Below are 144,179 nucleotides of genomic sequence, written 5' to 3' on the forward strand. Positions count from 1 at the left end.
TGGGTATAGGAATAGTTAGTCCCCAAAAGTATACCTGTAATGGTATCAACCGTTGACATCCGTGGATGTGCTTTTACCTCTGTAGCTAACAGAGATTCTAGGAATGGTCAGTGCCACAATGTATCCTTGGGTACTAGGATATTAAATCAAATCTATCTTGTCGATTATGTGATTGAATCACAAGGTAAAGATAAGAATGAGGATTATATAACAGAATCTATACATATAAAATGTACTAGTAATTCCTATAAGTGTACTCATGTACATGTGATCATGTGACCATATCTATGTAATAGTATGGTAAGGTACTGTAATGTTCTAGTTGTAGTGTATGTGCTCTCTATCTAGCAAGTATAGTAATATACTGTAATGTTCTAGCTGTAGTGTACATGCTCTCTATCTAGTAAGTATAGTAATGTACTGTAATGTTATAGTTGTAGTGTACGTGCTCTCTATCTAGCAAGTATAGTAATGTACTGTAATGTTATAGTTGTAGTCTACGTGCTCTCTATCTAGCAAGTATAGTAATGTACTGTAATGTTCTAGAAAGTATGACTCATGAATGAACTGACTCATTGTATAGTATTGCGTTCTAGTAATAGTTCTAGTATCTTCCTAAACTACCCATATGGTAGCTTACTAATAATATAACTGGTACGTATGAACATGGATGTATACCCTTGCTACCCAAGGGCATTGGATGAACTAGAATGGCCTTTATGACTTTATATGTACATATGATATATAACTAATATTTAAACGACCTTCGGACGGATACTTGATATCCCACCAGACCACATCTCAAGCGCGAAAAGGAAATAGGGTGGATAGCCTTCCTAAGTCTTTTAAACATTTCTCATATAACTATACATATATAGGCATGCAATTTATAATATAAAAGCATAAATTAAGTTTTGTAAAAACTTTGAACATAATTATTATCTTAAGAAAAGATCGACTTGATGTCAATCTGTAAAACAATTTGAAGTAAAAACAGTTTGAAGTAAAACGTTTTGATAACAACTTGGAGTAAAACAAATCGGAGTAAAATGGTTTGAAATAGGATCATACAGTGTGTAATGAACCGTTTAATAAGGATTTTTAAACATATAAAACATTTAATAAAATCATTTGAGGAACCTGTTTGGTAAGAATGGTTAAAGTGAAGTGAATCATTTGAATGTTGCATATTAATCACATGTGATTGATATAATAACGAGCATAATTCTACTTATTAATCACATGTGATTCATACAATAATTAGCATGATTCTACTTGTATCCCCCCCATAAAACATTTAAAAACATGTAAAATATTAGTTAAGGGGGTATGAACTCACCTGTAGTAAGTGGATCGGAAAGAAGTGTCGGATAAGTGCTTGGTGTCAAGTGAAGACTTAGACACGCACAAAGATCCTAATAACATATAAGGATATATGTATATACATAATTAGTCTTTAAACAACTAATAAACAAAGTTAAAACGCTCTACGACATGTTAAACACTTTATACAAGTGTTAAAAGTCTCAAGGGTTGCATCTAAGTGTTGTAGGGAAAGGCTAGTGTGTTTGGGGTTCAAGGGTAACTCTTAAAATGAGTTTACTCCATAAGGATCAACACCCCTTGAGTTTACGGTCGTAAACTCTTGAGTTTACGGCCGTAAACTCTTGAGTTTACGGCCGTAAACTCCTAATCTTTTGACCATTTGGTGATTTGAAGTCTTCTAGGCTATTCCAAGCATTCCTACTTCACGAATTAGCCTTAGGAAGTGTTGTGTGGCATCAAAACACTCCTCAATGGATTTTACAGTCTAATGACCATTTCTCATGAGTTTACTAACTTAAACTTATGAGTTTACTACCTTAAACTCCTTAGTTTATGGTATTTGGGGTTTTCAAGTCCTTAGTTCAATGATGGCACTAGACTAGGTTAGATTTAGCCATAAGAACCAAGTATGGGACTTTAAATGGACATTTACCCACTTTTTGGGGTGTTTACGGTTTTGGAACATCCCTAAACCGTGAACACATAAAATTGGGGGTTTTGGTGCTTTTTCAAGGCTTAAACACAAGAAGGAAGGGTTTAAACATATCAAGGATGTTCTATACATCAACTAGGGCTTAGATTTGGGACTTAGGCACACTTTGGTGCCTCTTCATGGTGTTTACGGCCCAAGAACATTCTTGGACCATGAACACCTCCAACCTTGTGTTCTTGACAAATTTCCTTGGTATAAACATGCATAGCTAGCTTTAAATGACTCTAGGATAAAAGTACTTACATAAGGAAGCTTGAATTGAGCTAAAAGGCCAAGAACACTTAGTGTGTGTTCTTGGTGTTCTTGGTGTTTTGGAAAATCTAAACAAAAACCGGAAATGAATGGAGGAATAGATGCACAAACACTAGATTAAGTGTTTTACTAACTTGAAAGGGTTAAAACACTTACAAGATTGAAGATTTGGAATTAAATCTTGGATGATACTTGAGAGAATATTTTTGGAGTTTACGCTTTTGATAATTGGGGAGTAAACAAATGGGGAGTAAACTCATGTATAAGCATGAGTTTACGGATTTTCGGATGATTTTTCGACCCGAACATAAAAGTTTGGTCGGGTGTTTCTAATACGCGAAGTGTTTGCGGTTTTTAAAAATCAAAACCCGAGACGACACTTTCTTACACCCGTTTGCTTAAAAATAATATTAAAATAATCAAACAAACTTTATATTTCTTAAAAATAAGAAATAGTTACATTGACTTATGCTACAAAGTTGTTGACTTTTAGGGTTTGACCGAATGGAAATTTCGGGTTGTCACATCATCCCCCTGTTAAGGGAATTTCGTCCCGAAATTAGAATTTAGATAAGGAAGTAGATATGAATGATCGAGTCGAGAGGAGGAAACTTCCTAATCGATTGGTTCTAGCGCTCCTAAGTGAAATCGGGTCCTCGGTTGGTATCCCAACGAACCTTCACTAACTGGCGATTGTGTTGCTTCGTCCGCTTGACCTCTCAGTCGAGGGTCACTACGGTTCTAATACGAAGGCGAGGATCTCGACGAGTGGACTTACAAGTGTCCTAATGGAAAAGTATGGTTTCACGATCGAGACGCGAAGAGTAAAATGTGCGTTGCTGAGTTCGCGGAGTAGGTCTAGTTTGTGCGAGGTACAGAACCGATTCTGATAAGAATATTGGAGGTCCTAACTATATTGGATTTAGCTTTTCACGCGATACGAAGCGTATTAAGTCATTCCCAGCGTGAGTTCTCCTAAAGAACTTGGTCACTCACTTGGAATTCTAAAGGTTTCTTTTTCTTGCTAAACTTCCTAGTCAAGGGCCACCCCTTGTTGGGTCAAAGTCGAAAGGGGTTTTGTAATTTGTGAGGAGTTCTGAATGAACTATGAAATTAGGTCTGTAAGACCTAGAATTTGGCGTATGACTGTCGGCGTCTCTGGTGTCGACAATTTCTCAACGGTGTTGACAAATTGTAAGAGTACTCAAAATTTCCCACATCACTAATAGTGTGTCATAGAATTTTGACTCTTCAATTTCAAAACTCGTGTTTAGAGAACTACGCGTAAGTTCCTCCGACGATAATGTTTCCATGGATTCCTTCTTACTATGAGGGTAGATAAGTAAGTCGTTACATGGAGAATGACAAACTGATCCAAGTAAGAAAGACAGACTCTATTCATAAAACTCATGAATACTATGGGCGTATTGGTCCTATCCGAAGGGTATCACTACGGATTCGAAGTGTCCGCATCGAGTTTGGAAGATAGTCTTCCGGACATCCTTCCCTAACACTCGAACTGGTGATATTCAGATCTCAGACCCAATTATGAAAGTAATTCATTCCTTGTGTTTGCTCAACCATTTCATCTATGTGAGGCAGAGATAACGATTTCTAATGAAAATTCTTCGCGGAGTCCTCAATATCCGAGGTACATACGATGCAATCCGCCGACCTCTGGAAGAATAAGACCGGGGTTCTCTAGGGTGAGAAGCCTAGTATTCTAATTCTATTTCTTCGTAGTTTGTTAAGTCGTTGTACTGTTCTTGTATCTCCGTAGTTGTTTAGACTGTAGGGCGATCTGTTTACAGGAGTCGTACTGGGTTATAAGTTTGTTCACATGACGATGTGATTACTCGTAGTCTTCATCAGTTCTCCGTCCTGAAGCTCATATTATAATTCATACATGGTTTCACAATCACAATTTCGTGTATACGAGTCTTATATAATTAAGATTGAAAAGGTAGTCGAATAACTGATTCTTCTTTAAGCTCCCATCCTTTCGAGGAAAAAGAAGTTAAAGTGGAATCATCAATTCTAAACCTGTAGAACCTTGATTATATATCACTCTTATGTATACATTCCTCAGTGATACATCGACCGCATGATTCCTTGGATTGAAATTGACGTACTGCACGAGTGGTACTTCGGGGATTTCTTCGGAAAAGAAAAGAACTATGGGGTACTCCATGCATGAGTACTTCAGTGTTCTGATATGATGGCTTCGCTAGAAAGGCGATTTAGAAGAAAGAGATGTACGTATGAAGCTGGTATGGTGTGGATCGAAGTGATTCTGGTTGTATGATAATGTCGGAATCATACAAAAACTTAAAGACATTAGATTTGAACATAAGATGCTTACTGACAAAAACAACCGTGCAACCATGAACAGAGTTACAGTACTTTAGATTTACTACAAGACTATTGTTGCGGATAAGGTATACTACAAAGGACAAGTATACACAGCACGAGCATCCCTATACAGACACGATCTCACAAAAGATAAGACTCTAGTTGCACTAGTTTTGGATAGTTTACAAGTCTGTTACAACGAAACGCCTAAATTACATTAACGTGAGTTCCGGAGCAGGTTCTCCCGCAGCTGTGATCTTGAGAATCTTCCTATCTGCGCCAGAGTTCTTTGCTATAGGCAATCCTTCTTGAAGTGCCCTATCTCACCGCATTGGTGGCATGACTGGCTAGTACTAGCATTGGTGACGGGAGTGCGGTGTTTAGCCAGTGTTATGTGGATACGAGTGCCTTCCTCATTACTTCACCTTGGAAATTGCTTCCTAAAGCGTTCGTATTTATCACTACTTTTGTGCGTAGGGTCGGTCCTGATGATAGGGGCTTGAGTGATGGTTCGTGCCGGTGTTCCACAGCTACGAGCATGGTGCCCTATTTTTAGGCAATTGCAACATTGCATCTCATGGCAGACCCCATGATGATGGAAACTACACTTGTCACACTTCGGAAGTTTTCCCTCGTATGGCCTGCTCGAAACGGGGATGGCAGGGGTTTCCACTTGTTGTTGTTGCATGACCAACTTCTGGGATTTCTTGCGTTCTTTCTGGGCTTGATGATTTCGTTTCTTGTTCTTTGTTTTTCGGCTTTGCGAGCCTGTGATTGTTACTGTTTAATGACTTCCTGGATTGATACTATGATCGGAATCTTTAATCCCTTCATCAGTATTGCTTGCGCTGATAGCGCTACAGCGTGTAAGGACAGCTGTTACGGCAGCCATCACATCAGTTGTAATTGTGGTTTGTAAAGTAGCAGCGTCCATAGGAAAAGCGGAGGTTTCGTTGCTCGGATGACTGTTTCCGGATGACGACATGATTCTGTAACACGAAAGATAAGGATTTTGTGAGCGATTCTGGTTGACCCTTGATGTACTTAGATTGTTCGTGTAAAGAGTACGACTATGTTCTCGAAAGTTTGACCTACATCCCTATGATGCAGTCCTAGTAATGAGTGAAAGTTAGTTTGTAGAAAGGTCTCAAGACGTTTAATGTTCGAGCCGAGGTACCGTGGGTTGGTGAATAACAAGATCCAACCACTAAAAGAGACATGGAAATGTCTCCGGAGATAAATCACTATAGTCTAATGACTTGACTAAAGCATGTTTCAGATAAACTCCAATGAAAGTATAATATGAGTACTTGAATGAAGAATGACACAAAAGTTAGCCGACTGTCAATATCTTTGATATTCAGGATGTAAAGATTCGGGAAAATGACCTTGTAAAGGTCTTACATCATATCCAGGGAAGATAGTTCTTGACAGCATAACGACCTAACTAAAGTACTTACAGTACAAGATAATTTCATAGAAAATACCACATCTGGCATAGACAGAAAAACATTCCTTTTTAACAAGGAAAATAAAGTAAAACATTTATTACTAGCGACGGTAATCCCTCTGGTGAACTCTCAGTTCAGCCAGTTGATGTTCTACATCGAGTAGGTGTCTTTCGCACACCCTCTGTCGTACTCGGAGTTCTATGACTTCGGCTTGGGATTCAGCTAGTGTTTGTAGCAGGGCTTCATGGTTTCTCTCAGATCTCTCGTGAGCATCTTTTAGACGAATGGTGCGGAGGGTATGCATTCTCGCATTAGCGACATGTAACATCCCAAAAATACAACCAATTTGAATTTTTCAAAAGAACCTGATTTTCACTAAATTGTTTACAAAAAGGTTTTCAATACAAATCATTTAGAGTATTCCCAGAATCACATTGCTACAAAATCATGAGGAGCGGTACGATCGTGCCTTCGCCTTGCCACGGTCTCCTGAAGAACCTGAAAAACATTAAACCACAACTGTAAGCCCGAAAGCTTAGTGAGATACCCCCAAAATACCAACCACGTATACGCCCTTCCAGACCACAACCTTCCGGTCCAAACATATCGCCTTCCGGCCCATTGCGTAATGCCTTCCGGCCCATAACACAATGCCTTCCGGCCCATAACATAATGCCTTCCGGCCCATAACATATCGCCTTCCGGCCCGCAACGTAAAAACATATATATATATATATATATATATATATATATATATATATCATGACAGAACATAGAACAACCGTACATATCGGGTTACACTCCAGACCAGACGACCATACACATAACATGTAATCATATAGCAGTTCACAGTTAGCAAATCGATCAACAGATCACATAACATATCATTACCCTAACCAAGATACCAGCCTAGCCGATCACTAGCATAACATCACCCTACGACTCAGCCAACATAATAATTATGCACATACGCCTTTCCAGGCCATGACCTTTCGGTCCACATCGCATTGCCTTCCGGCCCGCAACATGTAATGCCTTCCGGCCCATATCCCGCAATATCATACAACAGACAATTACCCGGATTTCCATCCGATAAAAGGGTCGGCCTTGGTGCCTTAAACCCTATAGATATAGTGAGGATAACTCACCTCGAAACTGCCGGCTGAAAGGACAAGATCCCGCTGCTCCGAACTCTGACACGAACTCCCCCACTGAACATCAAAACATACAACTCAATAAATACCCTTAATTACCAAAATACCCCTGAAAGACAACTGGTCAACCCTGGATAAGTCAAAGTCAACCCCTGACTGACCCTACTCACCGAGTCAACCCGATGACTCGCCGAGTCCTAATGCTCAGAACTTCCCTCAATTAGCGACCCAACTTGCCGAGTCACCTAAGAATCAAGGTTTGGGACATTGTAGCTCCATTAACAACACAAGAACAGGGGCTTTAATGCTCTTAAGATCTTCTCCACTCCAAATCTGAGGTAGCAACCTCAGATCCATCCTCCAACATCAAGATGCCACACAACCAAGCACCCCACACAACCCCAAAATGAGAAACTAGGAAGATACAGCCCAAGAACGAAAGTATTACCTCCAAAGGATGCCTTAACAACAATGAAACTCAAATCCAAGCAAAGCCCTTTGATCCAAGCCATTTCTCCTTCAAGATTTCTTCAACCAACACCTCTCCAAGCTCTAATTTGCTCCACAAATGGACTCTCCACGAATTTAGGGTTTCTGGAACTCAAGGGGGGAATAAGGGAGGCTGTGGAGGGACATAATGCTCTTTATATAGGGCTCAACCCCGAAAATTAGGGTTTTCTCCATATAGCACCTACTCGCCGAGTCCATCTTTGGACTCGCCGAGTAGGCCACTTGACACGCGACCATAGTCGCGACCTGACTCGCTGAGTCTATCCATGGACTCACCGAGTCACCCTCCGAAACTTACACTTTTAGCCCTTCAACTCTACTCTTGCGATTCTGGGATGTTACAATTCTCCCCCACTTAAATTAGGCTTCGTCCTCGAAGCCTACGACATCTCATCTTCAAATTTCTTCCCACGACACGCCGCCTGGCCTTGACCGAACCCAGTCCCTCAAGGCACAACCATAGAAACCAGAAGCTCACTTTCTCCTTCCATACGGTGCCCCAACCACCTAATCAACCCGAGCACCAGCTGTATCCTCCGATCACCACACTCAACAACCGAGAATTACCCATGATACCTTACTGCTCCAATTCTCATCTTTCACTTGACTCATATGGCTATAAAGCCACGAACCATCGGATCCCCACTCTGAATTCCACTCTATCCATCCCATGATGACCGAAAGACCCTTCTTCCATTCCAGAGCAACTCCCCCGAGTTCTCCTCTCGCAATCACACACACATGCTGATCTAGCTCTAGCACCCTCAGGTTTGGAAAACCCGATACACTGATGATATCCTCAAACATCCTTCCAGTATGAACCGCTAACACATACCCAAAACCCTGATCAGAAACTCACTGAGAGTCCAAGACTCTCTCTTTGCATTCCTTCCGAACCCCTCTCCCTGGTTCTACACCTGCGGTATTCCCTCCGCGCCCTGGGCAAACATATCAAGTCGAATGAGCTTTTATTCTACCGCTGCAACACGCTACTCAAAAACCATCGACGGACCACTCCAATCATAACTCTACACTGCCGCCTTCACTTCCGTGAATTCGCACTCCCTTTTGGAATTTCATTCCTCCCTCTTTCCTTACCAAGGAAACCAATCGACCGCCCAGTCACCATGACAAGCACTATGGTGCTCATCCCACGCTACATTACCTCTTTAAAGCGTACCCGACATCCATGCATCACCACTACTCTGACTCTCATCGCAGGGACTCTCAAGCCCACGCACTACCTTCACTATTCAAGATCGCTACCCGGGGCCAGACCTCCCAATGTAATCACACTGCAACATACGCAACCCATAACCTCGAACCGAGCCAACAATACTCGTAGAGTCTTCAGCATGACTGGACCGCCTCCCCAGGCCTTCAGCCAATCTGGACCACTCTCAGAACCTTCAGCCAATCTGACTGGACCGTCCTCCGAGCCTTCGGTCTGACTGGTACGCCTACCAGCCTTCAGTCTATCCGGACCGTTCAACTAGCATTCATTATTCCAAACTATCCCTTCGGGAAATCCTCCCGTGCATACCGTCCTAGCCCTCTAGGGGTTCCGAACTCCATCTCCATCATACATACTCGATCCCGGCCTGCTCCCATGCCTTCCGCAATCAATTGCTCTAGGTCTGTATTCCGCCCTGCACGCCTGTTACCCACCCATACGAGCCTGCTCTCAACTGATAGAAATACCGATAAATTCCCCAAGCTGCTAAACAACCTCTCAAGCCCAACGACCATCCGGAGAATTTCCAATTCCCCCCCACTTAAGACACTGATTAACAACCACCGGTCGCCATCACCGACCTTCCAGAACAACCCTGCACAAAGAGAACACTTACATGCGGACTGCTTCCCACAAGCATAAACAACCTTAACGAGATCTCATATCCACACTGATTAACCCGCTCGAAAGAAACTCAACTGTATCTAACCACTCCTCGGAAAGCCGATGCTACCCGACCTTTAACCCAATGTTGCATCTCCACTAATAACCCTCACGAATGATAACCAACGACAGCACAAACACCAAACTGTAACCATGCCAAACCCTCAAGGAACAACGGATAACAAGACGAAAACCCAAATCACAAATCCATAACCAACCAATGAAACCAACAGATAACAATACTCCACAACAATCATAAATAATCAAAAACAGCAGAAAGAACACACCCGTAGCAGCAAGCTGAAAAAACACGACCCTAAGCCTTAGGGGCTCCGCTCCACCCTGACCTCCACCTGTGATCCTCAACATAGCCGGTGCTGGAGCCTGCACCAGTCTTGCAGCAAGCCGTGGACAGTTGACCTTCAAGTGTCCAACCTGATGACAATGATAGCATATCCTCAAATCCCGAACCGGCACTGACTGCCGACAATCCCTCGCATAGTGTCCCTCCTTCCCGCACTTGCGGCATGCTCCACCGGACCGACAAACCCCGGCGTGACCCCTTCCACACTTTCCGCAGATGTGGCTACCCTGATCTCCCATCCTGGAATCAACGGTCTTAGACCGTTTCGTCGCCGGCTGCGACTGAACCGGAGCTTGCCTCAGCTCACGCATCTACAACTCAATCTTTAACTCACGCCGCCTGGCGGTCTCCTACAACTCCAGCAAAGTCTCGCACCTCTGCGCAAACACAAACTGTCTGATGTCTCTCTTTAGCATACTCAGATATCGGGACATCTGAGCCTGCTCCGAAGCGGACTCAGGGCAAAACATCGCCCTCTCAGTAAACATCCTGGTGATTTCCATCACCGATTCCGAATCCTGTTTCATCTCCAAGAACTCCTGAGCCAACCTCTCCCTCTCGACCTGCAGAACATAACGAGTGTTGAACATCTCCCTGAACCGATCCCATGAAATCGCAGCCCTCTGCGCATCCGAGTACAACCCCGTGGTCAATCTCCACCAATCCTTTACCCCGAGCCTTAACAGATTCAGAGCACACCTCACCCTCTGATCAGTAAGGCATGAACACGTGAAGAAACATCCTCCACATCTGATAACCTGTGACAACTGTCAAATTTCGGTCAAGTCAAAGTCAACTAAAGTCAACAAGTCAAACCGTTTGACTCAATTTGCCCTTGGGTACTAGAATTTAAATTATGAAACTTCTACATAACTCTCTATTCTAATGAGGAATCATAAAGAAAAAAGTGCGAACACCTAGATCTCCTTAACCTAAAACGGTGGTACGTGGCGAGCCAAACCGATAAAACACTGTTGCATACTCATTGGGAGTGTGTAAGATCCTTAAACAAGGCTTAACAGGGTTTACGAACCTTGCATTGCCAAGCCGGACACTCACAAATGCCACACTCGAAACCTCTCTCAATCGTTTTCACTCTATCTCTCTCTATTTGAAATCTCTCTAAGTATGTGAAATCTCTCCCAAAACTCTCTTTGTATGAGAAATCTCTCTAAGTATGTGAAATCTCTCCTAAAACTCTCTTTGTATGAGAAATCTCTCTAAGTATGTGAAATCTCTCCCAAAACTCTCTTTGTATGAGAAATCTCTCTAAGTATGTGAAATCTCTCCCAAATCTCTCTAAGTATGTGAAATCTCTCCCAAATCTCTCTAAGTATGTGAAATCTCTCCCAAATCTCTCTAAGTATGTGAAATCTCTCCCAAATCTCTCTAAGTATGTGAAATCTCTCCCAAATCTCTCCAAGTATGTGAAATCTCTCTCAAATATCTCTCTGTATGAGAAATCTCTCCAAGAATGTCAAATCTCTCCCAAATCTCTCCAAGTATGTGAAATCTCTCTCAAATATCTCTTTGTATGAGAAATCTCTCCAAGAATGCCAAATCACTCCCAAATCTCTCCAAGTACGTGAAATCTCTCCCAAATCTCTCTTCAAAGTTTCCCGTAACTTTTTGGAATCATTCGGGTCATTAGGAACCGAAACCTCTCGAGAAAAATGGATCAAAAACGAGAAAAATGGACATTAGGAACCGAAACCTCTCGAGGAGAGAGAGAGAAGCTTCTTAGGACCCGAAGGTCCTCTTAGGGACCGAGAGCAAGAGGACCGAACCCGAGCCCAGGAGGAACCGAACCCGAGAGCAGGTGGAACCGAACCCGAGCCCAGGAGGAACCGAACCCGAGAGCAGGTGGAACCGAACCCGAGCCCAGGAGGAACCGAACCCGAGAGCAGGTGGAATCGAACCCGAGCTCAGGAGGAACCGAACCCGAGAGCAGGTGGAACCGAACCCGAGCCCAGTAGGAACCGAACCCGAAGGTACTGTTCATTCGGTTCATTTCGGGTCTGACTTCTGGCCTTTCACCTCCGGACCGAACCCTCGCCTTCGCCTTTGCCTTCGCATTTGCCTTCGCCTCCTTTCGCTTCCTCGCCCCCCTTTCGCTTCCCTCTGTTCGTTTCCGGCTACAATATTCACCATGGACCGAGTCTCGGCCTAGGGACCGAGAGGTATCGCTGGGAACTCAATTTTTCCCGGTTTTCGCGTAGTTTTGCGTTTAAGGCCCGTTTTTAATTATTTTAACACGGGATTTTCACCCAAAATCATATTTTAACATAATAAACCCTAAATATTCACAATTTAATCATATTTTCATAAAAATCTTTATTTAAATAATAAAAGCAAGTGGGTAAAGTTCAAAGAGGTGGAGTGTTGACTTTGCTTTACCTTATGACACAAGCAACCACTCCCACACTCACTCTATGACCAGCCACACCTCCCCACCTTACCTAGGTCACATCAATGTTCTTTCCACTCAATTATCACTCTTTCCCACGTTTTGAGAGCTGAATATTCATCCTCTCTCCTCACTTCTCTCATTTGCTCTCATTTCACAAGAAGATCAAATTCTTTCCTCTCTCACTTTCTCTCTCTAGAAATTCGAGATTCAAGGGCTGATAATGAGTTTTTCCTCCACATTTGGTAAGCATAATCCATTCTCTTTATGATTATCTCACTTATTTCCACTCAAATCATGGATATCTTACACAAACTCCATTATATTTGTGTTAGAGCTTCGAATCTTCAAGTGATTCTTCAAGTGTTCTTGGGTTGAACACTTCTCTTCTTCAACACTTATCTACTGAAATCACTTAAGGTGAGTTCATACCCCTACATTTTCATGTTTTCTCAAGTTTTCAGGGGGGGAATACAAGTTAAAACACTAAGAACATAACTAAAATTTTCTAACAGCCTTCATCAGAAAAGTTCAACTCCATTCACGGACTGTTTTGGGCATCTTAAACATTTTTGTTTACAAAACTGTACAAGGTGCAGATTGTTCACGTTTTTAGCTTTAAAATGACTACTTGCACATCTCCATATGATTTTTCTACAATTTATGGTGATTTTTACAAAACTGTCTATCATTTCAAACAACAAGCCGGACCAGTCTGTGATTATGGACTTTTTCACCCAAGTTGGAGGTCGTTAAAAATCGTGATAAAAATTATGAGTAAACTAGACACATTTTGTGAACTCTTAGAATTTACGGATCTAGTTTTTGACTTCGTATGATTTTTCTATGATTTTTCCAAAACAGGGCAGAATGGCTAAAGTTAGCCAACAGCATGTAAATATCATAACACTTTGTATTATGTTGAGTAAAGTGTATAATCATAAGTTCTAAATATTGAATGTGTTTCCTTGTTAGTTTGTCATCATGAACTGAAACTAAGTAATTCATAATAAATATTAATCATTCATTTTAGAACACGTATATTAAACTATAAAGGTATAGTTTGACAAATTCATAACACTAATACATTTTCATAAAAGAGTTCATACATATTACATACATTTTAGATAAACTATAATAGGTATAGTTTATGATACATCACTCAACACAATCGTACAAAAAGGGTACATTCATACAAGAAAGATTTATATTCACACACATTTCACGTAAACTTGTTAACGTATAGTTTGATAAATTCATAACACTAATACATTTCCATAAAAGAGTTCATACATATTACATACATTTTAGATAAACTATAATAGGTATAGTTTATGATACATCACTCAACACACTCGTACAAAAAGGGTACATTCATACAAGAAAGATTTATATTCACACACATTTCACGTAAACTTGTTATCCTATATTGTGAGACTCGCTCTCTCTCTCTCTCTCTCTCTCTCTCTCTACCCGTACGTCCGAGTGCGGGATATAATTCCTGGTAGTTATAATCAGAATCTCCTTGAGGGAGAACGTGATACTTGTATATAGATCTATATTGGGTTTGACACCCCACACCTTGCTGCTAGCTACAGTTGGACCTGCAGGTCTACGGGTGACAAATGTCATTTCAGTTTTCGCGACGCCTGAGAACGTCGTGGCAGGTTCACATAGTCATAGTATGATTATAGCGACTCACATAGGATATAACAATCCATAAGTTTACGGGATTTTATTTTTAAAACCTAAATGAGTTTTATGTCGATTTAAAATCACTTTTTATCTCTATGAGTACAGATTTTACTGTACACTTTTGGTTTTGGTAGTTACGACTAGACATCATTTGAAACCACATTTATACCTTTAAGTAGGGTCAATACTTGTTATTACTCGGTCCTCTAATTTAGGACTACATATAGATAATGTATTAACAAACATGAGAACGTACAGAAATTTCATTTAATTCAAAATCGTCCATGTCCATTTAAATACATAACATTTTCTATTAATAAGAAAGGTTACTTATACATTTTGGTCTTCAGTCATAAGACTACATTACACAGATTTTAAAGAAAATATCGGATTTTCTGGATACATATTCTAACGCTTTTACAAGGAAAACGATTTACTTTTCTAACGAAATCTCTTATGAACTCACCAACCTTTGTGTTGACACTTTTCATAACTACTTGTATTCTCAGGAATTCAGTGAAAACAGGAAATCAACAACGTTTTGAGGATGGGACGATAAATCGTCAAACAGTTCATTTTGTATCATAATGTAATTGATGTGAATCATGTAAACATGTGCTTTGATGTAACGTTTTCAATTATATTTGTGTTGGTTGTATTTACTTTGAGCACTATTATACTCATTGTTGTGATACTCTACATGAAGTCATCCACCCCCGGACGTTTCCGCCATCCTTGGTTTAGGGGTGTGACAGATTGGTATCAGAGCATTGTTTATAGTGAACTCAGTATATCAAACCACATAAGATATACAAACTATAAATGCATCGTACTTATCTCCTCCACTTCTATTCTCGCAAATACGGCATATCAAAAATCCTACTTACCGGACGACCCTTACTTTCCTAATCCGAACTCGAGGAATGGTGAATGGTTATGAGAAGAATCATAAGCGGGACCGGAGGAAATCGATCCTCCATGTATAGCAAGGGTTCCGCGAACCATTTCGACTATAACGAACCTGTGACCCGTTGGGCAATCGTGATCGAGGGTTGAATGTCGACAACAATGACAACAACCACCATGTGGAGACCAACGAGGGTGCTATGACCTCAACCACGGGGGACTGACGGACAGAGCCCTCCCAGAAAAGACCCGGCGGATCGCGATCATCGGGGATCAAAACAGGAAGACTACAATCTGAGTTTAGAAAACTGCGCACTACTATAAACCCCACCATCTCATGTACCGGTGACTCAGAATTATACTACTATTCCCGAGACCAACTCTCTTTTCAGGACCTTATCGCCACTCGTGAAGAGGAAAAAGAGTAAAAGGGTAGGTCACACAGCATTCAAAGAAAGGATGATTGTAGCCAAGTGTTGATTGGCAAAGCTACAAAACTACATCGACCTTGCCTCAGGCATCACAAGGGATGGATCATCGTAAGTAGAGTTCGTACCACTCACCAGACCTGGTAAATTAGCTTCATAGTATGCGCTGGTGCTACTCTATTGTATGTAAAATCACGACACAACAAATTAAGTGGTCATACTAATCGAGAAATCTATCCTCTATCAAAACCCGCCCATGCACAAATGTGAAGTAGACTTGCATCGAGGTCAAAATTTTCACTGAAACCATGATTTCTAGAGTCATATTAACAAGATGGGCTTAGGATGTACCTAACAGACTCGAAGGACTATCTAGCCTTAATTATATAACTAAGCATACATCAATAGGTCGTGATAAGGACCTAGCTTGGGTCAAGTATAAGGTTTCACTTGGATACAGAGCTACTAAAATACATGAGTTTATTATACAAAGAATCTCGTTATAAATTGTTTTCAAAACACCCTAAACAACCGAACTTTGATACAAATCGATATGAGATAAACTTAGTTAGAAAACTCGCGACATATAGCCATTCTAAAAACTCATTATCGTCTCACCTTTAAAAATTTTGTTGAGAAGTTTCTTCTTCATAGACCTATGGGTGCACTCATACCAGCACTAATGCACTGGATCCCATCAAAATTCCTCAGCCAAGTGTGTTCGGACAAACATGATTCTAAGAGGAGTAAAGCTTAACATCCATATGAAACCTACTCCTACCTACTGCCATAACTCCATCTCGGGAACGTTAGCAGAAACACTAAGAATAGTACAGTAATGTGCAAAAGTTTATATGCGTAAATATAAATTGTAAGGATGCACTTAAGATAATCATTTCCACTAACGAAGTCGTTTTTCGTCAGGAAACAGAGCTATGTCTTCACCTAGAGGCAACAAACCCACTAGCAAGGCGCCAACACTACAGATAGACGCTGCTACTTTTCAAGCTGCAGTCACGGCAGCCGTGGCAGCCGTCATGGTGCATTTCAATACTAACAACATCAGCAGGGGTGGAAGCGGTACTAACAATACAAATTGTGGTAACAATCAGGGACACCAATGGGTACCTACCAACAAAAATACCTCAGGCCACAAACCTACGAACAAGAAGAGAAAGTTTTGGGACATGAAAGAGCGCCACCAATCTAAAGGATACACTAAAAGACAACAACCTAGGGCCACCCCTACCATTAGAACAGCAGTCATGACACATGCCTCGACACTAGCCTTAGGGTCTGCCACCCAAATGCCTGCCAGCCCATATGAGGGATCACTCCCAAAGTGAAACAAATGTGGCTTTCATCACCATGGGGCTTGCCGGGAGATCCACTATAAAAACTGCAACAGGAAAGGGCATACCGTCCGTTTCTGTAGGGCCTCGGCCCATCACCTCCCTTCAATCAACTGCACCAAGGTAGGCCCAGTATGCTACCTATGTGGTGAAATGGGACACTTCAAGAGAGAATGTCCAACTGAGAAGAATGACGAAGGAACAGGAGGAATGTGTTGAACACACCAACAGGAGCACCAAGGGAACCATGTTAGGACTTTTGTAATGTTCCCAACGACAAAACGTTTACGTACTATATGTTTGTAATGAATTTGGTACGCTTCTAAAGTAAACCTTCCTTCTAAAAAGTAGCTAAAATATTTTCTCTCTGTAACAGCCCGGATCCCCAGGTACCTTCATTTCTTATATATTTTGGCATTTTGTGAGGGGACTCGGCGAGTTAGTGGTTGAACTCGTCGAGTCGGGTCGCGGTTTTTAGCGGGGGTTCGCGTCCGGACTCAGCGAGTCCAAGGGATGGACTCGACGAGTCCGTGCTGTTTGATGAAACCCTAATTCCCCGGCCCTAAGCTCTATTTAAAGGACCTTATGGCCCTCATATGCGGCCACCTTGAACCCTAAGAGCCTCCATACGTCTGTAAGCCCTTGTGTGTGTGTTTGAAGGCCCCTTGTTCTTCATTTTGTGTGTTAGTGCAAGGAAAGGAGGGAGAGGAGCAAGCTTGAAGTGTTGGGGAGCTTAGATCTGTTGCCATTTCATCAAGGGGGGTCTTCTTGAGGTAACTTTCTGAGCCAATCTTCGTGTTTTGTGTTGATGGGCCAAATCTAGGGTTTCTTCTTGCCTTTCTTGGCTTGAATAAGAAGTATGAGAGGTCCCATGGAGACATGGAACCTAGATCTGGACTTTAGCAGGTCCAGGAGACCCCTTATGACAAGCTTTATGCCCATCCATTTGAGTTAGAAGTTATACTTGCCATATTGAAGGTTGTTTCTTCAAAATAAGCCTTGTATGCATTACATGGCAACCAAGACTGAGACTTTACGTGACAAATAAGCTTGGGAAGGCCAGATCTATGTATTTATGGAACGGATCTGACCGCAAGAGCCAGTTTTAGCTGGTGCATGGCATGGACTCGCCGAGTATGAAGAACAGACTCGACGAGTCACTTGAAGATTGTCCTTGAGACCATCTTGTGTGTAGACTGGACCAAGTTGTGGGCGACTCAGTGAGTCACAGAGAGTTGGAAAGGTTTTGACAGGTGGACCGAGTCAGGATGGGACTCGCCGAGTTGGCCTTAGACTCGGCGAGTTGAGTCGCGGTGACCCTGTGATTCAGGCCCAGGTGGAACTCGTCGAGTCAGGGGAGTACTCGACGAGTCAAAGGGAAAATTCTTGAGAGTTGGTAAAAACGCGTAGACTCGCCGAGTCACTATTGTGCACTCGCCGAGTCTAGCCCTAATTAACTAAAGACTACTGACCGGGTCAACCGGTGTTGACTTGAGTTGAATGGTTCACCTTAGTGGTACAAGTAATATTTATAGATTTATATATATATATCGTAGGAGGATTTCAGCTCGAGGGTTCGAGCCCGAGTGATTCCAGGATTTACGGGTAGCAACTTAGCGAAGCATACGAGGTGAGTCTTCTCACTATACTGTACCCGGAAGGGTTTTGACTATGTGACCGGAAGGTCGAATATGATATGGAATATATGCTTTATGTGTATTGCTATATGTGATATGTGTGATACGTTTGATATGGGCCGGAAGGCGTGGTCATATGGACTGCAAGAATTGATGTGGGTAGGACCGGAAGGTTTACCCAGTCGGGACGGAAGTCCCCTGAAATACATGGACCGGAAGGTCAAGGCCTGGAAAGGCGTATGTGCGTATGTTGTATTTTGGGAACTCACTAAGCTTTATGCTTACAGTTGTTGCTTATGTGTTTCAGGTGCGAGTGAGGACCGTGGGAAGGCGCCAGCGTGATCGTACACACACTCGGGGAAAACTATTTTATTTTTGTTATGTAATCGTTGGAGACTACGACGTTATTTTGGAAATCTAAATTAATTACTCCTGTCTTAATGGTTGTAAAAATGAAAATTTTGGTTGGAAATTTTATGGCGTAACAAGTTGGTATCAGAGCCTTGGTTTGAGGGATTCGGGTACACCTTCGGGTGTAACTGGACTCAAACCAGGGATTGAAGAAAATTGTTTTTACAAAAATTTAATTTAAGTAAATAAAATTTAAATTTTGAAGGATGAGACGACCAAAGAAGAGAAAGTGTGTACGGTCAGCCAGCGCCCGAACGGTAAAAATCCCCAAAATACTCTTATTATATGTGTTACGATATATGATATGATATGATACGCATGCTAGTAGACTAGGTATACATATTAGGGCTAGAGTGGCCTGATTTTGTGATGCCTTAGTCTAGGAAAAAAAAAAAACTTGCTTCTATGGGGTGCTCGAGAGCGAGTGAGTAACAAGAGTATGAAAAGAATAGTGTGCTCAGGATTCGAGGATGGGGAGGATGACTTGGGTGAATACCGACGCGGGGTAACTGGCAGTATTGGGCCCGTACTGCCAAGGACACCGGGTCAGTAGGCAGCCAAGTGGGAACCCCTGAGTGTCGAAAACTGAGCAGGACTGCGTTATCGAGTGCGATTTTTGCCGATAGGGCCTCTGATATTCTTTTGTTGTATTTCAGAGACATCATGGTGGGACCACGACACAGACCTGGCACGAGTGGGGTGACTGACGAGGAGCTCCGTCAGATGATCCATGAGGAGGTAGCCGCAACAATCCGGGCCGAGATTCCGGAAATGTTTGGGTCTATCAAGACCACGCTGATGGAGACGTTTGATGAGCGGTATGCCGCGTTGTCTGAGGCTACCGCTGCTGCAGCTACCGCAGCTGTGGCTACTGCCAGGCCACAGGGGGGTGACTCGTTGCTGTTCCGGGAATTCAGCAACACGAAGCCACCAGAGTTTGATGGGACTCAGGATCCGATTGCTGCGATGAGGTGGATTGCCGATATTGAGGGATGCTTCTATACTTGTTCATGTCCGGAGCATCTGAGGGTGCGGTTCGCCCTGAACCAGCTCCGCCTGGGAGCGAAGGATTGGTGGAAGTTCGTGACGGCGAACTTCACTCTCGCGGAGGTTTCAGCCTTGACTTGGGAGAGATTCACTGCTATGTTCAGAGACGAGTATGTTCCCCCGGTAGAGAGGGAACGGTTGGTTCAGGAGTTCTTGACCCTCAAGCAGGGTAGTGATTCGGTTGCAGTGATCACGCGGAAGTTTCATGAGAGGGCGATGTTTTGCCCCGAGCAGGTGACCTCGGAGCAGGCTCGGATGAGCCGGTATTTGGGAGTGCTGAGGAGAGACATCCGGGAGTTCGTATCGAACTCATCATATCAGACTTTTGCTGAGCTTCAGGAGAATGCCAGGAAGCGGGAGATCGAGTTGGAGACCCAGGCCAGGGAGGAGGCCGAGTCTCAGCGGATGGATCGGCGGCCGATGCAGTCGCAGCCGGCAGCCAAGCGGACCAAGTCCGCTGATTTGAGATCCGGAGGACAGAAGAGCCGTATGTGTGGGAAGTGCGGCAAGGGTCATGAGGGGGCGTGTCGATTGGGTGCTTGCTACAAGTGTGGCAAGGAGGGGCACATTGCGAGGGATTGCCCCAAGGGATTTATGGTTTGCTTCCATTGCAACCAGACTGGCCATCGGAAGGCCGAGTGCCCCCAGCTTCGCCAGGGATCTTCGCCTGCTGCCAGGGTTCCTGAGGTTCGGCCAGTGAAGACCGAGGCCCCGAAGGCTCGTGGGAGAGCTTTCCAGTTGACTGCGGAAGAGGTCCGCGCGGCGCCTGACGTAGTGGCCGGTACTTTTCTTGTGAATCATGTGCCTGCTTTGGTATTGTTCGACTCAGGTGCGAGTCGGTCCTTTGTTTCGCTGGCCTTTAGCCAGTACATCGATATCGATCGGGAGACGATGAGTCGTCCCCTGCGAGTTGCTATAGCAGACGAGAGAGCAGTATATGCCACCGAGGTGATTCGAGGATGCGTACTCGAGATTTTTGGGGTCGAGTTTCCTATAGACTTAGTCCCTATAGCTATGGGGGATGTTTGCATTATCGTGGGCATGGATTGGTTGAGTAAGTTTGGAGTTGTCATTGACTGCGAGAGACAGCTGGTGATGATTAGAGACCCTAGTGGGGGAGTGCTCACGGTTTATGGCGAAGGGACCCGGTGTGGGTCAGCATTTTGTTCGGCGGCCAGGGCAAGGCAGAGTTTGCAGTAGGGCTGTGATGGATTCATAGCCTATGTGATGGATACTCGTGTGACCGCGGAGAGGCCCAATTCGATTGATGACGTTCCGGTTGTACGCGAGTTTGCAGATGTGTTCCCCGAGGAGTTACCAGGCGTGCCTCCGGAGAGGCAAGTGGAGTTTCGTATCGATTTGGTTCCGGGGGCGGCGCCCATCACCAAGGCGCCTTACCGTCTCGCTCCACCGGAAATGCAGGAATTATCCTCGCAGCTTCAGGAGCTGTTGGGGAAGGGATTCATTCGACCCAGTAGCTCGCCTTGGGGAGCGCCGATTTTGTTCGTTAAAAAGAAGGATGGTTCACATCGGATGTGTATCGATTATCGGGAGTTAAACAAGTTGACGATTAAGAACCGGTACCCGTTACCTAGGATCGACGATCTATTCGATCAGTTGCAGGGGGCATCTTGGTTTTCCAAGATTGACTTGAGGTCGGGATATCATCAGATGAGGGTTCGCGAAGAGGATATCCAAAGGACTGCCTTCAGGACTCGTTATGGGCATTATGAGTTTGTAGTGATGCCTTTTGGGCTCACCAATGCCCCGGCTGCATTCATGGATCTCATGAACAGGGTGTGCCGACCGATGCTGGATCGGTCGGTGATCGTATTCATCGATGATATTTTGGTATATTCGAGGACTAGGGACCAGCATGAGGGGCATTTGCGGGAGATTCTTCGGGTTTTGAGATCGGAGAGGCTGTATGCCAAGTTCTCCAAGTGTGATTTCTGGTTGCGAGAGGTCCAATTCCTCGGGCATCTTGTGAACCAGAAGGGGATATTGGTCGACCCGGCCAAGATTGAGGCGGTGTTGAGGTGGGAGGTGCCGAGATCGCCCACCGAAATCAGGAGTTTTCTGGGTTTGGCTGGATATTACCGCAGATTTATCAAGGATTTCTCCAAGATCGCTGTGCCACTTACTAGGATGACCCGGAAGGGTGTTGCGTTTTCATGGGGTCCGGAGCAGCAGTCTTCGTTTGAGACGCTTCGTCAGAAATTGTGCGAGGCTCCAGTGCTTGCACTCCCGGAAGGGATGGAGGATTTTGTGATATATTGTGATGCCTCTATATCGGGTTTGGGGGCGGTACTTATGCAGAGGGGTCATGTGATAGCGTACGCTTCGAGGCAGTTGAAGCCTCATGAGTCGAGATATCCCACGCACGACCTGGAATTGGGGGCGGTGGTGTTTGCCCTCAAAATCTGGCGACACTATTTGTACGGGGTTCGGTGTACGATTTACACGGATCATAAGAGCTTGAAATACTTGATGGATCAGCCAAATCTGAATATGCGTCAGAGGAGGTGGTTGGACGTGGTAAAGGATTACGATTGTGAGATCCTGTACCACCCGGGCAAGGCTAATGTGGTAGCTGACGCTTTGAGCCGTAGGGCGGATAGCGCCCCGATCCGAGACATTTGTATGAGATTGACGGTTTTGACCCCGATTCTGGATATTATTCGAGGGGCTCAGATGGAGGCTTCAAGGCCGGAACACCAGAAGAAGGAGCGGGTGGTAGGTCAAGTACCAGGATTTATCACGGATGGTCGGGGGCTTATGACTTTTCAGGGGTGGATTTGGGTGCCGTTCGTGGGCGGTGCGCGCACTATTTTGATGGAGGAAGCACATCGATCGAAATTCTCGATTCACCCTGGTGCCACGAAAATGTATTTGGATCTCAAGAAGGAGTATTGGTGGCCATGTATGAAAAGGGATGTCGCTTGGTTCGTCGAGAGGTGCTTGACTTGTCGGCAGGTCAAGGCCGAACACCAGCGACCGCACGGTAAGCTGCAACCACTAGAAATCCCCGAATGGAAGTGGGAACAAATCTCTATGGATTTCATTACCAAGTTACCGCGAACGGCGAGAGGAGTCGATGCGATTTGGGTAATCGTGGATCGACTAACAAAGAGCGCTCATTTTCTAGCTATAAGTGAGAGCTCTTCTGCGGAAAAGTTGGCTGAGTTATATGTGAGGGAAGTAGTATCGCGGCATGGGGTGCCAATCTCGATTATTTCAGACCGCGACGTACGTTTCACTTCCAGGTTCTGGAAGAAATTCCATGAAGAGTTGGGTACTAGGTTACATTTCAGTACGGCATATCATCCTCAGACAGACGGCCAGAGTGAGCGGACCATTCAGACGCTCGAGGACATGCTTCGGGCATGTGTGTTGGATTTCGGAGGGTGCTGGGATACCTACCTACCTTTAGCAGAGTTCTCGTATAACAACAGCCATCATTCGAGCATTGGTATGCCGCCCTTTGAGCTGTTGTACGGGCGGAGGTGTCGCACCCCCATCTGTTGGGGTGAGGTGGGACAGCAGGTTATGGGTAGCACGGAGATCGTGCTTCAGACGACCGAGCAAATTCAGATGGTCAGGCAGAGGTTGCTGACCGCTCAGAGCCGGCAGAAAAGTTATGCAGACAGGCGACGGTCCGAGCTTGAGTTTCAGGTTGGTGATCTCGTGCTCCTGAAAGTCTCTCCTTGGAAAGGAGTGATTCGATTTAGGAAGAGGGGCAAGTTGGGGCCCCGGTATATTGGTCCTTTTCGTGTGATTGCAAGGGTGGGACGGGTAGCCTACCGTTTAGACTTGCCAGCAGAGTTGGGACAGATTCACGACACTTTCCATGTGTCGCAGCTGCGGAAATGTATAGCCGACGAATCAGCGGTGGTTCCGCTAGGAGATATTCAGGTGGATGCAAGTCTGAATTATGCAGAAAAACCTGTAGCCATCAGAGATAGGAAGATCAAGGTTTTGAGAAACAAGGAGGTGCCCCTGGTATTGGTTCAGTGGCAGCATCGAAAGGGATCAGAGATGACTTGGGAGCCGGAGCGGGAGATGCGGGAGCAGCATCCGGAACTTTTTGACTAAGCGGGACTTCGAGGGCGAAGTCTTATTCTAGTGGGGGAGATTTGTAACAGCCCGGATCCCCAGGTACCTTCATTTCTTATATATTTTGGCATTTTGTGAGGGGACTCGGCGAGTTGGTGGTTGAACTCGTCGAGTCGGGTGGCGGTTTTTAGCGGGGGTTCGCGTCCGGACTCGGCGAGTCCAAGGGATGGACTCGACGAGTCCGTGCTGTTTGATGAAACCCTAATTCCCCGGCCCTAAGCTCTATTTAAAGGACCTTATGGCCCTCATATGCGGCCACCTTAAACCCTAAGAGCCTCCATACGTCTGTAAGCCCTTGTGTGTGTGTTTGAAGGCCCCTTGTTCTTCATTTTGTGTGTTAGTGCAAGGAAAGGAGGGAGAGGAGCAAGCTTGAAGTGTTGGGGAGCTTAGATCTGTTGCCATTTCATCAAGGGGGTCTTCTTGAGGTAACTTTCTGAGCCAATCTTCGTGTTTTGTGTTGATGGGCCAAATCTAGGGTTTCTTCTTGCCTTTCTTGGCTTGAATAAGAAGTATGAGAGGTCCCATGGAGACATGGAACCTAGATCTGGACTTTAGCAGGTCCAGGAGACCCCTTATGACAAGCTTTATGCCCATCCATTTGAGTTAGAAGTTATACTTGCCATATTGAAGGTTGTTTCTTCAAAATAAGCCTTGTATGCATTACATGGCAACCAAGACTGAGACTTTACGTGACAAATAAGCTTGGGAAGGCCAGATCTATGTATTTATGGAACGGATCTGACCGCAAGAGCCAGTTTTAGCTGGTGCATGGCATGGACTCGCCGAGTCTGAAGAACAGACTCGACGAGTCACTTGAAGATTGTCCTTGAGACCATCTTGTGTGTAGACTGGACCGAGTTGTGGGCGACTCAGTGAGTCACAGAGAGTTGGAAAGGTTTTGACAGGTGGACCGAGTCAGGATGGGACTCGCCGAGTTGGCCTTAGACTCGGCGAGTTGAGTCGCGGTGACCCTGTGATTCAGGCCCAGGTGGAACTCGTCGAGTCAGGGGAGTACTCGACGAGTCAAAGGGAAAATTCTTGAGAGTTGGTAAAAACGCGTAGACTCGCCGAGTCACTATTGTGCACTCGCCGAGTCTAGCCCTAATTAACTAAAGACTGCTGACCGGGTCAACCGGTGTTGACTTGAGTTGAATGGTTCACCTTAGTGGTACAAGTAATATTTATAGATTTATATATATATATATCATAGGAGGATTTCAGCTCGAGGGTTCGAGCCCGAGTGATTCCAGGATTTACGGGTAGCAACTTAGCGAAGCATACGAGGTGAGTCTTCTCACTATACTGTACCCGGAAGGGTTTTGACTATGTGACCGGAAGGTCGAATATGATATGGAATATATGCTTTATGTGTATTGCTATATGTGATATGTGTGATACGTTTGATATGGGCCGGAAGGCGTGGTCATATGGACTACAAGAATTGATGTGGGTAGGACCGGAAGGTTTACCCAGTCGGGACGGAAGTCCCCTGAAATACATGGACCGGAAGGTCAAGGCCTGGAAAGGCGTATGTGCGTATGTTGTATTTTGGGAACTCACTAAGCTTTATGCTTACAGTTGTTGCTTATGTGTTTCAGGTGCGAGTGAGGACCGTGGGAAGGCGCCAGCGTGATCGTACACACACTCGGGGAAAACTATTTTATTTTTGTTATGTAATCGTTGGAGACTACGACGTTATTTTGGAAATCTAAATTAATTACTCCTGTCTTAATGGTTGTAAAAATGAAAATTTTGGTTGGAAATTTTATGACGTAACACTCTCTCATACAAATCAAACCAAAGACATTCATATGTGACCTTAGGAGCATTACCTGTAAGTTGTGATGACCTTGTCCATACATCGGGGTTAATTTAAAATCAAAATACTTAAGTCTTGAAATAGATAATTCCATCCTGACTCCGATTCCATGTCTAGTATTAGGGGTTGAGTAGGGTCACCCACTCGACGATTGCACGATATCAATTTACATACGATGATCATATACTACTCGATCATGAGGAGACCTGTCAGGAATCATGATATCAAGTATCATTACTGGCTATTGAAAAACACACCCACTACCAGTGCTAGACACTGTGGTATGAATCATCTGCAATAATCATAACATTTAACAAAACGGAACACACATAAAAGAAATATAGGACACTCTATCACTCTAGTGATCTCTTCCTTCGAATACAACTTATCTCATGTTATCTAAAAAGATAGTGTTGTCGTTATTCAATTTTGATTGATATAGCCCTTGTCTTCCCGATTTAACGACTACAAAAGGGCGCTTCGCCTAACCCCTGAATATTGAAACTATCGTCTCTCATAAACATCCAACACGGACCTTTGGGTCATCTCTCGCTGTGGAACTCCAAAACACGAACCAGAGGAGTGTCATACTTCCCGAAGCCTTATCACATGTATTTACAGGAGACCTTCGGGAATGTCACGCATGTATCAGACAAGATTCAAGCATAGAAGATTGGGACAGATATGGTACGAGTCCTGCCATGAGCTTCGGGCTAAGGTTGCCCAGAAGGACGAGGAAATGTCCTACCATTCAAAAAGTCCTAGTCGCGTAAACCAAACCCACATACTTCCTACCGAGCTACAAGAGCTGTCAGGGCAAACCTATCGAACTACTCAACAATGAAATTGAAGAACCAAGCTTCTCACCCTGAAAAGCTCTGGTCTTATTCTTCAAATTAGAAAGAAAAATTTCTCATAATTCCATCGATTTTAGAGGCCCCGACAACATCTCCAATAGAAGCCTTTACTATTTGCCTCGCATAGACGAATAGGCCGACCAACCGCAGGGGAAGAGGTACCCCTCAGGAATTGAACCTGAGATCTGAATATCACCAGTCATGAGTATTGATGAAGGATGTCCGAGAACAACCCTCCAATATCGATGCGGATGCTGAAAGTTCGTAGTGATACCCTCGGATAGGATCAAACCCACCCGTAGGATTCATGAACGTAATAAATAGGATATGACATTTTTGCAAAGGATCAATTCATCATCGTCATTACAAAGGACTTACTTATCTACCCTCGTAGTAAGAAGGAAACCAAGGAGAGCAGCTACAACAAACCACAGAAGCAATATGATCTGAGAAGTATTACTTGAAGTTCTCTAGATACGAGTTTTGGAATTGAGGAGTCCAGTTCTCAAGACACATCATTATCAAGGTGGAAATTCATAAGGGCCCTTCAAATTGATCAAAACCGTTGAGAAACGGTCAGCACTGAAGGCGTTAGCAGGAATACGCCAAAATTCTGGGCCTCGCTGACCTACCGTCTTAATTCCTCTTGAACTTCTTGTAAAATACGGACCCCTCCCAACTTTGACCCTAAAGGGAGCAACCCGTGACGGGAAGAGAAGCAAGAGGAAGAAACCGTTAGAACGCCAGTATAACCGACCAAATTCCTCTAGAAACACTCACTCTGGGAAAGCTTAGTACGCTTCGGAAAGCATGGAAAGCCAATACCCAAGATAATTATGCCTTTCGAGATTTTGTCAAAATCTGCCCTATAACTCGCTACTTCAATCTACTCCCACGAGCTTTGTAAAGTACATTCTACACGACACGTCCCGAACTTACGGAAGTATCTACCCGACGAGACTCTTACAATTCCCCTCGATGAGATCGAGTTCCACAAGAGCCTCACCTTCGTGGAAGAACCATAGTGACCATGGACCGAGAGGTCAAGCGGACAAAACAACGCCACTTCCCATTAGTCAAAGTTCGTTGGAATACTAACCAAGGACCTAGAGTCACATGGGAGTGCGTGAGTCAGTCGATTAGGAAGTATCCTCACTTCTCGGCTTGATTATTCATGCCTACTCCTTGCCTAAATTCAAATTTCGGGACGAAATTCCCTCTAACGGGGGGATGATGTGACAACTGTCAAATTTCGGTCAAGTCAAAGTCAACTAAAGTCAACAAGTCAAACCGTTTGACTCAATTTGCCCTTGGGTACTAGAATTTACATTATGAAACTTCTACATAACTCTCTATTCTAATGAGGAATCATAAAGCAAAAAGTGCGAACACCTAGATCTCCTTAACCTAAAACTGTGGTACATGGCGAGCCAAACCGATAAAACAATGTTGCATACTCATCGGGAGTGTGTAAGATCCTTAAACAAGGCTTAACAGGGTACGCTCACAAATGCCACACTCGAAACCTCTCTCAATCGTTTTCACTCTATCTCTCTCTATTTGAAATCTCTCTAAGTATGTGAAATCTCTCTAAGTATGTGAAATCTCTCCCAAAACTCTCTTTGTATGAGAAATCTCTATAAGTATGTGAAATCTCTCCCAAAACTCTCTTTGTATGAGAAATCTCTCTAAGTATGTGAAATCTCTCCCAAATCTCTCTAAGTCTGTGAAATCTCTCCCAAATCTCTCTAAGTATGTGAAATCTCTCCCAAATCTCTCTAAGTATGTGAAATCTCTCCCAAATCTCTCTAAGTATGTGAAATATCTCACAAATCTCTCCAAGTATGTGAAATCTCACTCAAATATCTCTCTGTATGAGAAATCTCTCAAAGAATGTCAAATCTCTCCCAAATCTCTCCAAGTATGTGAAATCTCTCTCAAATATCTCTTTGTATGAGAAATCTCTCCAAGAATGCCAAATCACTCCCAAATCTCTCCAAGTACGTGAAATCTCTCCCAAATCTCTCTTCAAAGTTTCCCGTAACTTTTTGGAATCATTCGGGTCATTCCGACCCTTAATCGGATCAAAAACGGCTTAAAACGGGGTAAAAACGAGAAAAATGGACATTAGGAACCGAAACCTCTCGAGGAGAGAGAGAAGCTTCTTAGGACCCGAAGGTCCTCTTAGGGACCAAGAGTAAGAGGACCGAACCCGAGCCCAGGAGGAACCGAACCCGAGAGCAGGTGGAACCGAACCCGAGCCCAGGAGGAACCGAACCCGAGAGCAGGTGGAACCGAACCCGAGCCCAGGAGGAACCGAACCCGAGAGCAGGTGGAACCGAACCCGAGCTCAGGAGGAACTAAACCCGAGAGCAGGTATAACCGAACCCGAGCCCAGTAGGAACCGAACCCGAAGGTACTGTTCACTACTGTTCATTCGGTTCATTTCGGGTCTGACTTCTGGCCTTTCACCTCCGGACCGAACCCTCGCCTTCGCCTTCGCCTTCGCATTCGCCTTCGCCTCCTTTCGCTTCCTTGCCCCCCTTTCGCTTCCCTCTGTTCGTTTCCAGCTACAGTATTCAGCATGGACCGAGTCTCGGCCTAGGGACCGAACCTCGGCCTAGGACCGAGAGGTCTCGCTGGGAACTCAATTTTTCCCGGTTTTCGCGTAGTTTTGCGTTTAAGGCCCGTTTTTAATTATTTTAACGCGGGATTTTCACCCAAAATCATATTTTAACATAATAAACCCTAAATATTCACAATTTAATCATATTTTCATAAAAATCTTTATTTAAATAATAAAAGCAAGTGGGTAAAGTTCAAAGAGGTGGAGTATTGACTTTGCTTTACCTTATGACACAAGCAACCACTCCCACACCCACTCTATGACCAGCCACACCTCCCCACCTTACCTAGGTCACATCAATGTCCTTTCCACTCAGTTATCACTCTTTCCCATGTTTTGAGAGCTGAATATTCATCCTCTCTCCTCACTTCTCTCATTTGCTCTCATTTCACAAGAAGATCAAATTCTTTCCTCTCACACTTTTTCTCTCTAGAAATTCGAGATTCAAGGGCTGATATTGAGTTTTTCCTCCACATTTGGTAAGCATAATCCATTCTCTTTATGATTATCTCACTTATTTCCACTCAAATCATGGATATCTTACACAAACTCCATTATATTTGTGTTAGAGCTTCGAATCTTCAAGTGATTCTTCAAGTGTTCTTGGGTTGAACACTTCTCTTCTTCAACACTTATCTACTGAAATAACTCAAGGTGAGTTCATACCCCTACATTTTCATGTTTTCTCAAGTTTTCAGGAGGGGAATACAAGTTAAAACACTAAGAACATAACTAAAATTTTCTAACAGCCTTCATCAGAAAAGTTCAACTCCATTCACGGACTGTTTTGGGCATCTTAAACATTTTTGTTTACAAAACTGTACAAGGTGCAATTATTTCACGTTTTTAGATTTAAAATGACTACTTGCACATCTCCATACGATTTTTCTACAATTTATGGTGATTTTTACAAAACTGCCTATCATTTCAAACAACAACCCGGACCAGTCTGTGATTATGGACTTTTTCACCCAAGTTGGAGGTCGTTAAAAATCGTGACAAAAATTATGAGTAAACTAGACACATTTTGTGAACTCTTAGAATTTACGGATCTAGTTTTCGACTTCGTATGATTTTTCTATGATTTTTCCAAAACAGGGCAGAATGGCTAAAGTTAGCCAACAGCATGTAAATATCATAACACTTTGTATTATGTTGAGTAAAGTGTATAATCATAAGTTCTAATTATTGAATGTGTTTCCTTGTTAGTTTGTCATCATGAACTGAAACTAAGTAATTCATAATAAATATTAATCATTCATTTTAGAACACATATATTAAACTATAAAGGTATAGTTTGACAAATTCATAACACTAATACATTTTCATAAAAGAGTTCATACATATTACATACATTTTAGATAAACTATAATAGGTATAGTTTATGATACATCACTCAACACACTCGTACAAAAAGGGTACATTCATACACGAAAGATTTATATTCACACACATTTCACGTAAACTTGTTAACGTATAGTTTGATAAATTCATAACACTAATACATTTCCATAAAAGAGTTCATACATATTACATACATTTTAGATAAACTATAATAGGTATAGTTTATGATACATCACTCAACACACTCGTGCAAAAAGGGTACATTCATACAAGAAAGATTTATATTCACACACATTTCACGTAAACTTGTTATCCTATATTGTGAGACTCTCTCTCTCTCTCTCTGTCTCTACCCGTACGTCCGAGTGCGGGATATAATTCCTGGTAGTTATAATCAGAATCTCCTTGAGGGAGAATATGATACTTGTATATAGATCTATATTGGGTTTGACACCCCACACCTTGCTGCTAGCTACAGTTGGACCTGCAGGTCTACGGGTGACAAATGTCATTTCAGTTTTCGCGACGCCTGAGAACGTCGTGGCAGGTTCACATAGTCATAGTATGATTATAGCGACTCACATAGGATATAACAATCCATAAGTTTACGGGATTTTATTTTTAAAACCTAAATGAGTTTTATGTCGATTTAAAATCACTTTTTATCTCTATGAGTACAGATTTTACTGTACACTTTTGGTTTTGGTAGTTACGACTAGACATCATTTGAAACCACATTTATACCTTTAAGTAGGGTCAATACTTGTTATTACTCGGTCCTCTAATTTAGGACTACATATAGATAATGTATTAACAAACATGAGAACGTACAAAAATTTCATTTAATTCAAAAGCGTCCATGTCCATTTAAATACATAACATTTTCTATTAATAAGAAAGGTTACTTATACATTTTGGTCTTCAGTCATAAGACTACATTACACAAATTTTAAAGAAAATATCGGATTTTCTGGATACATATTCTAACGCTTTTACAAGGAAAATGATTTACTTTTCTAACGAAATCTATTATGAACTCACCAACCTTTGTGTTGACACTTTTCAAAACTACTTGTATTCTCAGGAATTCAGTGAAAACAGGAAATCAACAACGTTTTGAGGATGGGACGATAAATCGTCAAACAGTTCATTTTGTATCTTAATGTAATTGATGTGAATCATGTAAACATGTGCTTTGATGTAACGTTTTCAATTATATTTGTGTTGGTTGTATTTACTTTGAGCACTATTATACTCATTGTTGTGATACTCTACATGAAGTCATCCACCCCCGGACGTTCCCGCCATCCTTGGTTTGGGGGTGTGACATAACCATCTCATAGCAACGATCGGATCCTGAACTCCATCAAAAGTGGGAGGCTCCGTATTATCGAAGTCCCGATACTGAAAATCCCTATCAGCTCCTCCCCCTACTGCTGCTATAGCCACTGTAGCCGCTGCGGCAGCCGTCTCCGCAAGAGCCGCATAGCGCTCATCAAATTACTCAACCATGGCGGTCTTGATCGACCCAAACAACTCCGGCAGCTCAGCCCGAAACAATGCAGCAACCTCATCATGCAGGATCTCACGAATCCTCGCATCCAACTCGTGCATACTCATCTAACAGACAACCTCGGGTTGTACAGACCCACCCGGAACTCCCTCTCCTGCTCCTGATCCTGACCCGGATCCACTCCCAACGTGCCCTGAAATCTCCATACTGAAAATAAAACACCAATCTCAGACATATTCCACTATCCCGGGAACCAGCTCTCATCCCAACCCTAGAGGTCATGGTTTCCCTGATACGCGTATGGGTCCTGTGCTTTCAGTAGTACGGGCCCATACTACCTTCCACACGTACCCATTTTTGTATGAAGTACTACCACAACACCCTAGAGAAACATGCATAACAACGCTCAACCCTCACCACTAGGGAAACACTGAGAATCTCCCATAAGGAACCCTAGGCTACAGGCATCACAATCAGGCAACATTAACACGAATCCCTGAAGATCCCTAGCCTAACTCTAGCATGCTGTTCTATCAAAGCTCAATAAAACAATGTCATGAATGGTAATTTGGGGGTCACTTACTGGCTCCGGCTGATCGTACCTACGCGTCCTCCTTTTACTAAAATTTTAAACCATTTTAATTTCTCTTTTAAAAACCTTCCTCGATTTGAGACTGGAGTCACATAAGTGTTCCTCCAATTCACTCAAACCAAGGCTCTGATACCAACTTGTAACATCCGAAAAATACAACCAATTTGAATTTTTCAAAACAACCTGATTTTCACTAAATTGTTTACAAAAAGGTTTTCAATAAAAATCCTTTAGAGTATTCCCAGAATCACATTGCTACAAAATCATGAGGAACGGTACGATCGCGCCTTCGCCTTGCCACGGTCTCCTGAAGAACCTGAAAAACATTAAACCACAACTGTAAGCCCGAATGCTTAATGAGATACCCCTAAAATACCAACCACGTATACGCCCTTCTAGGCCACAACCTTCCGGTCCAAACATATCGCCTTCCGGCCCATTGCGTAATGCCTTCCGGCCCATAACATAACGCCTTCCGGCCCATAACATATCGCCTTACGGCCCGCAACGTAAAAACATGTATATATATATATATATATATATATATATATATATATATATATATATATATATATATATATATATATATATATCATGACAAAACATAGAACAACCGTGCATACCGGGTTACACTCCAGACCAGACGACCATACACATAACATGTAATCATATAGCAGTTCACAGTTAGCAAATCGATCAACAGATCACATAACATATCATTACCCTAACCAAGATACCAGCCTAGCCGATCACTAGCATAACATCACCCTACGACTCAGCCAACATAATAATTATGCACATACGCCTTTCCAGGCCATGGCCTTCCGGTCCACATCGCATTGCCTTCCGGCCCGCAACATGTAATGCCTTCCGGCCCATATCCCGCAATATCATACAACAGACAATTACCTGAATTTCCATCCGATAAAAGGGTCGGCCTTGGTGCCTTAAACCCTATAGATATAGTGAGGATAACTCACCTCGAAACTGCTGGCTGAAAGGACAAGATCCCGCTGCTCCAAACTCTGACACGAACTCCCCCACTGAACATCAAAACATACAACTCAATAAATACCCTTAATTACCAAAATACCCCTGAAAGACAACAGGTCAACCCTGGACAAGTCAAAGTCAACCCCTGACTGACCTTACTCGCCGAGTCAACCCGATGACTCGTCGAGTCCTAATGCTCAGAACTTCCCTCAATTAGTGACCCAACTCGCCGAGTCACCCCAAGACTCGTCGAGTCCAACAACTCTGAGTCCACTCGCACCCAACTCACCGAGTCATCCCTTGACTCACCGATTCATCGACTCAACCAGAAATATTGGGACTTCCTCGACAAGACTCGCCAAGTCCAAATGGACTCGTCGAGTCCAAGGCTATCTTCAACCTACTCGCCGAGTTGTTCTTCCAACTCGTCGAGTTCCAGGCCATCTTCAAGCAACTCGTCGAGTCCACCCATGTGACTCGTCGAGTACCACCGGTCTGAATCCATACAGAAGCATCTCAGGTCATGCAATTGCTCCAAAACATAGATCCAACCTCCTACAATCCATCCATGACGTAAAGTGGCAAACTTTACGTAAATCTAAAGAGATCTAGGCCTTATTCACCTAAGAATCAAGGTTTGGGACATGGTAGCTCCATTAACAACACAAGAATAGGGGCTTTAATGCTCTTAAGATCTTCTCCACTCCAGATCTGAGGTAGCAACCTCAGATCCATCCTCCAACATCAAGATGCCACACAACCAAGCACCCCACACAACCCCAAAATGAGAAACTAGGAAGATACAACCCAAGAACGAAAGTATTACCTCCAAAGGATGCCTCAACAACAATGAAACTCAAATCCAAGCAAAGCCCTTTGATCCAAGCCACTTCTCCTTCAAGATTTCTTCAACCAACACCTCTCCAAGCTCTAATTTGCTCCACAAATGGTCTCTCCACGAATTTAGGGTTTCTAGAACTCAAGGGGGGAATCAGGGAGGCTGTGGAGGGGCATAATGCTCTTTATATAGGGCTCAACCCCGAAAATTAGGGTTTTCTCCATACAGCACCTACTCGCCGAGTCCATCTTTGGACTCACCGAGTAGGCCACTTGACACGCGACCATAGTCGCGACCTGACTCACCGAGTCTATCCATGGACTCGCCGAGTCACCCTCCGAAACTTACACTTTTAGCCCTTCAAATCTACTCTTGCGATTCCGGGATGTTACACGACAACTTCAGTGATCTGATGTAGGGTTGTCCTGCCTTGAATCTCATTTCGGGCCACTCTGCGGACCAGGATTGGCAAGCTTTTGGCTGCCGAGCCCCCATTGCTCAGGTCATAAAAGTTTCAATCACCATCAAATGGCATGGGCTGATCTTTTCCTTGGCTCCATGTTTCCAAACATTCCACCCATGGAGGCGTCGGGCCATGAAAAGCCGGACGAGGGTTAGGAATTTGAATGGGAGTTGCCTGGGGTAGATCTTCAACCTCGGGTTCGGAATTAGCATCATCTGAAAGGTCTTCATCATGGTGATCATTTACGGGGATAGGATGATCGTTTTCTAGCTCTTCTTCAAACCATCCAGCAATAACTTCGTTCGGAAGGAACAGGTTGCCATGGGGATGGAGTCCAGCCATGTTATCTACGCGAGAATTGGGGTAAGAAAATAATTATTAGACGAACTATCTAGATAATTATTTAGAAAATCTTCATCAGTTACATCGCTATTTGTGATGTGCATACCAGTTATATGTAATCGAAACAGGATAGGCCTTCGAATAAGTGACCTTAACTCCATATTCACACATAATAGAGGTAAAGTAAAAATTTTCACAGATTCTAAGTCTATTACGTCCTAATTACATATAGCCTTAGTGTATCCACTTAGCAACTATCAACTTAGTAATGAAGAATCTCGTTTTAATTCTCAAGTATAAAGTACTTATAGTAACACTAAATACTCCTATAGTATTTTAAATTTTTAATGTTATGTTCTATTGTTCTCATTGTGGTAGGGTTGGTAAGATTTTAGCATTGTTGCAACCACACAATTAAACTTAGGCACATGCTAGTCAATTCTCGGATAATATAGGTGATCAGGCTATATCTTCCCAGTTTTGACCATATGTCTCTAAGCCCACTTGTGTTGCCCAACAATCGTAATTCTTTTGTACTGTCCTAGTGACACTGATTTTAGTATGAATGCAGCACGTATACTTACTTAAATATTTTAATATTTAAAGTATAAACTCTTGGTCAGAGTATTTTTAATCCCTTATGTATTTATAGTTAGTATATCTTTTATGGGTTGATATACTTAATTCACTATAAACAATGCTCTGATACCAATCTGTCACACCCCAAAACCAAGAACGGCGGAAACGTTCTGGGGCGGAGGACGTCATGTACAGTATCACAACAATGAAAAGTAGTAAACAAGCAACAACATCATCCATTGCATTAATAATATAATTATTATACAAGTGTGTTCTGTTAAATTTTGATAAACACTAAAGCATAAATCAAAATGAAAGATGCGTCTTGATCGAGCACCATCTTCCTGAACCTTGCATCGGTACCTGTCTATGATGACCTGAGGATACAAGTAATTTTTGAAAGCGAGTATCAGTTTTAAAGCTGGTGAGATCATAAGCAATTAGTGTCTTAATTTGTACGTAAGTATTTGTATGTGAGAATTTGTATATGAACTGTAAGTATGAAGAGGTTTGTAAAACAACTGTAAACGTTTGAAAAACCCTAGAAATCCCTATGATTCTTATTATTAATAAAAGGAGTCTTCTACCAAGACTTAACTGTTCTCATGTAGTCTTCTACCAAGACCTAACGGTTCTGAATGTAGTCTTCTACCAAGACCTAGTTGTTCTGAATGTAGTCTTCTACCAAGACCTAGCTGTTCTGAATGTAGTATTCTACCAAGACCTAACTGTAATAGTATCACCCTTTGGTACTAGGGCAAATAACAATGTTAACTGAAGACATCCATAGATGTACATTTACCTCTGTTGCTAACAGCTGGGTATAGGAATAGTCAGTCCCCAAAAGTATACCTGTAATGGTATCAACTGTTGACATCCGTGGATGTGCTTTTACCTCTGTAGCTAACAGAGATTCTAGGAATGGTCAGTCCCGCAATGTATCCTTGGGTACTAGGATATTAAATCCAATCTATCTCGTCGATTATGTGATTGAATCACAAGGTAAAGATAAGAATGAGGATTATATAACAGAATCTATACATATAAAATTTACTAGTAATTCCTGTAAGTGTACGCATGTACATGTGATCATGTGACCATATCTATGTAATAGTATGGTAAGGTATTGTAATGTTCTAGCTATAGTGTACGTGCTCTCTATCTAGCAAGTATAGTAATATACTGTAATGTTCTAGCTGTAGTGTACGTGCTCTCTATCTAGTAAGTATAGTAATGTACTGTAATGTTATAGCCATAGTGTACGTGCTCTTTATCTAGCAAGTATAGTAATGTACTATAATGTTATAGTTGTAGTGTACGTGCTCTCTATCTAGCAAGTATAGTAATGTACTGTAATGTTCTAGAAAGTATGACTCATGAATGAACTGACTCATTGTATAGTATTGCGTTCTAGTAATAGTTCTAGTATCTTCCTAAACTACCCATATGGTAGCTTACTAGTAATATAACTGGTACGTATGAACATGGATGTATACCCTTGCTACCCAAGGGCATTGGATGAACTGGAAGGGCCTTTATGACTTTATATGTACATATGATATATAACTAATATTTAAACGACCTTCGGACGGATACCCGATATCCCACCAGACCACATCTCAAGCGCGAAAAGGAAATAGGGTGGATAGCCTTCCTAATTCTTTTAAACATTTCTCATATAACTATACATATATAGGCATGCAATTTATAATATAAAAGCATAAATTAATTTTTGTAAAACCTTTGAACATAATTATTATCTTAAGAAAAGATCGACTTGATTTCAATCTATAAAACAATTTGAAGTAAAAACAGTTTGAAGTAAAACGTTTTGATAACAACTTAGAGTAAAACAGATCGGAGTAAAATGGTTTGAAATAGGATCATACAGTGTGTAATGAACCGTTTAATAATGATTTTTAAACATATAAAACATTTAAGAAAATCATTTGAGGAATCTGTTTGGTAAGAATGGTTAAAGTGAAGTGAATCATTTGAATGCTACGTATTAATCACATGTGATTGATATAATAACTAGCATAATTCTACTTATTAATCACATGTGATTGATACAATAATTAGCATGATTCTACTTGCATCCCCCCCCCCATAAAACATTTAAAAACATTTAAAACATTAGTTAAGGGGGTATGAACTCACCTGTAGTAAGTGGATCGGAAAGAAGTGTCGAATAAGTGCTTGGTGTCAAGTGAAGACTTAGACACGCACAAAGATCCTAATAACATATAAGGATATATGTATATACATAATTAGTCTTTAAACAACTAATAAACAGAGTTAAAACACTCTAGGATATGTTAAACACTTTATACAAGTGTTAAAAGTCTCAAGGGTTGCATCTAAGTGTTGTAGGGAAAGGCTAGTGTGTTTGGGGTTCAAGGGTAACTCTTAAAATGAGTTTACTCCCAAAGGATCAACACCCATTGAGTTTACGGTCATAAACTCTTGATTTTACGGCCGTAAAATCCTAATCTTTTGACCATTTGATGATTTGAAGTCTTCTAGGCTATTCCAAGCATTCCTACTTCACGAATTAGCCTTAGGAAGTGTTGTGTGGCATCAAAACACTCCTCAATGGAGTTTACAGTCTAAGGACCATTTCTCATGAGTTTACTACCTTAAACTCCTACGTTTATGGTATTTGTGGTTTTGAAGTCCTTCGTTCAATGATGGCACTAGTCTAGGTTAGATTTAGCCATAAGAACCAAGTATGGGACTTTAAATGGACATTTACCCACTTTTTAGGGTGTTTACGGTTTTGGAACATCCCTAAACCTTGAACACATAAAATTGGGGGGTTTGGTTCTTTTTCAAGGCTTAAACACAAGAAGGAAGGGTTTAAACATGTCAAGGATGTTCTATACATCAACTAGGGCTTAGATTTGGGACTTAGGCACACTTTGGTGCCTCTTCATGGTGTTTACAGCCCAAGAACATTCTTGGACCGTGAACACCTCCAACCTTGTGTTCTTGACAAATTTCCTTGGTATAAACATGCATAGCTAGCTTGAAATGACTCTAGGATAGAAGTACTTACATAAGGAAGCTTAAATTGAGCTAAAAGGCCAAGAACACTTAGTGTGTTCTTGGTGTTCTTGGTGTTTTGGAAAATCTAAAAAACCGGAAATGAATGGAGGAATAGATGCACAAACACTAGATTAAGTGTTTTACTAACTTGAAAGGGTTAAAACACTTACAAGATTGAAGATTTGGAATTAAATCTTGGATGATACTTGAGAGAATATTTTTGAAGTTTACGCATTTGATAATTGGGGAGTAAACACAAATGGGGACTAAACTCATGTATAAGCATGAGTTTACGGATTTTTGGATGATTTTTCGACCCGAACATAAAAGTTTGGTCGGGTGTTTCTAATACGCGAAGTGTTTGCGGTTTTTAAAAATCAAAACCCAAGACGACACTTTCTTACACCCGTTCGCTTAAAAATAATATTAAAATAATCAAACGAACTTTATATTTCTTAAAAATAAGAAATAATTACATTGACTTATGCTACGAAGTGGTTGACTTTCAGGGTTTGACCGAATGGAAATTTCGGGTTGTCACAGGTTCCAGTGTAAGGCAGAGCGAATAAGAAGAAACAACTTAGGCAGAAGGATAAAAGTTTCTCAAATCTGAAAAGATGGGAGAGTACTTTAGTATCAGTTTTGTGATCATCTTAATGATTAAGAAACCATAACACAATTAGTTCTCCAAGGAAATCTTAGTGCATTCTTATGACTAAGAAGAGGAATCTTGAATTGTTGAAATGGTTAAATCAAGAAGATGAGTCATACTTCGTTCCAATACAAGTCTTAGAGTCATACTCCAAGATTGTAATTTGAGTGACATGTCTTAATAAGGTTTAAAACATTTGTCAAATGTAAGAGTAAAAGTATCGTACTCTTGTACATTTGAAATTGGTAAGTTGTGATGTTTTGGATAAAACAAAGACCAACTAAGGACAATTGTGTGAAGTGTTTATCTTGATTAGAATCCGCACTATCTCTTGGATGTTTGACAAGGGAGTCTTATAGGTCAAGAGGACAGTGGGAGTCTTAAAGGTCTTGAAAGTCTCAAGAACTAATCAAGAATAAAACCTGAAGTTCTTCACTAGCACACGATTTGAGGTTTATAACCTATCATGTTGACATATTCTTTGCCCATTCTAGTTAAAGTTGGCTTTGCATATGAGTTCTTAGAGTTCTCAATTGGTTGCGCAACAACTTGGAAGCAATGGTAGGCCCTTGAGCTGCCAGGTGGCAAGAAATCAAGATTGAGTTCAGTCCATATGAGTTTGGATTTGTCACTAACCTTGTCTTGTGATTATGGTTTTGACAAATTCACATGGATAAGAACACATACACTATTAAATCTAAGTGTCATAAAGTTTCTGTCCGATTCATGAAAATGATGGTGAGGAAACACTTTCACTAAGTAGATTTTAGCTAGATAGCAATTGTGATATTTGTTGGGTTTTGAGCAATCTAACACTTCCTAAGTGTGCATGCAACCCTAATAAACCTTGGATCTATGTTTGTCTAAATACATGCAAAATAATAATTTTCCAAGGTTTATAACCTATCTAACATGGCATGGGGAACATTTCAACATAAAAGAGTTAGAAGAGATTACATACCTTTTGGTGAGTTTGGTTCTAAGGAGTTTGAGGGCCAAGCACCAATAGTGTGAATGCCTCAAATGGAATCACAAACACCACAAACTCTTGGCAAACTTTGAGAGAGTATACACCTTGTATAAAATCGCCCACACACATGCACACACACACTAGTTCACTAGTTTTCTCTTAGGCTCCATTTCATGCTCCATAAGCATGCTTATATAGTGTGCATGGTTAGGGTGAAACCCTAATAACCCATGTCTTTTCCTTTTCCAAGGATCCATGGGTTAAAAGCTCCATGGATCATCCATGGACTTCCACATAAGCCTAGCCCATTAACAAATGAGTATTAGCCCACACTATATAAAACAAATAGCCCATAATTTAATTAGTCTTCCTTTTAATCTCTAAATTAATTCATAATTAATTTAAGACTAAAACTAATTAAATAACGTAACTTCATATTAATATATTATAACTCATAATATATTAATAAACATATGTGTATAACTCTCATAAAATTATCCATAATAGTTTGGATGAGATGCAACCCAAATGGACCATGCCGGTCGGGTCAAGTATATACCAAATAAGTTATGGACTTAGACACTTTATCCAACAAACTCCCACTTGGATAAGTCTAATAACTATATTTGCCTACAACTTCAGGAACCAACCAACAATCGTAGCTCTCGAAAACTCCCTCGAAAAATGAAGACTCTGTCGAACTATGAAGCGCCATTTTAGATAAGTGATCACATAATCCTCTGTTCTCATGATATCAGCCGGACAAACACATGGAACTATGTCTTGCTTATTGTCTAGCAGTTGTTTCTCGATTTTCCAATTTGTTTGACGAAGAACTTCACTGAACACATCGGTTTAGTTCTGACCAGGCCTGGTACATGGGTCAACACAAAATCATCGAGGGGCCCAGATATCGCTTCTATTTCTAGAAGGAACAGATAAACTTCGACTGATATGCTTGTTCTACTACTTATTGAATTGTACACAAAGGCACGTTTTATAACATCAAGTTACTGATGCGTTTACGTGCAATCAATGCACAACCAACTCATAGGTAACAACTCATATCTCTAGGTTTAAAGATTTATATGATGTTATCGTCTCACGATCACTCGAGATAAATTCCATGAAGTGATACAAGTGAGCGTGGGTTTATACCAATACTCATAACTTATGAGTACTCATGAATGTTGCAGCAACCATTGCCATGTCTAAACACCTTTAAGGCATCTACAAACCCAATTCATGACAATCTTGATTCATACCTACTTCCGACATATGATCGATTGTGGAGGTTTGAATAAATTAATTATTCTGGAAGTCAAAACATGCAAAACTGAAACAATAGTAAATAATTGACAATGATAATAACACTTTACTCATAAATAAATCACAAATTTTATTCATCATCAAACGTCGATTACATTTTACAAGTTTCAGGAAAACTATCTAATCTGTAAAACTAATATCGTCCCTCAGCCCGATGCGTCTCGCATGCTGAAAATGCTTAACCCTCGTCAGTCCCTTCGTAAGGGGATCTGCAGGATTCTCATCCGACGATATCCTCCTTGTCACAAGGAGTCCTTCTTCAATCTTGTGTCTTATGAAGTGATATTTTCTATCAATGTGTCGGGATCTGCCATGATCTCTTGGTTCCTTGGCTAAGGTAACCGCACTATTGTTGTCACAGAAAATCTCTATAGGTTCCTTAATAGCTGGTACAACTCCAAGGTATCCGATGAAGTTCTTTAGCCATATCGCCTCCTTCGCTGCTTCACCCGCTGCTATATACTCTGATTCACAAGTCGAATCAGCCACCGTCTCCTGCTTGGAACTCTTCCAAGAAATTGCCCCTCCATTTAATGTAAAGATCCAGCCCGACTGAGAGCGGAAATTATCCCTATCAGTCTGAAAACCAGCATCAATATACCCTAATATTCTCAAGTCATCACTGCCACCAAGGGTAAGGATCCAATCCTTAGTCCTCCGCAGGTACTTGAGAATGTTCTTTACCGCAGTCCAATGAGCCTTGCCAGGGTTCCCCTGATACCTGCTGACCATGCTCAAAGCAAATGCCACATCAGGACGGGTACAAGTCATAGCATACATGATCGAGCCAACTACGGAAGCATATGGTAATTGGCTCATCTCAGCTATCTCTGCCTCTGTACTCGGACTCTGAGTCTTACTCCGTTTGGTATTGCTTCGGATTGGTAAATCTCCTTTCTTGGAATTCTCCATGTTGAACCTTTTCAACACCTTATCCAAGTAGATACTCTGACTAAGTCCAATTAGTCTTCTACTCCTTTCTCTTAATATCCTTATCCCTAAGATATAGGTAGCCTCCCCTAGGTCCTTCATAGCAAAGCACTTCCCAAGCCAGGACTTAACCCCCTGCAAGGTTGGGATGTCATTTCCTATGAGTAGTATGTCATCCACATACAGTACCAAGAAGCTAACTATACTCCCACTAGCTCTAACATACACGCAAGACTCATCTTCGCTTCTCAAGAAGCCAAACTCTTTTACCTTCTCATCAAAACAAAGATTCCAGCTACGAGATGCTTGTTTTAATCCATAAATGGATTTCTCAAGCTTGCATACTCTATTAGGGTACTCTGCATTGACAAAACCCTTTGGCTGATTCATGTACACATCCTCAGCCAACTTTCCATTAAGGAAAGCGGTTTTGACATCCATTTTCCATATTTCATAGTCATGAATTGCTGCAATGGCTAACATAACCCTAATAGACTTAATCTTTGCTACCGGCGAAAAGGTTTCATCATAATCAACACCTTGAGTTTGAGTAAAACCCTTCGCAACCAGTCGAGCCTTATAAGTATGCAATTTTCCTTCCATGTCTGTCTTCTTCTTAAAGATCCATTTGCACCCGACTGTTTTACGGCCTGGTACATTGTCAACCAAGTTCCAAACTTGATTGTCATACATGGACTGTATCTCGCTGTCCATAGCCTCCTTGCATTTAGCAGACTCCGGGCCTGCCATGGCTTCCTTAACACTGCTAGGTTCATCCAAATTTACTAGTGTACTATCACTAATAAACGTATCACCTTCCGTAGTAATATGAAAACCATAATAAAACGAAGGTGTGTTCCTAACCCGTGTGGAATGCCTCGGAGGTACAGACTCGTCAGCTGGATCAACAGGAGTTTCCTCCTCAGGTTGATTGCTAGTGTCTAAGGTTCCTTCACCAATTGATTCTTGAATTTCTTCAAGATCAATCTGCCTCCCACTGTCTCCTTGGCTTATAAATTCTTTCTCGCGAAAGATCCCTCTTCGTGCTACAAAGACCACATTCTCACTGGGTCTGTAGAAGTGGTAACCAAAGGATTTCTGTGGGTAGCCAATGAAAATACACCTTTCACTTCGGGGTTCAAGCTTATCATGAGTTTCGCGCCTCACGAAGACTTCGCAACCCCAAAATTTGATGTGGTCCAAATTGGGAACCTTCCCAGTCCACATCTCATGAGGTGTTTTGGTAACCTTCTTTGTAGGGACTAGATTAAGGATATGGGCGGCAGTCTCTAAGGCATACCCCCAAAAAGAGATGGGTAACGAAACTCGACTCATCATAGAGCAAACCATATCCAACAAAGTTCGATTACGCCTCTCAGCTACACCATTCAGCTGTGGTGTCCTGGGAGGAGTCAATTGTGAGACAATCCCACACTCCTTAAGATAGTCAAGGAACTCGGTACTAATATACTCACCACCTCGATCGGATCGAAGCATCTTAATGTTCCTGCCCAATTGATTTTCTACTTCCTGCTTGAATTCCTTAAACCTTTCAAAGGTTTCAGACTTATTTTTGATTAAGTAGACATACCCATATCTACTAAAATCATCAATAAAAGTCACATAATACCGATTAGCATCCCTTGTGGCGGTTTTGAATGGCCCACATACATCAGTATGTATTGGGTCCAACAAACCTTCACCCCTCTCACAAGTTCCAGTGAAGGGTGATTTTGTCATTTTTCCAAGTAGACAAGATTCACAACTATCATCTGATTTGAGGTCAAATGATTCCAAGACTCCACTCTTTTGGAGTTTGGCCTATGCGTTTCTTGTTTACATGTCCAAGACGACAATGCCACAATGATGCTTTATCTAGGCTAGTAGAAGAATCAATATACAACACATTATTTCCTAAGTTGTCCACAATCGACACAATTTCATACACACCATCACAAGGTAATGCTTTAAAATAAAACACATTATTAAAGAAAGCATTAATACCACCACATTCATTATCAAACGAAAAGGTAAAACCTTGTTTGTACAAAGCATGAAAAGAAATAATATTCCTCGCCATTTCAGACGAGTACACACATTTATTCAAATCTAATTTTAACCCATTATTAAGCAACAAAGTATAAACTCCAGTCTTGGAAACAGGTGAAGCCTTCCTATTCCCCATGATTAAGTTTATCTTCCCGTGCTCCACATCCTTACTTCTTCTTAGGCCCTGCAAATCAGAACATATGTGAATACCACATCCTGTATCAAGCACCCAAGAGTTAGAATATGTTGAGTAATTAGACAATATAGTGTAAATACCTGCATAGGTGGGTTTCACTTTCCCATCCTTTAGATCCTGCAAGTACTTAGGGCAGTTTCGCTTCTAGTGTGCCTTTTCATGGCAATAAAAGCATTCAGCATCCTTGGGAATGGCAGAAGGAGTGACAGAACCGTTCTTAGTCTTTGATGAGGAGCCTTCAAGAGACTTTCCCTTGGTACCCTTCGAAGGGTGCTTCCTCTTTTTCCCTTTGCCTTGCCCAATTGCTAAAACAGGGGTAGAAGTTGGAGTAGGAGTACTAGAGGTAACAACCGCTTTACCCTTAAGACCGGTTTCAGCGGTCTTCAAGAGTCCTTGAAGCTTGCTGAGGGTAACTTCCTCCTTGTTCATATGATATGTCATTCGAAAATGATCATAACAAGAAGGCAAGGAGTGCAAAATGATGTCAATTGCCAACTCCTCGGGGATGTTAACATTCAGCTTCAGCAAACGGTCCACATACCTTTGCATCTTTTGCATGTGGCCCGTGATGGATTCACCATCCTTCATGCGGGTAGTTATTATGGAGGAGATTATTTCATACCGCTCCTAACGAGCACTCTGATGGTACCTTTCCATCAGGTCTTGGTGCATTTCAAAAGGGTAGAAATCTTCATACGACTTTTGGAGCTCGGCTGTTATCGTGGCGATCATGATACATGCCACCTTAGTAGCATCTCTCTCATGAGTCCTGAATTCAGCGATCTCCTCAGGAGTAGCAGTAGACTCATCAAGTTCTTTTAACTCCTTATCGAGGACATATTCCTTGTCCTCGTAACGAGTAACCATCCTGATGTTCCTAATCCAATCCATGAAGTTGGAACCATCAAAGATGACCCTCCCACAAAGATTCATGAGAGAGAAAGAACTAGTTGGGTTAGAGCCCGAAGCATTAGTGTTGGAAGACATCTGAAAGAGAGTAAGTTTAGATTAGATATATATAGGATCCTTAATAAGACACCCAAATGTAATATTAAGGCTAGGATCCAATCACAATATATTACACTTAGAAGAGGGATGCCGTAATCTAAGTAATAATATATTTGAAAGGTAGGTGAATGACGAGTCACCAATTTCCACCATGAAAACGAAATGATTTATTAGGTTTAATTGGATTTGAAATTCCTAGATTCTTTTGAGATTCATTGAACTTTTCAATGGCATGTTTCAATCTCGATTGTGCCCTTCAAGTTTTGTGACTGGGATGCCGAGGATCACAAAACAAGGTGTGAATAACCATGCTAATTCACTTGGTACTCTTAATATTATCACCTAATCAATGTGCCGGTTAACCACACACGCTCCATTGATCTATGACAAACATTAAGTCACCCTTCGTGATCCTTACTAGTCCTAGTTAGTGTGCCGGTTAACCACACACGCTCCACCAACGACTTGGTAAGCTACAAAGTGTGAATTCCATGGACTAGCACCATGTTCACATTTTTCCTAAAATAACTAAGATTGGGAATTAAAAGAGTTTAGTTATTTTATAATATTCATTATACTTTTAATGAGGATTTAAAGTCATTGTTCTACCCGTTCGGCTAACGACCCTCCACCGATCAAGCAAGCGGTGGGTGATAGTATACACCCATTAAGTCGCCATTTTATAGGCAACAACCTTATACCCACCTTATAGACCGGCTTCGTGAATGAGGCCTACTAACGGTAAAACGACTTATTCTTATACATATATATAATAATTAACCATTAATGTTATAAATAGTATAAGGGTTGAATTTTAACTATTAAAACTCTAAGGGTTGGAATTAAAGTTTATTAAAGTGTGTGAAACTTTACAAATTCCAAAACTTGAGGGCAAGTTTTGTAACTTTGCAAAACTCTTCATTTCATAACTTATGAATTAAAGGTTCATAAAAATGAAGACTCTTCATTTTCATGTAACTTATGTGTTTTAAGTGTGTGTTAAATGAAAGTGACCTTTGGTAATCCATAACTTGAGGACAAATTATGGACTCCATTAAAACACATAAATGATAAAGAATTAATCCTAAACAATTCAACAAATAATTCCTATCATTTTCTAAATTCATAAGAACATGAACATGATCATCAAAAATTCAAGAATTATATGAACACATAAAATCATGGAATTTTGATATATGCTATTGCAAATGGATTAAAACAACCATTAAACCAACTAAAATAAGTTTTATAACACCAAAACAGTTTAGGGTAATGTTTCTAGTCCATTTCCAGCAGCAAAAGTCGAGAATCTGCACTCTTTCGATCCTACTCGTCGAGTGCATGAACTTACTCGCCGAGTAGGTTGAAGTTTGCCTTGGACTCGTCGAGTCCCCCGAATGGACTCGGCGAGTCCACCATGCTGACAGCAACGATTTCGACTTTTTTCACTATTTTGCATCAAGTATCAAACAAGCAAGCTTAGGCTCTGATACCACTGTTGGGTTTTGAGCAATCTAACACTTCCTAAGTGTGCATGCAACCCTAATAAACCTTGGATCTATGTTTGTCTAAATACATGCAAAATAATAATTTTCCAAGGTTTATAACCTATCTAACATGGCATGGGGAACATTTCAACATAAAAGAGTTAGAAGAGATTACATACCTTTTGGTGAGTTTGGTTCTAAGGAGTTTGAGGGCCAAGCACCAATAGTGTGAATGCCTCAAATGGAATCACAAACACCACAAACTCTTGGAAAACTTTGAGAGAGTATACACCTTGTATAAAATCGCCCACACACATGCACACACACACACTAGTTCACTAGTTTTCTCTTAGGCTCCATTTCATGCTCCATAAGCATGCTTATATAGTGTGCATGGTTAGGGTGAAACCCTAATAACCCATGTCTTTTCCTTTTCCAAGGATCCATGGGTTAAAAGCTCCATGGATCATCCATGGACTTCCACATAAGCCTAGCCCATTAACAAATGAGTATTAGCCCACACTATATAAAACAAATAGCCCATAATTTAATTAGTCTTCCTTTTAATCTCTAAATTAATTCATAATTAATTTAAGACTAAAACTAATTAAATAACGTAACTTCATATTAATATATTATAACTCATAATATATTAATAAACATATGTGTATAACTCTCATAAAATTATCCATAATAGTTTGGATGAGATGCAACCCAAATGGACCATGCCGGTCGGGTCAAGTATATACCAAATAAGTTATGGACTTAGACACCTTATCTAACAATATTTGCATTCTCAAAGTCGTTAGTGGAGCGTGTGTGGTTTACCGACACACTACCATGGACTTGTGAGAAGTGGCAAAGATCTAAACAATTGAGACTATGATTACGGCATCCCTTTTCATAGTTCTAAGATTGTTTAGACACACATGTGAGCTATCTAAGAGAGGTGTATGATTTTGATAAAGTTTTATCAAAACAATCTAGTATCAAAAATATGAACTTTGGTAAGAAAGTCAATAAAGTATTGATTTCTAGAAGTCCAGCTGATTTTTGAGTACATGTCAAAGCTAGTGGGTGCATAAGTGTTATGCTAATAATCATCATGTTAATGGGAGCATGATAATTATGATAAAAGTTGCAAGTTAGCAATGTTAATTCACTACTAGAAAACTGCCCTTTAATGACGCGCAAACAATGACGCTCGCTAATAGAGGATGCGCATTTGTGCGTGCCCTAAAAAATAATGTCAGCTCTAGAAAATTTGAAGGATGGAGGGCACGCATTTTTGAGCGCCTTAAAATTAGTGTCCAACAAAAAAAATTAAAAACACGGAGGGCACCTATCCTAAAAAGCGCACCGTGTTACCCTGTCGCTTTATAATTTTAGTTTATTAGCGCGTGTTTTCATTTTTTGGGGGGAATGAAATCCAAAAAATTAAAAACCCCGCTTGCGTCTCCTCCTTCCACGGGAATGCTCACCTCATCAGACTCACCACCATCTCTCTCTCTCTCTCTCTCTCTACATTTCACCTCCATACCACCACCATGGTTGTCACAGCTACATCTCACCACCTGCAACCTCAACACAATCGACCATCACCACCATTCCTACCATCCATCGCCACCCTACCATCTTCTCCATCACCACCTCTTTCTTGTTCTATGTGAAACCCTAAAATCGGTACCAACAACTGATAGGTTCGATTCTAACCCTAGTTCGTTCTCCCCCCCCCCCCCTCCCCCTTTTCTCCACAACAACTGATAGGTTCGATTCTATGGGGTTCACGAAGCATGGTTTATACATCTAGGGTTTCTGAATTTCGAGTATTATGCACACAAATGTCAGAAAAAATATGGTCCGATTCCAGTTCTTAAAGCCCTCAACTCCGATTGACATGTGATCAAGGCTGGAAGAATTATCGACAACTTCAAATAAATGTTATCGTCTTCCTATATCAATCTGTTTTCATCTATGCTCAACATTCCAAGGTACAACTCTCTTTTAAACTCCAATATCAACATCTATTCCCAGGAATGATTTTTTCTAAATTCATCTCTTTACTTACCTGATTGTGTTATCTACTTGTTGGTGGGATTTCTATCAGTTTTGATTTTAATTTAAGGTGAAATGATCAAGTGCACGTGAGGTGTTTGATGAAATGCTTAAGTGAGTGTAGATAATAATTTCTTTCATCTTTTGGCTATGTAAAGATGGACGTAATAAGATGGGTAAGGATGGAAAAGTTGACATGTTGTGACATAAGGGCCAACAGGGTGCTGCAATTCACATAATCGATGCCAACACCGGACATCTATTTTCTTTTCTTGCTGGATTTCTCATGATTTGTGCTTTGTGACTTTAGATAATTACAGAATTCAAGGAGCAAGGATTGAATACTGAATTGTACAGCAAGAACAAAGACAGAGGGGAAACTTATAGTATTGTACCCACAAGTGCTATCAGGTAGTTTTTTATGAGACCTACTGTTCACACACCATTTGAATATTGGGTTTTGAACTTTGAACAAAATCTTTGCTTTTTGGGGCAAAACAGTGGTGAAGGCATACCTGAGATGTTGTTACTACTTGTCCAATGGGCTCAGAAGACAATGATTGAAAAACTTACATACAATAGTGATATTCAGGTGTGTGCGTGTGTGTGTATATATATCTCCTTTTTCAAATTCCACCTTTATTCCATATATGAGAGTTCTGATTACTGATTATTGGAATGAAAAATCTTTGTAGTGTGCGGTATTGGAGGTTAAAGTGATAGAAGACCTTGGAACAACCATTGATGTGGTTTTGGTTAATGGTGTGCTTCATGAAGGAGATGAAATTGTTGTTTGTGGCTTTCAGGTAAGTGCAAACACTTTGTTGCTACATTTGAGTTACTTTTTGTTTGTATACTATAATTAATAAATATATGAACGAATGACGCTATTTTCTTGTTTAAAATATAATGCATGTGCATGTGCAGGGGTCAATTCATACAACAATCCGATCATTGTTGACTCCTCACCTAATGAAGGAACTCCGAGTAAAGGTGAGGATATGTTTGAACCTTTTTGGGCATTTTAAATTTGACAATTGTTTTTCAAATTCATTAGTTTTGTTGAGTCTTTATGAGTTTGTTTGTTGTTTGATTCAGGGAGCTTACATTCATCATAAAGAAATCAAAGCTGCACAAGGGATTGATCTACTTACTTCGTTTCATAGACCCTTCTCTTTTACTGTCCCATGTGGAAGATTTCCCAAATAGATTGATTTGTGGTACGCTGCTGATGGAGACACAAGATGGAGGTGATGTCAAAGGAGAAGTTTCTCCTCGTGACATAGTTTACACACAGGCTGCTGGAGGTGAAGAAGACCCAAACATCTTTCACATGCTTGATCTTCTCTTTGAGTAAGTTTTTCTTTTTTATTTTCCCTCGGCATAAAGTCATATTTTTTTTTTCAATATCAGCAAAGGAATAAGCTGGCGTGATGATTCACTTGCATTGATATATGAAGATTCGTACTCTGACCCATGTTGCGGAGAACTTCTGATGGGACTTATGTTATTGCCAAGTTCAAGAAGGAGGATAAACAAGAGACATACCTGTTGCTAAATGGAAGTGGTGCTACTGCAGAAGGAAACACGAAATAATTAAGGTGTATTTACATTCTACATTTCTACATTACATTACATACCCACATCTTTTATTTATACTATAACTTATGTTTTATATATATTCTTAGGGCTATGAAGGAGAACCCGATACTTCTGGAAATTGTGAACAGGTACATAATACCCGTCTTCTGGATTTATATCATTAGTATGTCAATGAAGTTGGGGACCAAAATTTAAAAATTTAATATCTGCTTTTTTGTAACAGATCTTCTTAGAGCTAATGAAAGTTCCATGTTCAGAAGCTAAAGTCATAGTTTACTCTTATAAGTTGCAGTTTAGTACACATGTCAGGAGATACTATTCTTTGCATTTCCTACTTTCTTATATTTACCATATTTTAACTTTACTGTTCTTTTTGCAAATTTAGGTTTCAGAACTTAAGGATAAGCTAAACATTGTTTATTTATCAGTAGAACAGGCAAGTTCTTTGTAATTACATGTGACTTTAATTATGCAGTTATTCAGTGACTATAAAATTGGATTAAAGTTTACTTAATTTTTTATTATGTTGGGTCGTGGCTATATCAGATTAGCAGTTCTGTAAAGTTGAGGAGAGTGCTGCTGACAACTTTTTCTCTTGGAAATGCTTTCAACTAGGGAACTGCAACAAGTTAGCTTTCTATTTTTTATTTTATTTTTGGAGTTAGAAAAATTAAAAATGCATGGCTTTGGTTTTAGGTTTTGCTGTTGGGTTCAGATTTAGTAGCCTCTTAAGACTTGACGAAACAAAGGCACATTTTGATTTGATTTTGAAATTTGGTGTTAGATCTTTAACTTTGATTTTGGGTTGGTTTGATTTATATAGGATTTGGTTGAATCTGTTAGGGTTTCTCGAGAAAAGAGATGGATTGTTGTTGGGGTATAATTATACACCATGACCATTAAAGACAGAAGTGATAAAGTATACAAGGGTAAAATGGTCATTTTCATAAATTTAGTTGATTGAGGGACCAAAAGTGTTATGAAAAATTTCCCTCATCAAGCCTTCAAAACTAGTTCCTCCCCTCAAGGTATACATATATATTTTTAACCTCCTTTAATATTTTTTAAATTAATTAATAAAATGTAGTTGTTTTTAATATAAATTTTTTAGGAGCGAACAACTAGTCCTGCTGCATTCACCAGGGCAACGGTTGTTGTTGCGGTCAAGTATTCAATAGTTGAATGACCAGAGAAGATCGATGCAGTCCTCTACCCTGAAATTTCTTCATTTCTTATGCTTATCAAGGATCAGGACCGGGTAAGTCTCTCTCTCTCTCTCTCTCTCTCTCTGTGTGTGTGTGTGTGTGTGTATATATATCATATATATATATATATATATATATATATATATATATATATATATATATATATATATATATATATTCCAATATCCTACATACCTTCACACAAATGGAAACACGGTAACTTTTATGAACTTTTCCTTCTATTTGGACATGAAACTACTGGGGGCAGAATGTGAGGGTGACCTACTAGGTGTACAAACCTGATCTTGTCTCTTTCTATTTCATATATGTGTCTACACCTAAGTGAGCTTATTCTTATTCTTTTACTTTTACAGTTACCACTAAAAGGAATCCAAATCCTTTTGATTATGTCCCTGAGACATAGTCACAGACCTTGAGGCCTTCTTCAAAGCATTCTGACCAATATACCCTTCACAACATTTACCTTTTTATCCTTCTTCTTGAGACTTTATATTAACTTATCCTTGAGGTACACACTAACCCATAAGCTTAAACTCCCTGCCTGATACCCTGTTAACTATAAGCTTTACTAAAGTAATCAACTTTTTCACATACTTTGAGCTGGTTTTGGGCAAGGTGGTTTTGGGCCTATTTTCACTTAATTTTCTTCACAAGAGGTTGCAATACAGCCAATTACAAGTGCTTTATTATAGGGTAAGCTTTCTGGAGGCAAAGAAATTGCAGTGAAGAGGTTGTCAAGCCTCTCTGGACAAGGTTTGCAAGAGTTCAAAAATGAGGTTATGCTTATTGCTAAACTTCAACATTGAAATCTTGTTAGACTATTAGGATATTGCATTAGGGGAGAAGAACAGATTCTTCTTTACGAGTACATGCCAAATAGAAGCCTAGATACATTTATATTTGGTTAGTTCATTTCTCCATTCATATGCTTAGTTATATCTGTAAACATAACTAACTTTTTTTATATTAAGATAAAGGAAGGTCTTCATGATGCTGAATTTTTCTAATATTGGTTTTGTGTTGCAGACAGTATGGTACAAGGGAAAGTAAGGAAGTTACATTGGAAAGGAGAGTTCAGTTTGATTTACTTCAGGTCATGTTATTGAACAAGTAAGTTGATATGTAGGGATAACTATAAGGTTTTGATTCATTATCTTATTTTCTGCAGGCTATGCAAAGAGATTATAAATTGAGCTCGTACTCACTGAATTCTGTTTCAACACACTTTTTTAATGAGCAGGTATTCTTTTTACATTCTAGTAAGGTACACATAACTAACTTTTTTTATATTACGAAACTATATCTTATATATATATATATATATATATATATATATATATATATATATATATATATATATATATATAACTAGTAGAAGTTTCTCGCGCCATTGGTGCGGGTTAGATACGAATTTTGTGCATGCAACATCGATTAGAAGAAGAAGCAAAAGGAAAGGTTTTGGGAGGAGAATAATCTCATAATTAAGAGTCACATGGGAAGGTGCTTTAAAAAATTGTAAACCACACCACACGTTAAGGTCCTAGGGTCTTGTTCAATGCTTTAGCTGTGTTTGCTCTAAGGGAGATCAACTTATCAAAGGTAAGTTATTTTTTTCACCCTTTTATTTAATATTTTTTTGATTGAATAAAAGTCTTAATGAAAGTAATTGACAAACCTTTTTCTGTAAATGATGTTGTGATTGTGGGAGAGGTGTTGTGTTTTTCTCTGTTGCTAGGTAACCTCCTCAACAACACCATTCTACTTAAGCAGGTGAGTAATCAAGATTAAGGGAGACTTGTAATCATGTTTGGCATTCCTTTCCAGTAAGAAACAGAGTTGTATGATTACTTTTTAGTTTTACAGGAATGTATAACCCATGTTAGCAATGTATTATTTTTGTTTAACATTTGAATGATTCTTTGTATGACATTATAATTTGTGCAATTTATTTTATTTTTTGAGTATGAAATTTTATTTTATATTATGCAATGGATTGTATTTTTGCATATGGTATTTTATTTCTATTATGAGAAATTAAATGCAAATTTAATTTAAAAATTAATAAATATATAAATTATTTTTTTTAAACATTTAAATTTACGATACGCAAAAATGTGTGTCATCTTCATTTATGACATGGCCTTTCTTGACTAGGGCTTTCTTGATACGCATTGCGTGTCATTAACACGCGCGTCGTAAGGTTACTACACGCGAATGCGTGTTGTCTTCCTTTATGATAGGGCCTTCCTTGATACGCATTGAGTGTCGTAAATGCACGTCGTAATTACGCGTCATAAATGCGTGTCGTAAATGCGCGTCGTCTCTCTTTATGACAAGGCCTTCCTTGACGCGCATTTGCGCGTCGTCTGAGCCTTTTACGACGTGCAATGAGCGTCGTAAAAGGCTGTTTTTCTAGTAGTGATTATAGAAAACAAAAGTTTAATTTGGGAAAGAGTTGTTTTGCTATAATTAAGGGAGAGGAAATTATACTTCATCTCAAATCTAAAAGCTTAGATTGAGGTTTTAATCCTATTTAGTCAAGGAAATATATATGAATTTCATGTTGGAATGGCTCAACATAAGGAAATTCTGTATATACGTCCATCATTTGCGTTCTAAAATTCGATTATGATTACGGAATCCCTTTTCATAATCTGAATTATGAGAACTTGGCAAATTGAAATGGAAATATTATAGCAAAAGACTGGTTTAGTCTTTATGTGAGACATCATGAATCGTGTCCCATATATGCTTCAGATATAGGATCTATTACATGTGCTATATTCATCCTTTCTAAAAATTTCCAAATGCCCGGGGCATTAAGAAGGGAAACGGTTTAGAACTGGATATGACTAAAATGATTAAACAATTGTCGAGGACAATCTAAGGTTTACCAAAGATTGGGTGCTCAAGGACAGTTGGATGTATAGTGATAATTCTGGAAGGACCATATTGACATAATCTGTAAGGAGGTAGCTCTTGTTCACAAGTGACAGTCAAGATGGAATCTGGAAATGTTTCAAAGTTAGAATTTTTCAATCTGTTTAAGATTAGGAAACTTAAAGCAAGAAGGATGTTTCTAAGGAGTTGATCTCCTTGGTATGCTCTATAATGGTTGTTGTCAAGTCTTTCTGACTTCGTGCATAATCATTACAAGACGATCAATTCATATAAGTTTAGAATCTAACAGGTTTCAGTAAATCGCATGAATTTGGAATTCTTGCATTTGCAGTAAGGATTTGGGACTGTGAAAAGAGGATCATTGGAGTTATGTTCCATTGATCTAGTTCACAAAGTAAAGATCATAGACAAACATAGTATGTATACTTGGTGTATGGCATGACATGTGTTTAGAAAACATAGTGTACATGCTTGGAGCATGATACAACTATTGTTTTAAATTCAAGAATAAAGTTGATAGCTGAAACAGTATACAATGAATAATGCGTAATCATATGGTGATAAATAAAAGGTGTTTTATTTATGTTCATAGGTTTTGATACCATATTGGATTCAATTATTATTGTGTTTCATTTTGCATGTTTTGACTTCCTGAATAAACTAGGTTATTCTTCCGGAATTAGTAAGTTATTCAAACCATCCACAGTCGGTCATATGTTGGAAGTAGATATGAATCAAGACTGTCATGGGTTGGCTTGTAGAGGTCTAAGGTGTTGGACAAAGGGCTACAACACTCATGAGTGCTCATAAGTTCTGAATATTGGATTCAACCCACGCTCATTGGAATCACTTCATGGATTTTATCACGAGTAATCATGAGACGATAATATCTTATATTCTTCAAACCTAGAGATATGAGTTGTTAATATGAGTTGGTTGTACATTGATTGCATGAAAATGCATTCGGTAACTCGGTGTTATAAAACGTGCCTTTGTGTATGATTCAACAAGTAGCAAAACAAGCCATATGAGTCGATGTTTATCCATTCCTTTTACCTTCGGGATAAAAGCGATATCTGTGGCCCCTCGATGATTTAATGATGACACATGTGAGTGCTTGGCCAAGCCAGTACTGATTTGATTTGTTCAATCAGTCAGTCATCATGAATTGGAAATCGGGAAACAAAAAATGGACAGAGAGAAGGATTATAATCCATGTCTCAGTCCATATGATATCTAGAATGGAGGAATATGTGATCCCTTATCTAATGGACAAGTTCGTTGACAAGATCAGAGTTCGACAACAGCTTTAAGAGCTACGATTGCCAGTTAGGTTTTGAAGTCATAATCAATAATAGTTTTAGACTTATCCCAGTGGGAGACTATTTGATTAATGTCTAAATCCATAACTATACTTGGTATGTACTTGACCCGACCCGGCATGGTCCATTTGGGTTGCACTTCACCAACATAATTTATATGGATAGTCTTTTGAGAATAGTATATTTATGATTAGTATTAATATATTATAAGTTCTAATATATTAATATGGAATCATATTATTTAATTAGTATTGATTAAGAATTAATTAAGTGATCAAAATGAACTAATTAAATATGGACTCTTATATATATGGAATGGGCCAAGTTCATTTAGGTTGGGCTAAGCTTCCGTGGATAGTCCATGGAGTGTTTAACCGATGGATCATATGAAATAAAAGGTCATGGGTTTAACCCTAGTCTCCATACTATATAAAGAGTTCATTGGTTGGTGAAATAGACACTAGTGTGGTACACTAAGAAGGGCTAGCCGATTTCACTTGAGAGAACCAAGTATCCATATTCTCTAAAGTCTTCCAAGGTGTTTTGGTGATTTGTGATTCCACTTAAGGCTTCCACACTATTGGGGCTAAGCTCTTAAGCTTGAAGACATCAAGCTACATCAAAAGGTATGTCATCTAACTAGTACTTTGTAGTATAAGAACTTCATAATATGCTAGTTAGGATTAAATCCTTGGAAAGTTCTTATTTGCATGTATAATAGAGAAAACATAGATCCAAGGTTTATAGGGTTGCATGTACACCATAGGAGTGTTAGAATGCTCAAAACCCAACATTAGGAATGGTAGGTTGTTGGGGGTTTGAGGTGGAGTTGGGCCTGTGTAGCCCTAGATAGGTGGGATCCATAGGCAAGGCCGCTCGGTGGTATAGATTGGGTGGAACCCGTGGCCGAGGCCCTTATGATTATAGCAATGGAGGCGGGACCTAGCAGGGACCGATGGGTTGGGGTATGGGATTGGGGATCCCAGGGTTTATGGCGTTAGGACTTGCAACGTGGATAGGACATTTTTCTATAGTTGAAGTTTTCTTTAGAAGTCGCAGGTAGTGATTGAAGGATTATTCTCTGGTTGTCAACTGGTAGGAATCCGATATTTCGAACAATGGCAGTAAATACAGATCTTTATGTGGAGCAGATAGTTGAGTGAGAGATATCGAGCTACTTATAATGGGGTTAAATAATATGTTGAATCAAGAAAGTTGCCATATTAAACTTAGTCATCCGAAGCTATCTCCTCAACCGCAATGGCTCTCTAGACCACAATCAACTTTTTTCTACAACACCTTTTAGCACCACAACTTCTTTTAGAGAGAACATCCACAATTCCACCATGCCCAACAAATAGTTGTTAATGTGTTTTTGAATTATGTATTTACATTGTATTATCCAGTGAACATTCATTGTCACTGTAAGTTAGATGTATAGTCTTTGTTTATTTTCTATGTAATTTCCCGAGTCTCAATAAATAGAGTACTACACTTCATGAATGAATACACAACAACACTTCTCTATTCTCTTCATATATGAATTTTTCTCTTCATATCTTCTCATTTTCTAAGATCTTACTGAACTTACTCTCAAATATATTAAGATCTAACTCTCATTTAGATTAAGTCTCTAAGACTTACTTCAATTTAAACTGCTCGCATATACTAACTTGTGTTTGATTACAAATCTTGTTAAGAATTAGTTTGGTGTTTACTTGATATATAACTTGCTGTCATTTATATTTCCTTACTTTTCCGCACTTAAATATTCTGCAACTAACTATCTAAAAGCTCTAACTTCTTTTTATTGTTAAGCTTTATGATCCTTTAAGATTAACTTTATTCCGCAATCTATAATTTTTTCTAACATTTGTTCAAGTGTGTTTCTCAAAAGTTTTTCTCTCAACAATTGGTATCAGAGCCAAAGTGGTTGCTTTTTAAACAAAACTGTGATCTTGAAATGCCTTCTATACCACTAAAGTTCATTTTCTCAAAAAAAAAATGAAATATGGCAAAAGCATTATCACTAAATGTTTCCAACAGTGTTAGAGGTTCTAATCGATCCCCAATACTTGTTGCAAGTGAGTATTACCACTGGTCTCAAAGGATGGAGATGTATCTGAAAAGACTTGGAGGAGATGTGTGGAGATTCGTAGACGAAGGACCCCATGGCCCTATTCTCACTCCAGTTCAAGTTGATGGTGCTCAAGCCAGACTAGGTAGAGGTCAAGCTACAATGAACCATCCCACTAAGGATGACCTTGATAAAATGGATAGTGATGGTGTTTCTTTCTATGAAATCTCATGTGGAGTGGCCCCATAAAACTTTGACATCATAATCAACTGCAAATCAGCGAAAGAAATCTGGGATGTCCTCAAAAATATGTATGAAGGCTCTGAGCAAGCTCAAGGCAAGAAAATCACCACCACACTGAACGAGATTAACAACTTTAAAGCCCATCCTAGTGAAAGTCTTGAATACTCATTCAAAAGATTCAATCTTATTGTCACCAAGTTATCAAATGCGGGTAGTGTCCGAAGCAATCATGAAACCAACCTTCAGTTTCTCAATGGTTTGGCTAAACACTTGACTACGAAAAAAAATGATAGTCCAAGGAGATAGAAAGATTCACTCAATGTCTCTCTTCAAGTTGTATGGAGAACTTCACGCACAAGAATCAACTGTGCTAAAAGATTGTGCAAACTTCGGAGGTCCACTTGCTCTCATAGCTCAAACTCCGCAAAGCAAAATCATTAAACCTTACTCTCTTTTGTATGATAACCCATCGTAGTCCTATGAAGCTGACACATAATATGATGATGAAGAAGCATTCCAAAATGTAATTGCTCTTGTTAGCTGACAGTTCAACAAGCTACCACCATGACATCCCCATTTTCACGGCCATAAAAGATCGATTTTGTTTATTCTTTATATAAATCGGAGTACCTCTTTTAATAAAAATGTTGCGGAATTTGCTCCCAGTAAAATATGATAAATACATTATCAAAGCATTTCCGAAAAAAGTATTTTTAATTCGTTTTAAAACATTTGGGATGTCATCGTCAATACATAAACTTAAGCATAAACAGAACTTACATTTATTTACACTAGTGATCTACATCTCTTTAATCTCTCAGTGTAATGTGACTTAATCTCAACACCTATAATATAAATAAACTGAGTGGGTCAGGTTGGGAAACCTGGTGAGTACATAGGGTTTTCAACCCACAATAATATAATTATTATGTTTAAACAATCAAACAATCGACCCAATTACCCATCGCCATTATCTTCTTTACTCTTAAGGATCTATCCTAAGAGTCATCTATCCCGCATTTGTTCATTCTGAAATCCTTTGCTTGTAGAGTTATAGGACTGGGACTAAATCCATAGCTGCCAATGCTCGTTCGTAAAGCACTAATTCCATAGTTGTTGGGTACTAAATCCACAGCTACCAGTGTTTATCTAATAGGTACTAAGTCCATAGCTACCAATTCCTAATAGGTACTAAGTCCATAGCTAACAGTGTTTTTCCAATAGGCACTAAGTCCATAGCCGCCAATGTTATTTGTTAGGCACTAAGTTTATAGCTGCCAATGTTTACTCACTCATCTTTTATCTCTCATCATTCATCTACCCATCTCATACCCAACATACTTGTATATTTAAAATACGTATACAGTTCAAATCATTTAAAACATGTATAAAAAAACGTTCATCCAGCATAGACAACAATTATTCAGATAATATGCACGCATAGCACGTAGTTTATAGAAAATAATTCATATCTATGTGTAAGACGAAAGTAACTATGCACTCACTTGAGAAGGTGGTGACTCGGTACTCGGACAGCATTTCGTTTACCATGAATAATTATTATTATTATTATTATTATTATTATTATTATTATTATTATTATTATTATTATATAAGCGTTTAAACAATACTTTCCAACCACTATGTACAGACAGGGAGCATACATAAAACACCGGAGTGCATGACCATTTTGGCGTATAGCACTTCTGAAATCCAACAACCCTATACGGCCCTTTAAACCAAATTCCCCATACCGCGAGTAGTTAAAAAGATATTATAACGACACTTATATAAGTCATAATAATAGCTCAATTATTTATTATAAATTTATAATAACAATACTAATTTTAAATATAAACTATATTTAAAATAGGGTAAGCATAACTTACTTACAATGAGATTTTAGCTAGGGGTCGAGCTCTGCAGGGGCAGAACTTCGTCGATGAATCTTTCTAAGAAAGATTCGTGCAGCGCTTCAGCGCCCACCTTACTATACTAAAACTACAGAAAGAGAAGTCGAATCACGAGGGACCAAAATGCTTAAGGGATAAGAAGAGAAAGACTATTGAATCAAGAGAATGGTGCAAGAAAAATGAGAGCCCAAGCCTCTTATTTATAGTAATTGAATTTACAAAAACTACCCTCCATAATTACTTAATGACCTTATAGTTATATAAACGACTAAACACCCTTCATAATACTATTTTAAATAGATTTAATGATATTTGTACTAAACTAATGTCGAAAGCTCTCAACATTAGTCTTATAATGACCGCATCGTCGATACCTTTCTAATGATATATACATATGTATATATATGTGTTCATATATATGATTTATACTTTATTTTACTATGTAAATATGCTATTATAATTTGTAACTCGTTCATACGAACTCCGTTTTTGACGTTCTTTATATCCATGCGTAGGTGGAGACGTACTCTACAAATTTCATTTAGACTCCGTCGGCTAATTTTGACTTTATTTTTAAAGTTATATTTTTAACAGGCCGGGATAGGATTGGTCCGTTAAAATCTCATAACTTCTTCATCTGATATCCATTTTCATCTGTCTTTTTATAGTTACGCTACTAATAATGAGATCATCGATTCTCTTTTAGGTTGTGTCGGCTAAAAACCGCTCGATCTAATACTCGAACTTCAGGTTCTACACCGCTAAGACAAAACTTCGAAAAATCATAACTTCCTCATACAAAGTCAGATTTGGGCGTTCTTTTTATGGACGTTCTCAATTTAACATATTTTACGTCTTTCATTTAGATTACTAAGGCTAAAAGTCACTCTATCATAAATTCTGTATTTATGTCTTCACGGTGTCGTGTCGGTTCCGTCGCTAAACTTCGACGAGTCATAACTTCTTTGTTATAACTCGGATTCCGGCGCTCTTTATATGTACGAAACCCTTGAGACATATTATGCAACTTGGTTAATATTATTTATTCTAAATAATATTTTGTCAAAAAGTCGTTTTCGACCCCTATTATCTTTAAATTGACTAGCCCGGATCTTCGGGCGTTACAACCACCAACCTCCTTTCGCAAAAATCAACAGTTCACCAAACCTCCCTTCAACCGAAACTTCAATCCATAGAAAAATCATTCTCGATATCCCAAAAACCCTCACCAGTCTCCGCAACCTCTGAATACTCATCAATCCAAAGAAGCACCACAGCCTGTCAACCAATTGACTCCGGTAGCTCAACCGAAGTTAAAGATGATGTTATCATTATCACAAATGCAACAAAGAAAACCACTTTGCTAAAGACTGTAAAGCTAATGTGGTGAAGGACAAAGCATTCTATCTCAGAATGGCTTAGGAGTTAGATGAAAAAGAAAAGGGAAGGGCATACGTGGCCCAAGTAAAGAGGTATCATCAAGTTTGGTCATTAGGAGAAGAATATGAAGACATCAACAACATCAAGGGCAAAGGAAAAATCTGCATGGTGGCAACTGCTGATGAGGACGGATCAACAAAGCTGGAGAAAAACTACTGCTTCATGGCAAAAGATGGAACTCTAAGCATTGTTGAATAGGTAAAACTCATGATGGAACTAATAATTATAACATGCATGATTGTCAACCCTTCTTAGACAACCTTAATGACACGTGTGCTACCGTTCTTTCAGACTATAACAATGCCTTAGATAAGAAGAACATAGTGTCCCAAGAGATGTTTCATGTAATAGGATGACTAGAAGACAAGAGAATCAAACTGGCCATGTTAGAAAGAGACTTAGTGTTAGAAAAGGATGCTTGGATGTTATGTGAAACTCAGTTAGGAATAACTTTGAATTAAAGGGATCTAGCCTAAAAAGAAAATGTACGTTTGAATCTGTTAATTGAAAAGTTATTTAATGAAAGTGAAGCCATTGGAAATCTTGTGAATAATGGAACCGTAGATAATACATACAATTGGGGTTGGTCCAATGGGTATTCCATCGCAAAGGATTCATCATGATGATTTAACAAAGACCGTCCCTATGTCCTTCCTGATCGAGAGTTTCATTTCCTAGTCAATGACAACATATTCCCCGAAGACATTAGAGCCCACTGGCACAATATGTCATAGAGGAAACTCTTCCTGAAACCTCGGATTATCCATGTGATTAAGTACCCATGACTACCACAAATTATCCCAACTCTCAGGCTTCTTCAGTTGTTGATGAAGAAATTCTTATGGAAGGACCGGATGAAACTGTAAACTGTACACCTTTATCCTCAGACCATAGTCCCACTCACTATAGTCTCGGACCACATTCCATCCAACTACCTTCCATAAAGTGTCCCACTAAGGAACCATCTTTGACTTACTGTGCGGTAGTCCAGTCTTCATTACCGCAGACCGCAGTCAAGAGCACAATGACCATTCAACCCATTCTCCATGAGTTACCTATAGAAAATTTTGAATTGTCACTGTTCAAAGAAACCTGAATCTTCTAGTTCAGAAGACTTGAGTCCATGTTTTAAAAAACAATCAAAGCTTTCCAAGAAACCGCAGTTGAACACTACTGACTACGGTTCTCCAAAAACTCAAGCAAAATTGGCTTTCAAAGGGGAACTTAGATCCCATGGTAAAAAGCAGTAAAATGATTTCAAAAAAATAATCCTCAAGCAAACCAAAGCTTCCAAATACAAGAGTCTTGAAAAATCTATTTCCTCCAATCGTTTTTCAAAAGGCACTGCAGTCAAGGTATCAGACAAAAGGGATTGTACAGTACAAAAAAACTTTCTAACTCTTCTGACAAATGCCAAAGGAAAGTTTACTATTTTCAAAGATATCGTTTTAAAAACTATTCCTTGGATGATCCAAAACGGACAAAACCTAGGAGGAAATCAAATGTCCAAATTTTTTCAAATCCCAAGGGCACTTCAGTCAATTTTCCCTCTCGAACTGGTCACAAGCCTCACACCACACCCTCTGGACCGTTGACCAGGTACGGTGTCTGGCTAAATGAGAAAAATCTTACCTTTAGATTTTATCATTAGAAAAGGTCATATCAAGTCCAACCTCATAATCCTCCAAAACCACGTAACACTCCAAAACTTTACAAACACCCAGGTCTAGGTCTTAAGATTGACACGAAACCTGTCCCTGAACCTCGTATTGATGCATCTAGTCAGAAAGTTCTATTTTGTCCCCGAGCTCCAATCTCATTTGCATGCCCAAACTAACCCATTAATTTTTGTAGGCAATATGCAAGGAGGAACAAGAAGAGGAGTGGTTGATTGATAGTGCCTACTCCTTGCACATAACCGAAAGGTTAGAGTACCTTCGGGATTTCAGGCCTATATGTAATGGTAGACATGTCATATTTGGTAATAATGCAAATGGTATCATCCGAGGTTATGGTGTTTTGACTACGTGAAACTTCTCCATTCAAAAGATAGCGTATGCTAAAGGACTCAAGCATAATTTTATTAGCGTGGGTCAATTGTGCAAAGTTGGTCACAGAGTTGAATTTGATAACGAATATTGCTACATTATGACAAGCGATAAAAACACCTGTTTGATCAGATCCAAGTCCGAAGGGACCATGTACCCTTTGGATGTCTCATTGATCATTGGGAAACCGCAGTTATGTTTTCTGTCCAAAGCAGTATCCGAAGTTAGCTAGTTATGGCGTCACAAGCTAGCTTATTTAAACATCCGGTATATCAAAAACCTTGCCACAGAAGAACTCGTCCGAGGTCTTCTAATTCTGAAGTACAAGAATGATACAATTTTCCCTGCTTGTAAGTGTGGAAAAAAAATAAAAGGGAAGTCATCCACTAGTTATTGATTCATCAATTTTTGAACCACTAAAGCTGTTGCATATTGATCTCTACAGATCGTATCCAGTCTCCATCGCAAGAAGTACATAGTGGTTATAGTTGATGACTTTACTCGCTTCACAGGGGTCTTCTTCCTAAGACTAAAATCCAAAACACCACAGGTACTGATAAACTTCATAAAAGAAATTGAACTCCAACTCAAGCTACCAGTTCATAGAATCCGAAGTGACAATGGAATCGATTTCATTAATCATCTCTTGAATAGTTTCTTCGTTTCCAAAGGTATCAGTCACAACTTCTCTACTCCCTACACATCGCAACAAAATGGAGTAGTAGAGCGTAGAAATCGTACTTTGGTCGAAGCAGCCAGATCCATGTTAAACTTTGCAAACCTTCCTCTATACTTCTGGGTCAAAGCAGTGGAAACTGCTTGCTTTGTCCAAAACTGAAGCATCATTTGCAAGCGTCTCAACAAAACTCCTTATGAGGGCCTTAACAATCGAAAACCGAATGTCAGATTCTTTCACATATTTGGACGCAGATGTTTTGTGATCAACAACAAGGATCACCTTAACAAATTTGCACCGAAGTCATATGAAGGTGTTTTCTTGGCTACTCAACAAAGGAGGTGGCCTATGGGGTTCTCATTACATGCACAAGACTGATAGTCGAAAGCTTCGATGTTAGATTCGATGACTATTACGTCTGCAACACTGCTCTGTCAAGTGAAACAAAAGCCATCGTGGAAAGTCATATCCCAGACTCTTCAGGTCCTCATAACATAGTTGAAGTTAACTATGATGACCTATTTGACCCCGTAGAGATTACTAATCTATCTAAAATTCTTGTGTCTTCGGAAGCTCAACAACAACACGCAAAAGTATATGGCCATAAATGTCTGAAGATTTGTCGCACAGAACTTCCACCTCGTCGGTTGAGGAGGAAAACACAACTCCGGTTCAAGTGACAACCATCGAGGTTCCAGTGCTTGAAGACACTACTCCAGTATCTACCCGTAGAGTTACAACTCCATCAAATGCTTCCTTAGACTCTGATAAAGAAATAGAAAACATAGACACAAGAACTTATCTGAGGGTTATCACTCACTCTTCAATCAAGGGGGGACCATATTTGGTTCAAGAGGAACTCCTATCCGCAATCCAGGGGGAACCTCATTCAATTGTTGTTCTAAATCCTACAGTCCAAGTCCAAGGAACTTCTGTAGGCTTCTCACAAGTCGAGGGTGAACTGCCTTCGCCAACCGCAGAATCCTTTGATGTTGTTGATGTTCCTTCCACCGCAACAACTGATCACCAACTACCTCGTCTACATGTTTGGATGAAAGATCACCCACCGGACCAGTAAGCTTCCAATTTGACCATCTTGGGCTTAGAACTCTTAAATGGGCTCTAATTGAACCCACTTCCAATTATTTCAATGTTTTTGGCCATATAGGGCCTAGAATGAAATAAATCATTTATATGAACCATTTTTGGGCCATACTTAACCTAATGTAGCCCTAATAGGTCATAAGGATCATATTTATGGTTATTTGGACCAAAAATCACTCAACATAGTCAAGAGATTGGGCTTAAGCCTTTAAGGCCCAAAACTCACTTCTTTTTCTCAAATTCTCGGCCCAAGTGGGATAAACAAAAAAAAGAAAAAAAAGAGAGAATGAAATTTAAGGAGTTGACTTTTAAGTTGACACCTCATGAATATCCAACATATCTCCAAGAATTAGCTCCCATATATCCATGCATAGTTTCATATATCAAGGCAAGCTCATCTCTTCCCCCTCTCTCTTTTCATTCGGCCGAGAGCCTCTCAAACATACACCCTTCATCCAATTTTCTTAAACCAACTCTCTCAAAGAACATCCTCACCTTCCTTTATCGAATTTTCGAGACTTAAGGGCATTTCAAGGAGATTTTTCACAAGAAGCACCATCTAAGGTAAGTTTATACTTAAATCTATGATCTAGGTTCCTTGAATTATCAAACATCTCTTCTTAACTCATAAGAAATCATGATCTTGTGTCCTAGAATCACCTCAAATTTGAGATCTTCATCAAAGTGTTGTTAGGACGAAAATCATCTCATTTTCTTCCATCTCTTCTCCAAAACCGAAACCACACCCAAAGGTGAGCTTCATACTCCCTACTTTTCGATATTACAAGTTTTATGGGGGGGGGGGAGAATACAAGCAAAGGTGTAGATCTATGTGTACATGTATGCTTTGTGTGATTTCTATGTTTATATTTGTGTTTTTATGTGATTGTGATGTTGGATCTAGTCAAAAGTCCTTAAAACCGAGATTTGCATCAAGTTATATGATACTAGAATAAATTATATTACTACATACATATCATTTTTTTTTTTGAAAAATAACCAAGTGGTTTGATATTAACTTCTTTGGGCTAAAAACTCATTTTTGGGCTTAAAATATTATATATATAAAGTTAAAGGGCCCAAAATGACAAGATACAAATTCTGATGTTTGAAACATGTCAAAACAATTTCAATAAGGTATTTTTCTAGAAATATATTCTTTTGAGGGATTAAAATGTAAAATATTAAGCATAATGGGCCAAAAATGGAATTTTCGGCCCAATAAAGCCCAATATGCGAGATTTTCAAATTTGAAGGGCTGAAACCGTATTTTTCTGTAAAACAGGGGACTACTGGTGCTCCAAGTTCATTTCAAGGGTTAAAAACACTTTTCATATTTAAAAAGGACCAAAGATGCAAAAAATTTCTATTTTGGGCCAAAAGTGTAAAAGTTACGAAAAATGAGGATTCAACCGAGAAAACTTCATTTTGAAGACTAAAACTGTTTTCAAATAAATATGAGCTGAAAAATACCATTTTTAATAAGTTTTGATATTAAAATGTCAAGAAAAATGGTCTAAGGACTAAATTGGAAATTCTTTTATTCAAAGGGTTAAAAGTGTAAACACATAAAAGAAAGGGGCTGCAAACAGAAAAACTCCAAAGTTTAAACAATAAATCCGTTGAGATAAAATACTGGTACTGCGACTACTGAAAAAACCTAATACACCATCAACACCAAAAATCGTTACTAAATAAATTGATTCAGTCTCGAATCAATAACGAATCTGAAACTACTAACACGACGATATTTAATACACACGCGGACATTTCGGGAGTTCAATACATACGTGGGAATACACAGACATCGATACACCATCTTTGGGCCCAAAAGTGTCAAATCTTGCTTGTTGGGCCTAGCTAGCCCAATGACCTGATCTTTAGGCCCGAAGACAACTTACTTACATAGTTGTTGGGTCTTACATGACCTAACTTCGTGTAAAAGGACTTTCAATGGCTTTTAGGCTATTGGGCCCCAAGGGTCTTTTGGTATGGCTAGTAAAGTCGAGAATTCACAAAAATGCGGGTCGGGCCAAGGGCCCTTCGCATTCACTATATCCTTGAACGACTTATGGAATTATTAAGGTCTTCGTGCCTTCTTTTCTCCTCGGTTGTGGGGCTACGAGAAGTCAGAGTGGTTGGATTAAGTGAATAGTACGGACGACAACTAAGGGATCGTTAGTATGATTGAAAATTATTCGTTTCTATTAACGCGTGTTTATAACAATTCACAATTCACAATTAATTCAATATCACCTGGAATCATTGACTTTACATGTCGCAACGATACAACACCACACAAAAAGCTTAATTCAAAATATTAGGAAAACATCGGGTTTTCCTAGGGTTTTTCAATACATACAACTACGAGATGCATAACAAATACAACAATTTTTTTTTTTTTTTGACATTTATAGAAACAAACAAGCATACTTATGGATCTTCACACTTTTTATACGATACTCTTTTCAGAAAATATCGGATTTTCTGGTGGTTTTTAAAACAATACAAAACGTTTTATTTCAAACATTACTTATGAACTCACCAAGATTTCATACGTTGACGTTTTTCAAAATGCTTGTATTCTCAGATAACAGGTAAATCGAAGGGAAAAATGTATTCAGTGACTTCATGTTGTTTGTTTAACTATTATCGAACAAATTACTTTTGGGGGTGTAATGTTTAAAACAATGTACTAAGTGTAAACTCTACCAGTTGTACTATCTCAATGCATGGTGATGAATGATGTTATGTTTCATGTATATTCAATGTAATGGTATTCAATTAAGTCACAAAAGCCCTTGGACATTTCCGCCATCTGGTTCGGGGGTGTGAGAGGTTGGTATCAGAGCTTTGTTTATAGTGAACTAGCATATCTAACCACACATTGATATGCAACTATAAACCAAAAGAGGGACTAACACAACTCTGAACAAAACAAGTAAAACACATTGCTTGCATTAGGAATAAGAACATAACGCCGAACCAAACAAGATAATGCTAGTATCCTGGTTAATTCAGAACTGTTTTAGCGATATCAAGAAGTGAATGTAGCATGATCAACTACATTCCCTCCAAGGTATAATTAACACATGTTCCGATTAGATCACGATAGCTAGGGAACCTAAAAACAAACCCCTATATCACCAAAAGAGGAGAACGTCTGCATAGTCTATACAATAGTTGTAGCATCTTAGGAATAATGTTAGCATATTTACACACTCTCGCAGACAGCATGGTTGGTTTTCATCACCCCGGAGATCCTTACTTCCCTAACCAGGGAAACAGCGGATGGCTAGACGAGGAGCCTGAGGAAGAGCCTGAGGAAGAACCTGAGGAAGAGCCTAAGGAAGACCCCGAAGAGGAATCTGACGGGGAATCGGAGGCAGGAGTCAAAGGCGAGCCTGCCGAACCAGAAGAAGAGGAAGGAAGCTTCGAGGAGGAAACCGATGACAGTGAAGGGGGTGATTCGGACGCGGAGTCCGAAGTCATCAACCCCCCTTACCCGATCAGAGTGCCTGCTTACCGGGTGGGCCCCACTGGTCCTACACCTCCATGGGGTATTGATCTTTGGAGATGGAGCAGACAGCAGGGACAGGGACTCCCGTACGGCATGTCATGCGAGTTCTTTGACCTGAGGGACGGAGGACCGGCTGATCGAGCCCTTCCAGTCATGGTGAGACGATTACGAAACACTGGCGACCTTACTCAGGGCACTGCTGATCAGGTACGCTAGTTGTGGACTAGGGTCGAGCGTGCGGAACAGGAGACACGTGACGTCCTTCGAGACTGCCACATGAGGCAGGTGAGGTGGGAGTCTCGACTCCAGGACACAGAACGACAGGTGGCTCGTCTTCAGGGAGCATCCACATCCTCAGCACCACCCCGGACACAGCCCATCGTGGTTAGGGATAGGCTTATCGTACTAGGTCATTAGGAACTATGCTATGTACTTCAACTCTATGTTTAAGTGACTACACTACTCATAGAGCCGTTATGCTGTCAAACTAGTGTCACTCATGTATGCTCTTACGTGCAAAATTTTCATGTATCAAATGCGGATAATATTAATGAACTTTTGTGTGTTTATTATGACAATACAAATTGCTATGTGTTGAGAATCTATGATTGAATGCTAAATGGTAGAAGTGTTTAAGTTCGTACCACGTACTTAGTCAGTAGGATCACAACCTCACAGAAACCACGTACACTCAACATCTTTCCATTTCATGACAGAAAGATGCCTCTCTGACCTACTCGCGGAAACCCATGACCAACCCCACCCGAAGTTGACTCAGTTGCGTTCCAGTCAGCTGTATCTATTGCGCTCACTGCAGCAATGGCGCAAATTCATCAAGGGAACAATGGAGGAGTCAATGGGCAAGGGGCCGGAAGTTCGAACAACGGAATGAATCAGGGACCCACCAAAACATGTACCTACAAGGACTTCACAAACGCCAAACCACGAACTTTTAACGGCACTGGAGGGGTGATCGCTTTGAAGCGATGGATCGAGAAGGTGGAATCGGTATTTGAGATATGCGATTGTCCCAAGGGAATGAAGGTAAAGTTCGCAGCCTGCACTTTTGTTGATCAAGCGCTCACTTGGTGGAACGGGCACGTGGAAGCCATGACACTCCCGGTAGCCAACTCCATGCCGTGGGCGGAAATGAAAGAAATGCTGATGGCCGAATACTGCCCACACGGTGAAATTCAGAAAATGGAGCAAGAGCTGTGGAACCTCACTGTGCAGAATGCGAATATCGATGCCTACATATTGAGATTTAGTGAACTATCTTTGTTATGCCCGATTATGATCACCTCGGAAGGAAAGAAGATTGAGCGATTCATCTGGGGACTAACCTCACCGATCCAGGGAAATGTGATAGTTGCAAACCCCGAAACCTTCGATAATACTAAAATATTGGCGAAGAAGTTGTATGACCACAACAACAAGAAGGGTGAGAAGCTAGCAGAGACTGAGGCCAAGAAGGAAAGTGAGGGCAAGAAAGGGAAGAACAACAAGAGGAAGGGACGCCAAGGCTCCGAGAATTCCAAGAAGCAGCAGACAGTGGCAGTTAATGCTGCCACCGCACCAGTTCCAACCACACCACATGCTCCAGCCTCAGCTGCTTCAAATGCTCCCAAACCTTCTTCCGGTAATCTTCCCAAGTGCAACAAGTCCGGTTTCCATCACAATGGAGAATGCAAGGAGTTTCAGTGCACCAGTTGCAATCGAAGGGGACACACGGCAAGGTACTGCAGGACTTACCCTCCCCAGAACCAAAAACAGGGAAACAACAACAAAAACAACAACAACACCCGCAACAACAACAACATCAACACCGGCGGCAACAATGCAGGGCCTAGCCACACCTGCTATGGGTGTGGGAGGACTGGGCATTTCCGCCGAGATTGCCCTAACAACAACAATCCCGGAAATGGAGGAACAGGAAGGATGTTGACCATGGGTCAGGGAGAAGCAATTCAGGATCCCGCTGTTGTTACCGATATGTTTCTCCTAAACCACACTTAGCATGCATCCTATTTGACACCGGAGCGGAGCGAAGTTTCGTAAGCAATAAATTTAAGCATTTATTAAAACAACAACCCCAGAAGCTCAATGCAACCTTTACAGTGGAAATGGCCAATGGGAAAACCGAATCCACTGGGGAAATCTACACCGGATGTACCCTAACCTTAAATCAACACGTCTTTCGAATAGACTTAATGCTGGTTTCCATTAAGATTTTCGATGTGATTATCGGTATGGAGTGGTTAAGCCCCCACCATGCTGAAGTTATGTGTCACGAAAAGGCCGTTCGCCTTCACCTTCCCAATCACAAAACCCTAGTAATTTACAGAGACAAACCTAGCACGAACCTCCGCATCATCTCGTGCATCCAGGCACAGAAACATCTACGAAATAACAATTTGGCGTTCCTGGCTCACATAGTGGATAAAACCAAGGAAGAGGTTAACGTTCAAGACATTCCTGTAGCACGTAAGTTCCCAGACGTGTTTCCTAAAGATCTTCCTGGAGTACCCCCAGAGAGACAAGTGGAGTTCCGAATCGACCTCGTTCCAGGAGCAACTCCTCTTGCTAAATCACCCTACCGGCTAGCTTCTGCTGAAATGCAGGAATTGTCCAGCCAACTCAGTGAACTCTTGGACAAGGGAATCATCCGACCTAGTTACTCGCCATGGGGAGCTCCAGTCCTCTTTGTAAAAAAGAAGGACATATCTTTTTAGAATGTGCATCGATTACAGAGAGTTAAATAAACTCACTATCAAAAATCGCTATCCACTCCCACGAATCGACGATCTATTTGACTAGCTCCAATGAGCTAGTTATTTTTCTAAGATAGATCTACGGTCCGGATACCATCAACTCAAAGTCCGGGAAGAGGATATTCCAAAAACCGCTTTCCGAAATCGTTACGAACATTATGAATTTGTCGTAATGCCCTTTGGTCTAACAAATGCCCCTGCCGCATTTATGGATCTGATGAACCGAATCTATCGACCATTCCTCGAAAACTTTGTCATTGTCTTCATTGATGATATTCTCGTCTATTCCCGAAGCGAGGAAGAGCATGGTCAACATCTCCGACAAATTCTAGAAACTCTGCGATAGGAAAAGCTGTACGCAAAACTCTCCAAGTGTGAGTTTTGGCTCCGTAGTGTGAACTTCCTAGGGCATGTTGTTAGTCAAGAAGGAATTCATGTGGATCCTTCCAAGGTCAAAGCCGTCGAAGGATGGGCCGTACCGACAACGCCCACAGAAATTCGTCAAATCTTAGGCTTAGCAGGCTACTACCGGAGGTTCATTCAAAACTTCTCTAAGATCGCTAAGCCACTTACCTCACTTACACAAAAAGGCGTACCATTCAAATGGACAGACAAACAAGAGATTGCATTTCGAACCCTAAAGCAAGCCCTCTGTAGTGCCCCGGTACTATCTCTACCGGAGCGAACGGAAGACTTCGTATTCTACTGTGATGCGTCAAATCGTGGTTTAGGTTGCGTTCTCATGCAGCGTGGAAGGGTGATAGCTTACGCATCCCGCCAAATAAAGAGGCACGAAGCGAATTATACAACCCATGATCTGGAATTAGGAGCAGTGGTCTTTGCTATGAAGATTTGGAGGCATTACCTTTATGGTACAAAGTGCACCATCTTCACGGACCACAAAAGTCTTTAGCACATCTTGAACCAGAAAGAGTTGAACATGAGGCAACGAAGATGGGTTGAATTATTAAACAATTACGAGTGTGAAATCAAGTATCGCCCAGGCAAAGCCAACATGGTAGCTTATGCATTGAGCCGGAAGGAGTACTCTAATCATCGTGCGAAAACTCTCTCAATAACCATCCAATCCTACTTAACCACTCAGATTGGGGTAGCCCAATCGGAGGCCATGAAGACAGAAAATAGAGCAAGCGAAGCACTACGCGGAATGGAGAAGAATCTAGAGGTAAAAGAAGATGGAGTATACTACTTCATGAACCGTATTTGGGTCCATAAACTCGGAGGATATAAGGAGATAGTCATGAAGGAAGCTCAAAAGACGCGATACTCCATCCATCCCGGCTCAAACAAGATGTATTTGGATATTAAACAACACTATTGGTGGCCTAACATGAAGGCGGAAATCGCCACCTATGTTAGTAAGTGCCTTACTTGTGCCAAGGTAAAGGTGGAGTACCAGAAGTCCTCAGGGTTATTGCAGCAACCGGTAATCCCTGAGTGGAAATGGGAAGGTATTTCTATGGATTTCGTGACCAAGCTACCCAAGACGTCGGGTAATAGTCGACCGACTGACGAAATCTGCCCATTTCCTGCCAATAAAAGAATCCTACAAGATGGAGAGATTGACACGCTTATACATTCGAGAAATTGTGAGACTCCACGGACTACCAGTGTCTATTATCTCGGATAGAGACAGTAGGTTCACTTCACGTTTTTGGCAATCACTCCAGAAAGCACTCGGAACCCACCTCGACATGAGCACCGCTTATCATCCACAAACGGATGGTCAAAGTGAACGAACCATTCAAACGCTTGAAGACATGCTTCACGCATGTGTGATAGACTTTGGGAAGTCTTGGGATACCCATTTACCTTTGGTTGAATTCTCGTATAACAACAGTTACCCTTTGAGCATCAAGGTCGCTCCTTTCGAAGCACTATACGGGCGTAAGTGTAGATCACCGTTATGTTGGGCTGAGGTGGGCGATACCCAACTAGCAAAAACACTCGCATCGGACAAGGCTCTAACGGGACCAGAGATCATTCGTGAAACCACGGAAAAGATCATTCAAATCAGAGCTCGATTACAAGCATCGCACGACCGACAAAAGAGCTACGCCGATAAACAGCGAAAGCCCTTAGAATTCCAGGTCGGAGATCGAGTACTGTTAAAAGTCTCACCCTGGAAAGAAGTTATTCGTTTTGGGAAGCGGGGAAAACTGAACCCACGGTACATTGGACCTTTCGAAGTCGTCGCCCGAATAGGTCCAGTGGCATACAAACTGCAACTACCCACAGAGCTAAACAGTGTACACCCCATGTTCCATGTTTCTAATCTAAAGAAGTGCCTATCGGATGAAACACTCGTCATTCCCCTTGACAAAATCGAATCAACGAGAATCTCCTGTTCGTTGAAGAACCGGTTGAAATCATGGACATGGAGGTGAAGAGTACTAAGCAAAGTCATATCCCGATCGTGAAAGTACGGTGGAACGCAAAGCGTGGGCCAGAATTCACGTGGGAACGCGAAGACCAAATGAAGCAAAAGTACCCTCACCTATTCTAGCATTCTCAAATCCAACTTTCAAACAGAATTTCGGGATGAAATTCCCTCTAACAGGGGGATGATGTCACAACTAGAAATTTTGTGCCTTGTAATCACAACACTCAAGTGAGAATTATGAATCCAAGACAGGAAAGCATGCATGATACTTACTCTATAACAACAAAATTGCAATCAAATACACCATACAAGCATTACAAATAGTCAACAAGCAATTGGAAACCCTAGAAGTTCTTGTTTAGGTCCATTTTGGTCTAGGACTTCCTAATTGGGCCCAATGGACCAGTAAGCTTCCAATTTGACCATCTTGGGCTTAGAACTCTTAATTGGGCTCTAATTGAACCCACTTCCAATCATTTCAATGTTTTGGGCCATATTGGGCCTAGAATGAAATAAATCAATTATATGAACCATTTTTGGGCCATACTTAACCTAATGTAGCCCTAATAGGTCATAAGGATCATATTTATGGTTATTTGGACCAAAAATCACTCAACATAATCAAGAGATTGGGCTTAAGCCTTTAAGGGAATAGTACGGACGACGCCTAAGGGATCGTTAGTATGCTTGTAAATTAGTCGTTTCTATTAACGCGTGTTTATAACAATTCACAATTCACAATTAATTTAATGTCACCTGGAATCATTGACTTCACATGTCGCAACGATACAACACCACACAAAAAGCGTAATTCAAAATATTAGGAACACATCGGGTTTTCCTAGGGTTTTTCAATACATACAACTACGAGATGCATAACAAGTACAACAAATTCTTTTTTTTTTTTTTACATTTATAGAAACAAACAAGCATACTTATGGATCTTCACACTTTTTATAGGATACTCTTTATAGAAAATATCGGATTTTCTGGTGGTTTTGAAAACAATACAAAACGTTTTATTTCAAACATTACTTATGAACTCACCAACATTTCATATGTTGACGTTTTTCAAAATGCTTGTATTCTCAGGTAACAAGTAAATCGAAGGGAAAAATGTGTTCAGTGACATCATGTTGTTTCTTTAACTATTATCGAACAAATTACTTTTGGGGATGTAATGTTTAAAACAATGTACTAAGTGTAAACTCTACCAGTTGTACTATCTCAATGCATGGTGATGAATGATGTTATGTTTCATGTATATTCAATGTAATGGTATTCAATTGAGTCAAAATAGCCTCGGACGTTTTCGTCGTCTGGTTCGGGGGTGTGACACCGAGTTTGAAAGATACAAAGTATGGAAACTCATTCTGAAGCCAAATGATCACACTATTGTTGGAACAAGATGGGTTTACAAAAACAAGCTTGATAAATTCGGTCCGATTAAAAGAAACAAGGTGAGACTCGTTGCTATGGGGTATAGTCAACTAGAAGGTGTTGACTATGATGAAACTTATGCCCTCATAGCCAGAATGGAGGCAATACACATCTTCTTAGTGTATGCGGCACACAAAAACATTAAAGTACATCAAATGGATGTAAAAAGTGCCTTCCTGAATGGTGAACTGAACGAATAGGTTCATTTGCAACAACCTCCAGGCTTCGAGAGTCAAGAATTCCCAAATCACTGCTTCAAGCTTGAAAAAGCAGTCTATGGTCCGAAACAAGCGTCGAGGGCATGGTATGAGACTTTTTCTGAATTTCTCATCGCATCAAAGACGTGTGATTGATCCCACTTTGTTTAGAAGGAAAATGGGAATCACCTGATTCTTCTCCAAATCTATATGGATGATATCATCTTCGAATCAACAGATCAGGGTATGGTGAATGACTTTGCAAAGCTCATGATGAACAAATTTCAAATGAGCATGAATAAAGAGATTAACTTCTTTCTAGGTCATCAAGTGAAACAAGTCCCTTAAGGGATATTCATTCAACTGAAGAATTTCGCTAACATACCTCACCGCAAGTAGACCAGACATTGTATTTGCAACGGGCTTATGTGGCTGATACCAAGTCGATTCGAAGGTTCACACTTAACCGCAGTCAAGAAAATCTTTCGATACCTCAAAGGAAGCAATGTTGTAGGCCTCTGGTATCCCTCAGGGAATGATTTTAGCCTTCAAGCCTTCACAGATGCGCATCATGCTGGATGCAGATTAGATAGAAAAAGTAATTCCCATGGTTGTCAATTTCTTGGAGGAAGATTGGTTAGTTGGTCTTTAAGGAAACAAGATTGTGTCTCTTTGTCTACCATAGAAGTCGAGTATGTGGCCGCAGCCAGCTGCTGTTCTCAACTTCTATGGATGAAAATTTAACTAATGGACTATGGATACAAAATGCTACGAATACTGATTTATTGTGATTCAGAGAGTGTTTTAGTGATTTCTCACAATCCTATTCACCATTCAAAGATGAAGCACATTGAACTACAGTACCATTTCATCAAGGATCGAATACTTAAAGGTAACACCGAACTAATCTTTGTTCCAACTCACGAAGAGATTGCTGATGTTTTCACAAAAGCACTTGATGCAACAAAACTAAATAACTTTTTAGAGATGTTAGGAACGACGAATCCTGACCTGTAATTCCTCTTGAATTGATAGCTACCGCAGTCGTATCTCCAAAGAATAAGCTTCTTTTGTTTTCAAAACAAAATTCATGAAGCATTCTCTTCACTATGGCTTTAGAAAAAATATATCAATTAGATGTTCATATGATATATCTTGTATACTGAAATTACATATGATCCATATATTCTTTGGCTCCTTAATTCCTTTTATTTCTAACTGTTTGATCAAGTGTTCTCAGCTTAAGCTACCGCAATCATCCATGACACACCTGCAGTCTCACTTCACTGCCTTCCACTACAGTCAATAGAATCCATCAGCAATCACATTAAATGATCACTTCATAAATTCCCGAAACTTTGTGTGCTATTTAATGATCTTCATTAAATAAAAATTCCTTATTAAATATTCAATATTTTGTACCATACAATGTTTCAGTTCTTTTCAAAAACACTTTTTGTGTCAGACCTATTTTAGGTTAAATGGAAAATAAATCTTTTTCCCATAAAAGAAATATTTTATGAAATCTTTTACCTTAAACTATCAAATATCCTTGCCTCCAAGATGTCTAATCCGTTTCAACTTCTATCTTTATTCAAAGGATTTTAAACCCTCACCAGACGTTCTCCAAACGTACGATAATAGGCCTGACATTTCATTAAATACCCCATTTTTGAAAAATAAATTTTTTTTTGATTCACTTTTATATGTGGCTGATAATGGTTAAAACCCAAGGGTTTTTACCATTAACAGCTGTGGATAAGGTAAATCCAATAATCGTTTGAAATTTGGTGCTATATAAACTCTTTTTCCCTCCCAAGAGAGACATACACTTTCTGAACCCTTACGACGATCTTTATCTTCTTGCACTCTAGTTTTCTGCAAGTTCTTCAAACCTTTTTTTCAAAATGGTGAAATATGGTACTTCAAGGAAACAATCCAAGGCATTTGGGTCAGTGCAACAAAATGGCTCTGAATCAACCATGAGAAATCAATCACCAACGATAGCCTCACGCAACTTTAGGGTTGTGTTTGAAGATCATCCGTCATACAATGAATCAATCCACTTGATGATCAAGTATCTATCATATCACCCTCTTTTTGTGTCACACCCCCAAAACTGAACGGCGGAAATATTCAGGGGTGGAGGACTTCATTTGTAGTATCACAACAATGCATAATAGTAACCAAAATACAACATTTATTACATAAGATTTTAAGTTTACAATTGTGTTTCAAAAAGTATAATTTACAAACATAAATATAAAGAAACTTGGTCTTCCTTTAAACGTGTTGGTACCTGTTTACTGCTTTCCTGAAAATACAAGTAGTTTTGATAGGAGTCTCAACAATTAAGTTGGTGAGTTCATAAGTATGTTATATAAATAACTTGTTGTTTGTTCTATGAAATATGTATTTGTTCTTCCAGAAAATCCTATATTTTCTGTTGTATATACATTTGTTTTCAGAAGTAGTATAGTCTTAACCTTCCATAAGACTTTGAAAAATAAATTAACTTAGAAATTGTATAGTATTCTATACCTATACTTGTAATAAAACTTGTGAAATAGTATTATAGTTTTAATATATTAAAAACTATATGAAGTTGTTACTATTTTTACACCAAACTTATTTATCAATTTCAAAATTGTGAGTTGTCATAACCATACTTGATGACCTAAGCCTCGCCTGAAACACAACGTTCTTCAGGCGTTGTAATACGGTACGACAATTGTCATCCCAAGCCTGCCGACTTCGCTGTAGCTAACAGTCGAGATGTGGGGTTGTCAATCTCATATAGATCTATATACAAGTGTCACGCTCTCCCTCAAGGAGACTTTGGCTATAACTTTCAGGGCTTTTGTTTTATACTAGAATAAATACTTGAAGTGTGTCTCACAAATAAATACCTTATTGATAATTATGTGTAAAATAATGAAAAGTATCCTTGAAATAGTCATATCATAACTATATTATAAATTATATTTAATATAATTTATATATCTGATTTGATCAGAAACTCCGATTATGTAGTAAACATATGTAGTTTCATAAAGTATATTAACAAGTTTGTACGAATCATAAATTATACCTATTATAATTTATATGTTTATTGTAGCAAATAGTTCCAAATAAGTGCAATAGTTTATTTACAATAATAATAAAAACAAAAGAATGAGATTTATCATTGACACAAAAAATCCTTTTATTTTACTTGTATTCCCCCCCCCCCCCCCCCCCCCTAAAAGATTATCAAAATAGTGAAAACATAGGGGTATAAACTCACTTGATAAGCGTTTCGTTTTTAAAAAAGAAGCTTGTTTGATGAGAAAACCGGCTTGAATCGGGCAGAGTTCCGACCAGAAAAGATCGATATTCTCGGGAATATCAGGGTTTTGGGGCTTGCTCGGGGTCTGAGGTATGCTTCGGCGGCCTTGGGGGTTGTTGGTAAGTTCGTGGGAGTGAGAGAGGTAAAAGGAGGTAAGAAATGGTGTAAATTAGTCTCAAATCCGAGAGGGCTCGCATGGGTTTTATAATGGCTGGAACCTTCGGACAACGTCTTAGGGGAAGTCTTAGACTCCTCGCAGGACGCCATGCACATCGGACAACAACTGGACCGAACTGCAGTCGAATCAAAGATTGACACAGAGCGATACGAGGCAGGTTCGCGAGGGAGTCTGGGCATGTGTCTGGAGGCGTCTTATGAGACGTCTTAGACGCTGGCTAGGACGCCAAGCACGTTCGACGCTGACTGGACCTCGCATTTGGACCAATCAGAAGCAGCCATGAGTTCGGTTACTGTTCAGGCGAGATTATCCGAATTTTTTTACTATTTTTCTTTATTTTTGAGCCAAAACTTGTAAAATTCATAACTTTTACATACGAACTCCGTTTTTGACGTTCTTTATATGCACGCATAGGTAAAATTATACTCTACGAATTTCGTTTAGACTTCATTGGCTAATTTTGAATTTATTTTTAATATTATTATTTTTAACAGACCGGGATAGGAAAATCCGTTAAAAATTCATAACTTCTTTATCCGATGTCCGTTTTCGTCAGACTTTTTACCGTTGAACTAGTATTAACGAGACCTTCGATTCTCGTTTAAGTTGTTTCGGTTAAATCTCGCTCGATTGTTATTTCGAGTTTTTAGTTGTCTACCGCTAATTCGAATTTTAGAAAAATCATAAATTCTTCGTACGAAGTCAGATTTAAATATTCAATATATGAAAGTTCATTATTTTTACGAGTTCTACAACTTTCATTAAGGTCACTAAGGCTAAAAAGTAGTTTATCAAAAACTCATTTTTACGCGAAATAGCATTTGCCGGATTTATCGCGGATCTTCGATTGGTCATAACTTCTTTGTTATAACTCGATTTTGGGAGTTCTTTATATTTTTGGAATCCTTGTTAAAATCTCTATGACTTGGTTCATCCCAATTGAGATTATTTAACACTTCAATTTTAAGGGTCAATTATGTAAATATACACAATATGATAAAATTTCTCTTTATTATTTCAAAAAGAACTACAAATTACACTATTACATAGGTTTGAAATAACGGTTTGTTACATTATCCCCCCCCCCCCCCCGGGTTAGAGAGAATTTCGTCTCGAAATTTTTATATTACAGATAGACTAGGGAAAAGGATGTGGGTATTTATGTTACATTTGATCTTCCCGTTCCCAAGGGAATTTAGGTACTCGCTTTGCATTGCAACAAACTTTCACTATCGAGATATGTCACACCCCGCTAAAGCGGAAACGCAAGATATGACAACGATACCGGTTTCATTGCAAAAGATAAAGATACATCACCATAGCAGTATTTAAAAGTTTACAACCCATTCCTTAAAAAGAAACAAAGTACAAGTTTTTCCAAAACAACATTGTTCAAAGATAACTTCATTAATAACTTCAACACGATACAGCATGCTCTATGATGATGAATCTTTATATCCACTTACTAATTATTTCCTGAAAAAGCATGTAAAACGAGCGTCAACTATGAAAATAGTTGGTGAGTTCACAAGTTTATAAAATCGAGCTTGAAATAAGGCTTTTCGTAAATACAAGTACATTGCTTTAATGATAAACAAAGTTGATTGGTATTAATGAGCACAATTTTATTGCTATAATGAGAACGAGTTTTTGTATGTGTATGAGCAAACAATGAGTCTCAACCAAACCTATGACTGAAGCCCTATCGAGATCCATGCTTATCGTTCCATAGATGAATATGGTATCATGCACTCTAACGATTCGGGCGAGTGAGGAGTTGTTAATTCATAATAGCGTTATCCATAATGACCATTGGCTCAAAGAGTTAATGGTTAGAGATAAGGGAAGGGCCTTAGTACGATAAGTTCTCATGTTCCGTGTTGCATAGACATACATAGAGAGACATAGCAATACAATAGCAATCATGTTTGATACAAATCAATTTAAATACAACATGCAAATAATAGTTTTTCTGGACATGCTTTTCCACCCCAAAACATAAAAACTGAAAATAGGGAAGTGCGTGAATACTCACAATATGCAAAATATAGTAATCAACTTTATACGAGTCAATTAAATATAACGAACATAAGTAGTTTAGGACATGCTTTTCCACCCCAAAACATAAAAACCGAAAATAGGGGAGTGCGTGAATACTCACAATGTGCAAAATATTGTAATCAAGTTTATGTGAGTCAATTAAATATAACGAACATAAATAGTGTAGGACATACTTTTCCACCCCAAAACATTTAAAAATCGTAAATAGGGGATTGGTGAATACTCACAATGTGCAAAATATAGTAATCAAGTTTATACGAGTCAATTAAATATAACGAACATAAGTAGTTTAGGAGATGCTTTTCCACCCCAAAACATAAAAACCGAAAATAGGGGAGTCCGTGAATACTCACAACGTTTCGAGTAGGTACAAGTTGTACTTCGGAATGCACCAACGTCTTACTACCGGGATCCTACGACATCAAACACACACTAGTGAGTTTCCATGTCGACATCTAATGCTAATATACTAAATTCTACATATAGTGAAATGCCAATTTATGTTTTAGTTTTGGATTTTATATTAATTGGTTACACTTTCTCTAAAATAATGAAATTCTACAAGTCGTGCGATTAAATACAACTTTGGAATATAAATTTTTCAAAATTTTAAGTCTTTATAACAACATAAATTCATGAAAAATAGCATTCAACGGATAAAAATTCTCAAACTTTTTATTTTACTGTTATTACACAATACTAAGCTGGGAAAAATATAAAATTGGATTTCCAAGCTGTTTAATTATATTTTATGATTTTTGAGCATTTATTCCTATAAAAATTGAAATAAATAGAAAACAGTTTCAAAATTACCCAAACTTTTTATTTAACTGTTATTGTACATAAATAGGTTGGCAAAAATATAAAATATATTTTTCAGTGGGTATTTCTATTTTTCCTTGTTTTATTCCTTTAAATAATCATTAATTGAAGAAATAATATTAAACAGTTAAAATAAATTACCAAAAATTTTTGTAACATCATTTACAGTATAAATAACCTGAGAAAAATGCAAAAGTGGTTTTCATATTGCATAATCCGGTTTTAGGTATTTATGTGAATTTAAGTGTAATTAACTTTAGAAATTAAGAGAAAAATAGTTTACAGTGGAGAAAAAATCCTCAAAACTTTTATGTAACCTCCTACTGTACAACATGATTTTTTGGTAAATTTTCATGAATTTTGGATAATCAGAACTATTTTTCCTATTTTTAAACCATTATAATTACCAAAAATTGGGAAAAATAGCAAGGCATGATGAAAAATGTTGAAATTATTTTTCTGAGTCATCCAGCACATGTGAGGTATGCGAAAATTGTTAGATACAATTTTCACACTTTCTAAAGTGGTTTTGTGATTTATTATATCCCAACAAAAGAAAATCGGAAATCATACCAAACAGCAAAAAAAATTGATGAAATTTAGTGAGGGGTCATTATTCACCATAAGGGTCATCCATGAATTTATTTCGGATTTATAAACCTCTGGAAGTATTTTATGTGATTTATGCCCTTGGTTTCTAACAATAATTTTAATAAATCAAAGAAATAATAAAAGCTTTTGGTATTTTACAGATTATCACATGCATGTGAGGGCTTCTAAAAGGAAAAATGTTCAAAATTTAATCAGAAGGGAAATAGGGGTATTGAAGCCAAACAAATTAAGAAATGTTGCATGCAATGCCGCATGAGATATAAATGTGGCTGAAGTTCATGAATTTATGTAGCCCATTCAGTGGGGTTTTAAGCCACGAAATTTCAACCATCATTCATTGGATTTGCTCAGTTTCTAAAGCATTTTTCCCCAGATTTATGGTTGGGTTTAATGCCATTGATCATGCAAGGCAAAAATGGTGATCATAGAAAAAGAGCTGTTTGCGCAACCATTTTGTAAAAATTGCCAAAACTCGGATATTTAATATTTTACAGTGAGACCAGTTGGATTTGAAAGTTAACTCATGTAATTATCCAATACAAAAAGAATATCATGATTTGGTTAAGAAGTGACCGAGATATGGTCGTTCAAAGCTGAATAAAGTAATCTGGCAGATTGCATGTTTGCTTTAAGTGCATCCTTAGGACATTTTGACAAGAACATCATGCATGCCTTTGGTAAGGTCCGATTTCTAGCACATGCGTGGAGTGAATGAGCATCCAAGATGTACTAGAAATGGTTTAAATGCTTTTGATCATGCAAGAACACAAAAGAAATGGAGAAGAAGATGTAATACTTGTTTTTGAAGTCACATGAACATATGTGCATCATTTTCACTCCTTGCATGGGTTTGATCCCAAATTTTTACCATTTCAAACACATGCATTGTGTTATGGTGAGAATCTACAAACCACAAGGGAAAAAATAAAGATTTCTAGCCATGGAAAGGCATAGAATCCGAAAAGAAGAGAAAACTAAGAAGGAAAGGAAGTAGAATCATGAAACTATGGAAGAAGATGATGCCGTTTACCTTGGTTATGATCTTGAGGGAAGTAAGAACACTTCAAGGTCTTCTAAATCTCGAAATTTGGCAGAGGAATGGGGAGAATTTCGTGAGTTGGAGAGAGAGAGGAAGAGAGTTTGTGTGTGTTAGGAGGGTGGAATGTGAGAGAGTGAAGAGAGAAGAGGTAGAGTGTAGGAAATAAGTTAATGATTGAAGTTTTTGGGAAGAGAGAGCATGGGGAGAGGGAAGATGGCCAGATTTTTGAGGCATTAAAGCCTCCTCTCTCTTTAATTCAAATTTTATATTTTTATAAAAATCTAATTTTTATAAAAGTGATTCTTTAAGCTTTATGATAATTTATATTTCTATTTCATTGGTATAATCCATAATTTTATTAATAAAAATTTGATATTAGGAAGTTTATAGCCAAACTTTATAAAGTTTTTAAGCTTTATGATTTATAAATTTGGATTTTTGGCTCTTTAGGGTTTTTGGAATATTGTTTGATATTCATCATCATAATGAAGTATAATTAGAATATTTTAATTTATTTTTAGGGTTTTATACCCTTTTTCAATTATAACAAATCTTGAAGTTTCATTCTAATTATAGCATTGGCATTTCCTATTGTAGTTAAGCAACTTACTAGAATCGTAAGTGTCAAGTATATTAGTCATAGACCTTAGTTCGATCCTAATTTATGCAAGATTTTGACCTAATTTATACTACTAGGCCATGGCATGTTGTGCATGAATGGTTTTTGTAAAGATGCATGAGTCCGAGAATGACCTGAATTGACAGTTGTCACAGTATCCCCCACTTAAAAAGAATTTCGTCCCGAAATTCATTCTATGTCATCGCTTGTCATCGCATGGGAAAAGTTGTGGATACTTTTCCTTCATGAAGTCCTCATGCTCCCAGGTGTACTCCGGCCCGCGTTTTGAGTTCCATCGAACTTTCACAATCGGGATCTTACTCCGCTTAAGTTGTTTTACCTCCCTGCCAAGGATTTCTATCGGATCCTCAATGAATTTTAGCTTATCATTGATCTTAATTTCCTCCAGGGGTACTATCAATGTTTCGTCGGCTAGACATTTCTTAAGGTTGGAGACGTGGAATGTGTCGTGGATGGCGCTTAACTCTTGGGGAAACTGGAGTTTATAAGCTACTGGACCAATCCTTTCAATGACTTCAAAGGGTCCAACATATCTCGGGCTTAGTTTTCCTTTCTTACCAAAACGCACAAGCCCTTTCCAAGGCGACACTTTTAAAAGTACCTTGTCTCCTACATGGAATGCTAATGGTTTATGACGATTATCCGCATAACTTTTCTGACGATCTCTAGCAGCTTTAAGCCTATCCTTGATGAGATGCATCACAATACACCACAAAGTTCTCTACTCCTTCTGGTAAAGCCAAAATTGGTGCATTGCACCGCTTGTTTTTCAGAATTTGAAACGCCTCTTCGTGTTTCTCTTCCCAGAGAAATTTTCTATCCTTTTGGGTCAAAGATGTTAATGGTTGGGCAATCCTAGAGAAATTCTCAATGAAGCACCTATAGTACCCAACTAATCCTAGGAACTGTCGTATTTCTGTCGGGGTTTTGGGGGCTTCCCATTTCTTGATTGCCTCAATCTTAGCTGGATCTACATGAATTCCTCTTTCGCCGATCACATGACCAAGAAAATGTACTTCCCGAATCCAAAATTCACACTTAGTGAACTTGGCATACAATTTCTGCTCCTTCGACAACTCCAACACTAGCTTTAGATGTCTATTGTGATCTTCTTTGGTTTGCAAGTAAACAAGTATGTCATCGATAAATACAATTACAAACTTGTCTAGGTATGGTCTACAGACCCTATTCATCAAATCCATGAAAACAACGGGTGCGTTCGTTAGTCCAAAAGGCATAACTAAGAACTCATAATGTCCATAATGAGTTCTAAATGTTGATTTGTGAATGTCCCCTTCGTGAATTCTTAGTTGATGATACCCTGACTGAAGGCCGATTTTTGAGAAGTAGGAAGCGCCCTGCAACTGATTGAACAAGTCATCTATTCGAGGGAGGGGATATCGATTCTTGATTGTCAACTTGTTCAGTTCTCTGTAATCAATGAACATTCGGAACGAACCATCTTTCTTTTTGACGAATAAGACTGGGGCTCCCCACGGTGAAGAACTTGGTCGAATAAACCCTTTGTCTAGAAGTTGTTGAAGTTGTCCGGATAGTTCTTGCATCTCGGATGGTGCAAGGCGATGTAACAGCCCGAATCCCCAGGTATCTTCATTTCATATATTTTTGTCATTCTGTGAGGGGACTCAACGAGTTGACCTTCGACTCGCCGAGTCGGGTCGCGTTTTTGAGCGGGGGTTCGCATCTGGACTCGGCGAGTCCAAGGGATGGACTCGGCGAGTCCGCGCTGTTTGATGAAACCCTAATTTCCCGGTCCTAAGCCCTATTTAAAGGACCTTATGGCCCTCATATGCGGCCACCTTGAACCCTAAGAGCCTCCATATGTCTGTAAGCCCTTGTGAGTGTGTTTGAAGGCCTTTTGTTCATCATTTTGTGTGATATTGCAAGGAAAGGAGGGAGAGGAGCAAGCTTGAAGTGTTGGGGAGCTTAGATCTGTTGCTATTTCTTCAAGGGGGTCTTCTTGAGGTAAATTTTCTAAGCCAATCTTCGTGTTTTGTGTTGATGGGCCAAATCTAGGGTTTCTTCTTGCATTTCTTGGCTTGAATAAGAAGTATGAGAGGTCCCATGGAGACATGGAACCTAGATCTGGACTTAAGCAGGTCCAGGAGACCCCTCATGACAAGCTTTATGTCCATTCTTTTGAGTTAGAAGCTAAACTTGCCAAATAAGTGGTTGTTTCTTCAAAGTAAGCCTTGTATGCATTGCATGGCAACCAAGACTAAGACTTTACGTGACAAATAAGCTTGGGAAGGCCAGATCTATGTATGTATGGAACGGATCTGACCGCAAAAGCCAGTTTTAGCTGGTGCATGGCATGGACTCGCCGAGTCTGAAGAACAGACTCGATGAGTCGCTTGAAGATTGTCCTTGAGACCATCCTGTGTGTAGTCCGGACCGAGTCGTGGGCGACTCAGTGAGTCGCAGAGAGTTGGATGGGTTTTGACAGGTGGACCGAGTCAGGTTGGGACTCGCCGAGTTGACCTTCGACTCGGCGAGTTGAGTCGCGGCGGCCCTGTGATTCAGGCCCAGGTGGAACTCGTCGAGTCGGGGGAGTACTCGACGAGTCAAAGGGAAAATTCTTGAGAGTTGGTAAAAACACGTAGACTCGCCGAGTCGCTATTGTGCACTCGCCGAGTCTGGTCCAAATTGTCTAAAGACTGCTGACCAAGTCAACCTGTGTTGACTTGATATAGATGGTCCACCTTAGTGGTACAAGTAATAATTATAGATTTATAATATCATAGGAGGATTGCAGCTCGAGGGTTCGAGCCCGAGTGATTCCAGGATTCACGATTAGCAACTTAGCGAGGCATACGAGGTGAGTCTTCTCACTATACTGTACCCGGAAGGGTTTTGACAGTGTGACCGGAAGGTCGAATATGATATGAAATATATGCCTTATGTGTGTTAAGTTATTTGCTATATGTGTCCTGTATGATATGTTTGATATGGGCCGGAAGGCGTAGTCATATGGACTATAAGGGTTGACGTGGGTAGGACCGGAAGGTTTACCCAGCCGGGACGGAAGTCCCCTGAGACACATGGACCGGAAGGTCAAGGCCTGGAAAGGCGTATGTGCGTATGTTGTATTTTGGGAACTCACTAACCTTTATGCTTACAGTTGTTGCATTATGTGTTTCAGGTACGAGTGAGGACCGTGGGAAGGCGCCAGCGTGACCGTACACACACTCGGGGAAAACTATTTTATCTTTTGTTATGTAATCGGTTGTGACTACATTGTTACTTTGGAATCTAAACTTATTACTCATGTTTTGATGGTTGTAAAAAATGAAAAAAGTTTTTGGTTGGAAATTTTATGACGTTACAAGTTGGTATCAGAGCCTTGGTTTGAGGGATTCGGGTACACCTTCGGGCGTAACTGAACTCAAACCGGGGATTTGAGAAAATTTAAAATTTTTGACAAATGAGACGACCAAAAAAGAAAAAGTGTGTACGGTCAGCCAGCGCCCAAACGGTAAAAATCCCCAAAATACTCTTATTATATGTGTTACGATACATGATATGATATGATACGCATGCTAGTAGACTAGGTATACATATTAGGACTAGAGTGGCCTGATCTTGTGATGCCTTAGTCTAGGGAAACTTGCTTCTATGAGGTGATCGAGAGCGAGTGAGTAACTAGAGTATGATAAGAATAGAGTGCTCAGGATTCGGGGTTTGGGGAGGAGGACTTGGGGTGAATACTGACGCGGTGTAATTGGTAGTTTTGGGCCCGTACTACCAAGGACACCGGGTCAGTAGGCAGCCCAAGTAAGAACCCCTGAGTATCGGAGACTGAGTAGGACTGCATTATCGAGTGCGATTTTGCCCGATAGAGTCTCTAATATTTTTAGGTTGTATTTCAGAGACATCATGGTTGGACCACGACACAGACCTGGCACGAGTAGAGTGACTGACGAGGAGCTTCGTCAGATGATTCATGAGGAGGTAGCTGCAGCGATCCGGGCCGAGATTCCGGAGATGTTTGGGTCTATTAAGACCACGCTGATGGAGACATTTGATGAGCGGTACGCCGCGTTGTCTGAGGCTGCCGCCGCTGCAGCTACCGAAGCTGTGGCTGCTGCCAGACCACAGGGGGGTGACTCGTTGCTGTTCCGGGAGTTCAGCAACACGAAACCACCAGAGTTTGATGGGACACAGGATCCGATTGCTGCGATGAGGTGGATTGCTGATATTGAGGGATGCTTCTATACTTGTTCATGTCCGGAGCATCTGAGGGTGCGGTTCGCCTTGAACCAGCTCCGCCTGGGAGCAAAGGATTGGTGGAAGTTCGTGATGGCGAACTTCACTCTTGCGGAGGTTTCAGCCATGACTTGGGAGATATTTACCGCTATGTTCAGAGACGAGTATGTTCCCCCGGTAGAGAGGAAACGATTGGTTCAGGAGTCTTGACCCTCAAGCAGGGTAACGATTCGGTTACAGTGATCATGCGGAAGTTTCACGAGAGGGTGATGTTCTGCCCCGAGCAGGTGTCCACGGAGCAGGCTCGGATGAGCCGGTATTTGGGAGTGCTGAGGAGAGACATCCGGGAGTTCGTATCGAACACGTCATATCAGACTTTTGCTGAGCTTCAGGCGAATGCCAGGAAGCGGGAGATCGAGTTGGAGACCCAGGCTAGGGAGGAGGTCGAGTCTCAACGGGTGGATCGGCGGTCGGCTCAGTCGCAGCCGGCAGCCAAACGGACCAAGTCCGCTGATTTGTGATCCGGGGGACAGAAGAGCCGCACTTGTAGGAAGTGCGGCAAGGGTCACGAGGGGGCATGTCGATCGGGTGCTTGCTACAAGTGTGGCAAGGAGGGGCACATTGCGAGTGATTGCCCCAAGGGATTTATGGTTTGCTTCCATTGCAACCAGACTGGCCATCGGAAGGCCGAGTGCCCCCAGCTTCGCCAGGGATCTTTGCCTGCTGCCAGGGTTCCTGAGGTTCGGCCAGTGAAGACCGAGGCCCCGAAGGCTCGTGGGAGAGCCTTCCAGTTGACTGCGGAGGAGGTCCGCGCAGCGCCTGATGTAGTGGCAGGTATGTATTCTTTCATGTATTTACATTTATGCTGAGATATTATGCTTATATTACTATCTGCGTAGGTACTTTTCTTGTGAATCATGTGCCTGCTTTGGTATTATTCGACTCAGGTGCGAGTCGGTCCTTTGTTTCGTTGGCTTTTAGCCAGCACATCGATATCGATCGGGAGACGATGAGTCGTCCCCTGCGAGTTGCTATAGCAAACGAGAGAGCGGTATACGCCACCGAGGTGATTCGAGGATGCGTGCTCGAGATTTTTGGGGTCGAGTTTCCTATAGACTTGGTCCCTATAGCTATGGGGGATGTTTGCATTATCGTGGGGATGGATTGGTTAAGTAAGTTTGGAGCAGTCATTGACTGCGAGAGACAGCTGGTGATGATTCGAGACCCTAGTGGGGGAGTGCTCACGGTTTATGGCGAAGGGACTCGGTGTGGGTCGGCGTTTTGTTCAGCGGCCAGGGCAAGGCAGAGTCTGCAGTAGGGCTGTGATGGATTCATAGCCTATGTGATGGATACCCGTGTTACCGCGGAGAGGCCCAATTCGATTGATGACGTTCCGGTTGTATGCGAGTTTGCAGATGTGTTCCCCGAGGAGTTACCAGGTGTGCCTCCGGAGAGGCAAGTGGAGTTTCGTATCGATTTGGTTTCGGGAGCGGCGCCCATCGCCAAGGCGCCTTACCGTCTCGCTCCACCGGAAATGCAGGAATTATCCTCGCAGCTTCAGGAGCTGTTGGGGAAGGGATTCATTCGACCGAGTAGTTCGCCTTGGGGAGCGCCAATTTTGTTCGTCAAGAAGAAGGATGGTTCACATCGGATGTGTATCGATTATCGGGAGTTAAACAAGTTGACGATTAAGAACCGATACCCGTTACCTAGGATCGACGATCTGTTCGATCAGTTGCAGGGGGCATCTTGGTTTTCCAAGATTGACTTGAGGTCGGGATATCATCAAATGAGGGTTCGCGAGGAGGATATCCAAAAGACTGCCTTCAGGACTCGTTATGGACATTATGAGTTTGTGGTGATGCCTTTTGGGCTCACCAATGCCCCGGCTGCATTCATGGATCTCATGAACAGGGTGTGCCGACCGATGCTGGATCGGTCGGTGATCGTATTCATCGATGATATTTTGGTGTATTCGAGGACTAGGGACCAGCATGAGGAACATTTGCGGGAGATTCTTCAGGTTTTGAGATCGAAGAGACTGTATGCCAAGTTCTCCAAGTGTGATTTCTGGTTACGAGAGGTCCAATTCCTTGGGCATCTTGTGAACCAGAAGGGGATATTGGTCGACCCGGCCAAGATTGAGGCGGTGTTGAGGTGGGAGGTGCCGAGATCGCCCACCGAGATCAGGAGTTTTCTGGGTTTGGCTGGATATTACCGCAGATTTATCAAGGATTTCTCCAAGATTGTTGTGTCACTTACTAGGATGACCCGGAAGGGTGTTGCGTTTTCATGGGGACCGGAGCAGCAGTCTTCATTTGAGACGCTTCGTCAGAAATTGTGCGAGGCTCCAGTGCTTGCACTCCCGGAAGGGATGGAGGATTTTGTGGTATACTGTGATGCCTCTATATCAGGTTTGGGGGCGGTACTTATGCAGAGGGGTCATGTGATAGCGTACGCTTCGAGGCAGTTGAAGCCTCATGAGTCGAGATATCCCACGCACGACCTGGAATTGGGGGCGGTGGTGTTTTCCCTCAAGATCTGGCGACACTATTTGTACGGGGTTCGGTGTACGATTTACACGGACCATAAGAGCTTGAAATACTTGATGGATCATCCAAATCTGAATATGCGGCAGAGGAGGTGGTTGGATGTGGTGAAGGATTACGATTGTGAGATCCTGTACCACCCGGGCAAGGCTAATGTGGTAGCCGACGCATTGAGCCGTAGGGCGGATAGCGCCCCTATCAGAGATATTTGTATGAGGTTGACGGTTTTGACCCCGATTCTGGACATTATTCGAGGGGCTCAGATGGAGGCTGCAAAGCCGGAACACCAGAAGAAGGAACGGGTGGTAGGTCAGGTATCAGGATTTGTTACGGATGGTCAAGGGCTTATGACTTGTCAGGGACGGATTTGGGTGCCGTTTTTGGGCGGTGCGCGCACTATTTTGATGGAGGAAGCACATCGATCAAAATTCTCGATTCATCCTGGTGCTACGAAAATGTATTTGGATCTCAAGAAGGAGTACTGGTGGCCATGTATGAAAAGGGATGTCGCTTGGTTCGTCGAGAGGTGCTTGACTTGTCGGCAGGTCAAGGCCGAACACTAGCGACCGCACGGTAAGCTGCAACCGCTAGAGATTCCCGAATGGAAGTGGGAACAAATCTCTATGGATTTCATTACCAAGTTACCGCGAACGGCGAGAGGAGTCGATGTGATTTGGGTAATTGTGGATCGACTAACAAAGAGCGCTCATTTTCTAGCTATTAGTGAGAGCTCTTCTGCGGAGAAGTTGGCGGAGTTATATGTGAGGGAAGTAGTATCTCGGCACGGGGTGCCAATCTCGATTATTTCGGACCGCGACGTGCGTTTCACTTCCAGGTTCTGGAAGAAATTCCATGAAGAGTTGGGTACTAGGTTACATTTCAGTACGGCATATCATCCTCAGACAGACGGCCAGAGTGAGCGGACCATTCAGACACTCGAAGACATGCTTCGGGCATGTGTGTTGGATTTCGGAGGGTGCTGGGATACCTATCTACCTTTAGCAGAGTTCTCGTATAACAACAGCCATCATTCGAGCATTGGTATGCCGCCCTTTGAGCTGTTGTATGGGCGGAGGTGTCGCACCCCCATCTGTTGGGGTGAGGTGGGACAGCAGGTTATGGGTAGCATGGAGATCGTGCTTCAGACGACCGACCAGATTCAGATGGTTAGGCAAAGGTTGCTAACCGCTCAGAGCCGGCAGAAGAGTTATGCAGATAGGCGACGGTCCGAGCTTGAGTTCCAGGTTGGTGATCTCGTGCTCCTGAAGGTCTCTCCTTGGAAAGGAGTGATTCGGTTCAGGAAGAGGGGCAAGTTGGGGCCCCGGTATATTGGTCCTTTCCGTGTGACCGCAAGGGTGGGTCGGGTAGCCTACCGTTTAGACTTGCCAGCAGAGTTAGGACAGATTCACGATACTTTCCATGTGTCGCAACTGCGGAAATGTATAGCCGACGAATCAGCGGTGGTTCCGTTTGGGGATATTCAGGTGGATGCAAGTCTGAATTATGCTGAAAGACCTGTGGCCATCAAAGATCGGAAGATCAAGGTTTTGAGAAACAAGGAGGTACCCCTGGTATTGGTTCAGTGGCAGCATCGGAAGGGATCAGAGATGACCTAGGAGCCGGAACATGAGATGCGGGAGCAGCATCCGGAGCTTTTTGCCTAAGCGGGACTTCGAGGGCGAAGTCTTATTCTAGTGGGGGAGAATTGTAACAGCCCGAATCCCCAGGTATCTTCATTTCATATATTTTTGTCATTCTGTGAGGGGACTCGGCGAGTTGACCTTCGACTCGCCGAGTCAGGTCGTATTTTTGAGCGGGGGTTCGCATCCGGACTCGGCGAGTCCAAGGGATGGACTCGGTGAGTCCGCGCTGTTTGATGAAACCCTAATTTCCCGGTCCTAAGCCCTATTTAAAGGACCTTATGGCCCTCATATGCGGCCACCTTGAACCCTAAGAGCCTCCATACATCTGTAAGCCCTTGTGAGTGTGTTTGAAGGCCTTTTGTTCATCATTTTGTGTGATATTGCAAGGAAAGGAGGGAGAGGAGCAAGCTTGAAGTGTTGGGGAGCTTAGATCTGTTGCTATTTCTTCAAGGGGGTCTTCTTGAGGTAAATTTTCTAAGCCAATCTTCGTGTTTTGTGTTGATGGGCCAAATCTAGGGTTTCTTCTTGCATTTCTTGGCTTGAATAAGAAGTATGAGAGGTCCCATGGAGACATGGAACCTAGATCTGGACTTAAGCAGGTCCAGGAGACCCCTCATGACAAGCTTTATGTCCATTCTTTTGAGTTAGAAGCTAAACTTTCCAAATAAGTGGTTGTTTCTTCAAAGTAAGCCTTGTATGCATTGCATGGCAACCAAGACTAAGACTTTACGTGACAAATAAGTTTGGGAAGGCCAGATCTATGTATGTATGGAACGGATCTGACCGCAAAAGCCAGTTTTAGCTGGTACATGGCATGGACTCGCCGAGTCTGAAGAACAAACTCGACGAGTCGCTTGAAGATTGTCCTTGAGACCATCCTGTGTGTAGTCCGAACCGAGTCGTGGGCGACTCAGTGAGTCGCAGAGATTTGGATGGGTTTTGACAGGTGGACCGAGTCAGGTTGGGACTCGCCGAGTTGACCTTCAACTCGGCGAGTTGAGTCGCGGTGGCCCTGTGATTCAGGCCCAGGTGGAACTCGTCGAGTCGGGGGAGTACTCGACGAGTCAAAGGGAAAATTCTTGAGAGTTGGTAAAAACGCGTAGACTCGCCGAGTCGCTATTGTGCACTCGCCGAGTCTGGTCCAAATTGTCTAAAGACTGCTGACCAAGTCAACCTGTGTTGACTTGATATGGATGGTCCACCTTAGTGGTACAAGTAATAATTATAGATTTATAATATCATAGGAGGATTGCAGCTCGAGGGTTCGAGCCCGAGTGATTCCAGGATTCACGATTAGCGACTTAGCGAGGCATACGAGGTGAGTCTTCTCACTATACTGTACCCGGAAGGGTTTTGACTGTGTGACCGGAAGGTCGAATATGATATGAAATATATGCCTTATGTGTGTTAAGTTATTTGCTATATGTGTCCTGTATGATATGTTTGATATGGGCCGGAAGGCGTAGTCATATGGACTATAAGGGTTGACGTGGGTAGGACCGGAAGGTTTACCCAGTCGGGACGGAAGTCCCCTGAGACACATGGACCGGAAGGTCAAGGCCTGGAAAGGCGTATGTGCGTATGTTGTATTTTGGGAACTCACTAAGCTTTATGCTTACAGTTGTTGCATTATGTGTTTTAGGTACGAGTGAGGACCGTGGGAAGGCGCCAGCGTGACCGTACACACACTCGGGGAAAACTATTTTATCTTTTGTTATGTAATCGGTTGTGACTACATTGTTACTTTGGAATCTAAACTTATTACTCATGTTTTGATGGTTGTAAAAAATGAAAAAAAAAATTGGTTGGAAATTTTATGACGTTACAGGCGATATGGTGCTTTTGCTACCGGTGCCACTTCGAGAATTAAGTTTATCCGAAATTCGATCTGTCTGTAAGGGGGTAGACTGGGCAATTCCTCCGGAAACACCTCGGGATAGTTTTGAACCACTGGAATCTCCTTGAGTTGCTTAGCTTCTGGTTCTCTTTCTAGCATGTAGGCCATGAATGCAATACAATTCTTCTTTAGGTATTTGTGAATCTTCATGCTTGATACTATGTTTAAACTTCTTCATGGCTTCTCACCGTGTATGATAAGGGTTTCTCCATTAGGGAGAGGTACTCTAATGACTTTCTCGTAACAACCAATGTTCGCTCTATTTTTGGATAACCAATCCATCCCTACTATCACATCAAAACTACCTAGCTCTATAGGAATTAGGTCAATGCTAAAGAGTTTATCAGCTAAATTCAGAGTACAACCAGGAATTATATCATTATCCCTAATTTCATACCCATCAGCAAGTTCAATAGAATAAGCATTCCTCATCTTTCTCGATTTCAAGCCAATTAACGGTCTAAATGCTAAAGAAACAAAACTCCTATCTGCTCCTGCATCAAATATTACTGATGCAAAATGGTTGTTCAGGAGAAACGTATCTGTTATCACTTCAGGGTTTTGACGAGCTTCTTCTGCACCAATCACGAAGGCTACACCTCTTGGCCGTCCAACTTGATTTCCTTGGGAGTTTTGCCTGGCTTGGCCTTGTCCATTGTTACCAGGCCCTTTGTTTAGTTTGGGACATGCTCTACGGAGATGATCAGTACTCCCGCACTCGTAACATGCCCTTTTTCCCTCCTTATTCAGCTTACAATACTTCGAGTAATGGCCTGTTTGCTTACAGTTTTGGCACACTGGGCAAGCTCCCTTGTGATGAAAGTTACACTTATTGCACTTCGGAAGCGGTCCTGAGTACTGCTTTCTCTCCTGCACTTCCATGACTCCCTGTTCCTGAGTTTTCACTGGTTCTTGCTCCTGGGCTCTTACCATAAAGTTTCTTGAGACTTTCTGCTTCCTCCCTGACTTGCCTCCATACTTCTTCTCTCCCTGATCTGTTGTCTTCCTCTTGCTACTAGAGCTTTCCTTTGTCTATGCTCCCATCCTGATCACATCATTGGTTAGTCGATTTGCTAGACTTACTGCACTCTGAATAGTAATTGGATTTGTTGAGGTAACCATTCCCCGAATCTCTGGTGCCAGACCCCAGATGTAACGATCTATCCGTTTCTCCTCAGGATTAACCATGTGAGGTACCAGTTTTGCTAGTTCATGAAATCGGACTGTGTACTTCTCTATTTGTGTTCCAACCATAGAATGGTTCCAGAATTCAGACTCAAGCTTCTGAAGTTCATCCTTGGGACAATACTCCTCTATTAACAGCTTCTTTAGGTCTTCCCAAGTTAGCTGATATGCCGTTGTACGGCCTCGGGTTTGCACTAGAGTATTCCACCAGGTTAATGCCCTATCTTGGAGTAGGCAAGTTGCATACTCAACTTTGTTGCGCTCGAGGCATTAGCTAATGTGAAGGACCGACTCCATGCTGTCAATCCATTTCAACAACCCGACCACACCTTCCTTTCCGTGGAACTCCTTAGGTTTACAGGCCATAAAGGACTTGTAGTTTCAGTCTCTTTCATTGTTCCCTGGTTTCCTCCACTACTTCCTTGGTTAGCATTAAGTCCTGCAGTTACTTGAGTAACAATGTTTGGGATTGGTTGCATGAGTTGTTGTGCTACAACTTGAGCAACATTGGGTGTTTCATTCTGTGGGTGCTTGCGATTAGGCCTTCCTGACATGGTTCTCTCGTCTAGCAGCACTAACAGTGTCAGTAGCCTCCATCGAATTCTGAAACATGATTTCCATCCCTGTCATCACTTCGTTCAATACCTCCTGGTGCCCAGCTATCACTGCGAGATTGTTGCGTAGATCCGCTGCCATCGAATGCATCCTCCGGAACTCCTCCGGGGTCAAACCTAGCCGCCTGATAGGTATCCCTATAACTTTCTGCAGTGGCGGTGCTGTCGGTCCTGCAACACGGGGTCCTGCTCCGCTAGGTCCTGCCGTGCCAAATCCTGCTGAGCTGGTGGCTATCCTTCCTGGAATGGGAACACTCTTCCTCGCCGTCCTCCGAATGCGAAGTCCATAAAGCGATGGTTGTGGCAACACCGATGAAGGCGATGCCTCACGTCGTTGACTCGGGGCGTTGTCATTGCTGATCTCCATCGAGTTCACAGTATCTTTCGTGTCCTCTGATGGGTCTTCTTCTACCGAGGCGGGGGGATTACGTCGAGGGATAATAGTGACGTAGTCGGACTCATCGGCTGAGGCGGTAGCGCGGGAAGATGACGATATTGATATAGTGGACTGTGACATAGTTTCAATGAGATATGAAATAAATGACAATGCATGCCTATAATATGCAATGCTTACACACACCAAAATTAACCTTTTGAATTTATGGAATAAAGTTTTCTCAAATATTTTTGTTGAACATATTTCCATTATAATTAGCTTAGGCTTTGTATAAATCTTTCCTTAATTAAACATAGGTGATCAGGCTATGTTTAAATGAGGTCCAACGATACAACTCCCGACCTAATTATACTAGTAATATGTTTGATGTAAAAAGAATTGCTTTGCAAGTTTTAGTTATAGGTTGTGTTTGCTTAAAGAAAAACCGATGTTCTCTATAACTTTAGCTATGATACCACTTCTGTCACACCCCCGCTAAAGCGGAAACGCAAGATATGACAGCGATAACGGTTTCATTGCAAAAGATAAAGATACATCACCATAGCAGTATTTAAAAGTTTACATCCCATAGCTTAAAAAGAAACAAAGTACAAGTTTTTCAAAAACAACATTGTTCAAAGATAACTTCATAAATAACTTCAACACGATGCAGCATGCTCTATGATGATGAATCTTTATATCCACTTACTAATTATTTCCTGAAAAAGCATGTAAAACGAGCGTCAACTATGAAAATAGTTGGTGAGTTCACAAGTTTATAAAATCGAGCTTGAAATAAGGCTTTTCGTCAATACAAGTACATTGCTTTAATGATAAACAAAGTTGATTGCTATTAATGAGTACAAGTTTATTGCTATATTGAGAACGAGTTTTTGTATGTGTATGAGCAAACAATGAGTCTCAACCAAACCAATGACTGGAGCCCTATCGAGATCCATGCTTATCGTTCCATAGATGAATATGGTATCATGCACTCCAGCGATTCGGGTGAGTGAGGAGTTGTCAATTCCTAATAGCGTTATCCATAATGACCATTGGCTCAAAGAGTTAATGGTTAGAGATAAGGGAAGGGCCTTAGTACGATAAGTTCTCATGTTTCGTGTAGCATAGACATACATAGAGAGACATAGCAATACAATAGCAATCATGTTTGATACAAATCAATTTAAATACAACATGCAAATAATAGTTTTTCTGGACATGCTTTTCCACCCCAAAACATAAAAACTGAAAATAGGGGAGTGCGTGAATACTCACAATGTGCAAAATATGGTAATCAAGTTTATACGAGTCAATTAAATATAACGAACATAAGTAGTTTAGGACATGCTTTTCCACCCCAAAACATAAAAACCGAAAATAGGGGAGTGCGTGAATACTCACAATGTGCAAAATATTATAATCAAGTTTATGTGAGTCAATTAAATATAATGAACATAAATAGTTTAGGACATACTTTTCCACCCCAAAACATTTAAAAATCGTAAATAGGGGATTGGTGAATACTCACAATGTGCAAAATATAGTAATCAAGTTTATACGAGTCAATTAAATATAACGAATATAAGTAGTTTAGGACATGCTTTTTCACCCCAAAACATAAAAACCGAAAATAGGGGAGTGTGTGAATACTCACAACGTTTCGAGTAGGTACAAGTTGTACTTCGGAATGCACCAACGTCTTACTACCGGGATCCTACGACATCAAACACACACTAGTGAGTTTCTATGTCGACATCTAATGCTAATATACTAAATTCTACATATAGTGAAATGCCAATTTATGTTTTAGTTTTGGATTTTATATTAATTGGTTACACTTTCTCTGAAATAATGAAATTCTACAAGTCGTGCGATTAATTACAACTTTGGAATATAAATTTTCCAAAATTTTAAGTCTTTATAACAACATAAATTCACGAAAAATAGCATTCAACGGTTAAAAATTCTCAAACTTTTTATTTTACTGTTATTACACAATACTAAGCTGGGAAAAATATAAAAATGGATTTCCAAGTTGTTTAATTATATTTTATGATTTTTGAGCATTTATTCCAATAAAAATTGAAATAAATAGAAAACAGTTTCCAAAAATACCCAAACTTTTTATTTAACTGTGATTGTACATAAATAGGCTGGGAAAAATATAAAATATATTTTTCAGTGGTTATTTCTATTTTTCCTTGTTTTATTCCTTTAAATAATCATTAATTGAAGAAATAATATTAAACAGTTAAAATAAATTACTAAAAATTTTTGTAACATCATTTACAGTATAAATAACCTGAGAAAAATGCCAAAATTGGTTTTCATATTGCATAATTTACAAACATAAATATAAAGAAACTTGGTCTTCCTTTAAACGTGTTGGTACCTATTTACTGCTTTCCTGAAAATACAAGTAGTTTTGATAGGAGTCTCAACAATTAAGTTGGTGAGTTCATAAGTATGTTATATAAATAACTTGTTGTTTGTTCTATGAAATATGTATTTGTTCTTCCAGAAAATCCTATATTTTCTGTTGTATATACATTTGTTTTCAGAAGTAGTATAGTCTTAACCTTCCATAAGACTTTGAAAAATAAATTAACTCAGAAATTGTATAGTATTCTATACCTATACTTGTAATAAAACTTGTGAAATAGTATTATAGTTTTAATATATTAAAAACTATATGAAGTTGTTACTATTTTTACACCAAACTTATTTATCAATTTCAAAATTGTGAGGTGTCATAACCATACTTGGTGACCTAAGCCTCGCCTGAAACACAACGTTCTTCAGGCGTTGTAATACGGTACGACAATTGTCATCCCAAGCCTGCCGACTTCGCTGTAGCTAACAGTCGAGATGTGGGGTTGTCAATCTCATATAGATCTATATACAAGTGTCACGCTCTCCCTCAAGGAGACTTTGGTTATAACTTTCGGGGCTTTTGTTTTATACTAGAATAAGTACTTGAAGTGTGTCTCACAAATACCTTATTGATAATTATGTGTAAAATAATGAAAAGTATCCTTGAAATAGTCATATCATAACTATATTATAAATTATATTTAATATAATTTATATATCTGATTTGATCAGAAACTCCGATTATGTAGTAAACATATGTAGTTTCATAAAGTATATTAACAAGTTTGTACGAATCATAAATTATACCTATTATAATTTATATGTTTATTGTAGCAAATAGTTCCAAATAAGTGCAATAGTTTATTTACAATAATAATAAAAACAAAAGAATGAGATTTATCATTGACACAAAAAATCCTTTTATTTTACTTGTATTCCCCCCCCCCCCCCCCCCCTAAAAGATTATCAAAATAGTGAAAACATAGGGGTATAAACTCACTTGATAAGCGTTTCGTTTTTAAAAAAGAAGCTTGTTTGATGAGAAAACCGGCTTGAATCGGGCAGAGTTCCGACCAGAAAAGATCGATATTCTCGGGAATATCAGGGTTTTGGGGCTTGCTCGGGGTCTGAGGTATGCTTCGGCGGCCTTGGGGGTTGTTGGTAAGTTCGTGGGAGTGAGAGAGGTAAAAGGAGGTAAGAAATGGTGTAAATTAGTCTCAAATCCGAGAGGGCTCGCATGGGTTTTATAATGGCTGGAACCTTTGGACAACGTCTTAGGGGAAGTCTTAGACTCCTCGCAGGACGCCATGCACATCGGACAACAACTGGACCGAACTGCAGTCGAATCAAAGATTGACACAGAGCGATACGAGGCAGGTTCGCGAGGGAGTCTGGGCATGTGTCTGGAGGCGTCTTATGAGACGTCTTAGACGCTGGCTAGGACGCCAAGCACGTTCGACGCTGACTGGACCTCGCATTTGGACCAATCAGAAGCAGCCATGAGTTCGGTTACTGTTCAGGCGAGATTATCCGAATTTTTTTACTATTTTTCTTTATTTTTGAGCCAAAACTTGTAAAATTCATAACTTTTACATACGAACTCCGTTTTTGACGTTCTTTATATGCACGCATAGGTAAAATTATACTCTACGAATTTCGTTTAGACTTCATTGGCTAATTTTGAATTTATTTTTAATATTATTATTTTTAACAGACCGGGATAGGAAAATCCGTTAAAAATTCATAACTTCTTTATCCGATGTCCGTTTTCGTCAGACTTTTTACCGTTGAACTAGTATTAACGAGACCTTCGATTCTCGTTTAAGTTGTTTCGGTTAAATCTCGCTCGATTGTTATTTCGAGTTTTTAGTTGTCTACCGCTAATTCGAATTTTAGAAAAATCATAAATTCTTCGTACGAAGTCAGATTTAAATATTCAATATATGAAAGTTCATTATTTTTACGAGTTCTACAACTTTCATTAAGGTCACTAAGGCTAAAAAGTAGTTTATCAAAAACTCATTTTTACGCGAAATAGCATTTGCCGGATTTATCGCGGATCTTCGATTGGTCATAACTTCTTTGTTATAACTCGATTTTGGGAGTTCTTTATATTTTTGGAATCCTTGTTAAAATCTCTATGACTTGGTTCATCCCAATTGAGATTATTTAACACTTCAATTTTAAGGGTCAATTATGTAAATATACACAATATGATAAAATTTCTCTTTATTATTTCAAAAAGAACTACAAATTACACTATTACATAGGTTTGAAATAACGGTTTGTTACATTATCCCCCCCCCCCGGGTTAGAGAGAATTTCGTCTCGAATTTTTTATATTACAGATAGACTAGGGAAAAGGATGTGGGTATTTATGTTACATTTGATCTTCCCGTTCCCAAGGGAATTTAGGTACTCGCTTTGCATTGCAACAAACTTTCACTATCGAGATATGTCACACCCCGCTAAAGCGGAAACGCAAGATATGACAACAATACCGGTTTCATTGCAAAAGATAAAGATACATCACCATAGCAGTATTTAAAAGTTTACAACCCATTCCTTAAAAAGAAACAAAGTACAAGTTTTTCCAAAACAACATTGTTCAAAGATAACTTCATTAATAACTTCAACACGATACAGCATGCTCTATGATGATGAATCTTTATATCCACTTACTAATTATTTCCTGAAAAAGCATGTAAAACGAGCGTCAACTATGAAAATAGTTGGTGAGTTCACAAGTTTATAAAATCGAGCTTGAAATAAGGCTTTTCGTAAATACAAGTACATTGCTTTAATGATAAACAAAGTTGATTGGTATTAATGAGTACAATTTTATTGCTATAACGAGAACGAGTTTTTGTATGCGTATGAGCAAACAATGAGTCTCAACCAAACCTATGACTGAAGCCCTATCAAGATCCATGCTTATCGTTCCATAGATGAATATGGTATCATGCACTCCAACGATTCGGGCGAGTGAGGAGTTGTTAATTCATAATAGCGTTATCCATAATGACCATTGGCTCAAAGAGTTAATGGTTAGAGATAAGGGAAGGGCCTTAGTACGATAAGTTCTCATGTTTCGTGTTGCATAGACATACATAGAGAGACATAGCAATACAATAGCAATCATGTTTGATACAAATCAATTTAAATACAACATGCAAATAATAGTTTTTCTGGACATGCTTTTCCACCCCAAAACATAAAAACTGAAAATAGGGGAGTGCGTGAATACTCACAATATGCAAAATATAGTAATCAAGTTTATACGAGTCAATTAAATATAACGAACATAAGTAGTTTAGGACATGCTTTTCCACCCCAAAACATAAAAACCGAAAATAGGGGAGTGCGTGAATACTCACAATGTGCAAAATATTGTAATCAAGTTTATGTGAGTCAATTAAATATAACGAACATAAATAGTGTAGGACATACTTTTCCACCCAAAACAATTAAAAATCGTAAATAGGGGATTGGTGAATACTCACAATGTGCAAAATATAGTAATCAAGTTTATACGAGTCAATTAAATATAACGAACATAAGTAGTTTAGGAGATGCTTTTCCACCCCAAAACATAAAAACCGAAAATAGGGGAGTGCGTGAATACTCACAATGTTTCGAGTAGGTACAAGTTGTACTTCGGAATGCACCAACGTCTTACTACCGGGATCCTACGACATCAAACACACACTAGTGAGTTTCCATGTCGACATCTAATGCTAATATACTAAATTCTACATATAGTGAAATGCCAATTTATGTTTTAGTTTTGGATTTTATATTAATTGGTTACACTTTCTCTAAAATAATGAAATTCTACAAGTCGTGCGATTAAATACAACTTTGGAATATAAATTTTTCAAAATATTAAGTCTTTATAACAACATAAATTCACGAAAAATAGCATTCAACGGATAAAAATTCTCAAACTTTTTATTTTACTGTTATTACACAATACTAAGCTGGGAAAAATATAAAAATGGATTTCCAAGTTGTTTAATTATATTTTATGATTTTTGAGCATTTATTCCAATAAAAATTGAAATAAATAGAAAACAGTTTCCAAAATTACCCAAACTTTTTATTTAACTGTTATTGTACATAAATAGGTTGGGAAAAATATAAAATATATTTTTCAATGGGTATTTCTATTTTTCCTTGTTTTATTCCTTTAAATAATCATTAATTGAAGAAATAATATTAAACAGTTAAAAAAAATTACCAAAAATTTTTGTAACATCATTTACAGTATAAATAACCTGAGAAAAATGCAAAAGTGGTTTTCATATTGCATAATCCGGTTTTAGGTATTTATGTGAATTTAAGTGTAATTAACTTTAGAAATTAAGAGAAAAATAGTTTACAGTGGAGAAAAAAATCCTCAAAATGTTTATGTAACCTCCTACTGTACAACATGATGTTTTGGTAAATTTTCATGAATTTTGGATAATCAGAACTATTTTTCCTATTTTTAAACCATTATAATTACTAAAAATTAGGAAAAATAGCAAGGCATGATGAAAAATGTTGAAATTATTTTTCTGAGTCATCCATCACAGGTGAGGTATGCGAAAATAGTTAGATACAATTTTCACACTCTCTAAAGTGGTTTTGTGATTTATTATATCCCAATAAAAGAAAATCGGAAATCATACCAAACAGCAACAAAAATTGATGAAATTTAGTGAGGGGTCATTATTCACCATAAGGGTCATCCATTAATTTATTTCGGATTTATAGATCTCTGGAAGTATTTTATGTGATTTATGCCCTTGGTTTCTAACAATAATTTTAATAAATCAAAGAACTAATAAAAGCTTTTGGTATTTTACAGATTATCACATGCATGTGAGCGCTTTCAAAAGGAAAAATGTTCAAAATTTAATCAGAAGGGAAATAGGGGTACTGAACCCAAACAAATTAAGAAATGTTGCATGCAATGGTGCATGAGATATAAATGTGGCTGAAGTTCATGAATTTATGTAGCCCATTCAGTAGGGTTTTAAGCCACGAAATTTTAACCATCATTCACTGGATTTGCTCAGTTTCTAAAGCATTTTTCCCCAGATTTATGGTTGGGTTTAATGCCATTGATCATGCAAGGCAAAAATGGTGATCATAGAAAAAGAGCTGTTTGCGCAACCATTTTGTAAAAATTGCCAAAACTCGGATATTTAATATTTTACAGTGAGACTAGTTGGGTTTGAAAGTTAACTCATGTAATTATCCAATACCAAAAGAATATCATGATTTGGTTAAGAAGTGACCGAGATATGGTTGTTCAAAGCTGAATAAAGTAATCTGGCAGATTGCATGTTTGCTTTGAGTGCATCCTTAGGACATTTTGACAAGAACATCATGCATGCCTTTGGTAAGGTCCGATTTCTAGCACATGCATGGAGTGAATGAGCATCCAAGATGTACTAGAAATGGTTTAAATGCTTTTGATCATGCAAGAACACAAAAGAAATGGAGAAGAAGATGTAATACTTGTTTTTGAAGTCACATGAACATATGTGCATCATTTTCACTCCTTGCATGGGTTTGGTCCCGGATTTTCTCCATTTCAAACACATGCATTGTGTTATGGTGAGAATCTACAAACCACAAGGGAAAAAATAAAGATTTCTAGCCATGGAAAGGCATAGAATCCGAAAAGAAGAGAAAACTAAGAAGGAAAGGAAGTAGAATCATGAAACTATGGAAGAAGATGATGTTGTTTACCTTGGTTATGATGTTGAGGGAAGTAAGAACACTTCAAGGTCTTCTAAATCTCGAAATTTGGCAGAGGAATGGGGAGAATTTCGTGAGTTAGAGAGAGAGAGAGAGAGAGGAAGAGAGTTTGTGTGTGTTAGGAGGGTGGAGTGTGAGAGAGTGAAGATAGAAGAGGTAGAGTGTAGGAAATGAGTTAATGATTGAAGTTTTTGGGAAGAGAGAGCATGGGGAGAGGGGAGATGGCCAGATTTTTGAGGCATTAAAGCCTCCTCTCTCCTCAATTCAAATTTTATATTGTTCTAAAAATCTAATTTTTATAAAAGTGATTCTTTAAGCCATTTTTGATTTATTTAAAAATCTTGTTTTTAACTAATAAATTATGATTAATGCATGATAATTTATATTTCTATTTCATTGGTATAATCCATAATTTGATTAATAAAAATTTGATATTAGGAAGTTTATAGCCGAATTTTATAAAGTTTTTAAGCTTTATGATTTATAAATTTGGATTTTTGGCTCTTTAGGGTTTTTGGAATATTGTTTGATATTCATCATCATAATGAAGTATAATTAGAATATTTTAATTTATTTTTAGTGTTTTATACCCTTTTTCAATTATAACAAAGCTTGAAGTTTCATTCTAATTATAGCATTGGCATTTCCTATTGTAGTTAAGCAACTTACTAGAATCGTAAGTGTCAAGTATATTAGTCCTAGACCTTAGTTGGATCCTAGTTTATGCAAGATTTTGACCTAATTTATACTACTAGGACATGGCATGTTGTGCATGAATGATTTTTGTAAAGATGCATGAGTCCGAGAATGACCTGAATTGACAGTTGTCACAGGATACGACATTGTTTGGTTTTCTTAACTTCGCTATCTAAAATCTCTACGGGTTCTTCCACAAAGTTAAGATTCTCGTTTAATTCGATTTCATCGAGTGGGATTACGAGAGTCTCATCAGATAAGCATTTCTTTAAGTTAGACACGTGGAATGTAGGATGTATGTTACTGATTTGTTGCGGCAGATTAAGTTTTTAAGCTACTGGACCGATTCTAGCAATAATTTCAAATGGTCCAATGTATCTTGGGTTTAATTTTCCATGCTTTCCAAAGTGTATCGTGCCTTTCCAGGGTGAAACTTTCAACATAACTCGATCACCAACCTGGAACTCCAAAGGTTTTCTTCATTTATCGGCGTAGCTTTTATGTCTGTCTCTGGAAGCTTTTAATCTTTCTCGGATTTGTACTATCATCTCGGTAGTCTCTCTGATGATTTCTGGACCTGTGAGAGTGTTTTCTAGAATTTGACCTCTAGCCAATTGTGTGTCTCCAACTTCAGCCCAGCACAACCTTGATCTGTACTTTCGACCATAAAGTGCTTCGAATGGAGCAACTTTAATGTTGGTATGGTAACTGTTGTTGTATGAGAATTCAACCATAGGTAAATGAGTATCCCAAGCTTTACCAAAATCTATTACACATGCTCTCAGCTTATGTTCTAATGTTTGAATGGTTCTCTCACTTTGCCCATCAGTTTGTGGATGATAAGTTGTACTCATATCCAGCTTAGTTCCAATAGCATTCTGAAGTGACTGCCAAAATCTTGATGTAAATATACTATCTCGGTCTGAGATAATAGATATTGGTACACCATGTAGTCTGACTATCTCCCTGATTTAGGTTCTGGTTAGCTTCTCCATTTTGTCTGCCTCTTTAATTGGAAGAAAGTGGGCTGACTTAGTCAATCGATCAATAATTACCCAGATGGCATCGTGCCCACTCGGAGGTCTGGGTAACTTGGTGATAAAATCCATGGTTATCCTTTCCCACTTCCACTCAGGTATTTCTGGCTGCTGAAGTAGACCTGAGGGCTTTTGATATTTGACCTTCACCTTGGCGCAAGTCAGGCACTTGCCCACGAAAGTAGCAATCTCTACTTTCACGTTTGGCCACCAATAAAGTTTCTTTAGATCGAAATACATCTTATCTGAACCTGGGTGAATGGAGTATCGCGTCTTGTATGCTTCGTTCATGACAACCTCTCTGTAATCGCCGAACTTTGGTATCCAGATTCGGTTCACAAGATATCTGGCTCCATCACTTTTGACCTATAAGTTTTTATCCATTCCTCTTAAAGATTCACCTGTCACATTCTCAGGTTTTAAAGCTTCAAGTTGGGCTTCTTTCATTTGTGTAGAGAGATATGAATAGATAGTCATGGTCAACGACTTTATTCGACGTCCTGATTATTCTTTTCTACTGAGAGCATCTGCTATCACATTGGATTTGCCTAGATGATAACAAATCTCACGCTCATAATCGTTGAGTAGTTCTACCCATCATCGTTGCCTCATGTTTAGTTCTTTCTGGTTGAAGATATGTTGAAGGCTTTTGTGGTCTGTAAAGATTGTGCACTTGGTACCATACAGATAATGTCTCCAGATCTTCAGAGCAAAAATCATTGCTCCCAACTCAAGGTCGTGTGTTGTATAGTTAACCTTGTGTGTTTTAAGCTTTCTCGAGGCATAGGATATTATATTTCCTCGTTGCATAAGAACACAACCGAGTGCTTGGTTAGAAGCATCACAATAGACTATGAAATCTTCCGTTCCTTCGGGTAGAGATGAGACAGGTGCACTGCATAGGGCTTGCTTTAGTACTTGGAATGTTATTTCTTGTTTTTCTCCCCATCTAAAGGTTACACCTTTTTGGGTTAGGGTAGTAAGAGGCTTTGCTATTCGAGAGAAGTTTTGAATGAATCGGTGATAATATCCAACAAGACCTAAGAATTGACGAATTTCGGTAGGCGTTTTGGGTGTTGACCAGTTTTCTATTGCCTTTATTTTGGAAGGATCAACGTGTATTCCTTCTGAACAGACCACGTGAGCTAGGAAGTCAACCTTCCTGATCCAAAATTCGCACTTTGAGAATTTCGCATATAACTTCTCTGCTCTTAACGTTTGTAAGATTTGTTTGAGATGTTGACTATGCTCCTCTTTGCTTTTTGAATAAATAAGGACATCATCAATGAATACTATTACGAATTTGTCCAAATAAGGACGGCACACTCTGTTCATTAAGTCCATGAACACTGAAGGTGCATTCGTTAATCCAAAAGGTATGACTACAAATTCGTAATGACCATAATGAGTTACAAATGCTATTTTGGGAACATCTTCCTCTAGAACTTATAATTGGTGATACCCAGATCTTAAGTCAATCTTTGAGAAAAAGCTTGCACCTTGAAGCTGATCGAACAAATCCTCAATGTGTGGTAAAGGGTATCGGTTTTTTATGGTAAGTTTATTTAGTTAGCGATAGTCTATGCACATGCGAAAAGCTCCATCTTTCTTCTTGACAAACAAAATTGGTGCTCCCCAGGGTGAGAAACTCAGTCTTATGAATCCTTTGTTAAGAAGTTCATTTAGTTTACTGGATAATTCCTGCATTTCTGATGGTGCAAGACGGTATGGGGATTTGGCTACACGGGTAGCTCCAGGTACTAAGTCTATTCTGAAATCGACTTTTTGTTTTGGGGGAACTCCTGGCGGGAAAGATATCGGGAAATTCACATACTTCTGGAATGTTCTTTATTTCTTTCACTTCTTTCTTTACGTCTAGTACATGAGTAAGGAATTCATCATATCCTTTTCATAAATATCTGGGCTTGAATGCTCGAAATTAGTTAGAGGTTCATGCCTGGTTTGTCACCATAGATAATTATGGTTTCATCATTCGGTAGTTTAAGACGAATAGCTTTTTCGAAACATAGGATGTCTGTGTGATGAAGACTCAACTAATCCATGCCAATAATAACATCAAAAATTTTAATGGAGACATGCATGAGGTTGATTTGAAATGAATAATTATTTAAAGGGAGGGTACATCCTATGTATATATTATTTGTACTTTCAGTCTTTCCATTAGCCATTTCTACTACGAATGTTTCTTTTAGTGCCTGAGGTGGCTAGTTGAGTAAATGTTCAAATTTTTGATTTACGAAACTCCTCTCCGCTCCACTATCAATTAATATGCATGCGTATGAGTTATTGAGAAGAAACGTACCCGTGACCACCTTAGGATCTGTCACGGCCTCCTCCTGACCGATTGCGAGTGATCTTCTTGTTCCACTAGTATTCCTTGCTTTTGGGCAGTTCCTTTTATAATGTCTGATTTCACCATAGTTATAGCAAGCTTGGCTTACGCCTTCAGCAAGTATTTAGGTAATAGGTTGAGTTGGTGCTTTACAGAAGCGGGCAATATGCCCCTTCTTCTTGCAATTTCGGCAGTACATCTCTTTACAATCTCCTATATGATGGAAATTGCACTTATTACATCTTGGTAGGGTTCCAACATAGCGACTTGGAAACACTGGGGTAGTAAAGACAGTGGTAGGAATGATTGCAAGAATAACAACTGGAATGGTGGCTGCATTAATTTTCATCGTTTGTTGTTTCTTCGAAGGTGCCTGAGATGATTGCCCTTTTCTTTTATTCCAAAAAATCTTGTTGTTGTCTCCATCTTTAGATGGTTCGGGGTTTGTTACTTGATATTTTCCATGATCAATGAGAGTTTGTGCCAGATGTTTGGCACTGTCGAAAGTGAGAGGTTTTGCAGATAAAACATTTCCTTGAGTTGGGGGAGTTAATCCCCAAATGTATCTCTCAACTTTCTTGCTTTCCGGAGTAACCATCCCCGGACACAAAAGGGCTAAATCACTAAATCTAGATTCCATAATTCTTGCTCCAATTTCTGTAATTCGCCTCTCGGACAATACTTGGCTAAAATTTTCACTTTTAATTCTTCCCAACTCATAGCGTTTTCCAATGGAAGAGATAAAGATTTGACGTAGCCATTCCACCATGAAAGTGCTCTATCCGCAAAGGTACATGCAGCGTACTTCACTTTATTGGCTTCAGGACAAGCACACATTTCAAATACTGATTTCGTCTTCTCAAACCAACATGACAAAACAATGACACCTCCCGTGCCATCAAAGGACTTTGGTTTTGCATTAGTAAAATCTTTATAAGTATATTCTCTTGGTTGCCCATTGGTATTTCCAGGATTAGGAGGATTGTTACCACCATTTGTATTTATTGTGCTATAACTGCTGCTACAACTGCTTCTACTGCTGCCTGAAATGTTGCAGCATCGAATTGAGCTGGTGGTGGTGGTGGATTATGTCGAGGCATCTTTTAACTATAATAAAATAAAGGATAATAAGTTATTCAATTTCAATTTAATTCATAAAATACTGATGTAAATAAATTGTGAGAACAAGATGGCAATATGAAATATTTGTCACTTTATTTATTTATATCAAACATAAACTTTGACTTGTTACAAACTATTTTACATACATATTTAAAAACTTAATTAAAGTAAAACTTAGTAGTGAAAACACTATTTGCGGCATGGCTTACGTCGGTTACTAGGCCCTGCTTTTTCTTGTGACTTCCAGTGCTTTTCTTGCGTTGCTTGATACTCTCTCAATTGTCTTATTTCTTTTTGAGCAGCATCAACTTGTCTTTGAAGGGCTATAGTGTGTTGATCAGTGTCTTCTTACATCTCATCAAGTCGTAAAATATCCACAGTATTGACTTGTGCGGTGGCATTTACTTCAAGAATCCGATTTATCGAGATTCTAGCTTGATCAGTTTGGTGATTTATTCGCCTTATGATAATTGGAAGGGATTTATCAGTTGTGCCTCTATCAGTGAGGTTGTAATATTCTATGGCCATTCCATAAGGAGGGCGTATACCTTCCTGTCTGCACTAATGGTTTATATGCTTACCCCAGTCTGGTATAGGTCGAGCATTATCATGTCTTAAATGGCGTTGTCCCGGATTAATAACTTAGGGATTTGTATCAGTACCACTTGATTCACTATCAGTGGCTTCCATAGGTTCCTCCTCTGAATCACTTCCATTGCCGTGATCAGGGATGTAGGGGTCCCCTGGGTAGTTTCCAGCCATGTTATCTGAACGAGATATAGAGGTGAGAAAATATATTAAATATTTAGATGTATTGTTTTATAGTATTCCAAAATACTCCTATAGTATTTCAATCTTTATGTGTAGATCTAAAATCTTTTGAACATGTATAATTGGTAAGTTTTAGATATGTCACAATACTATAATCACTCCAAAACATATGTTGGTCATATCTTGAATTAATATAGTTGATCAGGATATATTAATCCTAGATATGATTACATAATTTGCTTAGGTTGACTATAATATTTAACATTCAAATACTTTTAAGTTCTGTGATACTATAATTATAGATATTAGTATTAGTATACTCCTTATAAAAATATTCAAAATTTTGAAAAATATACTTGTAGTCAGAGCTTTCAGCCCCTAATGTATTTATAGTTGCATATATTTTATGAGTTGATATACTTAGTTCACTATAAACAATGCTCTGATACCAATCTGTCACACCCCCAAAACTGAACGGCGAAAATATTCAGGGGTGGAGGACTTCATTTGTAGTATCACAACAATGCATAATAGAAACCAAAGTACAACATTTATTACATAAGATTTTAAGTTTACAACTGTGTTTCAAAAAGTATAATTTACAAACATAAATAAAAAGAAACTTGGTCTTCCTTTGAACATGTTGGTACCTCTTTACTGTTTTCCTGAAAATACAAGTAGTTTTGATAGGAGTCTCAACAATTAAGTTGGTGAGTTCAAAGTATGTTATATAAATAACTTGTTGTTTGTTCTATGAAATATGTATTTGTTCTTCTAGAAAATCCTATAATTTCTGTTGTATATACGTTTGTTTTCAGAAGTAGTATAGTCTTAACCTTCCATAAGACTTTGAAAAATAAATTAACTCATAAATTGTATAGTATTCTATACCTATATTTGTAATAAAACTTGTGAAATACTATCAGAGTTTTAATATATTAAAAACTATATGAAGTTGTTACTATTTTTACACCAAACTTATTTATCAATTTCAAAAAAAATTAGTTGTCATAACCATACCTGATGACGAAAGCCTCGCCTGAAACACAACGTTCTTCAGGCGTTGTAATACGGTACGACAATTGTCATCCCAAGCCTGCCGACTTGACTGTAGCTAACAGTCAAGATGTGGGATTGTCAATCCCATATAGATCTATATACAAGTGTCACGCTCTCCCTCAAGGAGACTCTAGTTATAACTTTCAGGGCTTTTGTTTTATACTTGAATAAGTACTTGAAGTGTGTCTCACAAATACCTTATTGATAATTATGTGTAAAATAATGAAAAGTATCATTGAAATAGTCATATCATAACTATATTATAAATTATATTTAATATAATTTATATATATAATTTCATCAGAAACTCTGATTATGTAGTAAACATATGTAGTTCCATAAAGTATATTAACAAGTTTGTATGAATCATAATTATACCTATTATAATTTATATGTTTATTGTAGCAAATAGTTCCAAATGAGTGCAATAGTTTATTTACAATAATAATAAAACAAAAGAATGAGTTTTATCAATTACACGAAAATTCCGTGTATTTTACTTGTATTTCCCCACTAAAACATTATAAAAATAGTGAAAACATAGGGGTATAAACTCACTTGATAAGCGTTTCATTTCTTAAAAAGAAGCTTGTTTGACAAGAAAACCGGCTTGAATCAGGAAGAGTTCCGACTAGAAAAGATGGATATTCTCGGGAATATTGGGGTTTCGGGGCTTGCTCGGGGTCTGAGGTATGCTTCGGGGACCTTGGAGGTTGTTGGTAAGTTGGTGGGAGTGAAAGAGGTGAAAAGAGGTAAGAAATGGAGCAAATTAGTCTCAAATCCGAGAGGGCTCGCATGGGTTTTATAGTGGCTGGAACCTTCGGACGGTGTCTTAGGGGACGTCTTAGACTCCTCGCAGGACGCCATGCACATCGGACAGCAACTGGAGCGAACTTCGGTCAAATCAAAGAGTGACACGGAGCGACACGAGGCAGTTTCGCGAGGGATTCTGGGCACACATCCGGAGGCATCTTATGAGACGTCTTAGATGCCGGCTAGGACGCCAAGCGCGTCCGACGTTGACTGGACCTCGCATTTGGACCAATCAGAAGCAGCCACGAGTTCGGTTACTATTCATGCGAGATTATCCGGATTTTTTTACTATTTTTTTTATTTTTGAGCCAAAACTTGTAAAATTCATAACTTTTGCATACGAACTCCGTTTTTGACGTTCTTTTTATGCATGCGTAGGTAAAATTATACTCTACGAATTTTGTTTAGACTTCATCGGCTAATTTTGAATTTATTTTTAATATTATTATTTTTAACAGACTGGGACAGGAAAATCCGTTAAAATTTTATAAAATCTTTATCCGACGTCCGTTTTCGTCAAACTTTTTACCGTTGAACTAGTATTAACAAGACCTTCGATTCTCGTTTAAGTTGTTTCGGTTAAATCTCACTCGATCTTTATTTCGAGTTTTTAGTTGTCTACCGCTAATTCGAATTTTAGAAAAATCATAACTTCTTCGTACGAAGTCATATTTAAATATTCAATATATGAAAGTTCATTATTTTTACGAGTTCTACAACTTTCATTAAGGTTAATAAGGCTATAAAGTAGTTTATCAAAAAATCACTTTTTACGCGAAATAGCGTTTACCGGATTTGTCGCGGATCTTCGATTGGTCATAACTTCTTTGTTATAACTCGGTTTTGGGAGTTCTTTATATTTTTGGAATCCTTGTTATAATCTCTATGACTTGGTTCATCCTAATTGAAATTATTTAACAATTAAATTTTAAGGATCATGTATGTAAATATACACAATATGATAAAATTTCTCTTTATTATTTCAAAAGGAACTACAAATTACACTATTACATAGGTTTGAAATAACGGTTTGTTACATTTTGGAGCATTCAACTCATTCACAGATATTGTTCCACTACCTACCCTGTTCAAATGCGCTTTCTCTACTTTTTGCCCAAACTCAAACCCTAAAAAAGTTCATCTAAATTTGATTAACGATTCTTTAGTTATTCTAACTAAATCCAAGTTCTTGAAAGCAATTAATCTTCGTGTTCTTCCTTCAACAAGAATCTACTCTCCAGGTGCTAATGACATCACCTCAACCCTGTACCAGATGGGTTATCAAAAGAAGCTGAAAGGGATTGGAGAATTCAAGAAAAATCAACTACCTGATGTTTAGTAATTCGTTTGCCATTTTGTCATCCGCAGTCTCTTTGGCAGAACTGGAGGCACATATAACATGGGTCTTAAACTACTAGAAATTGTGTGGAGCATCTTTACTGGCAATGTTGTGAACTACGGTCAGATACTCTGGGACGATTTTCTACAATATGTTCCCAACGAGAACCCAAGAGAGGATCCAACCGAACTAACATTTTCACGCTTCTGGTCTTTGTGCATCTCGGATCTACACAAGGATGCAAGACTTGATATGGGTGACAATAAAAATCTCTTCGTCGCCTGCGACTTAAATAGGTACACTCTTTCAAAAGATCAATCAATTTTTGGACCACTTAGGAGACTGCCTGTACATATTCTGAAGACCATTGGAATTGAAACAAGAGAAGTCACTGATCACATGGTGGCTACGGATGATATTAACCCATACCATTCTTCCCCGCCTCACCCCAGTTAGTCCTTTCTATCCACTACAGAAACCCAAGGTCCGACGAGTACCGCAACTCCTACCTCTACACATGTTCCACAAACCAAAGCGCAGTTAAGTCAACCATTATCCCAACGTCTCAAGAAACTAGTGTCGTCTAAGGAAGCTCCCCACAGTAAGATCAATCAGGGAGAAACTTCAAAGAAACGCAAATCTAGGACTATTGTATCCTCGGATGAAGCTCCTGCTTCCCCATCCAACTCTCAAATCATTCCAGTTAATGTTCAAGAACAATCTGATGATGACTCCGGTCCAATCCTTAGACACAAAAGGCAGAGGACCATCCCTAGCAAAATCTATATGCGTGACCAGACTGATACCGTAGTCTCTCAAAAGACTCCGGTAGTTTGTGGAGCCCCCGCAAGCTTATTTGCTTCAACTATTTCTGACTACTAAGACACAATAAGTGTGTTTATTTCATATGACAATGGAGACACTCCCCCGATTGGATCCCAAGAGGATCCTATTGGTTCAAAACGCCCTACGGTCTCCAGGGCTTCCTATCTTCATACTTTTCATCCATATGAGTTGCGTTCCATCCTCCTTTCCATCACCCACACACTTCAAACACCTAACCAAACGTAGGGCACCCCTTTCGCTCATCCTAATGCTGAGTCGAGACCAAACTTGACTACGGGTCAAGTGGAAGCTCAGAAAATCCTACTCCACCGCTATTACACTCAAGAGGTTTAGGCGTGGTGAGCACAGTAGTGCAAGGATCTGTTGGATTAGATGTCTAAGCCCATAACTATTATTGGTATGTACTCGACCCAAGAGTAGCATGGTCCATTTGGGTTGCACTTCACCGAAACAATTTGTATGGATAGTCTTTTGAGAATAGTATGTCTATGGTTTATTAATATATTATAAGTTATAATGTATTAATATGAAATCATATTATTTAATTCGTATTGATCAAGAATTAATTTAGAATTAACTTAGTGATCAAAAGGAACTAATTAAATATGGACTCTTATATATATATATATATATATATATATATATATATATATATATATATATATATATATATATATATATAGGATAGGAATTTAGGTTGGGCTAAGCTTGCATGGATAGTCCATGGAGTTTTTAACCCATGGATCCTATGGAAATGAAAGGTCATGGGTATTAGGGTTTACATGAATGTAACTCTAATTCTCCATACTATATAAAAAGGTCTTTGGCACATGAAATGGCACTAGTGTTTGAGAAAACATGAGTGGTTCGATTTCTAGTGTGATTACTATTCTCTCAAGTTTTCCAAGGTGTTCTTGGTGATTTGTTATTCCACTTGAGGCATCCACATTATTGGTGCTAGGTTCTTGAAGCTCCAAGGAATCAACCATAATTAAAGGTATGTCATGTCACTAAGTTTTATATTACAATCATCCTATGGTATGTTAGTTAGGATGAGAACCTTGGAAATATCATATTTGCATGTATAATAGAGAAAACATAGATACAAGGTTTTTAGGGTTGCATGTATACCATAGGAGTGTTAGAATGCTCAAAACCCGTTAGGATCCACAAACCTGGGGGACACCCCGGTGCGAACTCATGGTTTTGACGGTTATTTTTCAGATGACTCTTGGACCTGGTATCAAACAAACATTGAGTTCGAAGTCAGGAAGTATGAACCCTTTCACAGAGCATTCCAGGCCCGCAAAGATCAACAAACAAAGCGACAACACCAAAAGGAACAAGAATTGCTAACTATAGCAAAATAATGGGCAGACACTTTTAGCAACGCCAAGACTGTTAATGATTTTCTACAAATTCAAGATTGAACACAAAAATTTCACATAACTTCCTATTAATCTAAGCAACTCATAAGAACAAGATAATTCAAATAAAACTTTTCCATGTAATTTGCCTAATAACTAAACTAATTCAAAGCATGAATCTATCGAAAATTTTCTACCAGAACTCGTCGATTTTTTGGGCTCTGATAGTTTCTTGGCTTCGAAAAATCTATTTGCATCAAGTATAAGAGAAAGGAAGCCTAGGCTCTGATACAACTGTTGGGTTTTTAGCATTCTAACACTCCTAAGTGTACATGCAACCATAAATACCTTGGATCTATGTTTTCTCTATTATACATGCAAATATGAACATCCAAGGTATTCATCCTAACTAGCATAATTACATTGAATATAACAAGATAGAATACATACCTCTTTGATGTAGAAAGTCTTCATGAAGCTTGAGTGCCTAGTGGCTCAAGTGTGACACCTCAAATGGTTCACACAACACCAAATACACTTGGAATAACTTGAGAGAATTCCACAACTCATGAAATCGGCTAGCCCTTCTTTTACACACACTAGTGGCGATTTTGGTGAATAATATGATGCTTATATAGTGTGTTACGATTAGGGTAAACCCTAATTGTCATGGCCTTCCATTTCCTTGGATCCATGGGTTTAAATACACCATGGACCATCCTATGGGTTTTAGCCCAAATTGATTATCCATGGAGCATTAGCCCACTATACAAGTATGGATGATTTACACAATCAACCCATATATTTAATTAGTCTTCTTTTGATCTCTTAATTAATTCTAGATTAATTCTTGATCAATACTAATTAAATAATCCTATTAATATATTAGAACTTATAATATATTAATCAACCGTAAGTGTTATTTCTCTCATTATAGTCTATCCAAGTTCATGATGCCATGCAACCCAAATGGACCATGCTGGGTCGGGTCAAGTCTTACCAATTATAGTTATGGACTTAGAAATTAATCCAACAAGGATATCCTTAAAGGAGGAAATGGGCATTCAAGCCCTTGACAACAACAAAATTGTTGATCACAAAGAGTTCATGGCGACTGTTGAACGCCTGATCCAAGAGTATCCGCAATCAAAGTTGAAATCCAATCTATAATTGCAGATCAAGTAGTACAGTCAAAGAAGATTTTTTGAAGAAACTCACAATGCTAATGAGTCCACAATTGTGGTTCTTCAATCCACAATCAGCGACTTAAGGCACTCTCTATCTGCAAGCTCCCATGGTCAAGAGATACCGAAACTTACCAAAGAAATTCATCAACTTCTCTTCAACACCAAGATTCCAAAAAATCAACAACTCAGTGATGTTCTCAAATCCTAGTTCAAAAATCTATTCTAAAAGAATGATGGCCACAGATAATGGTTTGAGGAGCAACAAACTATCACTTTCTCAAAAGAGGGAAGTGCAAACACACATCATGAATCTCTTCTAATTGCAATTGCAAATCAATCTCATCAGTCTCCACCTTAAGAAGTACCTCCAACCATGGATCAAGTCAAGACTCCCACTCCAATGCAATCTCATCATTCTCCACTATAACATCCTTCTCCACATCAAGATCATTCTCCCCCTCATCAAAAAATCCCACCATAATTCAAAAATCTGGAGCCATACCTATCTTTTGAACACTCCAATGACTCTCCCGCAACCAAACATAAGAAAACAGATTGGAAGTCAGCCAAATTTGCTGAAATGATCTAGAGAGAGCATGGATTTGACATGACTATGGATGAAACCATGATCAACTCCTAGGTTAATCCTATAAGAAGATTGTTGGATGAAGACTACATGTCAATTTTGACCTATGCGGAACCTCCTTCTGATGGTTATTGGGATATCCCTATCTCCCCAAATGCCAAGTTTTTCACTATGTTTGTACCCTTCGACCGTAGCCTCCTTGATGATCAAATTCTACCTCTCGAGTTTGATCGACTAACTAGATTTCATGCCAAGCATGGATCTAAATTTCAGAGTATCTGGTTTAGTATTAACCCTCTGTAGTGAAAGGTTGCAAGGTCAGGAAGTTCATGAAAATAGACTTCGTCTGGTACACACTGACCTAAAGGGGTGAAGACTGCATCCGAACCCAAGCAGACTTTCCATGTATGAATCTCGAGGAAGTATTTCTGATAGCCAGGGTGCTCCATATCAAGTCTAAGAAGCATTCAAAGATCAAAATTGCTTATGAGAAAGCCTATGAATATCTCAAATCTGCAGAGTGTGTCTTTGTAAAAATCGATACGGACATACATCAAGCTCTTGCTCAAAAGTTCAATCTCCTACCTCTTGAACTCGCTCCAGTCTTAACCGGAGGATACCAAGAAAGATCCTTAGGAGCAACCAACTTTCCTCAGGTTGGTGTCATCTTCAAATGAGTAAACAGTTATGTCAAGTACTTCATTCCAATCATAGCAATGCATCGTCTGAGTCGCAGGAAACTGGATATCACACAGACTTTGGTTCAGAGATCAAAACATACAACAGAAGAAGTGAAGTTTTAGATTTCAAGAAGAATCAAATGGCTATGAGAAGTCAGGAAATTCTGGTGGGCCTCATCAAATTCCAAAATCTTGACAAATGAAGAAGTTTAAGAGCTCACTTAGGGGGAAATTGTTGAATCAAGAAAGTGACCCTCTTAAACTAAGTCACCCGAAGCCATCTCCTCAACCACAATGGATTTCTAGACCGCAATCAACTTTTGTCTACAACACCTTTTGGCACCACAACTTCTTTTGGAGAGGACATCCATAATTCCCTCATGCGTAACAAATACATGTTAATGTATTTTTGACATAAGTATTTACATTGTATTATCCAGTGAACATTCATAGTCACTGTAAGTTAGAGTTTTAGTCTTTGTTTATTCTCTATATAGTTTCCCCAGTCTCTACAAATAGAGTACTCAGCTTCATTGTAACTACCCGTTATTTCAAGTCAGTAAAAATCGAGTCCTGTAACCTCTTTGAGAAAAGAATTAGAATATCATTGAAAAATGAAGTATTCAAAAAACTCTATTTGGAGTACACTATGTGGTAGTTATCGTCTTAAGGTTTCCAAACATAAATAACACAAAAATCTGAGTTATAACGAAGAAGTTATGATCATTCTAAGTTTTCCGACAAAAACCGGCAATACGAAGTTGCATAAAAACGCAAAGTTTCAATAAAACACTTTCCGACCTTAGGTGTCTAAATGAAAGTCGTAGATATCGTTAAACTACAAACATGCATAAAAAGAACGCTCAAATCGAACATCGTATGAATAAGTTATGAATTTTTAAAGAAATTCCTTAATCACGTCATTTTAATAAATAAATAATAAAAATAATTCCGGAATTTGCCAACGGAATCTAAATGAAAGTTGTAGATCGTAGTCTCACCATCGCGAGGATATAAAGAACGTCAAAAACGGAGTTCGTATGAAGGAGATATGAATTTTCGAAGTTTGATAAATAATTTATATATAATTTTTATTAAAACTTCGGTATTATCCGAAGGGGAGTCAGTGTCCTCATCCGAGGTACGCGCTGCGTACCCCTGTACGCCCCGCTTACCCGAGGAACTTGGCCTCAAACCGTCCACGTCGCCCTATGCGAGGCACCCGACCCGCCCGTCCGACCCGCCGTCCCTTCCGACCCGACAGCCTGAGTCGTCCCATCCGAGGCCGAGGCAGTCGAGGCTTCGGTCACGCATGACGTACGCGTACGCGCTGCGTACGAGCGTACGCCCCGCGTACGAGGCCTCTCAAGCCCCCACTATAAATAGCATGCGAGGGTTCCCGGGAAAATGGCACATTCTCTCTCCTTTTGCTTGCGTTTTACCTCGTTTTCCATGCTCGCACTACCCCGAAGCCCTGGTCATTTTGTGCAAGTCCCGAAGGTCGATTTTACTCCCGAGGAATCCCGAGATTTTCGAGGAAAATCCATTTCCCGAGACGAAACTATGCCCGGTTTTCCATCTTGCTATCTTCAAACTTTCAAGTGAGTTCATACCCCTTTCAAACACACTTTAAATACATTTAAATGCTTTTATACTCTTTTAGGGGGGGATACAAGTAAACATACGGTTATTATCGTGTATTTTATAAAGTTTTACTTCACTTGTTTTATCGAATAAATCACTTGGAACTTATTTCTATTATGGAAAACTCTTGTCATACTTTGTGTGCATTAGACATTATACAAAGTATATAATGATTTCAAAGTACCTTTCATTGTTAAGTCTTTTTATACATTCTAAAAACTTATGAATTTGGTTTGTCAAACATTGTGAAAAAGGATAAACTTTGCATACAAAACTATCACTTTAATACCGACTTAGTTGAGAATCCATGAGACGTGTATATCTTCAAACGTTACTTTTCTTTATTAGAAAGTAATGCTGCAAGTCCTGTCTATAACTAGAGTCTCCCGTTCGGAGAACGTGTCAAATGTGTATAGATCTATACGGGAAGTCATGATCCGCGCCCTGACTGTTAGCTACAGTCCGTCTTTTGGGGTGACAGTTGTCATAACGCTGCGACGCCTGAAGAACGTCGTTATAGGCATATTATGTTTAGTATGGTTATAAAACTCATCGGATATACAATTATTATGGTATTATGCTTTTATGAACGAGTAGCTATTAAAGCTATTCTTTATCTAACAAATGCGATCTTCGTATAGCTTTATTATATAAAACTATGACACAACTTTTGAACGTCGGTTTCTTGCAAAGTTTTGGTCTTAGAGACTGCCATTTATGTTAGGAAAATAAGGGATTTTCCTGGTGCAATTATTTACAACTTATAACACGAACATTCATATGCATTTCATACTTTTATAAGAAAATAAGGGTTTTTCTTGGGAAACACAACAACTCGTATCTCAACCATTAGGGAAAATATGGGATTTTCTGGATTTAATACATTCACTTTCAACAAAACAAATCACAACTCTTTACATTTGAAATGCTGCGTTTTTTGGAAAATATACACCCATTTTGGAATGGCATCCAATTTTTCTAAACTACTTATGAACTCACCAACTTAATTGTTGACACTTTTTCTTTGAAATAACTTGTATTCTCAGGGAACCGCTAAGCAGGTTTGGGAATCAACTTTTGGGATTAACGCGCTGGCGTTAATTACTTCTTTTGAATGATGTTTATGTATTTATATTTTGAACATGTAATGAATACAATTATGTAAACATCTTGGAAACTTTAATATATATGGTGGTGTGTACTTTCCTTTCTATGAACTGTTATGATACTGAATATGACGTCCTCTGCCCCCGAACGTTTCCGCCGTTCTGGTTTGGGGGTGTGATAGATTGGTATCAGAGCTTTGTTTATAGGGAATTAAGTATATCAAAACCATTCCTTTTTTGATATACAACTATAAACTCAACTGGGCAAAAACACTCTGAGAAAAATTCATACTTTTGAAAGTGTGGGGAAGTCACCTCCATCATTGGAGCCAACAACAAAGCTTACGCCCTCCCTACGGCATGTGCCGAGAATTCTATGATGTGAGAGGCGGGGGATCAGCCGACCGAGCACTTCCGGTCATGGTTGGCAAACTCGCCAACCAGTGCTATCAATCCGGAGTGCAAGCCAACCGAATCCGAGAGGTCAATGTGGAAGTACAAATCCACACGGCCGATATCAACCGCCTAGAGTTGTTGCAAAACGACATCCACATTCGCGCCGAAGCATTTCAAGCACAAGCAAATGAGGCCTTCGCAGAATTAAGAGAACAACAAGCTGCGTTTGATAGACGCCTCATGGAGTCGAAGCAGTCCGACACGGAGTCGAGCTCCAAACGCAAAGCGCGCCGCAAGTAGTACTTGCCCGACTCTCAAAATTTTGTTATAAATTAGGACTTCGGATAAAAGTATTATTTTCTTTAAATTGTTCTGTAATCGGAGGCCTTTAGAAAGGCCAAGAACTTTTGTCTATACCCCGCTATAACACAACTATATGTTTAATATATATAAGGGTATACCCCTTTTCTTGTTGTTGTTAATCATGCGCAATTCGTTCGATTCATTGGTACATCTATTCAAACTTTACTTTCAAGCTCAAAACATTGTGTCAGTCAAACCCAACTTCTTAGAACTATTAGAAGTTAACTCAATATCATTCAACTCTGAACTGCCAAAACTTATAAATTTTTCCATATTTTTTTTCTTTTGGCAGCACGATGCCTCCTCGTCCAAACCTAAGGCCCAGGCCGGGCACTGTACCACCACCACCTCCACCACCAGCTTATGATCCAGCCATGGTCCAGGCTGCTATCACAGCAGCAGTAACTGCAGCCCTCTCGCAAATAAACTCTCACGGAAATGGAGGGGCGGGAAGCAGCACGAATCATCCAAATCATGGCACTGGTCATGGCCAAGGAAGAGAATGTACTTACAAGGAGTTCTCTAACGCTAAGCCAAAAACTTTTAATGGAACTGGGGGAGTCATTGCACTAATGCAATGGTTCGAGAAGACCGAAACGGTCTTCGAGGTCTGCTCATGCCTAGAAGCAAGCAAAGTCAAGTTCGCTGCTTGCACTTTCGTAGATCGAGCCCTCACTTGGTGGAAAAGCCATGTGAATTCAGTGACGCTCACTGTCGCCAACGCCATGAGTTGGGACGATCTAAAGGTTCTACTACTGGAAGAATACTGCCCAAGGGGCGAAGTGCAAAAGCTGGAGCAGGAGCTCTGGAATCTGAAAATGACTAGGTCTGACCTAGTCACCTACACAGCTAGGTTCAACGACCTCGCTGCACTGTGCCCTACCATGGTCAACCCAGAATCAAAGAAGGTTGAAAGGTACATTTGGGGGTTGTCACCCCAGATTCAAGGGCATGTCCTAGCTTCCGGCCTTGTTACCTACAACAGTGCTAAATGCCTGGCTCAGCGACTCATCGACCACGGAGTAAAACCCAGTATCATTTCAGCAACCGCAAATCCACCTAGGGAGGCTCAGGGCCAGAGCAGGCCTTGGAACAAAAGGAGGGGACAAAATCTCCAGGAAAATCCCTAGAAACAACAAGTAATAGCGACCCACGCTATGACTGTACCTGTGAACCCTACCCCCACAAGCTCATATAATGGGAAACTTCCTAAGTGCAACCAATGCAGCTTCCACCACCATGGTCCTTGCCATGATCTTCAATGCACCAAGTGTAATAAGAAGGGACATACAGCCCGCTATTGCAAAGGGCCAACCCAACCATCCGTCCCCACTACTAATACCGGGGTAAGCCGCGCCTGCTTTGAGTGCGGAGACACGGGGCACTACCGCAGGGACTGCCCAAAGGCAAACAACCGGAATACCGACGGAAGGGGCCGAGTTTTCGCAATGGGACAAGATGAAGCCATTGTGGACCCTACTGTTGTTACGGGTACGTTTCTTCTCGATAACTCGTATGCATGCATTTTGTTTGATAGTGGAGCGGAAAGGAGTTTTGTGAGTCACGACTTTAAAGGCCTGCTAAAACCAATACCACAATCATTAAGTGAACCATTCATAGTAGAAATGGCCAACGGGAAAACCGAAGGCACTAAGGAGATATAACTAAACTGCATCCTAACTTTAAACGATAATCCCTTTTCAATCAACCTCATGCCAGTGTCGATTAAGAGTTTCGATGTCATCATTGGCATGGATTGGCTGAGTTCTCATCATGCGGACTAACTATGTTACGATAAGGCCGTTCGCCTTAATCTGCCAACCGGCAAAACTTTCATTGTCTTGGGCGACAAACCAAGTACCACTCTTCGTATCATCTCAAGTATCCAAGCTCGGAAATGCCTACGCAAGGAGTGTCACGCGTTCTTGGCACATGTTGTAGATGTGAAACGCGAAGTCCAAGACATCAAGAGTGTGCCCGACGTACGCGATTTTCCCGACGTTTTTCCCGAGGATCTTCCGGGAATACCACCCGCGAGACAAGTTGAGTTCCGAATCGATCTGGTTCCCGGAGCTACCCCAGTAGCCAAAGCACCCTATCGATTAGCCCCGGCAGAGATGCAAGAGCTATCCAGCCAACTGAATGAACTACATGGAAAAGGATTCATCAGGCCGAGCTTCTCGCCATGGGGAGCACCCGTACTGTTCGTGAAAAAGAAGGATGGATAATTCAGAATGTGCATCGACTACCGAGAACTCAACAAACTTACCATCAAGAACCGATACCCCCTACCCCGAATCGATGACTTATTCGACCAACTCCAAGGAGCCAACTACTTCTCCAAGATCGATCTGAGGTCGGGATATCACCAGCTGCGAGTCCTAGAGAGTGATATTCCCAAGACGGCCTTCCGAACACGATACGGACATTACGAGTTCGTAGTGATGCCGTTCAGACTAACCAATGCCCCGGCCGTATTCATGGACCTAATGAATCGAGTATGTCGTCCATTCTTGGATAAATTCGTGATGGTATTCATAGACGACATACTCATTTATTCAAAGAATAAAGAAGAGCATGGTCAACATCTGAGGCAAGTTTTAGAGACGTTACAGACTGAGAGACTGTATGCAAAATTCTCAAAATGTGAATTTTGGATTAGAAAGGTGGACTTCCTCGGTCACGTGGTCAGCAAGGAAGGAATCCACGTGGATCCATCAAAAATCAAGGCTATCAAAAACTGGTCTGCGCCAACTACAGCAACAGAAATTCGCCAATTTCTAGGTCTTGCTGGTTATTACCGAAGGTTCATCCAGAATTTCCCCAGCATCGCAAAGCCTCTTACCGCCTTAACCCATAAAGGTGTGACCTACAATTGGGGAGAAAAGCAAGATGTTGCATTTCAGACTTTGAAACAGGCCCTTTGCAGCGCACCCATCCTTTCTCTCCCAGAAGGGACCGAAGATTTTGTGGTGTATTGCGACGCTTCAAAGCAAGGGCTGGGCTGTGTACTAATGCAGAGGGGAAAGGTTATTGCATATGCCTCACGACAACTGAAAATGCATGAGGTCAATTACACCACTCATGATTTAGAACTTGGGGCGGTGGTCTTCGCTCTTAAAATCTGGAGACACTACCTATATGGTACCAAATGCACTATCTTTACAGACCACAAGAGCCTACAACACATATTCGACCAGAAGGAGTTGAACATGAGACAGCGGTGTTGGGTCGAATTGCTCAACGACTACGAATGTGAGATTCGCTATCATCCAGGAAAGGCTAACGTCGTGGCAGATGCCCTTAGTCGTAAGGAGTACTCTGGCCGAAGAGTGAAGTCATTAGCCATGTCAATCCATTCGCACCTGTCGACACAAGTCAAGGAAGCTCAAATAGAGGCCCTGAAACCCGAAAACGTGACAGGTGAGACCCTTAGGGGAATGGACAAGAATTTAGAAATCAAGAGTGACGGAGCACGCTACCTCATGAACCGAATATGGACGCCCAAGTTAGGTGGACTTGGAGAGGTAGTTATGAGCGAGGCACACAAGACTCCATACTCCGTACACCCCGGGTCAGACAAGATGTATCAAGATCTCAAACAACTCTACTGGTGGCCAAACATGAAAGCAGAGATCACTACATATGTGAGCAAGTGTTTGACTTGCGCCAAGATCAAAATAGAACACCAGAAACCCTCAGGACTACTCCAACAACCTGAAATTCCTGAGTGGAAATGGGAGCAGATTTCCATGGACTTCATAACGAAACTGCCCAAAACTCAGGGTGGCCAAGATACTATTTGGGTAATCGTCGATAGATTAACCAAGTCCGCTCATTTCCTACCAATCAAGGAAACTGATAAAATGGAAAAGCTATCGAGAATCTACATCCGAGAGATCGTACGACTCCATGGAGTGCCAATGTCTATCATCTCGGATAGAGACAGCAGATTCACGTCTAGATTCTGGCAATCATTGCAAGAATCCATGGGAACAATATTGGACATGAGTACAGCCTATCACCCCCAAACTGACGGACAGAGCGAAAGAACGATCCAAACCTTGGAAGACATGTTACGAGCATGTGTAATCGACTTTGGTAAAGCATGGGATGTTCACTTACCTTTGGTTGAGTTCTCTTATAACAATAGTTATCATACTAGTATCAATACTACTCCATTTGAAGCCCTTTACGGCCGTAAGTGCAGATCACCTCTGTGCTGGACGGAAGTGGGCGACACACAACTAGCAAAAGGTCTAGTCCCTGATAGCACCCTCAATGGTCCAGAGATCATCAGAGAAACTACTGAAAAGATCGTGCAAATACGAGAATGACTGAAATCCTCGAGGGATAGGCAAAAGAGCTATGCCGACAAAAGACGTAAACCCTTGGAATTTCAGATTGGCGATCGGGTACTACTGAAGGTCTCACCCTGGAAGGGAATGGTACGCTTTGGAAAGCATGGGAAGATAAATCCTAGGTACATTGGACCCTTCGAAATCATTTCAAGGGTTGGTCCAGTAGCCTACAAACTCCGACTTCCAATAGAGCTTAACAAAGTACATCCAGTATTCCACGTATCAAACCTAAAGAAGTGTTTGTCCGACGAAACACTTGTAATTCCACTCGATGAGATCGAACTAAATGAAAATCTTAACTTTGTGGAAGAACCCATCGAGATCATGGATAGGGAAGTTAAACGAACTAAACAGAGTCGCATTCCAATAGTAAAGGTCCGATGGAAAGCTAAGAGGGGACCTGAGTTCACGTGGGAACGAGAAGATCAAATGCAACAGAAGTATTCACATCTCTTCCCCAGCCCCTAAGACTCTTCTTTTGTATTAAAATTTCGGGACGAAATTCCCTCTAACGGGGGGATGATGTAACAACCCGTTATTTCAAGTCAGTAAAAATCGAGTCCTGTAACCTCTTTGAGAAAAGAATTAGAATATCATCGAAAAATGAAGTATTCAAAAACTCTATTTGGAGTACACTATGTGGTAGTTATCGTCTTAAGGTTTCCAAACAAATAAATAACACAAAAATCCGAGTTATAACGAAGAAGTTATGATCATTCTAAGTTTTCCGACAAAAACCGGCAATACGAAGTTGCATAAAAACGCAAAGTTTCAATAAAACACTTTCCGACCTTAGGTGTCTAAATGAAAGTCGTAGATATCGTTAAACTACAAACATGCATAAAAAGAACGCTCAAATCGGACATCGTATGAATAAGTTATGAATTTTTAAAGAAATTCCTTAATCACGTCATTTTAATAAATAAATAATAAAAATAATTCCGGAATTTGCCAACGGAATCTAAATGAAAGTTGTAGATCATAGTCTCACCATCGCGAGGATATAAAGAACATCAAAAATGGAGTTCGTATGAAGGAGATATGAATTTTCGAAGTTTGATAAATAATTTATATATAATTTTTATTAAAACTTCGGTATTATCCGAAGGGGAGTCAGCGTCCTCATCCGATGTACGCGCTGCGTACCCCTGTACGCCCCGCGTACCCGAGGAACTTGGCCTCAAACCGTCCACATCGCCCTATGCGAGGCACCCGACCCGCCGTCCCATCCGACCCGACAGCCTGAGCCGTCCCATCCGAGGCCGAGGCAGTCGAGGCTTCGGTCACGCATGACGTACGCGTACGCGCTGCGTACGAGCGTACGCCCCACGTACGAGGCCTCTCAGGCCCCCCTATAAATAGCATGCCAGGGTTCCCGGGAAAATGGCCCATTCTCTCTCCTTTTGCTTGCGTTTTACCTCGTTTTCCGTGCTCGCACTACCCCGAAGCCCTGGTCATTTTGTGCAAGTCCCGAAGGTCGATTTTACTCCCGAGGAATCCCAAGATTTCCGAGGAAAATCCATTTCCCGAGACGAAACTCTGCCCAGTTTTCCATCTTGCTATCTTCAAACTTTCTGTCACACCCCCAAACCAAGGATGGCGGAAACGTCTGGGGGTGGAGGACTTCATGTAGAGTATCACAACGATGAATATAATAGTGCTCAAAGTAAATACAACCACCATAAATATAATTGCAAAAGTTACACCAAAGTATATGTTTATATGTTTCAAAAGCAATTACATTATGATGACAAAATAAGTTGTTGACGGTTTAGCGTCCCATCCTCAAAACGATGAAGTTTTCCTGTTTCACTGATTTCCTGAAAATACAAGTAGTTTTAAAAGTGTCAACACAAAGGTTGGTGAGTTCATAAGAGCTTTGTTTGAAGTAGAAACCGCTTTTCCTTGAAAAATCGATATAGTTTGATTTCCAGAAAATCCAATATTTTCTTAGTTAAGTATGAATAGAAATATTCCTATATGATGCATTAATGAACCCTAGAATGACCCGTAGAGTTCCTCTATAATCGTCCAGTGTATATAAGTTATATGAGATTTGAATTAGATAAACGTTGAATATAGTGGGTCTGCCCTAGGTCCACAACCCAACGAGGAACAGGAGATGAGGCGGGCACCACCAATTCTAGGCCAACCAAGACTAAATTCTTATATGACTCAAACATATACACTCAGCGACTATAGTTGAAGTCTAACAATTCTAGATGCAATATAGTTTTAATAACATAATAACTTTGTATAGAGACCCGGTACTTTGTATTTGTACCCCTTTTTGTATAGAGACCCCAAAACGTTTGTGAAGATCCATAGGTATGCTTGTTTGTTTCTATACTTGTAAAAAAAATTGTTCGTTTAGAATGTATGCATTTCAAATTTGTAAGTATTGAAAACCCTAGGAAAACCCGATGTTCTCCTAGTTCCTTGAATTACGTGATGTTACATTGAAACCATTGCATAGCGTATAGTGTCAGTCCCAGGCGACGTTGGAAGGTTTTCGAGCAGGATTATTCACTACAAACCCGCGTTACGCAAACGCCCAGTTTATAGTTATACTAACGACTCCGAAGGCGTCGTCAGTACTAATCGCGTTATCCAATCGCCCTGACTAGGTGTAGTCCCACATCCGAAGAGAAAGAGGTCACGAAGACCCCGGTAACTCCATTAGCCGGTTGGGGATAAAATGTACGAGGGGTCCCCGACCCGCCTCGCATGAAATGTAGACTTTACTAGCAATACCAAAGGACCCTTGGGGACCGGTGGTATACAAGCCATTGAAAGTCCATTTACGTTGTGTCGGATCGGTAAAACCCAACACACCGTAAAAAAATGTCTTCGGGCCTTAAGATCAGGTCATTGGGCTAGCTAGGCTCAACGAACAAGATTTTACACTTGCGGGGCCCAAAGATGGTGCGTAGACGTCTGTGCACACTCGCATGTATATGTATTACCAAACGTTACTTGTATGAATGTACCTTTCTTGTACGAGTGCGTAGAGTGATGTATCATAAACTATACCTATTATAGTTTATCTAAAATGTATGTAATATGTATGAATTCTTTTATAGAAATACATTAGTGTTGTGAATTTATTGACTATACTTTTTATAGTTTAATAGCACGTTTCCAAAATGAATGGATAATGTTTAATATGAATGTCTTAGTTTCAGTTCATAATGATAAACTAACAAGGAAACACATTCAAACATTAAAACTTATGATTATACACTTTGCTCAACATAATACAAAGTGTTATGATATTTACATGCTATTGGTAAAATTTAGCAATTCTGCCCTGTTTTGGAAAAATCATAGAAAAATCATACGAAGTCGAAAACTAGATCCGTAACTTCTGAGAGTTCACAAAATATGTCTAGTTTGCTCATAATTTTTATCACAATTTATCATGACCTCTAACTTGGGTGAAAAAGTCCAAAATCACAGACTGGTCCGGATTGTTGTTTGAAATGATAGGCAGTTTTGTAAAAATCACCATAAATTGTAGAAAAATCGTATGGAGATGTGCAGGTAGCCATTTTAAAGCTAAAAACTTGATCTATTTGCACCTTGTACAGTTTTGAAAACAAAAATAGTTAAGATGCCCAAAACAGTCCGTGAATGGAGTTGAACTTTTCTGATGAAGGCTGTTAGAAAATTTTAGATACGTTCTTAGTGTTTTAACTTGTATTCCCCCCCTGAAAACTTGAGAAAACATGAAAATGTAGGGGTATGAACTCACCTTGAGTGATTTCAGTAGATACGTGTTGAAGAAGGAAAGTGTTCAACCCAAGAACACTTGAAGAATCACTTGAAGATTCGAAGCTCTAACACAAATATGAGAGAGTTTGTCTAAGATATCCATGATTTGAGTGGAAATAAATGAGATAATCATAAAGAGAATGGATTATGCTTACCAAATGTGGAGGAAAAACTCAAGATCAGCCCTTGAATCTCGAATTTCTAGAGAGAGAAAGTGAGAGAGGAAAGAGTTTGATCTTCTTGTGAAATGAGAGCAAAATGAGAGAAATGAGGAGAGAGGATGAATAATCAGTCCTCAAAACTCGGGAAGAGGGTTAATTGAGTGGGAAAAGACGTTGATGTGACCTAGGTAAGGTGGGGAGGCATGGCTGGTCAGAGAGTGGGTGTGGGGCGGTTGCTTGTGACTGCGGATCAATAACACTGCTTGAATGCGAAGTTGGATTTAGCTTTGCTATAAGTTTCAATCGATTTTGAAATTAAGTATTGTTCGCATTTGTATGAGTGTAGTCGATGAATCGATAAAGCAAGAACATATGAGTTTTGATTCGCAATGGGATTGATGATTGAGGGATGATTCGTGAAGAAAAACGCGAAGTCAAGGACTATGAAATTGTTGTTTGTAAGAATTTAAAAACTCGATTGTGGAGTTGTTGATGCTCATTTTTGCGAAAGTAAAACAATCGAGTGTTCGCATCTATGAATCAATTTGAAGTCAATTGGGTTAATATTCGCATATGGGTTCAACGTATGAATTTTTGATTTCGCAAGTTTAGAGTTCAAGAGCTAAACTGTGTTCGCATCTGGAATGAAAATTTTGTGAATCGCATTTGATTGATTAGTTTAAAATGCGAAGGGATGCGAAGGGTGTAAGAATGAAGATGCGAAAGTGATTAATGCGAAGGGATGCGAAGGGTGTAAGAATGAAGATGCGAAAGTGATTAATGCGAAGGGATGCGAAGGGTGTAAGAATGAAGATGCGAAAGTGATTAATGCGAAGGGATGCGAAGGGTGTAAGAATGAAGATGCGAAAGTGATTAATGCGAAGGGATGCGAAGGGTGTAAGAATGAAGATGCGAAAGTGATTAATGCGAAGGGATGCGAAGGGTGTAAGAATGAAGATGCGAAAGTGATTAATGCGAAGGGATGCGAAGTATTTCACAGTAGAATGCGAATTGGGGAAGAAAACAGAAGATTTCAAATATTGTCCCTGGAGTTTCGCATTTTTGGAAATAAATACTCAACTTCGCAAATGGGGTCATAAAATGATGAAATTGCAGAAGAGTTTCGCATTTTTGGAAATAAATACTCAACTTCGCAAATGGGGTCATAAAATGATGAAATTGCAGAAGAGTTTCGCATTTTTGGAAATAAATACTCAACTTCGCAAATGGGGTCATAAAATGATGAAATTGCAGAAGAGTTTCGCATTTTTGGAAATAAATACTCAACTTCGCAAATGGGGTCATAAAATGATGAAATTGCAGAAGAGTTTCGCATTTTTGGAAATAAATACTCAACTTCGCAAATGGGGTCATAAAATGATGAAATTGCAGAAGAGTTTCGCATTTTTGGAAATATAAATGAAAATATATCTTTTGTTGTTTTAATTAAGGAAATAAATATTTTATATGAATACTCACCAGGAAAAACGCATATCATACATTCCCGATGAGTATGCATCATTGTTTTATCAGTTTGGCTCGCCACGTACTACAGTTTTTAGGTTAAAGAGATCTAGTTGTACGTACTTTTCGATTCATGTTTTCTTATTAGAGTAGTGGGTTGTTTAGTAAATACTGAACGTAAGTCCAAGTACACAAGGGTTAGTTGAGCTGAGAGGTTTGACTTGTTGACTTTATTTGACTTTGAATTGACCAGAATTTGACGGTTGTCACATCATCCCCCCGTTAAAGGGAATTTCGTCCCGAAATTTGCACTTCGAATGGGGATCTAGGAATTTAGAGGAAAGATGGGGATGACTTTTCGTAGCACAAGAATTTGATTATGGTGAGGAATGACTCGCCCGATGTCACATGATTACTACTATGCATGCTTTAATCGATGCTAGATTTAGCATATAGAGAAATTCGGGATCTAAATGTCGATGTTAGGAACACGTACTGATATTTGCGGGCGGTTCTGGAGTGGTTTCTCCTGCGGTAGTGATCCTTAGTATCCTCCCGTCTGCACCAGAGTTCTTTATGATTGGACATTCCTTTCTAAGGTGTCCAGTCTCGCCGCATTGATGACATATCTGGCTTGCACTAGCATTGGTGGTGGAAGTGAGGTGTTTAGTTAGAGTTACATGGACACGGGTGTCCTCCTCATTCATCCACTTCGAAACTTTCCTTTTATGGGGTCCGGTTTTCCCATCAACCTTGTGTGCAGGGTTTGTCCCGATGCCAGGGATTTGAGGAATCGGTCGTGCTGCTGCTGAAGGGGCAGGAGTTGCCGCTTGTTGCTGTTGCATGGCAAGTCTTTGGGATCGTTGACGCTCCTTTTGAGCTCGACGATTTCGTTTCCTCTTCTCGGTTTTACGACTTTGTATGTCCGAGACTGTTGTCCTTTGTTGGCTTCCAAGATTGATACAACAATCGAAATTTTCAATTCCCTTGTCAGTCGTGGTTGCGTCGTTAGTGTGGAGGTTTGTAAGGACAGTTGTCACAGCAACTGTTACCGCGGCTTGAAATGTTGCGGCATCGATATGAAGGTTAGGGGCTTCATTGTTCGGCTGACTATTTCCGGATGATGACATGACTCTGTAATACGAAACACAAGGAAATTGTGAGTGACTAAGGTTGGCTCTGAATTATTTTGGTTCTGACTAAAGATAAGTTATTATACATGAAAACTTAACATATACACATTATGATATAACCAAGACTGGGCGGATAGTAAAATGTGTGATTCTCCTTTAGTTTCACATCCCAACGAGGAAAAGAAACTAGGTTAGAAATCTCACATTCTATTTTCTACCAAGTCTTCGTTGTATATAACTGGGGAATGTATATGTGAGGAAATCATAACAAATAACATTCTTATTAATCCCTCTTGAAGAACTAGAATTCCTAGTAAGGGCTATCATTGAACCTAGATGTATTTCGATTGTCCACCTATAGAGTAGAAGTAAGATCAGAGAATGATCTAATGACGTTTGTCGTTCAAACCGGGTTCCATTGGTTGGTGAATAACATGATTCAACCTTTGAAAGAAATTGGGAACGATCCCGGAGTCAAATTACTCTAGTCCAACAACTTGACTAAAGTGGGCTTCAGATAGACTCATCAGGAAGTATTTGAACAAAGAGTGTCACGGAATTATCCTGACTGAGAACGTCATTGATGTCTAAGATGTAGCAAATTGGAGAAAATTGACCTTGGAGAGGGTCTTACATCACATCCGAAGCAGGAGAGTTTTGGCCGCCTCAAGGCCTAACTAAAAGTACTTACAGTACCAGATGGTTTCACATAGGATGCCACATAGGACATAGATAGGGAAAAGAAAAATTCCTTGTTAATAGGGAAAGGAAGTAAGGCATCTACTACTAGCGGCGATCATCCCTTTGGTGAACCCTCAGTTCAACTAGTTGCCACTCCATATCAGGTAGGTGCCTTTTGTATACCCTCTGGTGTACTCAGAGTTCTATAACTTCGGTTCGTGTTTCAGCCTGTGCTCGCAGCAAGGTTTCAGGGTGGGATCAGATGATAAGTTTCTACTAGTAAGGACAAGTCAGTTGTTATAGAATTTGATTTTTTTTTTTTTTTTTTTTTTTTTTTTTTTTTTTTTTTTTTTTTTTTTTTCAGCATTTTTCTTCGATTTAGGAATCCCTTATATATAGTTCATAAAGGAAGTCCATATGAATGAACCTCACGAGTTAGTGGGTTTTGTGGTCTCTCTTAGATTTTTCACGAGTGTGCTCAAGGCGATTGGTGCGGATCGTATGTATTCTTGTATTTTCATCAACCTCTGCGATACTATGGAGAGTTGTTCTACCCAGAATCTTGTTTCGGGCAACTCTATAGACTAGGATTGGAAAAATTGTATCTGCTGAGCTTCCTTCGTTTATGTTGTAGAAGCTTCGTTCTCTACTAAACGACATATGTTGGTCTTGTTCTTTGCTCCAGGTTTCCAAGCACTCTACCCAAGGAGGCGTCGGGCCCTGAAAAGTTGGACAAGGGTTAGGATTCGGAACAAGAGTCATCGGGGTTAAGTTCTCCACTTCAGGGTCGGAATTAGAACCATCAGCATAGCCTTCAGCTTGGTGGCCATCTACAGGGGTTGGGTAATCATTCTCTGGCTCCTCTCCGAGTCGTTTGGTATTGTCGTGGTTAGGGTAGTATGGGTCGTCGTGTGGATGGAAATCCAGCCATGATATCTTCGCGAGAAATGGGGATATAAGAAATAATTAAGCAAACGTACTAATTAGCTAATTATACGATGACCTTTATCAGGTACTTCAACAAATTGTTTAGTGCATACTAATTATATGTATTCGGGACAGGATAGACCTTCGAATAAGCGACCCTAACTCTAAATCCCCAATCCAACGAGAACAGGAAGTAGAGCAAAGATCCACAGATTCTAAGTCTATGACGTCCTGGATACATAAAATTTTAATGTATCCACTAAGCAACTATTGACCTATTGATAAAGATCTATTTAGTTCTCGCAGATGAAATTTTAATAATGCCAAAATACCCCTATGGTATTTCATTGTGGTAGTGTTGGTAAGTTTTTAGACTTGTTGCCACATCACAACCATTCTTGGGCATATGCTAATCGCTCCTCGGACCAGCATAGTTGATCAGGCTATGCCACTCCCAAGACTGACCATACATCCCCAGGCTTACCTGTGATATCCAACAATCATTACTTCTGTTTTGTCCTAAAATGATGCTGACCTTAGTATGTATGCATGCATGTATACTTTCAACAAAAGTCATTTATTCTTAAAGGTATAGTGGTTTTGAAATCTTAAAATCAGAGACCTTAGTCCCAATGTATTTATAGTTTGTATATCTTATGTGGTTTGATATACTTAGTTCACTATAAACAGAACACAGTTTAGCTCTTGAACTCTAAACTTGCGAAATCAAAAATTCATACGTTGAACCCATATGCGAATATTAACCCAATTGACTTCAAATTGATTCATAGATGCGAACACTCGATTGTTTTACTTTCGCAAAAATGAGCATCAACAACTCCACAATCGAGTTTTTAAATTCTTACAAACAACAATTTCATAGTCCTTGACTTCGCGTTTTTCTTCACGAATCATCCCTCAATCATCAATCCCATTGCGAATCAAAACTCATATGTTCTTGCTTTATCGATTCATCGACTACACTCATACAAATGCGAACAATACTTAATTTCAAAATCGATTGAAACTTATAGCAAAGCTAAATCCAACTTCGCATTCAAGCAGTGTTATTGATCCGCAGTCACAAGCAACCGCCCCACACCCACTCTCTGACCAGCCATGCCTCCCCACCTTACCTAGGTCACATCAACGTCTTTTCCCACTCAATTAACCCTCTTCCCGAGTTTTGAGGACTGATTATTCATCCTCTCTCCTCATTTCTCTCATTTTGCTCTCATTTCACAAGAAGATCAAACTCTTTCCTCTCTCACTTTCTCTCTCTAGAAATTCGAGATTCAAGGGCTGATCTTGAGTTTTTCCTCCACATTTGGTAAGCATAATCCATTCTCTTTATGATTATCTCATTTATTTCCACTCAAATCATGGATATCTTAGACAAACTCTCTCATATTTGTGTTAGAGCTTCGAATCTTCAAGTGATTCTTCAAGTGTTCTTGGGTTGAACACTTTCCTTCTTCAACACGTATCTACTGAAATCACTCAAGGTGAGTTCATACCCCTACATTTTCATGTTTTCTCAAGTTTTCAGGGGGGGAATACAAGTTAAAACACTAAGAACGTATCTAAAATTTTCTAACAGCCTTCATCAGAAAAGTTCAACTCCATTCACGGACTGTTTTGGGCATCTTAACTATTTTTGATTTCAAAACTGTACAAGGTGCAAATAGATCAAGTTTTTAGCTTTAAAATGGCTACCTGCACATCTCCATACGATTTTTCTACAATTTATGGTGATTTTTACAAAACTGCCTATCATTTCAAACAACAATCCGGACCAGTCTGTGATTTTGGACTTTTTCACCCAAGTTAGAGGTCATGATAAATTGTGATAAAAATTATGAGCAAACTAGACATATTTTGTGAATCGCATTTGATTGATTAGTTTAAAATGCGAAGGGATGCGAAGGGTGTAAGAATGAAGATGCGAAAGTGATTAATGCGAAGGGATGCGAAGGGTGTAAGAATGAAGATGCGAAAGTGATTAATGCGAAGGGATGCGAAGGGTGTAAGAATGAAGATGCGAAAGTGATTAATGCGAAGGGATGCGAAGGGTGTAAGAATGAAGATGCGAAAGTGATTAATGCGAAGGGATGCGAAGGGTGTAAGAATGAAGATGCGAAAGTGATTAATGCGAAGGGATGCGAAGGGTGTAAGAATGAAGATGCGAAAGTGATTAATGCGAAGGGATGCGAAGTATTTCACAGTAGAATGCGAATTGGGGAAGAAAACAGAAGATTTCAAATATTGTCCCTGGAGTTTCGCATTTTTGGAAATAAATACTCAACTTCGCAAATGGGGTCATAAAATGATGAAATTGCAGAAGAGTTTCGCATTTTTGGAAATAAATACTCAACTTCGCAAATGGGGTCATAAAATGATGAAATTGCAGAAGAGTTTCGCATTTTTGGAAATAAATACTCAACTTCGCAAATGGGGTCATAAAATGATGAAATTGCAGAAGAGTTTCGCATTTTTGGAAATAAATACTCAACTTCGCAAATGGGGTCATAAAATGATGAAATTGCAGAAGAGTTTCGCATTTTTGGAAATAAATACTCAACTTCGCAAATGGGGTCATAAAATGATGAAATTGCAGAAGAGTTTCGCATTTTTGGAAATATAAATGAAAATATATCTTTTGTTGTTTTAATTAAGGAAATAAATATTTTATATGAATACTCACCAGGAAAAACGCATATCATACATTCCCGATGAGTATGCATCATTGTTTTATCAGTTTGGCTCGCCACGTACTACAGTTTTTAGGTTAAAGAGATCTAGTTGTACGTACTTTTCGATTCATGTTTTCTTATTAGAGTAGTGGGTTGTTTAGTAAATACTGAACGTAAGTCCAAGTACACAAGGGTTAGTTGAGCTGAGAGGTTTGACTTGTTGACTTTATTTGACTTTGAATTGACCAGAATTTGACGGTTGTCACACTTTCAAGTGAGTTCATACCCCTTTCAAACACACTTTAAATACATTTAAATGCTTTTATACTCTTTTAGGGGGGGATACAAGTAAACATACGGTTATTATCGTGTATTTTATAAAGTTTTACTTCACTTGTTTTATCGAATAAATCACTTGGAACTTATTTCTATTATGGAAAACTCTTGTCATACTTTGTGTGCATTAGACATTATACAAAGTATATAATGATTTCAAAGTACCTTTCATTGTTAAGTCTTTTTATATATTCTAAAAACTTATGATTTTGCTTTGTCAAACATTGTGAAAAAGGATAAACTTTGCATACAAAACTATCACTTTAATACCGACTTAGTTGAGAATCCATGAGACGTGTATATCTTCAAACGTTACTTTTCTTTATTAGAAAGTAATGCTGCAAGTCCTGTCTATAACCAGAGTCTCCCGTTCGGAGAACGTGTCAAATGTGTATAGATCTATACGGGAAGTCATGATCCCGCGCCCTGACTGTTAGCTACAGTCCGTCTTTTGGGGTGACAGTTGTCATAACGCTGCGACGCCTGAAGAACGTCGTTACAGGCATATTATGTTTAGTATGGTTATAAAACTCATCGGATATACATTTATTATGGTATTATGCTTTTATGAACGAGTAGCTATTAAATCTATTCTTCATCTAACAAATGCGATCTTCGTATAGCTTTATTATATAAAACTATGACACAACTTTTGAACGTCGGTTTCTTGCAAAGTTTTGGTCTTAGAGACTGCCATTTATGTTAGGAAAATAAGGGATTTTCTTGGTGCAATTATTTACAACTTATAACACGAACATTCATATGCATTTCATACTTTTATAAGAAAATAAGGGTTTTTCTTGGGAAACACAACAACTTGTATCTCAACCATTAGGGAAAATATGGGATTTTCTGGGTTTAATACATTCACTTTCAACAAAACAAATCACAACTCTTTACATTTGAAATGCTGCGTTTTCTGGAAAATATACACCCATTTTGGAATGGCATCCAATTTTTCTAAACTACTTATGAACTCACCAACTTAATTGTTGATGCTTTTTCTTTGAAATAACTTGTATTCTCAGGGAACCGCTAAGTAGGTTTGGGAATCAACTTTTGGGATTAACGCGCTGGCGTTAATTACTTCTTTTGAATGATGTTTATGTATTTATCTTTTGAACATGTAATGAATACAATTATGTAAACATCTTGGAAACTTTAATATATATGGTGGTGTGTACTTTCCTTTCTATGAACTGTTATGATACTGAATATGACGTCCTCCGCCCCCGAACGTTTCCGCCGTTCTGGTTTGGGGGTGTGACATTCATGAATGAATACACATCAACACATCTTATTCTCTTCATATCTGAGTTTCTATCTTCATATCTTCTCATATTCTAAGATCTTACTGAACTTACTCTCAAATATATTAAGATCTAACTCTCCTTTGGATTAAGTCTCTAACACTTACTTCACTTTAAACTGATCGTATATACTAACATGTGTTTGATTGGAAACCTTGTTAAGAATCAGTTTGCTGTTTACTTGATATATAAATTGCTGTCATTTATATTTCCTTACTTTTCCGCATTTAAATATTCCGCAACAAACTATCTAACAACTCTAACTTCTTATTATTGTTGAGCTTTATGATCCTTTGAGATTAACTTTATTCCGCAATCTATAACTTGTTCTAACTTTTGTTCAAGTGTGTTTCTCAAAAAAAAAATTATTTCAACATAATCTCAGAGTAATTGATTTTACTTTGCTGCACAGCTCTCATTTGAGACTAACCATTGTGGGGATGGATCTTTTACTCAAAGGATTATTTAACCTATACATTGAGTCAGGCATTCTGCATCTGGGCTTAGCAGGTGAAGCCTTTTGGTGGGTAATTCCAAAATAATCAAGAATGAGAGTGATTGTGGGTCAGGTACATGCTCAATGTAAGGATCCAGGTCCCGGAAAGGAAAAAAGTGGTTTTGCGTCTGAGACGGAGGGTTTATCTTTCCTAGGGTTAGGAAAGAGTCATGTTATTTGGGTTCAGTTGCCTTGGAAAGGACATTGATTGCTTGGGGTGATGGTTGTACCCTTAGAAGGGTGGCGAGTGCCAGAACTCGTGGGAAACATCAATTGGTTCATAACATATAAGGAGAGCCGTGAGCATGGCATGGGAGTTGTTTTCGGGGTAGGTGATTGCATCGCACTTTGAGGACGAAGTATAATCTAAATGGGGGAGAGTTGTAACACCTCGAATTCAGAAGGCTAATTAAGGAAAGAAAATCTTCAATTAAGAGGCCAACTCTTTGAGTTCAAGGGTGAGACCTCGACTTGTTGGAATAATTTGGCACACAGGAATTTAAAAACCAACTCGACGAGTTAGGGAGGATCAATTCAACGAGTTGGATAGGGTTTGGGAAGCCCTAAATCTGGGATTTTGCACCCTATTTAAACATCTTAAGCTTTAGGGGTTGGCCTCATTTCCAGCCTCCATTGTGCTAACCCCAAACCTCGAAACCCTAAGCCATTTTTGGTTATTGTGAGCTAATCTTGTGCATTCTTGGTGAGTTTGAAGGAGAAGGAGCTTGAAAGAGGAGCAAGAACGTGTAGGAGGATTGTAGATCCAGAAGTTGGGCTTTGTTTCTTATTCATTTGAGGTATAATGCTTCAAACTTGTCCATGGCATGCTTACATCTAGTCTTAGGATGCTTTATTTCATGTTTTGGTCCAAGTATAATGGTTGTTGAGATTTGGATGTCCTAAATGGAAAGCACTTCAAATCTAGAGTCTTGAAGGGCTTTCATGGCATAAAGGTGCCAACTTTATGACCATGGAAGTCCCATGCAACCTTTAGGCTATAATTTTGGCCTTTTAAGCTTCTAATGGCCATGCATGTAGAGAAAGTTAGGAGTTTTACATTATATTTTAGTTCTTATGGTCCAGATCTATGACCTCATGGTCTTCCTTATAGTTTTGGTGGTTTTGGTTTAAGACTTCGACCCCTTTTGGATTAGGGTTTGAGCTAATTCTCTTTAGGAAGGGATTAATGGCTAAAGTTGGAAGATTTACCCTTTTAAAAGGTATTTCCAGTCTAGATTTAGAGTATTAGGATCAGACCTGAAGAATAAAGGCTTACTGCACTAAGAAGGGGTTAATAGACTATGGAACTCGATGAGTTGATTTGAAGTGTCCCGATTATGTTGAAATAGAAGAACTTGATGAGTTTGGGGAAAACTCGACGAGTTGATGAGAGATATCATGATTTTGTGGTTTACGGAAACTCGACAAGTTAAAGGAATAAATCGACGAGGTGAGTCAACTCAGAGAGTTGACTTTGGCTTTGACTTGGTTGTTGACTTTGACTTTGACCAAGGTTGACCCATGGAGGGTTATGAAGTATGGAATGGGTTCAAAAGGGTTGTTCCATGTAGGGGTACAAATTGGGCCATTGATGGGCTTTTATGGATTTTATAGTTTTGGGCTTGGGCCTCGATTGTGAGTCTTGTTGGACCAGGTGTGAAACCGTCATTTCACCCCAAGTAAGGATTATGCATTACGGTGTGGAACCTAACTGTTACTTGGGTTATATTTGGAAAAGATAGCTCGGGGAGTCAGTAGGACTATAGCTAGGGATTTCTTGCCGTAAGATTTAGCATTGAGGTGAGTTTTCCTCTTATTTAAATGGGTAGAAGGTACCAATGTCGACTCATATTTATGATTGTATGTATTTCAGATTAAGGTCTGATGCCGAGCGATGCCCAAGGATGCCGAGTGGTGCCTAATGAATGTTTATATATGTTCCAGACAATGGTTCGGTGTCAGGTGGTACGTGATGGATATGTACATGTTTAATTATACTTGTTATCTGTGTGATACTTGTATGTGCCTGGCTAGGGAGGTGAGTATAGGAGGGGTCTCGTATCTCATCACTAGTTGAGTATGGATGAGGTTCAACATATCATCATTAGCAGAGTAGGGCAAGGCCCATGATAGGCAAGGCCTTACGACTGGAACGTATAGTACTGTGTATGATTTCTTTATGTGTAGCATGATCATATGGTATTGATTGGATTGTGTATAGAAGGCGAGGCCCAGTGACAGGTGGGGCCTGGGAAAAATAGATTTGTATATCGAGCGGGGCTTGATGCCAGGCAGACCCTAATGTCGGGCGGGGCCCGAGATCGGTGGGGGGGGAGTATATGTCACACCCCGAAACCGATGGCGGAAACATTCCGAGGTGGAGGACGTCATGTATAGTATCACAACCAATGTACATAGTAAGCATAGTAAACACAAAACATTACATTACGTAGGAATAATTACATTTGTTTGAAAGTAAAGTGATACATGTTTTATCTATACAATAGTTTGAACAAAAGTAAAGATGTGACTGCTAAAACGCTCTGTCTTCTCCATAAGATCGCGGGTACCTGTCTAATGTGGACCTGAGAATACAAGCAGTTTGAAAATTAGCATAAAGATGGTGAGTTCATAAGCGGTTTGTTTTCTAAAAATGAACAAGTTTCCTTTGGTTTTTCCGAAAAAGTTTATTATCCAAGAAAATCCCATATTTTCTTACAAGTAAAGTTTAGTTATTCGTTTGTTATACGATCTGGTTATGAACTGTTCAGTTATCCCAGGAAAAACCCTTATTTTCCTTAAAAGTTTGTAGTCGGTTATCGGTTCTGAATGTAATGTACAAGTATCTACCATACTTAAAGTGTTTGTGAAGTTTCCTGAAAGCTTGGTTATCCTTGAAAAGTACATTAGTTTTAACACGTATATAAAACTAATAAGTAAGTAGAATGTATTCATAATCTAAATTGCGAGTTCCATAACCATGCAATAGACTAGATAAGGCTCGGAACAGGGGCCAGTATCATTCTATGACTTTTGTCACCCTTGAACCTTTCGGTTCGACTTTAGCTAGCAGCCAGGTGCGGGGTTGTCAATCCCGTATAGATCTATACACTCAAGTCACGCTCTCCCTCCAGGAGATTCTGGTTAGGGGGTAGTCCTACACTCTCGTAACTAGGGGGAGTGTTACCAAGGACGTGTCTCCAATCTTAAGATTAATGAATTTTAAAAGTAGTCCTTCACTCTCGAATCTAGGGGGAGTGTCACCAAGGACATATAAAAGTAATAATACGGAAAACTCTATTTAATAGTCCTTCACTCTCGTATCTAAGGGGAGTGTTACCAAGGACTGGTCTAGGTTCTAAGTTTAATGTTATTGTTCCTCCATTATCATAACTAGGGGGAGTGTTAAAGTTCTAAGTTCAATGTTATTAGTCCTTCACTCTTGTATCTAGGGGGAGTGATATCAAGGATGCTTTAAAGTTCTAAGGTTCATGCTTTTAACAGTAATGATATGGAAATTCATTTGTGAAATATAAAATATAACATTTTAAAACGAGTTTCACAAATAGTTTGACGGTTTACTTTGCAA

At 39.8% G+C, this 144,179-nt stretch overlaps 1 long non-coding RNA gene across 1 annotated transcript; it reads left to right on the forward strand.

The window, feature by feature from the left end:
- The first annotated feature begins 50,400 nt into the window (after positions 1-50,400).
- LOC145004204 (uncharacterized) lies at positions 50,401-51,021 on the forward strand. The gene is made up of 3 exons (XR_013662318.1): positions 50,401-50,513; positions 50,635-50,700; positions 50,904-51,021. It is a non-coding gene; the product is annotated as an uncharacterized LOC145004204 (long non-coding RNA).
- The last annotated feature ends 93,158 nt before the right edge of the window (positions 51,022-144,179 follow it).

The sequence above is a fragment of the Lactuca saligna genome, chromosome 7 (genome assembly GCF_052625555.1).
Source record: "Lactuca saligna cultivar CGN05327 chromosome 7, ASM5262555v1, whole genome shotgun sequence".
NCBI classification, from domain to species: Eukaryota; Viridiplantae; Streptophyta; class Magnoliopsida; order Asterales; family Asteraceae; genus Lactuca; species Lactuca saligna.